At 39.7% G+C, this 143,661-nt stretch overlaps 10 protein-coding genes across 17 annotated transcripts in view; 3 read left to right on the top strand and 7 right to left on the bottom strand.

Moving 5' to 3' along the window:
• Window positions 1-2,924: 2,924 nt before the first annotated feature.
• Window positions 2,925-4,889, bottom strand: LOC122036684 (pentatricopeptide repeat-containing protein At5g15010, mitochondrial-like). Its single transcript, XM_042596085.1, has one exon. It carries the CDS (start codon window positions 4,786-4,788, stop codon window positions 3,052-3,054), a length of 1,737 nt encoding a protein of 578 aa, XP_042452019.1. The 5' UTR covers window positions 4,789-4,889; the 3' UTR covers window positions 2,925-3,051.
• Window positions 4,890-4,907: 18 nt separating this feature from the next.
• On the top strand, window positions 4,908-6,541 carry LOC122036685 (thylakoid lumenal 17.9 kDa protein, chloroplastic-like). The gene is made up of 4 exons (XM_042596086.1): window positions 4,908-5,158; window positions 5,245-5,359; window positions 5,448-5,517; window positions 6,115-6,541. Exons 1-4 carry the CDS (start codon window positions 4,908-4,910, stop codon window positions 6,342-6,344), a joined length of 666 nt encoding a protein of 221 aa, XP_042452020.1. The 3' UTR covers window positions 6,345-6,541.
• Window positions 6,542-23,785: 17,244 nt separating this feature from the next.
• On the top strand, window positions 23,786-29,131 carry LOC122036678 (ubiquitin-conjugating enzyme E2 32-like). Its single transcript, XM_042596076.1, has 6 exons — window positions 23,786-24,052; window positions 24,338-24,469; window positions 24,575-24,659; window positions 28,120-28,283; window positions 28,372-28,771; window positions 28,874-29,131. Exons 1-5 carry the CDS (start codon window positions 23,942-23,944, stop codon window positions 28,762-28,764), a joined length of 885 nt encoding a protein of 294 aa, XP_042452010.1. The 5' UTR covers window positions 23,786-23,941; the 3' UTR covers window positions 28,765-28,771; window positions 28,874-29,131.
• A 1,112-nt stretch (window positions 29,132-30,243) lies between these two features.
• Window positions 30,244-35,272, bottom strand: LOC122036679 (O-methyltransferase MdmC-like). 2 transcript variants are annotated; one of them, XR_006127416.1, is made up of 9 exons: window positions 34,569-35,272; window positions 34,433-34,486; window positions 33,637-33,720; window positions 32,980-33,105; window positions 32,404-32,471; window positions 31,752-31,821; window positions 31,003-31,090; window positions 30,844-30,921; window positions 30,244-30,506 (listed from the first exon to the last, which is right to left on the bottom strand). XR_006127416.1 is itself a non-coding variant. In XM_042596077.1 (9 exons), exons 1-9 carry the CDS (start codon window positions 34,851-34,853, stop codon window positions 30,456-30,458), a joined length of 882 nt encoding a protein of 293 aa, XP_042452011.1. In that variant the 5' UTR covers window positions 34,854-35,238; the 3' UTR covers window positions 30,244-30,455. The 2 variants fall into 2 exon arrangements, 1 of the variants encoding a protein (XP_042452011.1); XM_042596077.1 differs by having other exon boundaries at window positions 31,003-31,068; window positions 34,569-35,238.
• A 2,394-nt stretch (window positions 35,273-37,666) lies between these two features.
• Window positions 37,667-40,156, bottom strand: LOC122036686 (ganglioside-induced differentiation-associated-protein 2-like). 2 transcript variants are annotated; one of them, XR_006127422.1, is made up of 4 exons: window positions 39,842-40,156; window positions 39,031-39,295; window positions 37,857-38,182; window positions 37,667-37,759 (listed from the first exon to the last, which is right to left on the bottom strand). XR_006127422.1 is itself a non-coding variant. In XM_042596087.1 (3 exons), exons 1-3 carry the CDS (start codon window positions 40,098-40,100, stop codon window positions 37,951-37,953), a joined length of 756 nt encoding a protein of 251 aa, XP_042452021.1. In that variant the 5' UTR covers window positions 40,101-40,156; the 3' UTR covers window positions 37,667-37,950. The 2 variants fall into 2 exon arrangements, 1 of the variants encoding a protein (XP_042452021.1); XM_042596087.1 differs by having other exon boundaries at window positions 37,667-38,182.
• A 10,245-nt stretch (window positions 40,157-50,401) lies between these two features.
• Window positions 50,402-102,562, bottom strand: LOC122036683 (ethylene-responsive transcription factor CRF1-like). Of its 6 annotated transcripts, XR_006127419.1 has the most exons (5): window positions 102,236-102,562; window positions 101,960-102,136; window positions 100,490-100,576; window positions 75,709-75,742; window positions 66,931-67,213 (listed from the first exon to the last, which is right to left on the bottom strand). XR_006127419.1 is itself a non-coding variant. In XM_042596082.1 (3 exons), the coding sequence occupies exon 3, from the start codon at window positions 51,289-51,291 to the stop codon at window positions 50,530-50,532; it is 762 nt and encodes a 253-aa protein (XP_042452016.1). In that variant the 5' UTR covers window positions 51,292-51,362; window positions 101,960-102,136; window positions 102,236-102,562; the 3' UTR covers window positions 50,402-50,529. The 6 variants fall into 6 exon arrangements, 2 of the variants coding, with proteins under 2 accessions (XP_042452016.1, XP_042452017.1); XR_006127420.1 differs by lacking the exon at window positions 100,490-100,576; XR_006127418.1 differs by lacking the exon at window positions 66,931-67,213 and having other exon boundaries at window positions 75,563-75,742.
• Window positions 102,563-103,376: 814 nt separating this feature from the next.
• LOC122036677 (leucine--tRNA ligase, chloroplastic/mitochondrial-like) lies at window positions 103,377-119,274 on the top strand. The gene is made up of 20 exons (XM_042596075.1): window positions 103,377-103,796; window positions 105,095-105,239; window positions 105,311-105,367; window positions 106,790-106,909; window positions 107,033-107,137; window positions 107,274-107,497; window positions 107,592-107,658; window positions 108,696-108,850; window positions 110,042-110,303; window positions 110,397-110,591; window positions 111,828-111,907; window positions 112,790-112,852; window positions 112,972-113,053; window positions 113,863-113,940; window positions 114,012-114,113; window positions 114,211-114,383; window positions 114,473-114,650; window positions 116,301-116,378; window positions 117,534-117,665; window positions 118,900-119,274. The coding sequence occupies exons 1-20, from the start codon at window positions 103,471-103,473 to the stop codon at window positions 119,131-119,133; spliced, it is 2,856 nt and encodes a 951-aa protein (XP_042452009.1). The 5' UTR covers window positions 103,377-103,470; the 3' UTR covers window positions 119,134-119,274.
• Window positions 119,275-120,925: 1,651 nt separating this feature from the next.
• LOC122036682 lies at window positions 120,926-137,147 on the bottom strand. The gene is made up of 4 exons (XM_042596081.1): window positions 136,437-137,147; window positions 136,085-136,313; window positions 135,364-135,443; window positions 120,926-121,308 (listed from the first exon to the last, which is right to left on the bottom strand). Exons 1-4 carry the CDS (start codon window positions 137,073-137,075, stop codon window positions 121,108-121,110), a joined length of 1,149 nt encoding a protein of 382 aa, XP_042452015.1. The 5' UTR covers window positions 137,076-137,147; the 3' UTR covers window positions 120,926-121,107.
• A 2,434-nt stretch (window positions 137,148-139,581) lies between these two features.
• LOC122036681 lies at window positions 139,582-140,688 on the bottom strand. The gene has a single exon (XM_042596080.1). The coding sequence runs from the start codon at window positions 140,686-140,688 to the stop codon at window positions 139,582-139,584; it is 1,107 nt and encodes a 368-aa protein (XP_042452014.1).
• A 381-nt stretch (window positions 140,689-141,069) lies between these two features.
• Window positions 141,070-143,661, bottom strand: part of LOC122036675 (alpha-glucan water dikinase, chloroplastic-like) — a gene marked incomplete at its 5' end in the record, with an annotated part of 5,870 nt that continues 3,278 nt past the window's right edge. The window contains 5 exons of the mRNA XM_042596074.1: window positions 141,070-141,612; window positions 141,706-141,821; window positions 141,893-141,985; window positions 142,057-142,230; window positions 142,816-142,914. Of these exons, the coding sequence (XP_042452008.1) occupies window positions 141,408-141,612; window positions 141,706-141,821; window positions 141,893-141,985; window positions 142,057-142,230; window positions 142,816-142,914 (687 nt within the window). The remainder of the gene's footprint in view (window positions 141,613-141,705; window positions 141,822-141,892; window positions 141,986-142,056; window positions 142,231-142,815; window positions 142,915-143,661) is intronic.

Raw genomic sequence — 143,661 nt, 5'->3', positions numbered from 1 at the left:
AATAAAAAATAAATCAATAAGAAAAAAAATGCAGTAAAGAAAAAAAAATCTGTCTATTCAAATTAACAGATTTTCAGTTTTTGGATTGGTGAGCAAAGTTTGATCTAATCAAATAATTGGATGGAACTAATCGAATTTAAAATTCAGTTCAATTATTTTAAAATTTAAAATTTTGTTAAAAAAATTAATTATATCAATTAATTTCAGTAATCTTATTCAGTTAAACTGAAGTAAAAAATGATAGATAAAAAATTCATCATAAATAATAATGATGTTAGATTTAAAAATCTAATACATAATTCATTTTATTCAAATTTTATAAAAAAAAAAAATGAATACTTAAAAAAATTATTTAATTCAGTTCTATTTTAAGTGAAATTGCTTTTACCATTTATAGATTTCTTGTTTCTTACTGATCTTAGGGGCTGCTTGTTTGAGGGTTTAGAATGGAAATGGAATGAAACTTGGTGTTTGGTTTGGAGAAATGATGATGGGACCCACGGATTCATTCCTCTAAATATAGGAATGGGTCATTCCTGAATAATATGACGGATATGGAAATCATTCCCACTTCATTAATATTTACAGTTATTCTCATATTCTTTTTCATTCCCTTACACAAACCAAGTGCCCCCTTACTCTTCTACAGTTCTACGTGTAAAATTGATGTTTCTCTTCCGTTAGCGCAATTAGGAAAATGCACAGCGGTGGGTCCACAAACTTGAATTCTCTCCTAGAGATTTCGTGGAGCGAAATTACATGCTAGTAGTAATCGTTACCAAAAGATTTTGAACTTGTAGCTGAAGGAGATAAAAAAAATTAGATAAGCTTGTTCGATTAGAAGATTTCTTTGTCCCACATATTGGCATAACATGTCAATTTCAACTGGTATAAAATATCTAATAGCTCCATAATTTATCTCATTTCAGAAAGTATCGAACAACTCTAAAAGAACAGTCAAAATGATGATTTCATCTTTCTACCACATATATTTCTTTGATTTAATATTTTTCATTCTTAGGCCAGCAGCCTAAAGATGCCTATTTTTCTTGAATATTGTCTAATTCCGTGGGTAGGATAATGCATACCTTTTCCCCAAGGTATATGAAGTCATGGTATTACATTGATAACACTGAAACTATAGTTAGATAACCATGTTTACAATCATAAATTCTAATTATATATCACATTATTGCAAGAACACATACTAAAAATCACTAAACATAAAATAACGAAATATATCATATTTCCCATTGCAACTAATTGAATAAAAATCATAATAAAACATTATATTTTTCTTCTTGATAATTGAATTTAGGTTATAATAACAAAATATAACCTAAATACAAATCTCTTCATTCTTCTTGATTCCTCATGTTCGCATTGAATTGAATATAAACTAGATCATTCTTCTTTGTTGTTCAAATGTTTTTTATTTGTCTTCGTACTTAGAAATTAGTAAATCCATTTGACTAAATGAGCTAATTGAACGAACTCCAAAGCCCCATATGGCTGCATATCCATGATATGAATTATACCATATCAGAGTGGTGTTTGGGATATGCAAATAATAATCCTACGTACATAACAGTGGATCTTTTAATGGTTTTCACATGGGAGACGAGATCTTCTAGTTAAAAAAAAAAAAAAAAATCAGGTGATGGACTGTTTGTAATTATGATTAGGTGATCACGATTCAGACCACCAAAAGTAGACAAGTGTCTAGGTTATTGGACGTTGAGCGGGGACGGTTTTCGGCCGTCTGTTCAAACTCAAACTATAACTTGATAGAGATGGTAAACCCAAGGAGGAATCACAACCAATTACAGTCGGATCGCAACGACGATTCAACTACAATTACGAGTGATCCGTCCCGTAATTTTTGTGGACCTGGATGGTTGGTGATAATTTCTCTTATTCCACATTTACAGGATAAAGCTACAACAGTAAACAAGGACTTGGGATCAAGGATCAGCCAAAGAAGATCGCTGGTTGCCACTGCAAGGGGAAAAAGATATCTTTCGATGACAGTGATGTTGAGCACTCTGATGATTCTAATGGTCCAGCAAAGAGGAAGCAGAGTGAGGATTGAGGTTATGATATCGTGCAGCCAAAGATAAAGCTAAAGAAGTTATGCAGAGTGCTGCATCACCAGGTTCCAAGTTTAGCAAATACTTTAGCTTATCCAGTGTCTTCACTTTGTTAACATGAATAATCATTTCAGGCACCTTCACAGTCAATGAAGTTGAGGAAGCTTAAACAACATGTCGAGGCACACTCTAGTTCTTTCTTTCTGACTTTTCGTCAAACCATGTTGCTTTGTCTGTTTGTCATACTTGAAGAGAAAGGTAACTTTTACTTGAAGTATTTTGTTAATATTTTATTCTTAGCTGCTCATCACGTTCTCACTATCTTTGATGGGAGCATATCTATGTAAGTGCGATCTGAAGTTTATTTACCTAAAATCAAAATTTAGTGTGCAATAAGTGTTAGCATCATTCAACTTTTTATGCCAGAAATTGCAATTCAAATATGATCAACGTCATAGGAAAACATAAATTATGTTGCTGTTCTTCAGCTACCAAACATGTGTTATATAATATTTAAAAAATGGAAATCGTTATCCTACGAGATCATTCTTCATCAGGGTGGTCATTAATTAAAAATTTTCAGTAACTTAGATTAAGCCAAATAGATATCAAACTTGTAATAAAGCAATAAAGAAAAGATGTATTGCAAACATGAAGTGGACAAGGCAAGATGCTCCCTGTTTATGGCAATAAAATTAGTGTCAACTCCTAAAACAATTAGACAAACTGCACAGCTCTATTTTACACTTTCATTCAAGAAAAGGATGCTCGTCACTGTGCCAAAGTTCTAAAACTGTCAACTGATTATATTTGAACCTGTTAAAGCAAACGATGTCCTTAATGCAGTGCCCGTTGCATTACCTCTTTACCATAGAATGCAATGGCTGAATACTTGAATCAGGTTGAGCAATAAACTGTAACTTGCAACATGGCAACTCATGAAGCCATGTTCATCACTCATTCACTCGTAGAGCGAGAAACCCCGTTCCCTTGTAATTTTTCTCATTTCAGCATCTTTTGATAATCCTTTGTTCCTTGCACGGCTATGCTTTGTTGAAGTTTCAGGAGCAATTTCCCTGCAATCCAATTCCTCTTCCATAACTGATTTTTGACTGAACTCCTTGCCCAAATACCAAGCCTGAAGCATCTGCTCGGTCTTTGGCTCTGGAAGAAAACCTTTGGCTTTCATTTCTTCGTAGTAAGTGGCAGCCTCCTCTAACTTGCCATTCAAAAACATACCGTGGATCAGGACAATGTAGGCACTTCTGTCAGGGGTGAAGCCATCCTGCTGCATCTCATTCCATACCTTGAAGACACTTTCGTGCTGCCTCCATCTCGACAATTTTCTTATCAGCATAATGTATGTTTCGATTGCCCGGCCGCAATTGGATTCTCGCATTCTGGCCAACAGCTGGAACACATCGTCGACGTTCTTGGCCGCATCAAGAAACGGGTGGTAGGTGCGTACGCAAGGCGAAAGGCCTCTGTTAAGCATTTCGTCGAACAGCTTCCTTGCATCCTCCACACGGTGTAGTTTGCAGAGTGGGCGGATGAGGGAGTTGAAAGTGGCAGCATTTGGACTGGTACCGCTCTCCTCCATCGCCTTCAGCAGTCGCATGGCCCCATTGAAGCACTTCCCCTTCGCTAGGGCGTGAATAACCGCGTTGTAGATCTTGAGGTCGGGCTTGGTGCCCATTTCCTTCAGCTGATTGAAGAGCTTGAGAACGGCATCGAGATTGCCAACTTTGGAGTAGCAGGAGATCATACTTGCGTAGGAGACAACGTCCTTCTCGATCTCACTGTTGCGCATCAGCCTCCAGAATCTCTTGGCCTCCCGGACGCTGACCACGATGCTGCACCAGCCGTTGAGGACGATGTTGAAGCTCTTGGTGTCGAATGGGAACGTCTTATGGTTGCACAGAAGCAGGTGTTCGGCGTCCGGGACGTTCTTGTATCGGCAGAGCGCGGCGAGAAGGCCTTGGAAATCATAGGGCCCGGGCGTGATGCCGAAGCGTCTGAGCGTGTGAAAGGCGTTGATCGCGCCGGCAACGTCGTGGACGGCGGAGTATCTCTTGATGAGGATCAAGAGCGTGGCTGGAGTGACGAGGCCGGCGTTGCGCATCTGGTGGACGAGGGACCAGGCGGTGTCGAAGTGCCGCATCTTGCCGAGGATGGAGATCATGGAGTGGTAGTCGCGGGCGGAGTGGGAGTAGCCCGGCTGCTCAGCGGCCCATAGGAAGAAGTTGAAGGCGCAGGCCCAGTCGTTGCGGAGGTGGGAGAGGACACTGTTAACCAGCTCCGACGAGGGGGCGACACCGCACTGCTGCAGCCTGAGCTTGGCGGCCTCCGCCCTGCTGCTGTCAGCGGCGCCGAATCCGCGGATAGAAGCGAGGACGGAGTCGATGTCCCGGAGAAGTTGGGAATCAATCTTGCCGCCATGGTCGTCGTCGTCGTCGTCGTGTTTGTCAGAATCACCGGCATCAATGTCGGAGAAAGAGGAGGAGGAGGAGAGAGTTCTGAGGATGTGGAACCTGGGCCTCAGGAATCGATGCGGCGGTGCGGAGACTGATACGATGATTGGGCGTCGCAAAATCAAAACAATTCTTCTCAACATGACGACGACGACGTAGGATGGAAGCGCCGCCGGCCGACAACGATCGAGGGAGGATGGAAGTAAGGGGACAAACAAATGAATCATGCGATCGATGGTTATTAATACAGCAAAAACATCTGACGGTCAAAAAGTGTTCCATCCGATCGTTATCTAGACCATCATATGAGCCTCAGCTAAGCAAGGCCGAAGAAAGCAAAGAGACGATGGGGATTTCACAAAGGACGCTCATGCGCATCCCCCCATTCCCCTCCTGCAGACCTCAATCTCCAGCTCCTTGCTTTATAGATGTCCAAGGTATTATTCTATCTTCCTTGGCTCCTCTCGCCATTGCCGTCACCCTGAGCTCTCCCTTGCCCTCCATGGGGGTCCCTTATCCCAACCCTCGGGCTCCCCCCTTCCCACCTTCAACTCCCTACGCGCAGTCCCAGAAGTTGCAGCTGGGATTGCAGAATGGGTAATCGAGCTACCTCTTTCACATCATCGCGCATCGATCGATCCAATCGCAGAAAGGAATTTGTCTGAGCATGTGTTTTGCTGCAGAAAAATTAGACCTTGTCCGTCCACGAACCCCGGTTGCGTGTCAACAAACCCAAATTCTTCATCGTTTGTCTTTCCATGGATGCTTCCTGAAGATTATTCCGCAAATGTCATTCAGGTTTCCCTATTTTTTTATCATTTATTTTCTGAAATTGTATATTGTTTCTCTGTCGATATAATATGTTTTCTTTTCTTATTTGAAACAGAGCTTGAAAGATGCAATACTAAAAACCCAAAGAAATGTGGAGTTCAAGGTAGATGAAGAAACTCCTGAAGGTAATTTACTTGAATTTTGCACTTAAATTATGCCCACTTAATCATTGTAATCAATCTGTCGAGGAAAAACAAAGGTTAGAACTTAGTTGAACCTTTTTCAAAAAAAAAAAAAATGGAAAAGAAAATCTGAAAACGTTGTGCAAATTGAGTAGAAAATAAACAAAGATCGATCCAGAGAAATTTTCTTCAAATCTGAAAACCTTAAGCGTATATCACATGCTACATGAGCTGGAGCAGACTTAGCCTGCTTTTTCATACAATTCTTATTTGTAAAAGCTGATTATAGCTAATTGTTTGCTAAATTGACACTGATAACTAGCAAACAGATAATTTCTTCTCAGACAACTCTTACTTCCATGTGGTATTTGAGGTTCTCTGTAAAATCTCCAAGCTATTTAACATATCCCAAAACTTATGCCTATTCTCAGTTTTTTCACTGCCTCTGATGATTTCATTGCTGATTCTAAGTTGAACTACTGGCTTCCTATTCAATATGAGACATTGTTCTACTCTTGGATATCATTTTTTTATTTATCCTGGAAAATTGTTTGTTCACAAAAGAACAAGCAGTGACATTCTGGAGCTTGCATATTTCAGGCCGATATTTACTTGCAGAGGTTGATGGAGGATTTGGGCGCGATGTAATGGAGTTCTTGATCAAAACAAACATTGTTGCTTTTAGAGCTATGGCAACAAAAGTTACATACATATACCCATTTACAACAGCTATAGGGGATTCTAGAGGACAAATTGAAAGGATTAACAGGATAAGGGAAGAATTGGGTTGGTATGCGCCTAACTTTGAAGCAATGGATGAATCCGATTGAGCCCTATAAATGTGTCTGTGCTACAGCATGATCTATGTTTCCTCTTGTGCATTGGATGATATTTCTTGAAGGTTTTGTATTTGTATATGTGAAAGAAACAGGGATTTGTTGAGTAATTTCTGGTCTCTATTCATGTATTGGAACATTGATTGCAAAGGCAATTTTCTAAGGACAATTTTTCAACTAATTCATTCCTATCCATTAGTCTTTGTTAATAGTTTGTCAATTTTGGTTTATATATATATATATATATATATATAGCGTTTATGATTTTAAAATTTAAGAGTTGGGTTATAATGAGTTTGAACTAATAAGATTTTTATTTAGGGTACATGTTTCTCTTTTGGTTTATAATGTTCAAGATTAACAATTTTAAATACTTACGGGGTATATTATATATATTTAAGGTTTAAAATTTTAGAATTTAAAGGTTGAGTTATAATGGGTTTAAGCTAATAAGATCTTCCCTTTAGAGTTCAGATTTTCTTTCTGGATTATAATCTGGATTATAGTATTCAAGATTAAAAATTTTAGATGTTCATGGTATAGTATTTTCCTTTAATGAAATATTATTTTTTTAAAAAAATAATGAATTCAGCCATAGCACGTACACTTTTACTTTCGCATGTTGTAGTCCCTATCTCTCTCTCTCTCTCTCTCTCTCTCTCTCTCTCTCTCTCTCTCTATATATATATATATATATATATATATATATATATATATATATATATATATATATATATATATTATATGCTGAGCGACACTTTGTGAGCAATCGTGAACGACGCGCAGACGTGGCGTTGCCAGCTCGATTTCGTTACAAAAAATATGTCATTTATTCTCTCTCCCCTTCCGTATTTTTTAAAACACTTTTGCGTGAGAAATTTCTCAAATTAAAATCTCCCTAGTCGCTCTCTTTCTCTCTCTCTCTCGCTCCCGCTGTCTCCATCGTCCGTCGAACCTCGCGCCTTCGACAGGTAACTGCTACACCTTGTAGCAGCTAACTGGCCATGCACCTGCTATAATGTGTAGCAGCTACTTCGACAGGTAACTGTTACACCTTGTAGCAGCTAACTCTCCATGTAGCTGCTACAACTTATAGCAGCCGCTTGGTAAATCGTTTTTTTACTAACTAAATTTTATAGCAGATATTAATCCTAAAAATGCTTGCTAAAAATTATTTAAAAATATTTATGTTGCTGCAGTGCTTTTGCTTTTCTGCTACACGTTATAACAGCTACTTCGACAAATAACTGCTACACCTTATAGCAGCTAACTTGAAATGATGAAGCTACTACAACGTGTAGCAGTTACTTCTTCGTTTACGCTCAACAAGATGTTACTCTACATTTTAACCAATAATAAATAGATCATATCAATCTCAGATTTTTATTTAGATCAATTAAATGAGGTTCTACATGTTTAAAAGCAACTGCAGCACGTTAAAGTAGCTAGTCGTCAGAAGCTGTTACACGGTATAACAGCTTGTCAAGAGTGACTGCTACACTGTGTTGCAGTTACTTCTAATTAGCTGCTACACTTTGTAGCAGCTACTCAAGAATAGCTGCTACAACGCGTAATAGATACCCTTGATCTCCAAATAACATTTTCTGACCAATTAACATTTTGTAATTATTGTGCAATTACATTTTTACCCTCATTGGTTAAATGTTTAACCCCTAAACTCACCGTGTGACAAACACTTCGAAAGAATTTCAATCATAGTAGATCGGTGCCCACATGGTGTCTTTGTCAATCAATCTCACCGCGACGACTTGTTTCTCATCCAAATCTTCGCCTCTATCGTAAGTATTTTGTTAGGGGTGAATCTCGTTTTGTTTAGGAGTTTAAATTTTTAGGGTTTTAATTCGTCTCCTAGCTGCTACAATGGGGATTAATGATTTTAGGGCTTTCGAGTTTAGGATTATAGTTGAGGGAATAGAGTGTTTAAAAAAAGTTTATTTTTGTTGTAACAACTACTGTGGTTGAACCCTAATGATTGATACAACATGGTTAAACCCTACAGTCCCGATGAGCTTCTTGTGATAGTAGCAGCTACTTAACCCTAATTGCTATAACGTGTAGCAGCTACTCATGTTTAGCAGCAACTACTCACTAAGATCTTATGTATTTGTTTGATAGAATTAAATAGTGAGCCAGAGAACTACTGCTTCCCGGGCATACAATAAGAAAGTGTATTGGAAAAGTAATACTGTTATAAATGTCTTGTCAAACTACTACAGGGTATAGCAGCTAATGTCGAGTAGCTGCTACACGTTGTGGTAGTTATTCGGCAATAGCTGCTACAACATGTAAAAGTCAATCGACAACACATTGTGAAGATGACAAGTCCACCTTGTAGCAGCTAACTGTCTATGTAGCTGCTACAACATCTAGCTCCCGCTTGATAAGTCATTTTTATAACAACTATATTTTCAAACACATATTACCCCTAAAAATATTATTATTATGTATATCAATTTGGAAAAAAATAATTTAAAATTTTTTTAATCAACAGTAGCAACTACAACGTTTTAAACTTTAAAATTTACAAATATAAAACAGTAATATTTTCGATTGAAACATTTTAAGTTGCGACATGTTGTAGTAGCTAAGGTACATAGAAGAATTCAATGCCCGACGGTTGGTTATCCTTGTCTTTACTATCTGTATTATGATCTTATCTTTTCCCATGTGTTAATGAGTTGTAGTGAGTCTTTTGATGACCCACGGTATCGAAAAGACACTTCCGTTTGACTAGTCTTTATCAAGAGTTAGGGTTGCTTGAGCCTCTTTTCCTATAAAGTGGCTATTAACCTAATAGACTCTTTCACGTTGTCTTGCCTTTAGTCCACATTATAGCCCTTTCATTATCATGTCTTGCTTTAGCAGGAGGACGAAACCCACTCTGGGTGGTGTTAAAGAACCCCCCATCGAAGAGGATTCAAGCTCTACGTCTTCTTCCCTTAAAAGATCATCTGTATCAGTAAACTTGTCTGCTTCTCGGATCGTAATATCCATTCTTCTTGTAATATATATATATATATATATATATATATATATATACAGATTGATATGCTGGGCGACGTTTTATACGCGACCGTGAGCGATGCGCAGACATGGCGTTGCCAGCTCGGTTTCTCTATAAATAAAATATTCCTACTATTCTCTCTCTCCGGTGGGTCTCTTGTCACTCGCCGATCACTCTCTCCCCCTCGCTTCTGTCGTCTCCCTCCCCGCTCTCTCTCTCTCCCTCGCTCCCTCCGTCTTTGGCGTCCTGTGTCCGGTCGACATCTCTCTCCCGTCGGTGGCTGTTTAATATTAAAATCTCCCTTGCCGCTCTCACTCCCCCTTTCTTGCTCCCTCCTTCAAAGTCCTCCCTCGAAACTCGTCCCTCGCTCCCCCTTTCTCACTTCCGACGGGAAAGTTTCTCTGGCGTCTTCAATCGCACAGCTGCTGTGAGCTCCTACCACCTCACTCCAATTTAATTTGTGTATCCACACCGTTATAGCCTTAAAGAATTGTATAATTGTATAAAGAAACACCGCGCCGCTGAAGTTCTAAACGTTCCATCAACTACTTCGCAAGAAACCGTCCTTGTAGCAGCTCATCTTGGATTAATCGTTGTAGAAGGTCGGAAGGATTTATGCTACGACGTGGAAGGCCGACGGCTGCAACAACCGCCTGCTCTACTTCGGACCTTACTTTGCTGCTACAAGGTGTAGCAGCTACACAGAGAGGTAGCTGCTACAATGTGCAACAGTTAACTCTCCGTGTAGCTGCGACACCTTGTAGCAGCTAACTTCGTAAGCTAATTTTTCTAGCAACACTATTTTCTAGCCGAGATTAACCCAACAGCATGACTTTTCATATTGCTCGATTTCCTCACAAATAAAATATGCCTTTTATTCTCTCTCCCCTTCGCCACTCTGTTCAAAAGTTTCGCCATGGAAATTACCCAAATTAAAATCTCCCTCACCGACCTCTCTCTCCCTCGCTCCCTCGCTCTCTCCCTCGTCGCTCTCTCTCTCTCTCTCTCCCCCTCGCTACCTCCCTCTCCGACGTCCAGCGTCCGACCGACCTCGCGCTCCCGTCGGGAAAGTGTAGTATTAAAATCTCCCTCGCCGCACGCTCTCCCCCTCGCTCCCTCCATCCTTCAACGTCCTGCGTCGAAACTCGTCCTTCACCCTCTCGGCGGAAAAGTTTCTCCAGCGTATTCAATCGCAAAGCTGGCAGTGAGACCCTACCACCTCATTCCATTTTAATTTTATTAATCCACATCGTTATAGCCTACAAAAATTGTATAATTGTATTTCCCAATCACCTCGCCGTTGTTTCGCTTCTAAACGTTGCATCAACGACTTCGCAGGAAACCATCCTTGTAGCAGCTCATCTTCGATTGGTCGTTGTAGATGGCGGGAAGGATTTATGCTACGACGAAATTATGTTGGGCCGACGGCTGCAACAACCACCTGCTCTACTTCGGACCTTACTTTGCTGCTACAATGTGTAGCAGCTACACGGAGAGGTAGCTGCTACAACGTGCAACAGTTAAATCTCCGTGTAGCTGCGACACCTTGTAGCAGCTAACTTCGTAAGTCGTCTATCTCGCACCCCTATTTTCTAGCAGAGAGATTAACGCAGTAGTCATAATTTTTTTATTGTATATATCAACTTGATTCGAAAATTATTCTTGCTCACATTTTCTGCTGCCTTCAGCGCCCTTGGTTTGCTGTCCTGCTACAGATTGCAAAGTAAGGACTGAATGTAGGTTAAAACTTTCACTTGTTAAAGAAGAAGCCAGATTTAGTGCAAGATTAGGCAATAATAAGAAAAATAAGAGGACAAATGAAGTTGAATGGAAACAATTTGTGTGTTTTAAAGAGGGGTATACTGATGATAAACGGAAAAAAGAAGCACAAGTTGACAGTGTAAAGGAAAGAGTACGTGGCGAAGTAAGGACTGAATGCAGGTTAAAACTTTTACTTGTTAAAGAACAGGCCAGGCCAAATTAGATTGTCACAAAATTCATGGAAAGTCATAATCATCTACTCTCTACTCCTTTGAAGGTGCATTTGCTTCGCTCACATCGCTATGTTTCTAAAACCAAAAAAGTATTAACGTAGCAGTTTTCAAAGGCTAATGTGCTAACTTGTCAACAAGTTTGATTATTGGAGATAGATTCTAGAGGGCCTAAGCATCTAGGTTGCATAGAACGGGATATTATAAACTTTGAGAAAGGGCTAAGGGATGAATAAAAGGGAATTGATGCCGAAACACTGATTGAGTTATTTGCAACTGAGAAAGAGAAGAACTCAACCTTTTTCTATGATTATGAAACTGATTCAACAGAAAGATTCACTAGGTGTTTTTGGGCGGATCATGTATCAAGGAGGGCATACAGCGTCTTTGGTGAAACAGTTGTATTTGATACCACATATAACACTAACAAATATGGGTTAATTTTTGCACCCTTTATAGGAGTTAATCATGATCATTAGAGCATTGTATTTGGTTGTGCCTTTCTAAGTGATGAGAAAACTGAGTCGTTTGTTTGGTTGCTTAATGAGAAAACTGAATCGTTTGTTTGGTTGCTTAATAACTAAGAAAACTTATTGATGGATTTTATCACCCGTTTCAATAGAGCATTGCGACACCAAAGACATAATGAATTAGTTGTCAACCATATTGATATGGTCGAGCAGCCAAAGTTTAAGACAAATTGGCCTATGGAATCTCAAATGGTTAGGGTGTACACCAAAAAGAAATGATTGGATTTTCAAAGTGAAATGAGTGTGAGTCATGCTTATTATGTGTAGCAAGCATCTATAGTTGGTGATTTAGTAGGTTACCATGTCATGAATTTTCAAAGTGGTTCATCTGCAAAACCAAGGGTCCTCACGCACGACAAACAGACAGACTGCATATCGTGTAGTTGTAATAAATTTGAGTTTGAGGGCATTCCATGTAGGCATATGTTAGTTTTTTCTGTATCAATCAAGTGTTTCTACTGCCTGATAAGTACATACTCTACAAATGGACAAGAAATGCCAAGGTTGGGGCAATCTATGATTTTGGTGAGCAAACTTCTCTCAGTAGTCCAGATGCGAAATTGATGGCAAGACACTCGAGGTTGTCCAATAAAGCTTCAGTAGTGATCGATGATGCAACTTTGACTGATGAGGGGACAACCTTTTTGGTTGACCAATTCAATTGTATATACAGTAAAATTCAAGAGCTGAACATTAGCAGAAAATGTGACAACCAAAGTCAAAGGAAGAAAGGCATCGATGGATCCCTCTCTATTGTTGATCCTTCTTTAGTAAGAGCAAAGGGTTGTGGGAAAAGATTGAAATCTTCAAAAGAGACGTCAACCTCAAAGTCCAGGCTATGTCGTGGATGCGGTCACCGAGGTGTCTCACACGACAAGCGCAACTGTCCATTATTACAGCAAGGGTATTCGTCCATTAGTTATGCATTTCTAGTACAAATTTAGCTGTGCATATCAATGATTTGTATCCATTAATAGTAAAGTTAATGACGAGTTGATTGCCAGATCAACTGCTACAGAGAAAGACAATATCAACTATGACGAATCCTATAAAGAAGATTTGACATCTATAGTTGGTACATTCTAATTTTTATTTAACCATATTACTGAATCTGGATAAATTATGACTTATAATTATGACACTTGTTGTAGGTTCTAACATCTTGCCCATTGCGTTATGAGGCTAGGTTTACCAAACTCTTGGTGAGCAGTTATTACTGATTACAGATGGTTTTCCTTCTAATATAAATCTTACGCTATTATTCCAATAAGAATCTGAGATGTATCACATAAACCTAAATTTTAGTCATAAGAAAATCATTTTTCCATAAAACTTCCTTTCATCACCATCCCTCTTTCTAATTACTATAGCGTGTAGCAGCTAATATACAATTGCTCATTTGACTCAGATTTTCACGCTATTTAAATTATATAATTGACCATTGAGTTATTATTACACAGTGTAGTAGCTAATCCAAAGTAATTGCTACATAGTGCAACAACTACTCTTGAAAAGCTGTTACATCACGTAGCAGCTCTTTATACATTAAGTTGATACAATGTCTATAAGCTCATTTTTTTAATCCAAATAAAAATCACATGTGGGAATAGTTGTATTTACGCATCCACTGCTAGGCTTTTGATAATAGGTTTTTAAGTTGATATTGCAGCAGTTCGGAGTCGGAAACTGCTACAACATATGACTTCATGTTGTAGCAGTTATCGATCCGTAGCTACTACAACATAGAGAGAGACATTAGGCAAGACATCTCAGATCATTAATAGAATAATAGTATAATCAGAGTAGTAGCAGAAATTCTACCAATCCTCGTTATTTTAGGAAAAAGGTGACGGTTTGAGTAAACCTTACCTTGCGTAAAAATTAAAATAGTAAACCAGACGTATAGAAAAGGAACGGAAATGCTTGTGAATATTCTATTATAACAGTTAATCTCTAATTATAGGCAAGGTAGCATATACATACGCTGCTCTACAGATTTGTAGCAGCTATTATACTTGACCCTAACTGCTACAATGTTATAGCAGCTAACCGTTGAGTTAGCTACTACAGATTTGTAACAGCTGTCATTCCAAGTAGCTGATACAGCGTTGTAGCAGCTACCTATGGAATTAATTACCTATTTATCAATCGAGACGCCCAATAAAGATAATCAAGGATACGATCTGTAGCATATAGTCAGCCCAAGTTGCTACAACGTGTAGCAGCTTCTCAAGAGTAGCTGCTACACTATATTTCAATTAGCTGATACAAATTGAAGCAGCTACTCTAGAGACGAGAGCTATTACAACGTGTTGCAGGCTTGCAGCTACTGCCGATGCAGGTAACAATGCCTAATCTTGATTAATAATTCAATGGTCACTTATATAAATTGAAAATAATGATTTTATGGAGAAACATAAATAAATTAATGGTAACCTATTAAATCTGGTCCATTACTCTATCATTGTCCATAAAATGACCACTCATAGTTGTTATAACTCATATGACTAGTCATATCTATCATAAATCATGACCGTGACTACCTCTCCTGGTAAAATCCTACATTATCAGAAGGGTAACTATGGGCTCGTGAATACACCTATTCCGTGATTGAATTGTATAGTGTCGCAGTGTCCTTATATAACAGAGGGCGGCTCCGATCATGACATCCCAATGGAAATGAGTAGCTTATTCATGGAATGACGATATTTTCTCAACACCACCTTCGTTATTTTTTTCATGTCATCCACTGTAAATCTTGAAGTGTATCTTGCTCCCAAATGAGGAAGGACAAAGTGGTCTTGTTGTCTTCCACCGTCTAGTGAAAGCTTCCATGTTCATAAAGAAATTTTTTTAAAGCGACTACTAGCGTCTAGCCCCGATGCGTGTATGTGGAAGAGGTTAATCTGCTCATGGAGTGGATTAGGGAGAGGATGATCGCCTTGAAGAACTTTTCCCAGCCATGACCAAAGGACGTGAGGGAGGTGCAAAATAATATAAGCTGGTTGGTGTTCACACCACTCTGTATGTAAGTACGTTGATGAAGAGTGTTCCCTCATGGAGAAGACAGTGGACGCAACTCAGCCATTATGAAAAAAACGTTGTACAACTTATGATAGCAATGTAAGCGATCATGGGGGATTTGAACACTGTTCAATATTTAACTTACGATACAATTGAACTGTAAATTTATTGACAATAATTTCTCATGTAAAGGTATAAATGTATTTTATAGGTACCTTGTTATCTTACTCCTAATTAGTTGCTACATGATGTAGCAGCTACTGCCAGTTATTTTTAATCACCCAATTAATTTATTTTTTATATATTATTCCTATTTTATTTCTTAACTATGTTGTCATTTCATGAAGTGGTAAATTCAAGTGGACTCATGAATAATGATCAAGCTTGCGAACACAGAACATGACGCCCATGTTGTAGCAGCTAGTTTGTGGTAGGCATATACATCATTATACGAACTAAAAAATTATTTCCAGATAATACATTAAATGCAACGGGAGGAGTCAATGAAATTTAATTTTATCTTGATCAAGTATAAAATTTAAATTAAACTTTGAAAGTAACAACTATGCATGCCAAATCTTCTTCATATGCTGATTAGCTGCGACAACATGAAGCAGTAGATGATACAAGGACAGTTAAAAGCAACCCACTGCTGAGTGAATACAACGTGTAGCAGTTACTGCCGATAAGCTACTACACATTGTAATCCTATATTATGTATTTGTCCCCTGTAGCATCTACTGGCGATAAGCTGCTACACATGTAGCAGCTACTATGGATTAATTGCTACAACATGTAACATTTACTCTATAGTATTATACTTTATGTTGTATCTGCTACAACGTGTAGCATTTGCAAATTTTAAAATAACCAAGTGTCGGGCATTGAATTCTTCTGTGTACCTTAGCTGCTACAATGTGTCACAGCTCAAAATGTTTCAATCGAAAATATTACTGTTTTATATTTGCAAATTTTAAAATTCACAACGTTGTAGTTGCTACTGCTAATTAAAAAAAAATTCAAATTATTTTTTACCAAGTTGATATACATAACAATATTATTTTTAGGGATAATATGTGCTTGAAAATATAACTGTTATAAAAATGACTTATCAAGTGGGAGCTAGATGTTGTAACAGCTACATGGACAGTTAGCTGCTATAAGGTGGGCTTGCCATCTTCACAATATGCCGCCAATTGACGGCTATACGTTGTAGCCTCTTCTGTCGAATAACTGCCACAACGTGTAGCAGCTACTCGACATTAGCTGCTATACCCTATAGTAGCTTGACAAGACATTTACAGTAGTATTACAAAATATTTACACTACCTAGGCAAAATTTATGGGATTTATAATAAATTTACAATCAGTTTTATAATAACTTTACACCACTAACTTGTCAGTAATCTAGTGTTTGTTAGTAAATCTTATGATCAACATGAAAACTGTATTCTCTCATTCTAGCTTGTCCGAAGTTTGTTGGTCTTCTGTACATTAAATTCTCGGCGTATCGAATAATAAAAATTGCACAATCTAAATTGAAAGATAGTGTTGATTTGACACTATTAATAATCTAATTGCAACCAAGAGTGTGGAGATATATAAAAAACATGGATAAACATATACTTACAATTTTACTTGTGTAGGACCCGGGACTACAGATATGTCAAAGTCTCTTGACATTAGAGATGGTAGCCCTGGATTCCACATATCGTAATAAGATGGGTCCATATTTTTAAAAAAAAATCCACCTGCATTAGGATGAAGTTTGTAAGTATCCAATACACACATAAATCTAATACATTATGATTTTTTCAACATGGTAGGTACTTACAGAACTTTGAAACTTTGATGTGTAAAGATTTGAGGCTCCAAGAGAGTTATAATGCATATAGTGACCTCTTGGAGGTCTATGATCAGTAGGTGCCAGTGATCGTCTGCATTATTTAATGGACAAAATATATATCTGACTAGCTTGTCAGTGTTGGTGCTTGCTGATAGACCAAATGCCTCATAGTTATCATTGTAAACAAATCCTATGTATGCACACAAACCTTGTTGGAGAAATATATGGAGAATAAAAAACTAGGCAGTAGGAGTTGGTGTTATACTTACAGCAAAATCAGCATGCCAAAATATAGATGACCAATAAGGTATGCCGGAAGATTTGGCTTCCTCTGCAATGATTGCAAAATACGCATTTATACAATCACCATCTCTACCGACAGTCCAATCAAAAATACACAGGAAAGATGACATATTCAATGAAATAATTCCGTTGAACCATATTGGCTTTGTCGTAGCCCTACATAAACCAAAAATAAAACATGCCCATAAATTTAGTTTTACATCAATAGTGTCTATTGCTGCTACAATTGGAGCAGTTACATAAATTATATGTATTATAACAACTTCTAAATCAGCTATGGTTGATTTTATTCAACAATATGAATGAACTGTTTGACTATACAATAAGAAGATAATTCCAATGTAATTTATCCTTGTGTTCACAATAGAAGTATTAACATAATTCATCATATATTTGCATTACAGTAAGTGTATAACTCAAGAAACATTTGACTTACTTTAGGTGACTCAATTTCAACAATGCCTCTGTCACCACATCATATTTAGTTTTCTTAAAATATGACTTCGCTTGCTAAATAAATACATAGAGACAAGTTTCTATGTGAGTAATTATATGTGAATTAGGACTAAAAGACAAAAACATTTAACCAGCCAAAATCATACCTTAATGATTTTGGATTTTTGTTTGATAAGCATATGTAAGAGTTTAGTTGATGAAGATGTGGCAGCCACATCAGTAGATGAGACAGGTGTTGGCGCTATTCGGAATTCCATTCTGTTTCCCCTGTACAAAAATTTGTACAAGCACAGAACTTTTCCTAGCAGTCCATGTGCTCTACAGAAGTTAAACTTGGATTGCAAACAAAATTTAACATTTTTAATCCAAATTATTTTTTAGAAGTTAAACTTGGATTGGAAACGAAACTTAACATTTTTACTCCAAGTTCAACTCATGTGTTCTTCAGAAGATAAACCATATTACAGAAGTTGATTAAATATCTATTTCAAAGATTGACTTCCAGGTTAAACATGGCGAGACATTCGACCTTCTTGGGTATGGGATCATCCACTACTTCCCAGACAAAGCCTTTCAAAGAAATTGAGTATTTAAACTTCTTACAGTAACCTTAGGTTTAACTATAAAGACCACAAAATCGATAGTCTCTTGTGTTGATATTTCAGGATCCATATAAAGAACACAAACTAATTATGCAGCGGAGACAAATAATTAGTTATACCTTTCTTTGCAGCTAAAGACCTCTTGATCTTCTGTTGTATTTTTCTCCTCCTCTTGGACGTCGTGTGAGCGATGATCTACCAAGATGAAATCCACCCATACCTTCTTCTTTGCCTACAAGTTTCAGCCACCCAAGGAATGCCAAAATAGGAAACTTCCTTCTCTTCTTCTTCCCCTCCAAGCAAATCGGCCACAAGAAGATGGAGTTTGATGTGCCGACAGCCTTAAGAGAAGAAAACAAAGGGAGTAGAGAAAGAGAGAAGGGTCGACCACCAAGGAAAGGAGAAGAGGGAAAGCTTAGGTTTCGGCCCTAAGAGAACAAGAGAAATATGGAGATGTGTTATTCCCTTAAGGCACCTTCTACCTCTCTTTTATAATCCTTGGTCATGGCAAAAAAGGAAATTTTAATAATAATTAAAATCTCTCTCTTTTAAATTTCCTATTGTGATGGCTACAAAAGGAAAGTTTTTTTAAAAAAAAATCTCTTTCTTTTAAACATTATAGATGTCTTTAAAAATGAAAGATTTTAAAATTAAACTTCTCTTCTAAATCATGGTTAAAAAAAGAAAGTTTTATCAAAATTAAAATTTCTCTTTTTAAACCATTATAGATGGCAATAAAAAAGGAAAGATTTTAAAATTTAAAACTCTCTTTTAAAACCATGTGGATGACTTCAAAAAAGGAAAGATTTTGAAATTAAAATCTTTCTTTTAATCCTTTGTAGATTGCTATAAAAGGAAAGATTTTAAAAAATTAAAATCTCTCTTTTTATTTCTTTAGTGGCCGACCCCTTGCTTGGTCACCAAGCAAGGCTTGGTCGGCCACATCTTGGACACCAAGATGGGTTTGGCCGGCCCCTTGCTTGGGCACCAAGCAAGAATGTGGTCGACCCTTAGCTTGGGTAAGAAGCTGGCTTTGGGTGGATAAAAAGGCTTTTAATAAGATGTTACAACAGGGACCTAGAGGAGGAATTGGTTTTGGCTTCCTGATGGACTTGAGCTTCTTGTGTTCGACCCGAACACCCAACTCAAGTTCATCAATAATAACTCATACCATTAAAGAGTCATTATTGAACTACTGCACCAATCTCATATTACATTATGGACTCCTTATCATAAGTGCATTAGTCTCCCTGTGTTTAAGATATCGAATGTCCATTAATTAAATGAGTTACTAACAACTCATTTAATTAATATCTAGCTCCAAGAGTAGTACCACTCAACTTCATTATCATGCCGGACTAAGTCCATCTGCAGGGTTTACATGATAATTCTTATGAGCTCCTCAAGGGGACATCATCAACCTAGATAATTAGGACACAGTTTCCATCTATAATCAACAACACACCATATAAATAATATTATTTCCCAACTTATCGGACATATTGATTTAACAAATAAATCTCACCTATTGATAAATTAAAGAAATAAATACTAAGTATATGTGCTTGTTATTATATCGGGATTAAAAGTACACGCATCCATAATAACAGAGGTTCTGTTCTTTTATGCAGTCAGTATAAAAAGAAACAACCTCAAATGGTCCTACTCGATACACACATAGTGTACTAGTGTAATTTTATAGTCAAGACAAACTAATACCAAATTACACTATAACCATTCCAAAGGTTTGTCCCAATCCATCTTGGTTGTGATGTACTATTTATAATTTATAAGGAACTGATAACATGATCTTCTGTGTGATATCACACAACATGTTATTTACAATATAAATTAAATGGACAACTGCATTTAACTAAATGCAGACATTTGACCAATGTGATTCTCATTTCAAAATAAATGTTCATACAAAAAGCTAGGCTTTTAATATACATCTTAATAATAGGGGCATCTAGTACTTTAACAGGAGGCTCAACATTTTCTTCTCCTTTGCCCTTGGCCATCTCTGTCTCCTGCTCATCTTGAAAAGTGACTCTTTTACTCCTTTTGGCCAATGACACTCCCTTATTCTCTTTGGTAGTTGGGGGTGTCCTTCTCTTTGTAGCACACATCTTTGACCTTGTTAATGGTCGATTGGTTGGTAATGACACTATATCCTTGGCAAGCAACTGACTTTGAAGATCTTTAATTTTTCTATCTTGCTCTGTTATAATTTGACCTTTTACATCTATAATTTTGTTATTCTCATCAATTGTTTTGTCCTTGGAAGTTAATGAAGTTTCTGCACCACTGACACATATTTGAATCTCAATAATTAACTCACTAATTCTAGTCTCCATCTAGGCAATGAGTCGGTCCTTACCCTCAACCACAGACTCCAAATGACCAATTTCGGCCTTCCTTGCTTGACAATTTGTACAAACCTCTTTCTCCTACTCAGGACATGCTTGGGGATTTTCCTGAGCGTCGGCTGTCTGTTCAAGAAATTGCTCATGAACTTGTTTAAGATGTTGCTCAGTAGCTGATTATAAAAACCCCTCAGCAATTTGTTGATCTATATGATCTACAACATCGTCTAGAGAATCGTTTGAGAGCATATGTGTCTCTAGGTCCGATGGACTTAAATCAACAATTATTTTGGCAGCAGGTAATTCTGCGATCCTATACTTTATTGTCTCCACACTAGAACCTGACCACTTCCATCTTCATATTCTTGAAAGGGCATGTTATCTGTAAGGATTCATTATTCTGACATGTTCACACATCCACGCCTGTAATACAATACAAATGGTTAAATATGAAATTTTCTACATAAATCTTATGAGTCTATCATAAAATTGAACCACTTACAGTGAGGAGATGTGTGAAACCTTTGAGCATGGGAGCTTGATTTCCCACAAGGTCCTCTGGTTTCGGCCTCTGTGAAAGCATCACACCAATGACCCCCAGCTGTGGGCTCATATAGTCATATACAGTCTTACACCAATTATACCTACCTAAATTAGCAAAATCATCTACACAATCTATTAGTGACTGTACTGGTAATCTAGATATATTGCTAGTAGTAGTAAATAAAACAGAAACAAAGAAATACAATATTAAAAATTGGCAAAATAGAGCATCAGATTCAGCAGATGAATGTTGTTTGCTGAGGCTGATCATCTTACTCTCTGACTCCTTCTGTATACGCTCCACATTACTGAAGTGTTGACGAAATAGTGGAGTGGTGGCAGCTTGCTGTTGCAAATTTACTTAATCGCCTTGGTTTGGGAGTCCTAGAATTAGTGAAACATCTTTCCTTGTGAAGCTGATCTCCTTATTATGAAAGATGAAACATTTGGCTTCAACGTCCCAATTGTCAAACATATTTTGTATAAGGCTTCAGATATTTGCAATTTCAGGCATGACTACTGCCCAAGCAAATGGGCTTCTATTGATCATCTCCATCTGTCGATCGTTTATGTGTAGTGATGATAAAAAAAAACTCTTGATAGTGTGGGTAATTACTTTTCCAATGCACTTTCTTACGGTATGCCCGAGAAGCAGCAATTCTCTAGCTCACCATTTAATTCTGTCAAACAAATATATAAGATCTTAGTGAGTAGTTGCTGCTAAACATGAGTAGCTACTACATGTTGTGGTCAAGTAGCTGTTACTATCGCGAGAAGCCCATCGGGACTGTAGGGTTTAATCATGGTGTATCAATAATTAGGGTTCAGCTATAGTTGCTGCTACAACAAAGATAAACTTTTTTAAACATTCTATTCCCTCAACCATAATCTTAAACCCGAAAGCCCTAAAATCATTAATACCCATTGTAGCAACTAGGAGACGAATCAAAACCCTAAAAATTCAAACCCCTAAATAAAATGAGATGACTCAAAACTTTCACCGCTAACAGAATACTTACGATGGAGATGAGATTTGGATGAAAAACAAGTCGCCGCGGTGAGATTGATTGACAAAGACACCGTGTGGCACTCATCTACTATGATTGAAATTCTTTCGAAGTGTTTATCACATGGCGAGTTTAGGGGTTAAACCTTTGGCTCTTGAGGGTAAAAATGTAATTGTACAATAATTATAAAAAGTTAATTGGCCAGAAAAGGTTATTTGGAGATCAGGGGTACCTATTACGCGTTGTAGCAGTTATTCTTGAGTATCTGCTACAAAGTGTAGCAGCTAATCAGAAGTAATTGCTTCACAGTATAGCAGCCACTCTTGACAAGCTGCTACACTGTGTAGCAGCTTCTGACGACTAGTTGCTTCAACATGTTGCAGTTGCTTCTACAACATGTAGAACCACATTTACTTGATCTAAATAAAAAACTGAGATTGCTATGATCTATTTATTATTGGTTAAAATGCAGAGTAACATCTTGTAAAGCATAAACGAAGAAGTAACTGCTACACGTTGTAACAGCTTCGTCATTTCAAGTTAGCTGCTACAAGGTGTAGCAGTTATTTGTCGAAGTAGCTACTACAACGTGTAGCTGCAAAGCAAAGGCACTGAAGCAACATAAATATTTTTAAATAATTTTTTAGCAAGTATTTTAAGGGTTAATATCTGCTAGAAAATATAACTAGTAAAAAAATGACTTACCAAGCGGCTGCTACAGGTTGTAGCAAGTACATGGAGAGTTAGCTGCTACAAGGTGTAGCAGTTACCTGTCGAAGTAGTTGCTCCATAGCCAATTAGCTGCTACAAGGTGTAGCAATTAACTATCGAATTAGTTGCTATAACTTGTAGCAGTAAAGGAAAATCCAAGTGGTTGTAGGCGTCTGTAGCAGGTGTCAGCCTTGCACAACGTAGCATAAATCCTTCCTTCCTTCCTTCCTTCCTTCCTTCTACGATCGCCATTACAAGTTAGCTGCTACAAGTTGTAGCAGCTACAAGGACAGTTTGCTGTGAAGTAGTTGCTTCAACGTTTAGAAGCGAAGCAAAGGTGTTGCATCAATAAAAAATAATTTCAAATAAGTTTTTACCAAGTTGCTATACATGAACTTAAATATTTGTAGGGATAGTATATGCTAGAAAATTTATTTATCATAAAATCGACTTACCAAGTGGCGGCTTCATGTTTGTAGTTGCTACAACGTGTAGCAGCTAACGCGTAGACGTGGCTATAGCATGTAGGCGTTTGTAGACGCCGTCGTCCCTGCACGTTATAGATTTAATCCTTCTAATATATGTATGCTATAACGGTGGAGAATAACAAATTAAAATGAAATGAATTACCATTGGGAATGGAGATAAACTCTCACAGCAGCTGTGAGATTGAAGATGCCAGTGAAATTTTTCCGGCGAGAGACGCGAGGTCCGACGGACGATGGGTGACAGAGACGACGGGAGCGAGAGAGAGAAAGAGAGCAGCAAGAGAGATTTTAATTTGAAAAATTTTTCACACAAAAGTATTTTTAAAAAGGCAGAAGGGGAAAGAGAATAAATGATATTTTTTTTTTTTTTAACAAAATCGAGCTAACAACATTATATCTACACATCACTCATGATCGAACACAAAGCTTTACACAGCATATCAAATTGGTATATATATATATATATAAATTTAAACTTTGGTGAGTAAATTTAGGTTTTGTTATGGTGGCCCTAAACTAGCTAAATGAAAGCTGCAAATGTCCAATAGAACGTCCCCACCTACTTCTTCGGTCTGAGAGCCACGTCTTTCCGCGTGAAACCCACCCCGTCGAATCGGAGACGGAGATCGTCGCTCTGTCGATCCAATCGAAGCGATCCGCTTCCGCACCTCAACGTCGTCGCCTTCCTAACCGGCAGACATGGCTGAGGACCGCTACAACAGGAGGAACCCGGCAGTCAAGCGGATCCTTCAGGAGGTGAAGGAGATGCAGGCTAACCCCTCCGATGATTTCCTGAGCCTTCCCCTTGAGGTAATCAATCCGCTCTCGTATAAAATTTAGAAGATTTTGGTTCGTCGATGGTTAGGTTAGGACTTTGTAATTTGGCTGGATCCTTTCAATTTGTTTAGCCGATCGTGGAATTTACGTGGTAGGACATGTTTGTGAGAAGGCCGTCTTTAGGTAGATTTTTTTTCTCGCTGATTCTGGCGAGAGGACGCTGTGGTGTTGGTTTAGGGTGATTTCGTCTCTGAAGAGCGATCCTGGTTTTTCCAGGAAGGTGTAGTTTTTCATAAGTTCTTTTCTCATGGTTTCCAGGACAACATTTTTGAGTGGCAATTTGCCATTTTAGGGCCTCGGGATACAGAATTTGAGGGAGGCATCTATCACGGGCGGATTCAGTTGCCTGCAGAGTACCCATTCAAACCACCTTCATTCATGTTTCTGACTGTAATAACCTCTTTCCTCTCTAAAATCTTCTAATACATAAAATTGTCATTTTTTTGTTTTAGTAATTTACTTATATAACTCCTTTACCTTTCGATTGTTATCCAGCCAAATGGTCGTTTTGAAACACAGACCAAGATCTGCTTAAGCATCTCCAATTATCATCCTGAACATTGGCAACCATCATGGAGTGGTACATGACACGCTCTTTTCTGATATGTTCTCCTTTTCTCTCCCTTTTACGATATATTCTCCTAAAATATTACAGTAATCTGATGTCACTGATTTTCAACTGACCTCTAAGACAAATAGTTTTTGTTAATTACTTATCAGTGCTGTTATTGTAAAAAAATTTGATTTGTTTCGTCATAATTCATATTGTCAATCTATTTACTGCTTTTGAATCTTGTTTACTTTATTGAATACAGTGTTAAGTAATTTGTGATTGGCTACACATGTTCTTTTTCCAAGAAGTTGAAACTTAATGTTGATCCGTATCAGTTCTTTCTTGGTATTATTTTTCGTCTTCTGTTTTTCCTTCTTAAATCCTTAGACCAATCAGATTCAATGCAGTGAATTCTAGGATTGTTCTTTGTTTTTTTCATCAAGTCTTGACTTGCTTTAAGGATGGAAAGTTCCCCTACCTTTGATCCCAATTGCCTTTTGAAAAACTGACTTTAGTTTGAATGTTTAATCAACCTATAGCTTATATGTGAATTGAAAGTTATACTGAATACACTTGTATATACATCCTCCTATGTTCTTTTGCTCCCATCAGTTAAAGAATTAAGTCCAAAAGGTATGATTGTTTGCAGGTTTATATATTATAATTGCTCTCTTTTATGAATACAGCTTTTGTTTAATCTATCCACTAGTTTGAATTTTCAAGCTTTAGTTAATTTTTTGCACACAAAAAATTCAAAAAATGCACCATCAAATCTACCGTACCTTAGTGCTAAAAACTATATATATATAATGATCCTTTAGTCCACAAAAATTCACCATATCTTACTCCAAGCAAAATCGCTCTATTGTGTTATAGTTTATTGTGCTACATTATAAGCGTCATCATCATCATTATTATAATAGATATAAGAGATGGAGATGCTAGGTGGTAGAATTCTATAGCCAAATATCCCAATGGAAGATGGCTTAGAACAATAAAAACTAGATTGGAAAATCTAGAAAGTCAAAAGAACTTATTGATAAGGCATTGATAAAAGTTCAATCGTGGACAAGTCGCTTAACTTGTACAACTCCAAGCAATTGGGGACACTTAATGTTAGATGAACTATTGGAGAGACAAATGAACAAGTTGATCCTTTAGATATCAATCAATTAAAGATGAAAATGAGGAAGATAAATTTGAGATTTAATGTTGTGAGATATATTCCTAGCTAAACTCATATGAGACAATATATTGAAGTGCATAGAGGACAACAGAGGAAGGAGGTGCTCGATCAGATTCATTTGTGGATTAATGGACATAGAGAACACACTGTTGAATGAAGATAGATGCTGGAGAGGATGCTCGGCTGGTTACATGGGACAAGATGAAGAAACGGTTCTAATACCATATTAGAATTGGAGGGAATACTTCACTCTAACCCTTGGTAGCCCCCGTCCATCTTATATATGTATTAGCACCTATAAGAACAAAATATCTACACATGGGCACTTTTTTGACTCATAACAATTTTTAATTTCAGGATCCTCACACCTACCACTTGAATCAGCCATGGTGGTGGCTCTTGTCATTATTAACATAATCCTTTGACAAGTAATGGCTATTATAAAATAAAGTTATTGATAAATTAGAGCTCAATAAAGAGACATTATTCATGTACACAGAGTGACAAAGACATGGTGATTTTTTCCTGTAGACTAAGGTACAAGTAAACTTGCTGCGAAATTAAGCAATATAATTCCAGAAGAGGTTGCAATTTTATTGAGTATTGTGCTGTTGAAGTTGTCATGCGCACGAGTCCTAATAGTGCAAGGATCCTGTTGGTTTTAGAGAAGTCTCTAATAAAATTCATAACAAAAACTCCTTGCAGAGGCAAGGTGAGGTGGTATTGATGAAGTAAAGGTGAAGTGACTTAAGAATCAACATGGTGTATTGCTTTCGTGATTCTGTGATACGTAAAATAGGAGAGAGCATGTAGAAGTGGGTTGCAGAGTTACTCTTGGCCATAGGATAAGAGGGAACTGGTAGATAGTAAAAGCATGTACTGTTTTATTTTATCAGACTGATTTATTTTTAAATGATTATTTTATTTGCATTCAGATTCATTTTCTAAGCACTAGAAAATAGAAACCTAAATTGGAGACAAGAAACTAGTAGAAATAGTACATCCTTTCTTAGTGGCCTATTGACAGGTATTGCTAAAAGTTCTAAGGATTTAACTATTTGAATTGTTTTTTAACAAGCATCTCTGTTTTCTTCTTCATGCAAGGCAGAGGTTAATTACCTGAGGAAACCGCATGTATACGACCAATCATGTAATAATAATCAATCTAGTGGAGTCTTATTATTATTATTATCCAGGTATTCAGTTTGCAACAGCTCGGCCCCACTCCCCGTACACCAAGTAAATCAGGGAAACGAAGTGGCTCTTGACATGGCATCCAAGTGTCACAAGTTGTTCGAGCGCCACATGCATCTGAAAATGCACTGCATGGATTTCGAACCCTCGTTACTTGGGAGAAACACCCTCCCACTTGCCACCATGTTGTGCCCTGGGGGAAAATGTAATGGAGTCTTAGATTGAAGTAGGAATGCCGCGTTCCTAAATTGAAAGACGATGCCACTCAATAGTAACATGTGACCAAGGTTATAACACAAATGCAGCTAATATCATCCATAAGCAATTTCCCTATAGTCATCAGAGACACATTATCGGCACACCATCTAGGAAATGGGATCCCTTAAGAGTTAAAAAAAGCAAGTGTAACTCTAACATATTTTGATAAGCTAAGCATAATCTACTTTACAAGGAGAATAACTTTAAAAAACTCACTTCAGTAATTACCTTCTCAGGGACAGTAGCCTTAATGATTTGCACTACATAGCTAAAACAAATGCATGAAAAATCTGACTAGATTGAGGGTTCTGATAACTTTTCCTACAAAATGCAAACCAAGATCTTTTTTTATGAGTTTTAGTTTTTTTTTTTTGAAAATATTCTATGTTAGCTTATAATCATGATTAATAAACCATGCAGACTCAAGAGCTTGGCATGTTGTTTACAATTACCCATCAAATTCTAGTCAGGGTGACTTTGAGTAAAATAAAGAGAGACCTCTGGATTTGAAGATACATGTTAGAGGACCATTGAAAATGTAAAACTTAAGTTACACGTGAGGGTTTATAGATTTGGTTCATTTGTCAACTGAAGAATTTGAGACATGCAACCAAATATGATAGTTGAGATCGTGCTTATTATCTTGCATTTGGTAAGCGAGTGAGACTAGGGATCTTAAATTTTTATCCGTAGACCTTAAACTTGGATGGCACTTATGTCAAGTGTGGATGTTAAATTGGTTTAGCCTCTTCATATTCTTCTTTTTTTTTTTAATTAGAATTGAATGAAATATAGGAAGCTGTCTCTGAATGTTTGATTTGGCTAAGCAATATTTCATCTTGTTGACAGTTCGTACAGCTTTAGTAGCCCTAATTGCTTTTATGTCAACCAATCCAAATGGAGCTTTGGGTTCACTAGATTGCAATAAAGAAGTTCGGCGAGAGCTTGCTATTAAGTCCCGTGAAACTGCTCCAACATATGGAAACTCAGAAAGGCAAATGTTGATTGATGAGGTTCATGTTTACCTCTACTTTTCTATATTGCCATTGTATAATTGCTAGATATCTATGACTGATCTTTACCTAATTACTTCCAAATCAGATTCATCAGTACCTGCTGAATAAATCTCCCCCAGTGCCTCAGCTTTTGCCAAACCCAACCACCGAGTCTAGTGATAGTGCAGTGGGAGAAATTGATGCTATTTCAGAGGACCTTCTGAATCAACAAATAGAGGATAGAGTCGTTGAAGCTGAGAATGAGACTGGTGCCGCTGCAGATGCTGGACGCCGAAGTGTCAGCTCAACTACTGAAATGAAGTCAGGGACACCAACAGTCGAGGTCGGTGAGCAGCACCAAAGGCCTAGAGTTCAGCAATTGTTCCAAGATCGCGCTCTCACCTGGGCAGCCATCTGGCTGGCCATTGCTATTCTCATTCTCCTTATGAAGAAGTTTTTGAAGTCTAAAATAGTTGCTGAATCTATCAGTGATTTTTAAATTGGAGGTATTCATTGATTAATTACCTAATGGAGTTTTAAACCTCTGATGATGGGTCCAACAAAGATTTCGAGTCATTAGTTTTTTTAATCCTCGTTTACTTTTTCAGGGACCATGAAGGATGTGATGGGATTTACTAATTTACGGTTATGGAGAAGTACAAAGTTGGACCATAAACATCAAATACTTATTTGTGTATAAACTCGTACGAGATCAACAACATATAGACCTGTTACATTTGTTATGAGAAAGTGATGATGGATTTGGGTAACTGATTAGATCCACCATTTTGTGGGTAGATTATTGTACTATTAAAGTGAACGAAAAATTCACTTTCAATTTAGAGCTGCTTGAGTGATAAAGAAAATCATGAGTAATTTTAGTTGGCCAAATTTATTTTTGGACAGAATCAATCAAAAGAATGCCCCAGATTTTACAAATCATCGACAGCGTCCCTTTTTTCAAAAAAATTAAATGGACATCTCTCTTATGATTTTTATTCTGAAATTACCTCTTCATCCAATCCTTTTTTCAAAAAAATTAAATGGACATCTCTCTTATGATTTTTATTCTGAAATTACCTCTTCATCCAATGTCATTATAGAAGCTATCCAGTAACTTCTACAATATGTAACAGCTTCCGAATAATTTCTACAACGTATAACAGGTAACGGATAGTTTTTAAAACATGTAGTAACTACTTACCTAGTAGTTATTACAACGTATAGAAATTATTCAGTAGCTGTTCCAACTTGTGTAATATGAGTTTCAAGTATATGATTTAGGGTTTAGAATATCTGAATATTATTATATCAAAATAGCTTCTATAATTATTTTAAAATTATTTTAATAAAGTTTAAATAATTTTAACCAAATTGATAAATAATATTTTAATATAATAGTGTTTAGATATCTTAAATCCTAGACTTTAAACTCTAAAGTTATACTAAACACGTAGCAGTTACTTGATAGCTTACACAGGTTGTAGTAGTTACCAAGTAACTTTTACACGTTATATCAACTACTGGATAGCTCATATACGACATAAATTTTTAATCCTAAACTCACCCAAAATACATTGTAGAAGCTACTATATGGTAAAAATCTTAAATCCTAATATCACCCTAAACACATTATAGCAGCTACTAAAGAGTTTCTATATGTTGTAGCAATTACCCGATAATTTCTACACATTATAAAAACTACCCAATAACTTTTACATGTTGTAAAAGCTACATGATAGTTTCTACATTGGCACGGGTGAAAAGGTAATTTTGGGATAAAATAATGAAAGAAACATTCATTTTTTTTTTTTTTTGGAAAAAGAGAGGCGATTAACTGATGTTTCTCTTAATTTGGACCGCCTATTTTTGCCTTTTATTTTTATAATTGAATGATGGCATGAGCCCTGAGTTTCATGAACATGTGAGCGTCAACTTTGTGCAAATGCAACTTTGCGAAGAACTAATTTAGAGAAAATGCGTAAATGTAACTTTGAGCTCAACTAATTTAGAGAGAATTAGAATCATGCAACTAAAGTTGTGCTGAAATTGATCATACTTGATTAATTGGCCGTGCACCATTGATTTGGGTTTTAAATTGGAAGCTTAAAAGCAAACTTCTACGTTGAGCCAAGAGTCCATTTTAATTGCTCTACTTTTTAACTGCCCAAGGGGTAGATTACATCCAAGTTAGACGGTCGCTCTCTTCTGACATATCGTCATGCCATCCCCGATTGGTACCTACACATCCCAAAAGGTTTTACTCACCACGAGAATAAAATTTGAAACAAGCAAAATAAAGCATTTCATGCACGCATGTTTTTCTGATTGAAAAATTCTTTTGATGACAGTTTATTTCATATAATTTAGTTTGACTTCGATTTGTAAGATAATTTATAAATTACAATGAATTAACTTATTATTAGTTTATCCAATAAACAATCAGAAGTTAACTAAATAATAATACCATGTGTTCTTATCCTCAATCCAAAATAGAGCAAACAAAATTATAGTATCATAAAAGGGAATTATAGTAACGCTCAAATGCATGCGATTGAAGGAAAAAAAAAATACTAACCATGCTAGTGCTGATACGCTGATCTTCAAGAAGTTTTCTGTTGAAGTTTCTTATGCTAGTGGTCTTTGGATCGTTAACCTGGGAATGAAAAATGAAAAATGCAAGAATGCAAATCTAACGTATGAAAACCGAGCACGGAATGACACCAGACGCGCTTACCTGAGGGTCAGCGACTTTTCCATGCCAAAGAACATTATCAATGATAATGAGGCCCCCGACCCGCACCTGTAAGGAAGAGAAGCCACCTCTGTATCCATGAATAAAGAGAGAAATTCAAACCGTAGAAAACAAGTAAACCAGTTTTGTGAATCTCTTGATTGGAAGCTAACAGTTGTTAGTCTTTCCTGTGTAAAAGACTATTTTGATAGCAGTTCATGCTTTTTATCGACCATAAAATAATCTCAGATTCCACAGAACAACTTCGCTTCTACAGATCCAATTTTCCTATGCATCTCAAGAAGAATATTGGGGAGAATTTTCAACACATCATAAACTAGTTACATCTGGCAAAGTATCAATTAAAATGGGTGGCTTTCCATTCTCAATTTCAGAGGTCTGACAGACTGTACAGGGGTACAGAATTTAGTATCAATATGACTCAAAACTCAAAGTTTAACTATTTGAAAATGGGATGAACCTAAAGGGCAGACTTGTAAAGCAACAGATCCATCATTCAGAAAATGCAACTTATCTAAATATAGTATGTGCTGCTTTGTGTTGACTAAAAGGCTATAATGATTAATGATTATGGAAGTTTTTCAAGAATGTCCCAGTTGTACTTGGGGATTAATTATAGTTAACCTGCATCAAGATGGATCTGCCAATTCGAGAGTTAAAACAAAAACACACACACGTGTATATATTGTATTCTTTAACCTATCATTGCCTGCAATCAGTAAGGGCATTACCAATCGCAATAGAAGCTCAAAATATTCGTTGTACATCCGCTTCTCAGCATCCACAAATGCAAAGTCAAAACTACAAGGACAAACAAATGAACTCAAGAAAGACTCTTCGCAAAAGTAAAATAGGAAAATTTGTATACTTTATGTGCTTAGAAAGGAAAATGTTCATGAAAAGTTGGTTCTACAATAAGGAATCCCAAAGTAAATGGCTTGTCCTCAAGTATTTCCATTTTTGTTGAATGATGCAATGGCTAAATATAATACATTAATGTACCAAAATATATTTTAGGTGCATATGACAAGTGTAAGTGATGTTCAGGATGAATATTAACGCGTCAAAGTTTATTTATTTATGATAGTGTAAGCGATATTCAAATCATTTTCTTCAAAGAAAATGGATCAGAACATAAATAATGTTAGTGTCAAAGCATCTCAGAAAATTGCATTTGCTTAGAAAAGAATTTAATTACCAACTTGAAGATTTGGACAAGCAATTGTTAGTTTTTAACATCCATTATTATTATTTACTAAATAAAACTAATGCAAAAGACTGAATTTATCTTTGTAAGGCAAAAGGTAGTGCTAGATCCATTTACAGACAGAAAGCAGGGTAAGCCATATTATGCTTATCAAACCTGTTTTACTTAAACTTTACCTGGATGATTCACCATGTTGGATCAAGGATTTTAATGAGTCCACAGCCAGGCCATGTTTTATATCCACCTAACAATTATGACCCGTCAAAGACAAATTAGAATGGTAGAATTTTAGTTTTGCATACGTGCAAAATAAATATTTGATTAGATCTCTAACATATCAACCTCCACTTAGATCGAACCAAAAGTGGTTTGCTAGGCATTTTCGATCCAAAATTCACCCATTTCTTCTGAGCTAAAGCTACCTAGACCAAACTACTCAGACATCAATCAAACTCCCAGCAGCTCCCTTTAAGAGCATGGTTGCATTTTCCAACATATTAGGGGAGTAATTTTTTTTTAACAAAAAAATACATGTAAGAAGAAGATACCAGTAAAAGGGGTGACAATGACCAAAAGAATGAACTTCCTGGATGAGTACTATCATAAAATTGCAACAACAATTATAATAGAGAAGCCAACATAAGAGTGTTATTTGGATCATATTCATCTGAGCATGTAGTAGCAGATAAACAACATACTGAGGCACTAGATATTAGCTAGCAATGTAGGTAAATTAAACACATGGTATAAACCTTGTGAGCAACTCCAGCTCGTGTATAATACTTCTTTGCGATTTCAAGGCATCTCTCATCTCTTTCACATGCAACTAATCGGCCAGTCTCAGGTAAAACCATTGCAATAGCTAAAGAAGAGTAACCCTGAGATAAAGAGCAGAAATTTTTAGCTCAGAATTATCCTTAATTATATAGCATTCTTTAAATAGAATGGTTAACAAACAAAAAATAGCTGCATCTATATTTAGCACATCTGCAAGGAAATTAGCTCATCTACTAGTCCTAATGATATAGGTTGATCAATAAACTGCAGCATAATATAATGTCCACATTTTTAACATAATAAGTCCAAAGTTTACCACTCAGTGTTATATTGGTCAATCCTTCAATATCACTTAGTGAAAGCAAATTCTAATCAAGACAGCAGCAAATGAGGAATTAAGCCCAACTGTATAGGCTGGAGAAAATTATTGTTATCTACCATTAAGCTTTATATAGAATGACGAGTGATGATAAGGTTATTTAGCTAATTTCAAGTAATTTCAATGCTAGAAAGCAAGCAATTAAAGAACAAATTCATGATCATGCAATTGCAATAACTGAAGAGAAAATACATGATGAAGGCAGAAGAAAAATAAGTGAATCCAAACAAAGATGTATTTAAAGAAATCATACTGTATAAACACCGACTTCAATACATCTTTGTGCTCCAATAATTTGTGCAAGCATCACTAGTAGTTGGGCTTGATCAGGAGATACCTATACGAAAAAGTTATTTATTCACGACCAGGGTTCACAAGCTTAAACACTAAATAAAATACATATATCTTGTGTTTGATCCAGAGCTGAGATGCATAATAAAAAAACTCTGGCATAATATTCATGTAGAATACAAGAGCTAAGACTGACACTCAAGGAAATATGGAGTTTGTGTATGGTTTATATAAGTAAAATTTACTACTGCTGATTTTTGTTATCTTTCTATTCAAGGGGATTGTTTAACTAAGTTGTGGCTGTGACGAAAGGCACCTTCAATGATCACAATGAAATGAGTCACTTTAATGGGAAAATCTGACCAAACAAAAGTGTGTGTGTGTGTGTATATATAGCATATTTCTTGAATGAACCTAAGAGAAAATCTGACCAAAACATATAATTTCATAATCTCTTTTATTGTTGAACCACTATGATCCATTCCCAATTTAACATTATTTGTTATAAATGTTTTATCATCCTAAGTTTTCTCCAATATGTAATTTCTTTATATGGTCATTTCCATATAGGACTAATCTGTCATCATCAATCATATTAAACACACCACAATTCTGCTACAAATTCTCACACAAAACAAGAAATTGTAGGACAGAGGTACAAAAAGGATCTCAAGTTGCATATCAAATGAATACATCCGAGACAGCATGTATTCTATTTCTACAACATGAGGCAAAAACAACGAAACAAGCAGTAATACCTGCATCTGGCTTCCTGGCATAGTCGATGTTTCTTCCCGCAGTTTACGAAGAATCTCAACGCATCAAATCAAAATTAATTAAACCAGATTCCACCCGAAGAAACGATGGGAAAAAATAGCGAGACGTGAGCATTACCGGATGTTCGCGGACATTGGATAAGACATAATCGTATAGATGAGGCGTGAGGTTGATGACCTGCTTTCCCCCGTAGCTGTCGTCCTCGGAGGTCACCACGGATGGCTCGGCGCTGGTAGCGAGTCTCCTTGCGTGATTTGGCAGCAAATGCAGGATTGGCAGCGAGAGAAGTCTCCTCGAGTTCGCATGGGAACGAAGGTGGGAAAAAGAGCGGAGGGAGAGAAGGGGCCTTGATGGGAGAAGAGAGCTCAGCAGGGCACAGAGTGCAAGCGGATGGGCGGCCATGTCCACTGAACCGGTGTGCGGCTCGAAAGTCGAAACACAAGTCGAAGTAAATACTAAAAATGACTACTTCCGATGCATAAAGATATAAGTATATAACAAAACATATATGAAGAGGTGTCAAGCCGCGCCGTCCATGGACGATGGCATTCGCAACTCGCTGAGAAATTAAGACGTCCGGATCAATTTTGAGTACTTTGATATATCGGTGTCCTGATTCACTTTCGGACGTCTGTATTAATTTTAACACCCGATTTATACAGGAATATCTTAGCAGTACGATCAATTTATATTCTACAAGTTATGATGGGAAGAAAATGAGATTTTATCGACCTCTCTTTTTAATCTTGAAGAGGAACAATTGAGATTAAAGATAATTAACTCGTTGTGACCTTCGGATATGATTATACTCAATTTAAAGTCTAGATGAGATAGAATTAACTAACTGGACTATCAAACCTTTAGATTTGATCTTTTAAATTCTTGTTTTAAATTTTCAAGATTAATTTTTTTTTCTAAAAATTAGTTTAGATTTTATTCTTTGTTTCAAAAAAAATCTTTTACTTTAATAAATAAATTATTTTCATTTAAATTTAGAAGCCGCTTCTCTTTATTTGTAAATTATCTTTCTATTTCTTTCTCTGCAAACTTCTAATTCGAACGTCACACCTAGAGTTACTTCCCCTGCATCAGTTGATATCAGAGCCTTAGATCCATGGACAATTAGCTCATGATCGTGATAGGCAGGTTCCGACTGAGGAAGCCTTTCACCTTACTTCACTTATCAAGATTTTCCAACTGCCTAGCTTCATTCACTAGGTCTTTCACCTGGCTCCACTCACTAGGATTTTCCATCTGTCTAACCTCCAGTTAAGACTTTCCCAGTCAAGTATCCAGTCAACCTTTGACATACTTGACTCTTTTTTATATCTAACTGGTCAACCTTGACCAAAGGAGAATTGCACCAGTAATCTCCGTGTATTGTCGAACATTGAAACCTAAACATCTAGACTCAGGCTTGAGCCAACTCAAGCCTAGTCAACTTGGTCAACCTTGACCTAGGAGATATTGCACCAACAATCTCTCCCTTTTTGATATTTGACAATACCTTTAAGTTAAGTAAATCTCATAACCTCAACTTTCTTTCATGCCAAAGTATGAATGAGGGTTTCCTTCAGTATCCCCCTTTCCTGGAGGACAAACTCTCTCTTTAGGTAATGAAGACCTAACTTAAAACCTACACCGAGCGTCCGAGCGGGATAAAGTTTTATCCCTCGTCCATTGTATAGTTGTTTGCAAAAGAATGAGATTTGCCATGCTGTGGCACCCGGAGAGGTTCGGGGCGCTCGAATCGTGTCACGTCAGTAAAGGGTCAATTTCGACCCGTGATTTATAAATAGAGTTTTGATTTTCTCCTTTTATAATAACACACTTTGTACTTCAAATTCCTTTCCGTCCTTCATTTTCGTGTACGAGGCTTCTCCGCCTCCGACGTTTTATTTGAGAAGGAGATATTCTTACTGAGCTGACTTCCCTTGGAGTAACAATCCCCTGATTGTAAACCAAGTAAAACTTTACGTGTCTCATACTTATATACTTTGATTAAGTGTGTAATTATGTTAAGCTCGATTATTTGATAAAGATATTTACTGTTTTATTTTGTACAGTACAATTCACACATTTGTCGTTGAATAAGACCTCTATATAATTACTCTCTCTCTCTCTCTCTTTATATATATATATATATATATATATATATATATATATATATATATATATATATATATATATATATATATATATATATACTCTTTATGTCGAACCGTCCAACAAGACCCATTTGCACTTGCCAAATTTAGTTGGTGGTTGATTTGTGAAGCCTAGCCGTTTACCAAATCAGATCACAAGAATGGGATACCTAGTAAAAAAAATCAATGGAATAAATAAAATAAAAAAAATTAATCATAAATTAATTTCCCTTTATACGTTTATTTTATTCAAACAAATTAAAAGGCAAAATAATCAAATATTTATAATATAAATATAATATAAATATATGAATACAAATTTATAATCAATAATAATCATGACTAACCATCGTGCATCTATATTTATAATATAATATATGAATACATATAAATTAATATTTAGACCTATAAATTAAATCATAGTATTAAACTATTATAATAAACTCTTCTCATAAAAAATAAATTTACTTTTTTATATTAAATATTAAACTAATAAGATAGATATTATATTTAATCTTAGTTAAAAGAACAAGAAAAGTATATATTCTAATGCTATATATTCATTAAAAAAAATTTCACTCACACTATTACCAATCCTAACATGAGATCATGCATATTTTTTATATAAAAGATAATAAAAAAATTACTAATAAATGTTAAAATTATATTCAATGTGAAAAGAAAAAATAATATTAACATAATTTAATTTTAAATTTTACTAAAATTAGTTATTAAAGGTCCGATTATAATTAAATTACTGAATTCAGTTTTCACTAAAATAATTGAAGAATCTAAAAGAAAACCATAGAGATTTAATCAAAATAGTCTATAAAATTTATTGTGAAATTCAAATAATTCATTATCATATAGGAAAACCATTAATAATCGATATTGAGAATGGTAAAATTATTATTAATATTGAGATTTTATTAATATCAATGAAATGTATCAATAAATCATATCCATACTTTTCTAAATATCAATTAGAATATTAAATATTTTTAAGGAAATCACTTTTGATTAAAACATGACCATCGTAATATTCAACCACTAAAATTTTGCGTTACCTTTGCTCGAAAATGAAAAGTATTATTCCTTTCATTTCAATTATGTCACCAACAGTTCAACAGCAACACTATGCGAATACCTCTCCATCTACAGCTGGTTTATGGTAATAGACTGGTTATCTTGAAAGCCAATGATAGTGAATGGTGGTTTTCACATAATAAAATGATTTAGATGAGCAATATTGACTTACAAGATTAATAGGAACTGCCAAGGGTATCCCATGAAACAACCTACTGTGACATTCGAGGAATAGTCGACCACTAAGTACACTTCCAGCAAAAGCATCACATGTAGGACCTGGAATCCCATGTATCTCCGTGCCTTCCAAGTGACAACCCCATAGCTGGTACTTCCGTTAAGTGAAGAGGATCGGGCTCTATTCCGTAGTCAGTTAAAGGCCTATGTTCGAGAACATTATCATGCTCTTGCACAAACTCTGGAATCTCCAATTGCCCTTTCTTAATATCATCCCATAAATACTGCAACCGGCTGACGTATTTGATTTTCCAGTACAATCTATAAAGCATTAGAAGCAGATCATTAGCATATGGAAAAAGCTTAAGCAATCCAGGACAAAACCAAGAGACAAGACTTCTATCGGTTTGATTTTAGCCTGCAGAAATAATCAAGTGCTAAGCCACAGAAGAAACAAGCCAAGGATATTATATTGTAATTCTTCTAGAAGGAAGATTCCAAAGTTACATTTTAGGATATACTAGATTTCGAGCAATGAAGGCATCAGTTTGTGCTCCAATATCAAAGTGAAAGAACCATTGCAAATTGATGGCAGGTCAAGCTTTCACTTGGCCCAATTGTAGCTGAACTTGAGGCATTACATATCCGAAAACTGAAACAAAACAACATCCGGTAGCTGTTTGGCAATTCCTAATTCTGAATTGAACTGCAGTAGGGAATGTAAATCTGGAATGTCTTAGCTAATCAAAAATTGGAACCTTATTCACAACTAGTGACAATCTTGTTGTTTTGAGTGCACATCACTAAATTTTTAAATTCAATAGCTCCAAGTCTACCTAACTGTGTATGACAAATATGATAACCTGTACCAGGGAAGAATTTATACGGTGCACCTATGCCTTAAGTAGTGCCTTTCTATAATCTAAATGCCAAACTGAGCGAGAAATTTGGTCTTCCAAGTCCAACACTATTACAACATTTACCAATGAGCTATTTATTTGTCCTTGAGAAGTATGAATTAGGAAGATAAATGCTGGAGTTAATTTCTAAACATCAAGAAACAAGCAAGAGAGGGATGCCATTCAAGGAAGATCACACATTATAACTAACTACTAGTTTGTATGGAATATTCGTCTTTGTAAATTGGAAATAATGTATCATGCAGTTACCCTCCACTTAGGAAGTAGCGTCCGAGTGTGGCTAAAACAAGTCTGGAACGCAGTCCTGGGTGCAAGAAATACACAACTTGTAGCCTATCCTTGAAATCTAATGGAAGTTCTTCATAAATCCACCGCAGGATGGATATTCCAGGATTGTTATCTTCTGAATGCACAGTGCTGTGCATGTATACTATACAGAATGGTTCTTCCGTTAGTTCTGTGATGAACTTGTGAAACACATATCTCTTCAAACGTTCCCCATCTATAACTGCAGCTGCAAATACAAATTTTACCCTTTTAAACTTAAAAATATCATATCTGCAATCGTAATATCTAAAATATTGTATAATCCCTTTTAAATCTATAAACCCTGAATATATATCATCAGTATTCCATTTTTTCGATTCAAAGAAAATTCATAGTGTTGAAAAAAAAATATAAACTTGATAACGAAAATCATTAGTTAATATTTGATGAGAGATAGATTCATCAACAATATGTGTGCGTGTGTGTGTAAACACGAAATATTGATAAGTGTTTCAATCCAAAGACAAATCATAGAGTGTGCGAAATAGAATGACAATATTGAAATTAGAATCAATAAGTTACTATTTGAAGGAGATATAAACTGAGCATTCATCAATGAAATATGCAAGATAAATTTGATGTCACAAATTTATTAAGAAAATATATAAAATGGTACTACGCAGAAATTTCAAGATTTTTCGAATCAGGTAAAAAATGAATAACCCTAGCTAGCATATAACAAAGTGAGATCCTACGACTTCGAAAGAAATAGGTTTAAGCCGCGTGCACGAACCAGGGAAATATTTTCCTACAATCCTGAGGATTCGGTTGCCGGCCTTGTCGGATCCTTGGAGACGGAAAACCTGAAGAGCCTCTAGATCCGAGAAATCTTCGTCGGAGGAAAGATAGGCGAGACAGTCATGCCACGCCACCACGTCTTCGTCCGTCGCCGCCGCCTGGCGATCCGTCGGCGAGAGTAAGGAGCGGGCGTCCAAGCCGAGGTCCGACGCCAGCACCACCACCGAAAAGTCTTCGCCGGAACTTCCAGCCATTCCCTCGACTCCTACTTGGCTTTTCTGATTTTCTTACGCTTTTTTTCGACTTCCAATAAAAAGATTCGGTCAACAAAACAGACTTACATAAAATAATGGAAAATTTAAATAAAAAAGCTCTTTTTAAAATTAATATTAGATAAGAAAACATATAGCTATAAAATTGTTTAAAATTAATTCAACTTAGTTAAAATAAATTAAATGTTATTAAAAAAATAAATTGAAATTATAATAATTACAATTTAAAATAGTTTTTTATTCAAAAATAATTATAACAGTTTGTTTAAAAGTTTTTTTTTATATTCTAATAATTTTAGTCAACATTTTATATTTATGTCGATCAAAATTATTGTTGTATAATTAAAATAAAAAATGATAAAATGCTCTTTTATTTTTATAAATAGGACTCTTTTTTTGAATAGGAGTCCTTTTTAATTTTTTTACAAATAAATTTAATTGATATAAATTTTTTAGAAGGTAAATCAAATCAAATTTAAAATAAAATAAAATAAAATTTTAAATTTAATTTCATCTTGATTCAGATTGAATTAATACATCCAATAAATATATTTTAAGGATTTTATTGTTAACTATTAAGAATAGAAAATTGTTAATAGAACACACTTTCGAAAATGGTACACCTTTCAAGATTAACATTTACGAAATGAAATTATTTATTTCAATTAAGTTGAGCTTAAATTGATGATTATATGTAGGGGTGAGCATTCGGTTAATTTGATATTAATTTTATATAAATTTTTTTATTGTTATTTTAAACAAATTTAGTTAATTCGGTGTTAATTGAAATAACTAATTCGGTTAATTTAATTTTAGTAAAATTTTAACTTGATTCGAATAGCTAGTTTTTAAAAGTTTTTTTTATATTCTAATAATTTTAGTCAAAATTTTATATTTATGTCGATCAAAATTATTGTTGTAGAATTAAAATAAAAAATGATAAAATGCTCTTTTATTTTTATAAATAGGACTCTCTTTTTTTTAATAGGAGTCCTTTTTAATTTTTTGACAAATAAATTTAATTGATATAAATTTTTTAGAAGGTAAATCAAATCAAATCAAATTTAAAATAAAATAAAATTTTAAATTTAATTTCATCTTGATTCAGATTGAATTAATACATCCAATAAATATATTTTAAGGATTTTATTGTTAACTATTAAGAATAGAAAATTGTTAATAGAACACACTTTTGAAAATTGTACATCTTTCAAGATTAACATTTACGAAATGAAATTATTTATTTCAATTAAGTTGAGCTTAAATTGGTGATTGTATATAGGGGTGAGCATTCGATTAATTCGGTTAATTTGATATTAATTTTATATAATTTTTTTTATTGTTATTTTAAATAAATTTAGTTAATTCGGTGTTAATTGAAATAACTAATTCAGTTAATTCAGTTTTAGTAAAATTTTGATTTGATTCGATTAGCTAATACTAAATCGGTTTTCGATTAATTCGGTTAATTTATTGACCGAATTAACTGAATGCTCAATTGTATGCCCGAACCAATTTTGAACCGAGTTAGACTGAACTAGATAGACTCGGTCGACTGAGCTCAATTGAGTTAGGGTTTTGGATTTTTAAAGCTGCCTCCGTTCTTCTTTTTTCGTTTGGCCGCCGCCTCCTGCTCTCTCTCGTGAAGCCGGATTTTGCCGACTGCCTGCCCTTCGTCGCCTCGCCAGAGTCACTAGTCGGAGACACATCTCGACGTGGCATTATTTATCACTATCGGCAGATAAAGGCGGGTACTTCTTGCTTTATCTCTTTAGTATTTTGATCATAATGCATGAGCTTTATGTTCAGATAGTTGCTGTATCTATCTTGACTCCACTCTTATTTTTCCTGCATTTGATACTTCCACTCAATCTTTGAGCTACTCGTTTCTGTATCTATACAGTCTCTCGTTGCTATCGATGATATTTAGCAGATACTATATTACTAGGTATCAGATACCAGATACCAGACATTAGATATTAGGTATTGGATATATGAGCACCTGATACCATGTTTACATGTTTTAGTTTGTTGTTTATTTACACACCTTACTGAGCATGTTGGCTTCATGTAGCATACCGGTTTCTGTTTATATATATATGATGATTGTTGCATTGTTCGCATCATGTCATTGCATGCATTGCCGGCGACCTTGGCTCCCTTGTGGTTGAGACGGTCAACGGCTTGGGCCGCACGCTCGGGCACTCATGGGTAGTGATAGCTGGAGCGTGCCGCTTGTCCTGTCGTGCCCCACTCGCACACTCATGGGTAGTGATTGCTGGAGTCGTGGGCAGCAGGGACCCCCGTCGTAGACGTAGCTATTTAGCTATTATGCACCTGTCCATCTGGTCACTCGAGAGTAGTGGCGGCCTTTGGGTGGTACAGTTGTCATCGATCCGGCCTCTCGACCATACAGGGGTCATGGTGCAGAGAGGTGGGCGGGGTGACCATCCGTACATACGCTGTTGTTATTATATCTGCTGGTTGCTTACTTATGCTGTTGTTGCTTATCTATGCTGCTGTTGTTTATTTATGTTGTTATGCTGACATAGGTTGAGATATATACCCGTGATATATGTTTAGACACTGGTTTACCTATGGTAATTATGTATATACCTCACATGTTACCATGTAGATATGAGCAGTACTGTAGTAGGCATTTGCTACACCCTACATTCCATTACTAGCCTAGGATATGGTTTCAGGTATGAACACTTATTATGATATCACTGTAGTATCTGCTATTTCCATACGAGACTGTATATCTTTGTATCTCTAGTTCTTTACTATACTCATGCACTATCTGTCTATTACCCGCTGAGTCTTTATATTCACCACCCCGTATATTGATAATTTCGCCAGGTAGCAGGTAAAGGATTTATGGAGTCGCCTGGAGAGCCTGTCCGCCAGTCCCACGTCACATTCGAGGACGACCTTACGATTTTGATATTTCTTACGCTATTTGTATTTTGGGTTTTGTACTTGTTTATGTATTTGTGTTCTCTTGTATTTGGTTTGATATTATTGTGTCAAGCCGAGCCCGCTCGCAGTTAGTTGATTTATGTTTTGTGATCGTTATTTGTGATTTCCGCTGTGTTGATTTTAGTACAGCCGAGTGGGCTGATTATATAACTGCGTGGTTGTGTTTATTTCTGTTACAACCGAGTGGGCTGATTATATAACTGCGTGATTGTGTAAATATATTCCAGCCGTATGTGGCTGATGTATTTTGTATGTATGTATGCCTCAGATTGTCACCCGTACAGGGGAGATGCTGCCGAAATTTTTCGATAAGGACTCCTCTGGGGGTGTGACAATTTATTGGTATCAGAGCGAGGTTTACGATGCCAGATTCGTACATTTTGGATTTTCCGTGATTTTATTCCTCGAAGTGACTTTTTGGGATTTGGGACCAGGCGGCGGAGGAACACCTCCAAGTTATAGGCTGTAAGTTTTATAAGTACGAACTTATATTGTTTGTAGTACTTATTAGTGGATTACACCAGGTATGAGACGTGGTCGATCGGTAGCCGGTTCTCGTCGTGGTCCGGGACGACCACGAAAACAACCCATTGAGGCCGAGGAACCAGAACCAGTGACTCAGGAGGCGGATTCTTCTAGGGATCCAACTGATGTTGAGACGGTTAGTCGGGGACAAACCCATCAGACTCCTAGAGATCAGGGACGTCAGCCTCAGGAGATCCCTTCAGTCATACCATCTGGTAGAAATCGGGAATTTCAGCCTCAAGGGATTTCCTCCGGGATACCATCAGCATTTTCTACTCCTGCTACTACTGATTGGATGAGGGACAGAGCTCGGATACCGTTGCTGGCGAGGTCCGTCAAGGACAGATTTACCTTATATTTGGGCGGAGCAGATCCTTGGGCTGCTCGAAGCTGGTTGAAGAATTTAGAGAGCACCTTTGGGTACCTGAGTTGCACGGACGAGGAGAAAGTGGAACTGACAGCGTATCATCTCTGGGATCAGGCAGTCACATGGTGGGACATGCAGAAGACAATCTTTGGAGAGCAGCGCATCACATGGACGATGTTCCGAGATGCGTTTGAGCGGCAATATTTCCCAGCGACCTTCTGTCTAGCTCGACACCAGGAATTTCTGAGTCTCAAGCAGGGCGACCGGTCAGTGATGAAGTACAATGCTGAATTCTGTAGGTTGGCAGAATTTTGTCCTCACTTAGTGGCACAAGATTATGATCGTATGCACCAGTTCACTCAGGGTCTTGCAGCATACATTCGGATCCGGATGTCAGGATTTCCAGGTAGTTCCTACCGAGAAGTTTTGGATCGTGCGCTGTATATCGAGATGACTCAGCATCAGGTAAATCAGGAGAAAAGTAAGGACAAGCAGCTGTCGCAGAAGAGAGGGAATAAGGGTCAAGACTTGCAAGTTACTTCCGAAGGATCTTCTCAGCCACAGAAATCAGGGCGCACCACGGACGAGTCTACTAGTTCCCCTAAGAGAAATCGGAAGAATGATAATAGTGAAACCAGGTGTTTCCAGTACGGCTCGAAAAGTCACCTCAAGCCTGATTGTCCGTTGGATCACTCGATATGCTTCTATTGTAAGCTTCCGGACCATGAGAGTCGGGAATGTACCCTGAAGGCTCAGTTAGAGACTACTAAAGTTACCTTTCAGGGAGATCGACCCACCCAGCCATGGCAGCAGAGAGGATCTCAAACGAATCAAAGTGCTCCTCGTCAGCAGAGACCCCAGCTTTCTCAGGGACAGATATATCATGTGCAGGGTCAGGAACAAGCGACTATACAGTATTCTGCCGCAGTATCTTCTAATCAGGCATTTCCAGTACAGCAGGATTTTCATCCACCTCAGTCTTACTCAGCATACCAACAGCAGCCTCAGTCTCAGTATCAGCAGCGGGTTACCACACCTTCGATTTCAGCACAAACCACCCCAGGCATGCCACAGCTGAGCTCAGAGGAGGGTCGCGTTTATGCTGTCACACAAGAGGAGGCACAGGGAGTCGAGGGATTGGTCTTCCGAGGTATTATTTTACTTTATACGTTTATTATAGGATTATTAATAGATACTAGTGGATCACATTTGTTCATCTCTCAAGTATCTTTTCGGGGGGTGTTACTCACACGCTAGACACGAGACATAGCAGTATCTTTACCATATGGAGAGGTACTTGTTGTACGTCAAAAAGTCAGAGGATGTTATGTGCATTTCGATGGTTAGACACTGGTGGTGGATCTATAAGTGTTGGAAGTGATGAGACTTGACATTTCCTTGGGCCTTGAATGGATGGTCGGGAAACACGTCATTCGTATTTAACGCATTTAGGTTGTAAATTTAGGGACCAAATTTTTATTAGAGGGGGAGCATGTGAGATACGGTAAAATAAATAACAAAGAATAATAGGGGAAAAACCTATAATAATTTATGACAATTTTTAAATATTTTTCTGAATTTATTTGGGGATGGTATGGTAGAGTTTGAAGGGATGAAATTGTGAGGTAATGGAAGGTACCATTTGAAAGGGGTTTAAAGGGGAATTTATGCTAAGTGGAGAAATTAAACCCTACTATTTATATAGAAGCTACAGTGCTTAAAGCCCTAAAAACGCCGTCTCCTCCTCCTGTTCGCCCCTTCCGCCCGATTTCCGCCAAACCAGCCTCGCGACGGCGCCTCCACACTCGAGCTCACGGCGACGCATAGCCGCCGATCGCCCAAGCCCCCAGTCCGCTACCCCTGGTCTACAGCGTCACCGGAGGCTCTTCTCCTCAGATTACTGCTTCGCGTGAGGAATCTCCGGCCGGGAGGAGCGGATTTGAGCTCCGGTGACACCGAGGGTGGCATCGCTTGTGCCAGAGCTTGATAGTGGCGAGGACTTGTACTCCCGGCAGCTGCCTCATTTTCCCGAGCCTTAGAGCCAAGCCGATCCCGTCGGGTTTCCCTTCCGCCGCTTGTGGTGGCTCCTGGCAGTGAGGTAAGTTAGGGTATGGTGTTTGTTTGGGATTCTTTAGTTGGAACCTGTGTTTGGGGATGCCGGAATGAGAGGTTGGATTGACTGAGGTTCGGTTCTGGCATTGGTTTGCTGGGATAGGCTCGGCCACAACTTCCAGCTGCTGTTCTTCATCCGGGACTCATTGGGTAAGGTCTCTATCACTTTAGATGTTAAATCTGCAGACCTAGGTGTTGAATTCAAGTAGGATGTGGGCTGAATTGTGTGATTGCAATGGTTTGTAGCCCTGTAGGAGCTCTGATATGTGGATCTGCGACAGCGGGCGGTACCGGTGAGCTAGTGCCGGTGATTTCATCTCTCGACAGTGAGTCAACAGTGGGGAGTTTAGGTAAGGTATGTTATTCCGTTAGAAATTGGAAGTGTGGAAATAATTGAGATGTTTGTTTGATTGATGCTTAGATAATTGATAGCTGTAGGGTTTTTGCTAAAGAATGTGATAATTTTGGATTGTATCAGTTTATATGGAACACATTTATGAAGAGGTAATTGTTATGGTAGTAGTGATTTGCTAGGAATTGGGGGAGCTGAGGGCTCAAATTAGGGTTTGGGAATTGTTTTGGAGTAGATCAGTGTAGGGTTTAATTAGATAAGGAAGGAACCCAGATTAGCATGCCTGTTTTGAGTATTGGCTTAACTATTTGGTTCTATACGTATATGGTTAAAATCGATACGTTGATGCAGGACATTGATCAGGACGAGCGTCGTGACGAGATTGGCGTTGGATTCAGCCTACACTTAGAGGCGGGTACTTTTTACTTGTTTCTTTAGTTATTGTTCTTGGTGCATGAGTAGGCCAGATAAAGTAGAGGTTATCTTGACTCCACTCATTTTATTTCTTGTGCTTGATACTTTATCCACTCAATCTTCGAGATGCTCACTTTCTTATCTATACAGTCTCCCGTTGTTATTCTTGATAACTAGCAGATACTAGATGTCATGTTTACCTATTTGATTACTGTTTATTTATGCTTAGTATTGAGCATGCGGATCCATGTAGCATACCTGATTCCTGTTATATATATATATGATGACTGTTGCATTATTCGCATCATGTCATTGCATGCATAGCCGACGACTTTGGCTCCCTTGTGGTTGAGACGGTCGTTGGCCTGGGCCGCACGCTCGACCACTCATGGGTAGTGGTATCATGGAGCGTGCCGCATGTCCTATCATGCCCCCCACTCGCACACTCATGGGTAGTGTCTGCTGGAGTCGCGGGCAGCAGGGACCCCCGTCGCAGACGTAGCTATTCAGCTACTATGCAACTGTCTCCTCGGCCACTCGAGAGTAGTGGTAGCTGGAGTGGTGTACAGTCTGTCATTGTCCCGGCCTCTCGTCCATACTGGGGTCATGGACTTGAGGGGTGGGCGGGAGTGACCATCCGTGCATACGCTACTTTTTGATATACCTGCTTATGCTGTTTATGCTTACTTATGCAGTTCTGTTATCACATACCTGTTATATATGCTGTTTATTCTTCGTCGGCGCCGCTCCGGTTAGTACGCTAGCACTGCCACTGCGTAGTCCTGTGCTCCGCCCACGTTGCCCGGATGTTCCCCTCACCCGTACGCCGGGAGTCGCACATTGTGGCCCTCGTGCTCCCCCCGCCCTACTTTCCGGAGAGCACGTGCACTGTACCAATCGATCTCCCCCTTGCCCCAGGACGCACACACGACTTGTTTGCACCGTTGCCTGTTCGGTCGTCTTCTGCGCTGCTCGAGCAGCCGTTCGTCGTGCAGCTGCCGCCGCATATTCCTGCCGTACATGGAGTCGAAGCAGATAGTCGCCCTCCCATATCTATTGTCATGTAAAAGGAGGAGAGAAACAACCCCTGCCAAGCAACTGTGATCGTTGGCCCTTGCCGTAAGCGTCCAATGGTGACAGGTCATATGTTCCCCTTGGATAGTTCAAGTTTTATCATATCGTTTTTTGGGGGTGCTAACCTTGATTTTTAGTTCTAAGATTGAAACTCAGAGCTATTATTAGAGGTGGCAGTCACTCGTCGGTTAGTTAATTGAGATAAGCTCTTCCTCTTGTTTTGTTGTTGTCAATCTCTCTAATGGTAGTGGGTTTGGGTGTGTAGATGTGTAGAGGCAGTTGAGGATATAGAAGAGGAAATACTATCCTGATGACATCATATTGGATTGATGATATTATGACGATTTTATTAGTTTGCATTTCATTAGAAGAGGAAATCACAGATTGAGGTTTACATTGTTTTAATTTGGAGTTTTGAACAATGTTGTATCTTCGAGGTGACTTGTTAATATAATGGAGTAGGATATCATAGAGAGTTATATTATTGTGATGTCTCAGTGGTAGTAAGCTTGTTGATCTATCTACTTAGAGTATTTTATTGTAGTTGTATTCGTATACCTATTTGTTCCTTGTATTGTTGATTTTTGATAATTTGCATATATGAAAGATCATATGATGTGTGTTTATGCAATTATGTAGTGGTAACATATTATATCTTTTATCATAGTTTAGTTTATCTATATCGTTATCTGCACACAATATTATGTATGATGATTTTTGTGGTTGGTTCAATATGATATTGATTTAAGTGTTCAGCATGTAGTGATGTAGACTAATTAGGTTGTTTTTGGATGAATAGAGTAATGCAATTATTTATTGCCATGAGAGTTGATATATACTTATGAGAGTAGGTAGTTAGATTCATAGTCCTAGGTTAAGACATGGTGGTTATAGAACATAACCTAACATAACACTTAATATTCTACTTGTGGACGAGGGTTTTTGATGGATGATGATGGTTAAGGATACGCCTACAAGAAATGTTGATTTTAGCGTGATAAGGGTATTAGGCTGATTTGATTGTGCAATGACCAGCCTTAGGTTGATCTTTTTATCCAATTACTGCTATTACAATTATTGTTAAATATATCTTGCTTCTAATGATGTTAATTGGTTTGATTTTCCTGAAATTCAGTTAGCTGCTATGTGCTTTGTTTTGTAATGTCAATTGTTACATTTTCTGATTCTAGAATCTTGTAATTATTTTGCACATATATATTTGACTTAGCACTATGCTAGTACTATGCACGGGCACTTGAAACTTATAAATTCATGAAAATTGAACTTTTTTTCATTCATTTGGCTGATCTTTACTCCCTAATATCAATGTGCCTGATATTTTTTTTACTGTATAATTGTAGTGAAACAAAATCATTCAAGTGATGATAAAAAAAAGAGGGATTCTGCACTCCAGAGAATGATTACATTGTCTAAGGGAATCTCTCTGATGCACCTATGTGTTTCCCTCATTCTATGCATTATTGTTTTCTTGCATGATCTACATTTTTTGTTCCTCTTGTTTTAAATTTTGTTGGATTACTTTTTATTCTGCATGTGATCCATAAGTTTGCCCATTGATGAACATAGATTGATGATGAGCTATCTCCTGCATTTGCACTGAGCTTTTTTTTTGTGTTTTCATAACTCGTTGACATTAGAAAGATGATCAAGGTGTGGTATGATTTGGTATTGCTGCCATTTAATTTTCAATCAATGTTATTATCTTCACTTTCTCCTCAAGTTTCTTTCTCTATTTTTTTATTTTGTATTTACTACCAAACTTTCAAAATTATTGCTTATTACTGAATTCTCGGCATTTTTATTCTGGTATTTGTATAAGCCTGATGATTTTTTTTAAGAATGGATATCCGAAGATGATCTTTGTTGAAGTCTGATTAATTTTGGACTCCAGAGGCCAACTCTGTGGATTTTCTTTAGCATATGAAGGCTTTCATGGTGTCTTCTTTAAAAATGCATTTGTTGAGGTCTGATTAATTTTCTTCGCAAGCTATGATAGCACGCAGTATCTTTTCATACAATTGTTTGATCGAAAGTGTCTTTGACAAAGTTTGCAACTTGTGCTTTTCAATAATCTGTAGCTATCTAAATTGTATTTTTGATCACATTGTATGTTCTTTAATCTAGATTAATGTGCTCTGCAGCCACATAGTAATGGTTTCGACAATCATCTATGTCAATCAAAACACTTATGGTTCATTTGGAAGAATCATTTTGATGTAATCTGATTCTATCTATGTCCCTTATATCAATCTTTGAAATATCAAAATGCATTTTGATGCCATCTCCTAAAGCTCGTTTTTTGCTTTCTTAATTTAACAAAGTAGCAAGAATCTTAACCATTGCGCATAGAGATGAGTTCCTCTCATACGAACGTACACAAGATATTACTGCCAATCAAATGAAGCAGAGATCTCTGAACAAAAAATTAGAGATTCGTCACTCGAACAATTATTAGGCCGGGGAAAAACCCAATAAGTGTTTTTGATATGTAACATTTAGTATATTTACTAAAAAAGAACCACAAAATTTAGGACGAACATATATATATATATATATATTCATACCTAGAAGCTCAACTTGGTCAGTGCTTCAAGGCTGGGGAGCTCACCGTCGTCGAAGTCGCCTATGTCGGGAATGTCATAAGAAATGCTATCATTTAATTTATCAGTCGTGAAGAAAGGCTCCAATTCCATCCACAATGACTCGTGTAACAGCCGAGCCACTGAATTCCCGTTCTCCGACTTTGCCTCGGCAGCCACATCCTGGGCTTGGTCGGAGACTACCTCGAGGACCGACGAAGGAGAGGCTGGCAAGCTACTGTCGCCGGAAGCAGTGACAGCGGCCAGCGCCTTCTTCTCAGCCTGGAGAAAGCAAGCCGCTGCATCGTATGCCCTGGCGGCGTCCTCTGCAGTGTCGAAGGTACCGAGCCAGACGCGCACCCGGCGGATGGGGTCGCGTATCTCGGCCGCCCATTTCCCCCACTGCCGCTGCCGCACTCCCTTATGCCGGCGGTTAACAGCGCAACCGTCCGGGGTGCGGGACGTGTCCTTGGCCTTACGTGGGGCTCTACGTGTAACCGCTTTCCTGGAGTTCTTCCCCCAAGCAGTCTCCTCAAACGGAGAAGACAATGAAGGGCAGATTGGCAGCGGGATCTCGATCGCCGCCTTCCGGCGGCAGCCCACGGTGGCGATCTGTGCCTTCTCGTCGCCGCTCGACTCGGTCAGATCCAGGTCATCGTAGATCACGCGGAGTCTTCTGGAGGTGGGCTTGTCCTTGCTCAAAACCTTTGCTCGGCACTTCCCCAGCCTCTCTTTCAGGTCTATCATCACCCTTCGCGAGCCTCCTCATCCACCAAAACCGCTTCGAGAATCTTCCTCGTCCTCTTAGATCTCTCGGCCTGCGATTGGAAAGACACGCAGCTTAAACCCGCCCGTCGAGAGACGAAGCTTAAACCCGGAAAAGTAACGCGTTCGTTGTATTTATACCAGGCGAGAAATTGGGGGAAAAAAGAGACGCGAGTCATTAAACGGCACCCGTCGGCGGTTTAAGAAAGAGGAAACAGAATAATAAATAATGACATAAATCTGCGATTAATAGGTAGATTATAACAGCAGTTAAGGAAATATGTGTGGATCTTTATGGAAACAAATACGTTGATTTGCCAGCCAAGGTCTCCTTTGTCAATCTGTAATAGGACATATATATCCATCTTTGAATTAAAGTATATAGAAAACCGACGAATTAGGGTGTTTTGTTTGGAAAAAGAAAATCTCACTTTTCAGGAAAATTAATGGCAGCTGAGTTTTTCAGGAATTATATATATATATATATATATATATATAATTTTGGGTGGGGGAGTTGATAGGAGAAAAGTAAATTAGCTAAATAATTTACAAAACACTTTTAATTATTAGAATTATAAAAAATATATTTAAAAAAAATTAAAGAATGTCTCATTGAATTTTTCAATACTATAGTAATGATTATAAACAATTTATTATAAAATGAATTATGATAAATTATTTTTTAATTAAGTTTGTCAAAAAAATATTATATATAGAATAATAATGAAGTTATTTTTTTAAAAAAAATCTTATACAATTTCATTCGTATGAAGTCTGAATGTATACAATTTCAAATATATATTTTAGGGAGTAAAATAGAATAAAAATTATATATATATATATATATATATATATATATATATATATATATATATATATATATATATATATATATATATATATATATCATTTGTTTTTTAATGCATGAAATTGATATTATTTATCAACTAAATATGAAAATAAAAATTCTATTCAATATTTTATTTAGAAATGAAACTAATTATTTATTCTAATTAAAAAAATCGATGGTACCCATCCTTTTACATTTCCGGCTGCCTCTTCAATTTTTTCAACAGCCTCTTCAATTTCTCCGGCGGCAATTAGAAATTGACAACATACGATAAATCTGCCAATCTTGGACGAAGCTTAAACTTAAAAACTAAGGCAGAGTAATTGTTAGAAATGTAAAGATGAATACGTTCATCCCTAATATCCGCCAATTTATCCCAAAATTAATACAGAAAAGATTGTTGGATATTGGGGTCTAAATAGACCAATACGATTGTGAGGAGGAAAAATCGGAAGCCATCAATTGTTGAAAGTCGTAATTGACTTCAAAATTGAAATCTACGTTTCGCGTAGATAGATTTAGACTATTAATTTGCTCAAAACCGATTAAGGGTGAATGAAAAATTAATGTTCAAAGTCGGCCCAAAATAACGTTGGTTATTCATTAAGGAAATGCAAGGGAGAATAGTCCCACATCGGAAATTTCCGATGTGCATTCCTTACTTATTAATGATGTTGAGTTATTGGAGTTAACTCAGAAAAGTACCAGGTACTCTCTGCTCAGGGGCGAGCAGGTGCTCGCACCTGTGAGCCCGCCACCAGCCACGTGCGCAATGGGCGCTTTGTAGGCGCACTTTGCATGTCGCGAGGAGTTTAAATTTATGCTCCAGGTGACATTGCAGTGCCTACATGGCACTCGGGTAACGTGTCAGGCTAGTACCTGACATGGCAGTGGCAAAGGGAGATGACTGGACAGTTGGTTGGGCGAACGGATGGCAGCCGTTGATCAACGTTGATCAAAGAAGTATGGTGGATCGCTTGTGATGCGATCTAGAGCGTTGGATCACAATGAGTCACGATCTGACGGCTTGGGATGAGACATGATCTGAAGCATCGGATCAATGGATCCAGATCCGATGGCTGATAGATCTGAGGGTCACAACTCTTAGATCTGATGGATGAGATTAAAGGGGCTATGTGAAGGGTTATAACTCTTCAGTCCGGACGGCCCAGATTAATCCACCCAAAGGTCACACCCCTCCCTAAAGCCTCTTCCTTCTGTATAAATAGAACCCTCCAGATTGGAATCAAATAACTCAACTTAATCTTCTCTTCCTCAAGTATTCACTCACTCATCTTGTGCATTCAAGAGTCCAAGAAGCCTGCGAGAAGGTTCGCTGGTCTCGGAAGTCGGAGTGCTACGATTCCGAGACGATTGTCGTCGTTGTATCTTGGGAACGAATTGTAACAATCTGTTAAGCACCGTAGCGGAGCAATATCGTTTACGGAGATAGTGTCGAACACTAGCCTCGACGATCAGTTTGCATACTCCGGAATTTACCGGAAACAACAAAGATAAATAAAAATAATTGAGAAGGCACGGGTGGAGTGGAAAAACAACACAATTGTGTATTTATACTAGGGAGAGCTCAACATAATAGGAAAATCAGCTCACGTAGGTTAAACGGTACAGTCAACGGTAAGAAAAAAAAAATCGTCAGTGGTTAAATGACGATGCTCTTATTATTTTTTAGAAGAAAATAAAAAAAAAAACTGAATCAAATTTTTAAATTTGAACAGTTTGATCGATTTATTCGAACTTTTACTCAGCCCTAAATTTTTTAACAATCAATATGAAATCACGGTGAATTATGGGAAATCACTTATCTTCTCTCTGTTAGGATCTTATGCACTTCTAATATTGCTTTACTTGCTGAAAAGCTTCGGCATCATCGTAAAAGCTTTTTAGCGGTGTCAATATTGTAGAACTTCCCTAATCTGAAATTATTTGCAATCAATGATATCAGAGAACTATAGTAGAAAGCCTTATGAATTGGCATACTGATATCTTTTTTGTCGCCGAATTTTGTGTGAATTTTTGCCAACTTATATCTATTTACAACTCTAAAACTTAAGAGACGCTTATAGTTAGAGGCCTTATGAACTACACACCGATGCCTATCTTTTTTTTTTTTTTTCTTGGCAAATTCTTTGTGCAACTCGGCTAACTTACCCTATTTATATATATCGGCCGTGCTTCATAAGCATTTTCTTAAAGTACATTCTGGACCTAAACTATTGATCTGCATTATGTTTTTGTTTTTACACATACAAGTTGACATGATGTATTGAGATAGTATTGCACTTTTGCAAAATCATTATCTGTATTTTGTTATATATATATATATATATATATATATATATATATATATATATATATATATATATATATGATGTATTGAGATAGTATTGCACTTTTGCAAAATCATTATCTGTATTTTGTTATATATATATATATATATATATATATATATATATATATATATATATATATATATATATATTATGGGCCCAAAGGGAATTATGAAAAAGAAGAGGGTCATTTTGGTCTTTTTTAAGTGTGAAGGGTTTTGGTGTTTATGCGCTACTGTTCATTGTGCGGAGAAAATGAGTCACTGCTCTTCTCCCCTTCTCTCCCTCTCATGTGCCTCTCCTCGCCGACGCCGACCGTTTCTCCTCTCCCCCTCCCTCTCTGGTCATTCGCCGAGGTAGCAGCCGGAGTCATTCACCTGGAGGAGCATCGTGCCTCCTTCTCCTGTGAGAAACCGCAGCTCTCTCACGTCGGCACCGCCACCGCCTCACGCCCACGCACAAGGATGGTTCGCAGCATCGACACTACCGCCGTAGACGAAGGGGCGCACCTCCTCCTCTTCTTTGTCGCCGGGGCCTCTCACGCAACCCTTGTCTCGAATGCCGCCGCCGCAAATGCCTTGGGCGTCTCTCGTCGTCTCGCCGGAGGCTAGTTTTCTTCTGCCACGAAGGCACGCCTCTGCTCGCGCCTCCCGCTGCCGACGTCGCCTCCATCACTCCACAGGGCACGCCGCTTCACCGCCCAGCGTGGCTCGCCGCATTTCCTCGCTCCATGATGATGCCAAGGCCGAACACACACTGCCTTCTCTCTAGGCGTCGTCGGTAGCTCCGATCAGTCGCCAACTGACCACTTCAGAGCAAGACCAGTCTCGATCTGCATCTGATTCCCATCATCGCAGCCGACCTTTGAGCCACAGCAGTGCCCCATCGTCGTAGACAACCCTCGATCTGCGCTGTCATACACTTCCGACGTCGATCCGATATTCTATCCATGTCGGCGCACGCTGGTTCGACACTTGAGCCACCGCCGATCCGGCCTTCGGGCCACTACTATTGCACTCTGCCACCATGATCTATGTTCTGCCCCGTGTGCTGTGTTCCAGCCATCGAGCCGTTGTGTTTCGGGTTGTGAGTTACGGGTATTACCCGGCCTGCGTGTCGTGTTTCGGTCAATGAGCCGCTGGGGTATGTCGGCCTAGGTACCGTTGTCATATTTCGGTCTACATGCCGCCTTTTAGATCCATGCTACACCCGACTCCATGTTGTTGCCCCCAGATCCGGCTTCTCAGCTGACTCACACGCATCTACCCTTCAGGGCCGCGACGACTCAATCAGCATCGTGACCAGCTCACCGATCCATCCGAGGACGCCTCCCCCCCCAGGCCAGGGTACATCACTGTACTCATTCTGTATTTATTTCGTTGTTCTACTATTATTCGACTGCTTATATATTCGTGGGACCCTCCTCAAGCATTGGGGTACCAAGGACTGAGGCAACCCGATCGATGACTACAAGTACTGTTGACCAGAGGCCCTATGATGACTTAGTCAACATAAAAGACAGCTCATCATTCGGGTCATAGAGATGCAGCCAACATTCCAACCACGTCATTCCGGCAGTTCCGTCTTCTCAGATTTCCAACAAGATCAAAATACACACACACACACACACACACATATATATATTGATCCGGCGGTAAGAACAGGGGACTCCCGTTCTGGGGGGGTCAACGCCACGTGGAAGTCAAAGGGCTAGGTGGCCAACTGGATAAGGGTGGGTCGACCGCCCGGACGACCCACCGGTGGCTAAATGATGGCAAAAGGTGCCCCGGCTGGAGTCGGGGTTCCGACGCTCGCTGAACAGGATCATAGGGCCAAGCGGATGGCACGCTCGGGCGAAGACATAAGGTAGCATACTGCGAACAGTCCCCACATAGCACATTATCGAGGATCTCCCAAGCATACTAGTGCATATGGAAGGCCGGACGTGATGTGAGTGCCGACCGGCCGGACGCCCCGACATGGAGTAGGGAGAGAAGGACAAGGAACATCTTTTGACAGCTGTCATGCTCTAGGACTAGGCCGTACTCCAAATCTTATGACAGGGGGTTCTGCTGTCCCATCGAAGACGTGCTCAGACTGTAGCAGTATGGGGTCAGGTAAGCTCACTGACAGACCTTTACTGGGGTATGAGCTGAGGACACGTGTACACCTCGGTATGTGTGCACCCGCTTCTCCATAGCCCTATATAAAGGCTCATATCCTTCGCCGGAGGTACGCATTGTACGATTCTTGGAGCCACTTTCTTGTTGAGCTTTGCCTGACTTGAGCGTCGGAGGGTCGCCGCCGGGAACCCTTCCCGGCCCGACTTCTGTGCAGGTTCGCCGGAGGACCGTACTCGGGGAGCGCCACGTGCCCAGCGTCCGTTGATTCAGCTTTCGGACAAGATCAATTTGGCGCCGTCTGTGGGAACGCTCCTGCATCCGATCGGAAACAATGGACGAAGCTGGACGACCGCACTCGGTGATGCTCTCCACAGAGGAGCTCGATGCTTTGATCGAGACAAGAGCCGCCAAGCTCATGGAACAGAGACAAAAGTCACAAGCCGAGCGGGCGGAGCAGCAAGCGACATCAGCATCAGGCGGCCGAGCGGAAGCACCGCAGGCCACAGTTGCATTCCATTGGGCCCTATTTCGCACCCCTGAAGCCGCAGCAACTAATCGAGATCGGGGATCTTCTTCGAATGAAATGCCAAGACGAGACGACAAAAAAGGGAAAGCCCCCCGAACGGACGCATCGCCCGAGCGAATCAATCGCCAATTTTCATAGGCTATTCTACGAGATGCTCTGCCCAAGCACTATGTGCCTCCGACGATCGGCGAATACAATGGAACCACCAATCCAGATGACCATTTGGGTAAGTTTGATAACACGGCAACCCTGCATCAATACACAGATGGGGTGAAGTGTCGGGTTTTCCTCACCACCCTCTCTGGATCGGCTCAACGGTGGTTTCGGAGACTGCCGGACGGATCCATGTCAAGTTTCAAAGACTTCCGAACGGCTTTCCTCCACCACTTCGTAAGCAGCCGGCGCTATCAAAAAACCAGTGTTAGTCTGTTTGCCATCAAACAGGAAGCCCCCGAATCGCTCCGAGCCTACATCCAGCGGTTCAACAAAGTGGCCATGGATATTCCAACGGCCACCTCGGAGACCATGATGAATGCCTTCACACAAGGCCTCGTGGATGAGGATTTCTTCCGATCACTCATTCGGAAGCCGCCCCGAGACTACGACCACATGCTACACCGGGCCAACGAATACATCAACGTGGAAGAAGCCCAAGCAGCCCGGAAAAAAGAAACTCCAACCGAGCGGGCTCCCCCTACCGAGCGAAAGCAGCACGCCGCTCATCAGCCACCTAGAGGACCGAGGGCCGAAGCAATCCGCTCCCCCCATGCTAGGTCCCACGTGCAAGAGGTAGCTGCCGCTCGGCCCAAGCCAAAGAAGAAATGGACCCCAATGTTCTGCTCCTTCCACCGGACGGATACGCACAACACAAGAGATTGTCGAAGTCTTCCCTTGATCGCTCATCCCGTTCCCCAGAGTGGCAGTCGTCGATCGCCATCAGCCGACAGGCAACAGAGGCCTCGTGAAGCCGATCGGATGCAAGTTGACAGGCGACAACAACAGACTCCCGAGCGGCATCGCTCTCCGAGGCGGGAGAATCTCTGGATGTCTAGAGAACGACCCCGACAGTCCGCTCGGGAGGAAGAAAATAGAAGTAATACTTCCCGAGGCGAGATCAACATTATTGCTGGCGGGCCGACCGGAGCGACTCTAACCGAGCAAGGAAGGCGAGCGTCCGGCAACTCCAGATCCATGCGGTCGGCTGCAGCCAGGAACGGGCAAGTGGACCCGAAATCAGTTTCAGGCCCAGGGACTTGGAAGGAGTTGAAGTCCCCCACGGCGACGCTCTTCTCATCAAAGCGGTAATACCCAATTACACTATTCACCACGTTTTTATTGACACAGGAAGCTTGGTCAATATCATATTCAAAAAGGCATTCGATCAACTGCAAATTGATCGAGCCGAGCTGCTGCCCATGACAACCCCCCTTTACGGGTTTACGGGCAATGAAGTTCAGCCGGTCGGACAGATCCGGATGGCCATATCGCTGGGAGAGGAGCCGCTCAGAAGGACGCGTACTGCAAACTTTGTCGTGGTGGATTCTCCGTCGGCATACAACGTCATATTGGGGCGACCAACTCTCAGTGAATTCCGAGCGGCCGTTTCCACCTTCCACCAGAAGATCAAGTTCCCCGTCGAGGACAAAGTGGGAGAAGTACGAGGGGATCAACTGGCAGCTCGGCGATGTTACGTCGAGATGGTCCGAGCAGAAGCAAATGCCGCTCGGAAAACGCCCCGGATCGAGGTGAACGCTATCACGGAAAAGCCACCCTCTTTGATTTATGAAGAAAAAGAGGAAGTGCAAATTCACCCGACCCGATAGGAGGCCACGACATTCATCGCGTCCGATCTGGAGGCGAACTAGAAGGAGGAAGTGATCCAATGCCTCCAGAGAAATGGGCGACGCATGAGCTGCCCGGAATTTCACCAAGTATAGCGCAGCATGAGCTCCATGTCCGACCGGATGCTCGGCCGGTGAAGCAGAGAAAGAGGAATTTCAGCGCCGAACAGAATGTCATCATCCGAGCGGAAGACAGTCGAGCTCCGACGTTAAATATCGAGAGACGAGCCGACGTCTATAAATAATCCGAGCGGAAGACCGTCGAGCTCCGACGTTAAATATCGAGAGACGAGCCGGCGTCTATAAATCATCTGAGCGGAAGACCGTCGAGCTCCGACGTTAAATATCGAGAGACGAGCCGGCGTCTATAAATCATCCGAGAGGAAGACCGTCGAGCTCCGACGTTAAATATCGAGAGACGAGCCGACGTCTATAAATCATCTGAGCGGAAGACCGTCGAACTTCGACGTTAAATATCGAGAGACGAGCCGGCGTCTATAAATCATCCGAGCGGAAGACCGTCGAGCTTCGACGTTAAATATCGAGAGACGAGCCGGCGTCTATAAATCATCCGAGCGGAAGACCGTCGAGCTCCGACGTTAAATATCGAGAGACGAGCCGGCGTCTATAAATCATCCGAGCGGAAGACCGTCGAGCTCCGACGTTAAATATCGAGAGACGAGCCGGCGTCTATAAATAATCGGAGCGGAAAACCGTCGAGCTCCGACGTTAAATATCGAGAGACGAGCCGGCGTCTATAAATCATCCGAGCGGAAGACCGTCGAGCTCCGACGTTAAATATCGAGAGACGAGCCGACGTCTATAAATCATCGGGGAAAACCGTCGAGCTCGACGTTAAATATCGAGAGACGAGCCGCGTCTATAAATCATCCGAGGAGCCGAGCTCCGACGTTAAATATCGAGAGACGAGCCGGCGTCTATAAATCATCCGAGCGGAAGACCGTCGAGCTCCGACGTTAAATATCGAGAGACGAGCCGGCGTCTATAAATCATCCGAGCGGAAGACCGTCGAGCTCCGACGTTAAATATCGAGAGACGAGCTGGCGTCTATAAATCATCCGAGCGGAAGAGGCCAATAAAAAGGACTGCAAGTGTCCAACTCGCCGTCAATATCGTTCGACCGTCTCTACGTTCCTCTCGGTTCAGAACCCGAGTGATCTCTGCTATCAAAGCGGAATATTACATATATAGCCGAGCGGAAGGGCAACGCCAAATACTTCGTAAAAAACCCCTTTCGAATACCAGAGGTGTGATAATAGGCGAGCGGGCAACACGTATTAACTAGCAAAAGGACAAAGTACGCGAAAGGAAAACATTGCATTAAGATTAAAACTTTAGGCCGAGCGGCCTAAGTACAAAAAAAGATCATTTTTTGGCCTAGCGGCCTAACTACATATAAAGACGTCTACTCAATGTAATCATAAAGGTCCTTGGGGATTGATCCGGTTGTAAGAACAGGGGCCCCCCATCCGGTGGGGTCAACGCCACGTGTAAGTCAAAGTGGGAGGTGGCTGGGCGGCGAGGGGCGGGTTCGACCGGTCGGGCGGCCGGTCGGTGTCCAGTTGATGGTTAAAGTTATGGGTCAGGTAAGCTCACTGACAAGCCCTTACTGGGGTATGGGCCGCGGACACGTGTACACCTCGGTATGTGTACACTCGCTTCTCCGCTGCCCTATATAAATGCCCTCATCCTTCGCCGGAGGGACGCGTTCTAATATTTGGAGAGCCACTTTTTCACTGCTTGCTTGCCTGACTTGAGCGTGGGAGGGTCGTCGTCGGGGACCCCTTCCCGGCCCGACTTCTGTGCAGGTCCGCCGGAGCGCCGTCCGACCGGCCGAGGATCTACGTCAACTGTCAGGAGAGCGCCACGTGCCCAGCGTCCGTTGGTTCAGCGATTCGGACAGGATCAATTTGGCGCCGTCTGTGGGAACGCTCCTGCATCTGAGCGGAAACGATGGACGAGGCTGGACGACAGCATACGGTGACGCTTTCCACGGAGGAACTCGACGCTCTAATTGAGTTGAGGGCCGCTAAGCTCGTCGAAAAGAAACAGAAAGCACCAGCCGAGCGGGCAGAGCAGCAAGCAACATCAGCATCAGGAGGCCGAGCAGAAGCACCTCAGGCCACCGTTGCATTCCCTCGGGCCCTATTCCGCACTCCTGAAGCCGTAGCAACTAATCGGGATCGGGGATCTTCTTCGGATGAAAGGCCAAGACGAGACGACAGAAAAGGGAAAGCCCCCCGAGCGGATACATCGCCCGAGCGAATTAATCGCCAGTTCTCAGAAGCCATCTTGAAGGATCCTTTGCCAATGCACTACGTGCCCCCGACGATCGGCGAATACAATGGGACTACCGATCCAGATGATCATCTGGGTAAATTCGACAACACTGCTACCCTTCACCAATATACGGATGGGGTGAAGTGTCGAGTTTTTCTAACCACCCTCTCTGGATCGGCTCAACGATGATTTCGGAGGCTGCCAGATGGATCCATCACAAACTTCAAGGATTTTCGAACGGCCTTCCTCTATCATTTTGCAAGCAGTAGGCGTTATCAGAAGACGAGTGTCAGCTTGTTCGCCATCAAGCAAGAGCCAAGAGAGCCGCTCAGAGCTTATATCCAGCGGTTCAACCGAGTGGCCATGGATATTCCAACGGCCACCTCGGAGACCATGATGAATGCCTTCACACAAGGCCTAGTGGATGGGGATTTTTTCCGATTGCTCATTCGAAAGCCGCCCCGAGACTACGACCATATGCTACACCGAGCCAACGAGTACATCAATGTGGAGGAAGCCCAAGCAGCCCGAAAAAAAGAAACTCCAACCGAGCGGGCTCCTCTTGCCGAGCGGAAGCAGCATGCTGCTCACCCACCCAGAGGACCAAGAGCCGAAGCAATCCGCTCCCCCCATGCCAGGTCCCAAGTGCAAGAGGTAGCTGCCGCCCGGCCCAAGCCAAAGAAGAAATGGACCCCGATGTTCTGCTCCTTCCACCGGACGGATACGCACAACACAAGAGATTGTCGAAGTCTTCCCTTGATTGCTCAACCCGTTCCCCGGAATGGTGGTCGACGATCTCCCTCATCCGATAGGCGACAGAGAACTCATGAAGCCGATCGGACTCAAATTGACAGGCGAAAACAACAGACTCCCGATCGGCATCGCTCTCCAAGGCGTGAGAATCGCCGAATGTCTAGAGAACGGTCTCGACCGTCCGCTCGAGAAGAAGAAAATAGAAGTAACACTTCCCGAGGTGAGATCAACATCATTGCTGGCGGACCGACCGGAGGTGACTCTAACCGAGCAAGAAAGGCGAGCGTCCGACAGCTCCAGATCCATGCGGTCGGCTGCAGTCAGGAACGGGCGAGCGGACCAGAAATTAGTTTCGGACCCAGGGACTTGGAAGGAGTTGAAGTCCCCCATGACGACGCCCTTCTCATCAAAGCGGTAATAGCCAACTACACTATTCACCGCGTTTTTATTGACACAGGGAGCTCAGTCAATATCATATTCAAGAAAGCATTCGATCAACTGCAAATTGATCGAGTCGAGCTGCTGCCCATGACAACCCCCCTTTACGGGTTTACGGGTAATGAAGTTTAGCCGGTTGGATAGATCCGTCTGGCCATATCTCTGGGAGTGGAGCCGCTCAGAAGGACGCGCACAGCAAACTTCGTCGTGGTGGACTCTCCGTCGGCATACAACGTCATATTGGGGCGACCTGCTCTCAGCGAATTCCGAGCGGCCGTCTCCACCTTCCACCAGAAGATCAAGTTCCCCGTGGATGACAAAGCGGGAGAAGTACGGGGGAGATCAACTGGTCGCTCGGCGATGCTACATAGAGATGGTCCGAGCAGAAGCCAATTCCGCTCGGAAGACGCCTCGGATCGAGGTAAACGCCATCACTGAAAAGCCTCCCTCTTTAGTTTACGAAGAAAAAGAGGAAGTGCAGATACACCCGACCCGATCGGAGGCCACGACCTTCATCGCGTCCGATCTGGAGGCGAATCAGAAAGAGGAGGTGATCCAATGTCTCCGAAGAAACCATAATGTCTTCGTCTGGTCGACACATGAACTGCCCGGAATTTCACCAAGTATAGCACAGCATAAGCTCCACGTCCGACCGGATGCTCGGCCTGTAAAGCAAAGAAAAAGGGACTTCAGCGCCGAGCAGAATGTCATCATCCGGGCGGAAGTTGAGAAGCTTCTGGAGGCCGACCATATACGCGAGGTGCAGTTCCCGAGCTGGTTGGCTAACGTAGTATTAGTCTCCAAGCCAGGCAACAAGTGGAGAGTGTGCATAGATTTTCGGGATCTCAACAAAGCTTGCCCGAAAGATTTTTATCCTTTGCCCCGGATAGATCAGTTGGTGGACTCTACGGCCGGCTGCGAATTAATATGTATGCTTGACGCTTACCAAGGCTATCATCAAGTGCCGCTCGCTCGGGAAGATCAAGAAAAAGTTAGGTTCGTTACAGCCGACGGCACCTATTGCTATAAGGTGATGCCGTTCGGATTGAAGAACACGGGAGCCACGTATTAACGCTTGATGAACAAAGTGTTCAGAGAGCAGATCGGGCGGAATCTAGAAGTATACATGGACGACATTCTCATCAAATCCGTTCGAGCGGCCGACCTCTTGGAAGACATGAAGGAGACTTTCCGAACACTGAGGAGGTATGACGTTAAACTAAATCCCCAGAAGTGTCTATTCGGAGCAAAAGGAGGACGCTTCCTAGGTTACATAGTGACCGAGCGGGGTATTGAAGCAAATCCCAGCAAGGTGAAAGCTCTACAAGACATGCCGCCTCCAAGTAATTTGAGGGAAGTGCAGCGTTTGACCGGTCGGATAACTGCCCTGTCTAGGTTCATCTCCAAAACCGCCGACCGGAGACTGCCTTTCTTTAAAATCTTGCGCAAAGCCGCCAAGTTTCAATGGGACGAAGAATGCGATCAGGCGTTCGAAGATCTGAAGACATATTTGAATTCTCTTCTGATACTAGCCAAGTCAGCTGCGGGTGAGCCACTTTGTATCTACTTATCTTCTACTGAACAAGCCGTCGGCTCAGCATTAGTAAGGCCGAGCGGAGAAGAGCCAGTGTATTTTCTGAGCCATATTTTAAAAGATGCTGAATCTCGCTACACCGGGCTCGAGAAACTTGCTTTCGCTTTGGTCCTCGCCGCTCGGCGCCTCCGTCCTTATTTCTTGGCTCATACTATCATCGTCCGGACGAATAGCCCGTTGGGAAGAGTGCTGTTGAATCCCGAAGCGTCCGGACGGCTCATCAAATGGACAACCGAGTTGAGCGAGTTCGACATTCAATACCAGCCTCGGTCGGCGATAAAAGCGCAGTCCTTGGTGGATTTTGTCACCGAGGTACAAAGACCAGAGCCCGAAGCCATGTGGAAGGTATTTGTAAATGGATCCTCCACTCGGCTCGGGAGCGGTATTGGTGTCTTATTGCTGTCTCCCCAAGAAGAGAAGATGCACTTATCCGTCAGGCTGGATTATATAGCTACGAATAATGAGGCAGAATATGAAGCCCTTATAGCTGGCTTACAGGCCGCCCGGCATGTAGGGGCCGGACGGGTAACGCTCCATTCAGACTCCCAACTGGTCGCTCAGCAGCTCACAGGTACTTTTGAAATCAACAACGCTCGACTCAAGCTTTATGCTCAAGCCTTCGAGAAACTTAGAGCCGACTTCAGAGAAGTTATTATCCAGAAGATACCCCGAGCGGAGAACCAAGCGGCTGATGAGTTAGCCAAACTTGCAAGCTCAATAACGTCGATCGCCATCCAGCAGCCAATTGAACAAGTATCTTTGGTGGCGCACGTCGACCGGATGGAGGGCCTCACGTTGCCGAGTGACTGGAGGACACCCATCACGGAGTTTTTGCGCTTGGGCGCCACCCCGTCCGACCGGAATGAAGCCGAGCTGTTAAGGAGGAGAGCCGGTCGGTTCACACTCATTGGTGATCAGCTCTATAAGAAGGCTTTCTCTCGGCCGCTGTTGAAATGCGTGAGCTCGGAAGACTCGGATTACATCCTCCAAGAAGTGCATCAAGGATCGTGTGGTGGGCATCCGGGCGGACGATCACTAGCTAAGAAGATCCTGCTGGCCGGATACTTCTGGCCAACCTTACAAGCAGACGCCGCTCGGACCGTGTCGACGTGCCTATCCTGCCAGAAGTATCACAATGTCTCCCATCGACCGGCGGAGGAAATGAAGGCGTCAACGGTCTCATGTCCGTTTGATCAGTGGGGAATGGATATTGTGGGTCCATTCCCTATGGCGACCGGGCAGCGGAAATTTTTACTTGTGGCAGTTGATTATTTTTCCAAGTGGGTGGAGGCCGAGTCGCTAGCCAAGATTACCGAGCAGATGGTCAAGAAGTTCATCTGGCAGAACATCATCTGTCGGTTCGGCATCCCTCGTCGACTTATTTCCGACAACGGGCGGAAGTTCACAGGAAAATTGCTCGAAGATTGGTGCAAAAGCTTCGGCATTGAGCAACACTTCACATCTGTGGCCTATCCCCAAAGCAAAGGTCAAGCCGAAGTAGCCAATCGGGAAATTGTTCGTATTCTACGCGCTCAGCTCGACCATTTGGGAGGAAGTTGGGTGGATGAAGTGCCGGGCAACGGCGCCAAAATTTGATGTCAGCCATTTTCATGTCACTTGGCACATCAAATTAATTAAGATTGAAACTCATTAAAATTAATACAAGCGTTGTAGCAACGAGTCCCGAGTCGTATTTTTTTCCAAGGTTTACTAGCAAAATATATGTGTGAGCAGAGACAAGAAAGATCAACCTCATTCAAACATGATTCTACTCCATCCTTTCAAGTACACACAAAACAGAGGTAACATTCATCATCTCAAATTAAGTATCTACAATCAAATTCATTCACAGCACAAACAAATTCGGATCCAAGCATCATTGAAGTTTTTGAATTAAAACTACCCCTAACTTGTGAATTGATACATGGAATTAAAACTAGAATTCAAGCTAAGTTATCAGCTAACTACTGGTTAGAATTTAGAAGTTCAAAGAAAATCAGGATCTCAATTAGAAATCAGAAATGGGGTTTGCAAAGCAGTAATTAACAAATTCAGAATTGAAAGAAACAAGTTAAACAGAATTTAATTGCAGAAATGTGATCTAAAGGGACAAAGCTATAACTACTCAGTTCAGATTTAAAAGAAACAAGGAATCCGATGACAAAATCTGAAGAAACAAAAATGCAGAAATAATAAATTGCAGAATTTGAATCTAAACCATCTCTACTCAAATCTACTCTTCTAATGAGTCTTTCCTTGCCGTCACACAAGGAACATGAATGAAGAAGCTCTCAAACACTTAACTCAGTTCAGAATTCCCCAACACCGAAGAAAATCTTCCCGGAAAAGCTGGTGAAGAATGAATCTGCCAAGCTCGAAATTCTGCAGATCTGAAGAATGCAACCTCTGAATCGATGCTCTCTGATGGAGGGCGAGCCACTGTCACCAAGGAATTCCTCCGATGATGGCTGAAGCAGAGGAAACTCACGGACAGATCTGAGCTCCGGAGAGATGTTCGCCGGCGCGTGCAGATGATTAAGACTTGGAAGCCAACGGATGGAAGCTCCAACACCAATGAGACTCACTGAGAAGTAGATATGGAAGAGGATGGTGGTCGGAATCCACTGGAAATCTCGCGGGATGCGGCGCTGTGCGAGGAGGAGTCGACGAAGAAGAACACTGTAGCTTCTCATATTTAAATCAGATCTGGATCTGAACGGACGACTATGATTAATTCGGAGCTAAATCAACGGTGAAAGTCATCCAAATTCCTATCCGAAGGTACTGATGTTGATCTAGGGTCTGGATCTACCCTCCCGTAGGTCGGATCGATCAGATCATCACTGGATGGCCCAGATCCGCCTAGTCTTCAATGAACGGCCCAGATTAATTCGGCTTGATCAATGGCTATATGAACTCAGATCTGGATCAAAACTTCTGGATCTTCATCAATGGCTCAGATCTATTCCCCATTAATTTGGATCGGCCAGATATTCAACGGATAGTCCAGATCTCTTCTATTCTTGATGAACGGCCCAAATCAACCCAAAGCTTGATCTTCTCGTTTAAATTCCGATCCGAGCCCAATTTCAGTCCAAATAGATCCAAATCCAAGATCCTTTGATGCCTACAAAATAAGAATCAAATATTAGCATCAAATAACACCAAAAATAATATAATTTGCAATTAAGTCCAAAATCTATGCAATACACAAAAATGTGATGTAACCATGATTTAAATTATGAAATCAACATCAAACCATGTATATATGAATCAAAATAATGCAGTAAAATCATGGTTATCAGCGTCCTATGGGACATCCGAACGACTCCAAAGGAAGGAACGGGCGTCACGTCTTTTCATCTGGTATATGGCGGCGAAGCGGTGATTCCCGTCGAAGTCGGTGTCGAATCTGTCCGGATCCAGAGTTACGATGATGGCAACGTCGAGCGGAGGAACATGGACCTGGATTTGGTTGATGAAGAGAGAGCCAAGGCGTCCGTCCGGCTGATGGCGTACCGCCAACGGATGAAGCAAAACTACAACAGACGCGTAATCCCCAGATTGTTCTAGGTCGGTGACCTTGTCTGGAAGAAAGTCAAGCCGGTCGGCGACGTTGGCAAGCTGGAAGCTCCCTGGGCGGGCCCCTTCAAGGTTATCGAAAAGCTCCGCTCGGGCGCTTACTATTTGGAGGATGAAGACGGACGACAGCTGGATCGGCCATGGAGTGCAAATCATCTCCAGCCTTATCGTGCCGGATGAAAGGTGCACTGGTGTAACTCATTTTTGTGTATATTCTAGTCGCCCATGTCCATGTAATGCAGGAAGCAGAAATGAATTAAAAGGATGGCTAGTGTGTTTGCCGAGCGTCTGTGTTAAGGATCGCCCAAGACCGTCGAGCTCCGACGTTAAATATCGAGAGACGAGCCGGCGTTTATAAACCCTCCGAGCGGAAGACCGTCGAGCTCCGACGTTAAATATCGAGGCAGCCGGCCTATAAACCTTCAAGCGGAAGACCGCCGAGCTCAGGCGTTAAATATCGAGAGGCAGGGTCTATAAACCCTCCGGCGGAAGACCGTCGAGCTCAGGCGTTAAAAATCGAGAGAGGCGCCGTTATAAACCTCCGAGCGGAAGACCGTCGAGCTTCGACATTAAATATCGAGAGTCCGGCGTCTATAAACCCTCCGAGCGGAGACCGCCGAGCTCGACGTTAAATATCGAGAGACAGTGGCGTCTATAAACCCTCTGAGGGGAAGACCGTCGAGCTCAGGCGTTAAATATCGAGAGGCGAGCCGACGTCTATAAACCCTCTGGCGGAGGCGCCGAGCAGCGTTAAAATCGAGAGGCGAGCTGCGTCTATAAACCCTCCGGCGGAAAACCGTCGAGCTCGGCGTTAAATAGAGACGAGCTGGCGTCTATAAACCTTCCGAGCGGAAGACCGTCGAGCTCAGCGTTAAATATCGAGAGAGGCGTCTATAAACCCTCCGGCGGAAGACCGTCGAGCTCGGCGTTAAAAATCGAGAGGCGAGGCGGCGTCTATAAACCTCCGAGCGGCCCGAGCTTCGACGTTAAATATCGAGAGACGAGCCGGCGTCTATAAACCCTCCGAGCGGAAGACCGTCGAGCTCCGACGTTAAATATCGAGAGACGAGCCAGCGTCTATAAACCTTCAGAGCGGAAGACCGTCGAGCTTCGACGTTAAATATCGAGAGACGAGCCGGCGTCTATAAACCCTCCGAGCGGAAGACCGTCGAGCTCCGACGTTAAAAATCGAGAGACGAGCCGGCGTCTGTAAACTCGCCGAGCGGAATATGCCAATTAAAAGAATGCAACTGCCCCAGAAATTGACCTCCAATAGTGTTAGATCATCTCTACGTTCCGCTCGGCCCAGCACCTAAAGGTACTCGACCGACGTCAAAGCGGAATATTTAGAAATATTACGTATTAAGCCGAGCGGAAGGGCAACGCCAAATACTTGGTAACCTTTCCAATACCCGAGAGGTGATAATAGGGAAGCGGGCAACATACATATTCACTAGCAAAAAGACAGTACGTGAAAGAAAAGCGTTGCATTAAGATTAAAACTTTAGGCCGAGCGGCCTAAGTACAAAAAAAGATCCATTTTTAGCCGAGCGGCCTAATTACATATAGAGACAGTCTACTCAATGTAGTCATAAAGGTCCTTGGGGATACTTTCCAAGAGCACCACTTGATCGCCGGCCGGAATAGTAGTGGACTCCGGAAGAAGACCCTTAGACTTCATATAAGTGGTGGTGGCGGTTATAGCCAAGTCGAAGGCTGTGTACATCCGCTCGCAGATTTTCTCCGAGAATTCAGGCGAGCGGATGTAGCTCTGTCTTAGGGCAGCGACCCGACTCGGCTCGGCCTCTTGATATTCTTTGAGAGCCACCTGGGAGGCAGTAAGGGCCTCATTCAGATTTTGAAGCTTTTCCGCGTCGGCCGAGCGGCCCGCCTTCTCTCTATCAAGCTGCTCCATCAGCTCCTTTACCTTCAGCTCCAGGCCCCGAGCCTCCACGTTCTTTTTCTCCAGATCGGAGATGGCCGTATTTTTCCGAGTGGTGGCCAGGGTTAATTTTGTGTCAAGCGACTTGACTTGTCGCTCGGACTCGGCCAGGGCATGAGCCTGATCGGCCGCCTTCCTCTGCTCGGCCTCCAGCAGATCCTGAGCCTTCTTCAGCTCCTTCTGCAGCTCGGAGTAAGACGAGCCTTGAGAGCCGGACGGACCGCACGCCGCCTTCAGTTGCCTTAACTCCTCATCCACCAGGACTAAACGATTGGAGACTGCAATCTCCTCCACCCATCTCTGGCAAAAGAAAATTAAAGTTATTAGTGGCCGATCCGAAACAATGTGTACAAAACTTCGAAGAAAGAGGACTTACCCCCGTGGCCTCCTGCATGTGGCTATTGGCCAAGTTCCGAAGGGGGATCAGCGCGACGCGCGCCCGAGCGTCGGCCCACATCTCAGCTAGGGGCCCCTTTAAGGTGATGGTATGCTCGGGCACGGTCGGGCGGTCGGCCTCTGGTAGCAGCTCTTCAGTCGGGAGATAAGAGAGATTCGTACAGTGCGGCCATGGCCGGGGGTCGTCCGACTGGCAGTCGGAAGGGGATCAGAAGCCGGCGCAGAAAACTGAGAATGAATGGTTGAGCGCTAGACTGAGTGACGAGCGGGCGGAAGGGTGCTAACCGGAGTAGCCTCAATTGGAACAGCCGGCTCGTCCCATTCGGAAGGTGTCCGGTCGGACGAAATGGCTTCGACCTCTGGCGCCTTGCCCCTAGCAGTCGCAGTGACCCGCTCGGATGGTTGGACCGCGGAGGTAGCCGAGCCGACCGCAGGGGAGTCTCCACTCGGCGTCTCTTTGGTAGAGGTTGCTCCTCCTCCCGAGCGGAACCTTCCTCGGGGACAGTTGGTTCCCCAGTGGGGGTGGCTCCGCTGGCCACGCTTTGTTGAGAATCTGGAGCGGCCGACTCATCCTGAGTCCCGCTTTCCCCTTCATGGGATCCGACCGGCTGGATACCCAGCATTTCCATTTCTTTGGCCGCCGTGGCTTCCAGCGCCGCCGCCTTTCTTTTCAGAATGCCGGCCATTGCCGACTCCATGACGATGTCCGCTGCAAAGGAAAGGAGAGAAATCAGTTAGCAATCAAAATAAAGGACCAAGTAAAATGCTTACCAAAGCCGCTCGGAAGGGGAGTCCGCATTGGACTCAGGCCGAAAATGTACATCACTCCTTCATGAAGAAGCTTATTGATGTCAAGCCGCAGACCGGCTAGCATATTTGCCGCATAGAGGTAGTTCGGTCGAGTCTTGAATTTCTTCAGCTCGGGAGTGGGGGGCAAGCCGACCTGCCACTTGGTCGGGAAGTTGGCCTGATCGGGCATACAGATGTAGAAAAAATAATCCTTCCAATGTTTATTGGAAGTGGGTAGTTTATTGAAGAAGACTAAGCCGGGCCGAGCTTGGAACATGAAGGTGCCCGGCTCGGCTTGCTTGGGGTAATAGAAATAAAAGAGGACCTCCGGTCGGAGAGGGATGTTGTGAATCTTGAACAAAACAACAACACCACAGAGTAGACGAAAGGTGTTGGGTACCAGACTGTCGAGCGACACACCGAAAAAATTACAAACGTCTATGATGAACGGATGTACAGGGAAACGCAGACCGGCGGTAAACTGGTCGCGGAAGACACAGAAAGCTCCGCGCGGCGGCCGGTGCGGCCGGGCGGAAGGACCAGCTAAAAGAAGTTCAAAATCTTCGGGGATTTCAAAATTATCGGTTAGAATGTCAAAGTCACGTTGATCAAATCGTGATTGCATGGTGGTGTACCAAGGACCAAGGGACTGGTCTTCGGGATGGGAAGAGCTAGCCATGGGCCGATCGGAAGAAATCAAAAAAGCAAAAGGCAGGAGAAAAACAACGAGCAAAAAGAGGTTTCAAGGATTGAAACTGGGGAGACAAATACGGAGTAAACACCGGAAGCAAGAAAGAAAAGGTGTAAAGCCTTACTGCGGGGAAAAAGGATCGAGGAAGAGGCCCCGGAAAGTGTCGGAGAACAGAAACGGTATTGCCGGAGCTCCAAGCGCTGGGGGCAGGGGTTGAAATCGCGAAAGCAAGTGAGGGGAATGGTAGAGAGTGAAGATTTTATATGGCGGGGGCCGGGCGGCCTCCGCCGTTGGATCCATGTCACGGGAGTCAAAGTGCACATCGCGTCGTCCATTTCGAACCGCCTCGATCCCATCAAAGCCCCACGCCGCCTCCACCGTACGATGACGACAGTGCACCACGTGGCATTCAGCCATTCGAGGCATTTATGTATTTAGACTTATGAAGGATCTTAACCTTTTTAGGAGATCAAAGAAGGTTGTGGATTGGTGACCTTGTAGTCCTGGAGACATGCAGAAAGAGTTGGACAAAGTGAGTAAGGTGGTAGTCCAGTCAGTCAGACTAATCGCCTCCTTCGACTAGACTTGAAGGGGAGGCAAGTGATCCGGTTGTAAGAACAGGGGCCCCCATCCGGTGGGGTCAACGCCACGTGTAAGTCAAAGTGGCAGGTGGCCGGGCGGCGAGGGGCGGGTTTGACCGGCCGAGCGCCCGACCGGTGTCCAGTTGATGGTTAAAGGCGTCTCGTCGAAAGTCAGGGTTCCGGCGCTCAGCAGACGAGATCGCAGAGTCGATCGGATTGCACGCTCGACCAAAACGATTTGGTAGCATACTGCTAATAGTCTCCACAAAGCACGTGATTGAGAACCTCCCTAAGTAAACCACCGCATACGTCCGGCCGGATGTCGCGGAAGCTGGCCGTCCGGACTCTCTCCGGGGAGTAAAGGCAAAAGGACAAGTGACATCTTTTCCTGACAACGGGTATGTTCCATGTGTAGGCCATACTTCAAATCTTATGACAGGGGGTTCCGCTGTCCGATCGAGGACATGCTTGGACTGTAGCAGTATGGGTCAGGTAAGCTCACGGACAAGCCCTTACTGGGGTATGGCCGTATGGGCCGCGGACACGTGTACACCTCGGTATGTGTACACTCGCTTCTCCGCTGCCCTATATAAAGGCCCTCATCCTTCGCCGGAGGGACGCGTTCTAATATTTGGAGAGCCACTTTTTCACTGCTTGCTTGCCTGACTTGAGCGTCGGAGGGTCGTCGCCGGGGACCCCTTCTCGGCCTGACTTCTGTGCAGGTCCGCCGGAGCGCCGTCCGACTGGTCGAGGATCTACGTCAACTGCCAGGAGAGCGCCACGTGCCCAGCGTCCGTTGGTTCAGCGATTCGGACAGGATCAGGGATGTTTTCCAGGAGCGCCACTTGATCGCCGGCCGAAATAGTAGTGGACTCCGGAAGAAGACCCTTAGACTTCAGATACGTAGTAGTGGCGGTCATAACCAAGTCGAAAGCTGTGTACATCCGCTCGCAGACTTTCTCCGAGAATTCAGGTGATCGGATGTAGCTCTGTCTTAAGGTAGCGATCCGACTCGGCTCGGCCTCTTGATATTCTTTGAGGGCCGCCTGGGACGCAGTAAGGGAATCCTTCAGATTTTGAAGATTGTCCGCGTCGGCCGAACGACCCGCCCTCTCTCTATCAAGCTGCTCCATCAGCTCCTTTACCTTCAGCTCCAGGCCCCGAGCCTCCACGTTCTTCTTCTCCAAGTCGGAAATGGCCGTGTTTTTTCGAGTGGTGGCCAAGGTTATTTTTGTGTCGAGCGACTTGACTTGTCGCTCGGACTCGGACTCGGCCAAGGCATGGGCCTGATCGGCCGTCTTTTTCTGCTCGACCGCCAACAAATCTTGAGCTTTCTTCAGCTCCTTTTGCACCTCAGAATAGGAGGGGCCTTTAGAGCCGGACGGACCGACGGCCGCCTTCAGTTGCCTTAGTTCTTCATCTACCAAGGCCAGGCGGTTGGAGACAGCAATCTCCTCCACCCATCTCTGACAAAAGAAATAAGAAGTTGTTATTAGCCGATCGGAAGGAATGCATACAAAACTCAAAAAAGAGAAAATAAACTTACCCCCGTGGCCTGCTGCATATGGCTATTGGCCAAATTTCGGAGGGGGATGAGCGCGACGCGTGCCCGAGCATCGACCCACATCTCAGCTAGTGGACCCTTTAAAGTGATGGTATGCTCGGGCGCTGTTGGTTGGTCAGCCTCTGGCAGCAGTTCTTCCGTTGGAAGATGAAGAGTGACTCGTATTGTACGGCCATGACCTGGGGTCGTCCGAGCGGCTTCCGGAAGAGGATCAGAGGCCGGCGCCGAAAACTGAGAGTGGATGGTTGAACGCCTGACTGGTTGAGGGGGCGGAAGGGTGCTGACCGAAATAGCCTCAATAGGGGCCTCCGGTTCGTCCCATTCCGAAGGAGTCCGATCGGGCGAAATGGCTTCGATCTCCGGAGCCTTTCCCCGAGCACTTGCAGTGGCTCGGGCGGAGGGTTGAACAGCAGATGTGGCTGAGCGGACTGGAGTCTCCACTCAGCGCCTTTTCGGATGAGGCTGCTCTTCTTCTGGAACTGAGTCGTCACCCCGAGCGGAGGGCTCCTGGCTGAGGGTTGCCCCAGGCGCTGGCTCTGGGAGAGAAGCCTGAGCGGCCGACTCCCCAGCATGTGTTTCGCTCTCTTCTTCGTGCGAGCCGACCGGCTGGATGTCGAGCGCCTCCATTTCCTTTGTTGTCGCGGCTTCGAGCGCCGCCGCTTTTCTCTTCAAAATGCCGGCCATTACCGACTCCATGACGATGTCCGCTGCATAGGAAAGAAGAGAAATCAGTTAGCAATCAAAGTATATGCCCAAGTTAAATTCTTACCGAAGCTGCTCGGAAGGGGAGTCCGCATGGGACTCAGACCGAAGATGTACATCACTCCTTCGTAAAGAAGCTTATTGATGTCGAGCCGTAGACCGGCTAGCATATTTGCAGCATGGAGGTAGTCCGGTCGGGTCTTGAATTTCTTTAGCTTAGGAGTGGGGGGTAGGTCGACCTGCCACTTGGTCCGAAAATTGGTCTGCTCGGGCATACGGATATAGAAAAAATACTCCTTCCAATGTTGATCCGGCATATATATATATTGATCCGGCGGTAAGAACAGGGGACTCCCGTTCTGGGGGGGTCAACTCCACGTGGAAGTCAAAGTGCTAGGTGCCCGACCGGATAAGGGTGGGTCGACCGCCCGGAAGGCCCACCGGTGGCTAAATGATGGCAAAAGGTGCCCCGGCTGGAGTCGGGGTTCCGACGCTCGCTGAACAGGATCATAGGGCCGAGCGGATGGCACGCTCGGGCGAAGACATAAGGTAGCATACTGCGAACAGTCCCCACATAGCACATTATTGAGAATCTCCCAAGCATACTAGTGCATATGGAGGGCCGGACGTGATGTGAGTGCCGGCCGGCCGGACGCCCCGGCATGGAGTAGGGAGAGAAGGACAAGGAACATCTTTTGACAGCTGTCATGCTCTAGGACTAGGCCGTACTCCAAATCTTATGACAGGGGGTTCCGCTGTCCCATCGAAGACGTGCTCGGACTGTAGCAGTATGAGGTCAGGTAAGCTCACTGACAGACCTTTACTGGGGTATGGGCTGAGGACACGTTTACACCTTGGTATGTGTGCACCCGCTTCTCCATAGCCCTATATAAAGGCTCATATCCTTCGCCGGAGGTACGCATTCTACGATTCTTGGAGCCACTTTCTTGTTGAGCTTTGCCTGACTTGAGCGTCGGAGGGTCGCCGTCGGGAACCCCTTCCCGGCCCGACTTCTGTGCAGGTTCGCCGGAGGACCGTACGACCGGTCGGAGATCCACGTCAGTGACTCGGGGAGCGCCACGTGCCCAGCGTCCGTTGATTCAGCTTTCGGACAGGATCATATATATATATATATATATATATATATATATATATATATATATATATATATATAATTTCAGTTGTACACATATCCATAACAGGTTCTGAATTTAACTAAGGTATATAAATAGCTCTTAAAACATTAACTACTAGTAACTTTAAGTACCGGTCACAGTTCCAGAATTTATTTTTCAAAGAAAAACATTTAACTAATGTGGAAACTAAACTAGAAGGTTTTCGGGTTATGCTGTCATTGTCCCGCAAGCTTGCTCACCTGTCAATGTCTCCTGCCTCATTCGTCTCATTACCTGAAATAGTTAAAATCTGTGAGTCGAAAGACTCAACATATACAAACTATACTATACATTAATTAGTTCTTATATCTATGTGTCCAAATGGGAATTCTAATTTAACTAAATCTTTATTCATAATAAAGTATTTTACTTACATATGCGTACTAAATCATGAATGTAATCATACTGCATGCAAGGACATATACATGAACGTAAACATAAGAGTATAGATGTAAGCATAAACATACATAGGTATAAAGATAAATATATATGAACACAGACGTGAATGTGAGCATAGGAGTATAGGTATGAGCATGAACATACATAACATAAACATACACATGAACATAAGCCTTTATGGTTAGGCGCGCTCCCAGGGCGTGAGTCCCCGGATTATACCACTGTCCCATACATGAAGTTAACTGTTTCTTAAGTAAAATGCCTGGGCTCGCTTGGGACATATCTTTTGTTGGTGCGGTTAGCACTAACGATTTAACCCAGATTTTGATGAATGACAAATAGGTTAAGTTAGGTTTGTCGTTATCTAATGCTTTGATCGAGTATGCATGCTAAGTCCAGACAGGTCGACGGGCTGACCGGATGTCTGGCACGAAGTCCAAGCGAGTCGACGGGCTGACCGGACGCTTGGCGAGAAGTCCAGCTAGGTCGACGGGTTGACCAGATAGCTGGCACGAAGTCCAAGCGGGTCGACTGACCGTTTGGCACGAAGTCAGCTAGGTCGACAGGCTGACCGGTGAACGAAAAGTCCAAGCAGGTGAAGGTTGACCGAACGTCTGGCGGTAAGTAAAGGTAAGTCACTAGAGGAGAGTGACCGTGAGGACACGATGCTGGCAAATGGCGTCGGTCCAGTTTAGGTCCATTTGGATCCCTAAATTGAGACCACGACTAGGTTCCGGTCTCGGGAAGACCTAACTCATAAATCTATATAAAATGTCTATACATATATTTTTATAACTCTATTTTGTAGATACAAATGTAGAGCTTCAAATTCTGCACGCGTAGCAACTGACAGAGCTTGATTCCGAGTTCGGAGTCAAAAGTTATGACCTTCGGAAAATGACTGTGTCAAACAAGTAGTTGGAGACGACTCGGATCAGCCAGATTCGAACTCTCCTCATCTGATCCGAATTTTTGGGATCTGATAAGCTCTGGAGACCCCTCCAAAGGGCTATAAAAGGAGGGGGTGAGCAAGCTTCAAGGACACAACTCTCAGAACGAAGAATCTGCTTCCTTGTGCTCCTGCTGCGCTGCGATCTCCGACAAGCTTTTCCTTTCTGTTCTAAGTCTTTTTATTGTCGGTAATTTTTCCTTATTAGCAATATTGTACTTAACTTGTAATTTATATTTCAAATTGCTAGTGAATTGCCCAACGAAAGTACTCACGGAGTACGGGCCTTCGAGTAGGAGTCGTCACAGGCTCCGAACGAAGTAAATCCACTGTGTTCAATTTTCTTATTCCGCTGCGTTTATACTCGTTGTTTTTCGAATCGATATTCACCCCCCCTCTATCGACGTTTCACGATCCAACAAGTGGTATCAGAGCGGGTACCGCTCTGATTTGGTGCAACCACCAATCAGACAGAGGGTGAAAATTTCCTTTTAATTTCAGTTTTTTCGCATAAGTCCAAACTAGTATCATTACTTGTTTTGGATATTTTCTTTCGTTGCAATTAAGACTAAATTGGTGCAACACCAACTTAGTTCATTTTGATTAAACTCTTCCCACACTGCTAATCCAAGACGAAGTCTTGGGATATTTTTTTTTGCTTAATTTCGTGTGTGCAGATTAACATGTCTCAATTAGAAGGCTTCAGCACAGTACGTCCTCCCCTATTCAACGGGGACGACTTTTCGTACTGGAAGAAAAGAATGGAGGTTTACCTGAAGACAGACTACGACCAGTGGTTCAGCGTCATAAAAGCCTACAGACCTCCAGTGGACAACTCCGGAAATCCACTAGACCCGGAACAGTGGACTCCGGACATGAGGAAAAAGGCATCGACTGAGAACAAAGCAATTAACACGCTACACTGCGGTCTAACACGAGAAGAACTGAACCGGGTCGGACCACATCAGAACGCGAAGGAGCTTTATGACAAATTGATCGAGCTGCACGAAGGAACGAGCGACACGAAGGTAACAAAAAGAGACTTACTTTTAAATAGAATTTTTAATATAAAAATGCAGGAAGGAGAAATGGCAAGTCAGCTCCACGCGAGGATCAAGGACATCCTCAACGGACTCCACGCGATAGGCCACCAGATGGAAAACAGAGACTTAATAAGGTACGCACTAAATGCTTTTCCACGTAATAGTTTGTGGGCATCGATCGTAGATGCCTACAAAATTTCCAAAAATTTATCTAAATTAAAGTTAGACGAGCTTTTTTGTGAGTTAGAACTGTATGAACAAACTAATGCTAGAGCCGAGAAAGGTGTTGCTTTATTTGCAGGCTCCTCAAAAGAAAAGAAGAGCAAGCCTGAATCTGAAGAAGATTCCAACCAAGATTCCGAAGACGAAGAATACCTAGTGAATTTGGTAAGAAAAATGTTCACCAGGAGAAAAAGGAGCTTCAGCAAGAAGGATCTTCAAAAGATTAGTTCTCCCACGGAACAAAAGAACGTGACCTGCTTCGGATGTAACAAGAAGGGGCACTACAAGAACGAGTGCCCGAGACTAAAGAACGACAAACCGAAGCCGACCAAAAAGAAGGCTCTCAAAGCGACATGGGACGACTCCTCCTCGGACGAATCGGAGGTAGAAGATCAGAAGCACCAGAGCCACCTCACGCTAATGGCCCGCGAAGCTGAATCAGAAGACAAATCGGAAGACGAGTCCGAACCCGAATCGAGCCACGAGTCCGTACTCGTTTCCGAAGGCCTGGAAGAGGTATATTTCGATTTAAACAAAAAATTTTCTAAAATTATTTCCTACTTAAATAATAAATTAGTTAAAATAGAAAATGAAAACAAATCACTCCTTGAGGAAAATCAAGACCTCAAGGAACAAATCAAAAATTCAAATCCAACTCAAGATCTAACACTTGAGGAGGAGAATTTATCATTAAAAATGATATTAACAATTTAAAAGAGATGTTAGAAAAATTCACTACAAGATCAAAAAATCTAGACTTAATCCTGAATAATCAAAAGGCGTGTTATAATAAAACCGGACTCGGATATAAGTCGAACTCAAATAAAACCTTTAAATCATTAATAACCCAATTCAAACCAACACGTAAAGCTTGGGTCCCGAAAGCGTGCTTAACCACGCAAGTAGGACTTAATCAACTTTATATACCTAAAGATAAAATATATTATATAAAATCTGATAAAGAAAATCAAAAATCAAAATATAAACTTAAATCAAAAAATTCAAAATCTGAACATTTTAAAACTCAACAAAATATAAATTATCACCAAGTTAATTATAACTATAAAAGAAATAGACATAAACCTAAATCAAAAAGGTTAAATTGAAGGTCAATAATTCAGGGGAGGCTCCAGAATAGCTGGCACCTCCAAAACTAACATACCCGACAGGGTAACCCAAACAAACTAACCCGGTAGAGTGATTAGGATTAGTTAAAAAGGGACCAGGTTTAACTTGAATCATGGTACTGGTGAAGTTTTTGGATGATAGAAAGATATTACTTCGATCTGGTGCATTTGGCCAAGTGAAACTGACCGAAGCTACCCTTAAATGGATCCTAACTAGTTAGACCAAGGTTTAGTACTAAGCTCCGTGGATAGGACTATTCGGAAAACTTTGACGGCATGGTTACTCTAATGATATCCAGATGACTCACTAGAGCCTAGAGGTTTATCCGAAGAATGCCTATTTGTTGAGACCAAAGCTAAACCTGAATCTAACACAAGTTAAACCAAACTCTATAATCAAATCAACTTCATCTCACAAAATTATAGGATTCCCTAATTGATAATTTAGATCGGGTGAGATGAATAAGGTTTAAATTAATTTTGAAATTTAAATTTTAAATTAAATTTTGAATTAATTTAAATCTCGAATTAATTAAATTTTGAATTAATTTAAATTTTAAATTAAATTTTGAATTAATTGAATCTCGAATTAATTTAAATTTTGAATTCAAAATTTTAATCTTAAACTTAAAAATTAATTTCAAAATTTTAATTCTAAACTTAATTTCAAAGTTTTAATTTTAAACTTAAAAATTAATTTCATAATTTTAATTTTAAACTTAAAAATTAATTTCAAAATTTTAATTCTAAACTTAATTTCAAAGTTTTAATTTTAAACTTAAAAATTAATTTCATAATTTTAATTTTAAACTTAAAAATTAATTTCATAATTTTAATTTTAAACTTAAAAATTAATTTCAAATTTTTAGTTTTAATCTTAAACTTAAAAATTAATTTCAAATTTTTAGTTTTAATCTTAAACTTAAAAATTAATTTCAAAATTTTAATTTTAAACTTAAAAATTAATTTCAAAATTTTAATTTTAAACTTAAAAATTAATTTCAAAGTTTTAATTTTAAACTTAAAAATTAATTTCAAAATTTTAATTTTAAACTTAAAAATTAATTTCAAAATTTTAATTTTAATCTTAAAAATTAATTTCAAAATTTTAATTTTAAACTTAAAAATTAATTTCAAAATTTTAATTCTAAACTCAATTTCAAAGTTTTAATTTTAAACTTAAAAATTAATTTCAAAATTTTAATTTTAAACTTAAAAATTATTTTCATAATCTTAATTTCAAAAACTTAAAAACTTATTTTAAAAATTAAAACTTAAAGTTTCTTAAAATTTTATTTATCAAAATTCAAAACTTAAAATTAACTTAAATAATGCTTGCTCAAAAATAATCTTAAAAAACTAACTTTAATTCCTACTTACTGTAGGAAACCAAGTGGATTTTGGATAGTGGTTGCTCCAAACATATGACTGGAGATCACACCAAGTTCACTCAACTCACTTACAAAAGCTTAGGAACAGTTGTCTTTGGAAACAATGGGAAACTCAAGGTAATTGGTATAGGTAGTATTGAATTAAAAATAGACTTTATAATTACAAATGTTTTATTTGTTGAAAATTTTAAATATAATCTTCTGAGTATAAGTCAATTGTGTGATACTAGGTATAAGGTTAAATTTCTATCTACAGAATGTTTAATCAAACATCTAGATAATCCTACTGTAAGCCTAAAAGGTTTTAGAAAAGACAACATTTATGCCATCAACTTAACCACTTTTTCAATTAAGTGTTATTTAACACAAAAAGAAGAAACTTGGTTATGGCATAGGAGGATGTCTCACACCAACTTTAGAAATATAAGCAAATTAAACGGACTAGTTAGAGGCTTGCCAAAATTACCTAACTTGGATTCAACCATATGTAATGCTTGTCAACAAGGTAAACAAACAAAATCCACTCACAAACCAACTAATCAGCCACAAACCAACTCAATATTAGAACTTCTACATTTAGACCTTTTTGACTCTCATGGAGTCACATCAATAAATGGAAACTTATATTGCTTAGTAATAATAGATGATTATTCTAGGTTTATTTGGGTAAAATTCTTAAAACATAAAGATGAAACTTTTGGAATCTTTACAAACTTTTGCAAACAAATTGAAAACGAAAAAGATCTTAAAATTAAAAGAATTAGGAGTGACAATGGGGGAGAATTTAAAAATCATAACTTTAACAAATTCTATCTTAAAAATGGCTATCATCACGAATTTTTGTGCCCTAAAACCCCTCAACAAAATGGAATTGTAGAAAGAAAAAATAGAACCTTACTGGAAGCCTCTAGAACTATGTTAAATGAATACAATTTACCTAAATATTTTTGGACAGAAGCTGTCAGTACAACCTGCTATGTACAAAATAGAACAACATTAAATAAAAGACATAATAAAACTTTCTTTGAAATATTTTATAACAAACAACCCAACATAAAGTACTTTAAAGTATTTTGGTGTCCAACCTTTATCCTAAACACCAGAGAACATCTAGGAAAATTTACTTCTAAAATAGAAAATGAAATTTTTGTAGGATACTCACTAAATAGTAGGGGTTACAGAATATATAATAAAGTCACATTAAAAATTGAAGAAACAACAAATGTAAAATTTGAAGAATCCAAAGAAATCCCAGGACAAACCCAACTCCTACCAATTGAGTTCACTCAAGGTAATCAAGAAGAAACCAATCAACCCTTAAATCATGAAGAAGAAGAACAACCTCAAGAAAATCAACCCCCTAGAACTATAAGAGTGAACCCAAACCATCCAACTGATCAAATAATTGGTGCCCCAGACCTGAGGGTCCAAACTAGATCATCATTTAGAAATCTAAGTCAAATCTCTTTAATCTCAAATATTGAACCCAAAACTGTAGTTGACCCAGACTGGATCATAGCCATGCAAGAAAAACTAGCTCAATTTGAGCGTAACGAAGTCTGGGACTTAGTACCACCACCAAAAAATAAGAAAATAATAGAAATAAAATGGGTATTTAGAAACAAATTAAGTGAAACTGGGGAAATTACTAGGAATAAGGCTAGGCTAATTGCCAAAGGGTTCAGTCAAGTTGAAGGACTTGACTATGATGAAACCTATGCCCCAGTAGCTAGATTAGAATCCATTAGAATGTTACTAGGTTATGCGGCCCATAAGGGATTCAAACTATACCAAATGGATGTTAAGTCTGCCTTTCTCAATGGCTTAATAAAAGAAGAAGTTTATGTAGGTCAGCCTCCTGGATTTGAAAGTCTAGAACACCCTGACTATGTCTTTAAATTAAAGAAAGCATTATATGGACTTAAACAAGCACCCAGGGCATGGTATGAAAGGTTAACCTCCTACTTAACATCCAAAGGATTCAACCAAAGTCAAATTGATCCGACCTTGTTTGTTAAATCATTAAATAACGATATATTTATAGCACAAATATATGTAGATGATATAATATTTGGTTCAACTAACTCAGATTTTTTAGAAGAATTTACTAATCTAATGGAACAAGAATTTGAAATGAGCTTAGTAGGAAAATTAACTTATTTCCTAGGATTACAAATCAAACAAACAAATGAAGGAAATTACATTTATCAACACGAATACACTAAAGAATTACTTAAAAAATTCGGAATGGAAAATACAAAAGAAATTAAAACACCCATGGTAGTAAACACAATCTTAGACAATGACCCAAATGGAAAACCAGTTGATCTAAAGTATTATAGGAGTGCAATAGGTAGTCTACTTTACTTAACTGCAAGCCGACCTGATATTTTATTTGCAGCTAGTATGTGTGCTAGATACCAAACCTGTGCTAAAGAATCCCATTTGACTCAAGTCAAAAGAATTTTTAGATACCTTAAAGGAACAACAAATGTAGGAATTTGGTATCCTAGGACCACCAACTTTGAATTAATAGGGTATTCTGACTCAGATTATGCTGGGTGCAAATTAGACCGCAAAAGCACAAGTGGTGGATGTCAACTACTAGGTCCATCACTTGTTAGCTGGTTTAGTAGAAAGCAACACTGTGTTGCGCTATCTACAACTGAGTCAGAATACATAGTCATAGGAGAATGTGTAGCCCAATTATTATGGATGATGCACACCTTAAAAGATTTTAACTTAAATATCACAAATGTAAAAGTCTTAATTGACAATATTAGTTCAATTAATTTAACAAAAAATCTAGTGCATCATTCAAGAACCAAACACATTGAAATTAGACATCACTTTATTAGGGACCATGTCACTAAAGGTGATATTGAACTCAAATACATTGAGTCCAAGTCAAATTTAGCCGACATATTTACCAAACCACTCCCTGAAAGTGAATTTAGTAATTTACGTAGAAAATTAGGAATGTGTTTAATAGACTAGGATTTTCAAATTACAAAATTGTTTTCAAAAATGGTTATTTTTTAGGCTAAAATTATTTCTATTCTTATTTTTCAAAAACTTCCCTATGTTTAGATTTTTAAAACAGTTTTAGCCTTAGACTAGTTCAAACTCCTTAGAAAGCATGTACCTATAGGACTAGTTTTTGAGCATCTCACCAACACCCTAGGCTTACCTTGCTTGTGTTTGACAAACATAGAAAAGGGGTGAGATGCATAGGCCACTTGCCTAAGACTTAAGATGCTTATTTCAGTGCATCAATATAAGTCTGGCGTTAAATACAAGATATACATTAATCAAGTTAAGTTATTCAATTTAAATTTAACTTGACTAACCTAGTGAAAACTATTATCTTCTGACAGTCAGTCAGTAACTGACTGGTTAGACATTTGACTTGATGTCAGGTTTAGGGAGAGGAATAAAATCAAAATCTTTAAAGTTCAAAATTACTTAGGTTTTGGAAAACAATATCTTCTCAGTTTTTGAAAATTCGATTCTACTTAGTCTTTGAAAACTGAGCTTTTCAAATATTTTAAATCATGGTTTTGAAATTAGTACGTTAAACTTTGAAAATTTAATTTTGGAAAAAGAATTTTACAAAATTATTTTAAAAACTCCTACTACTTCATTTTGAAACATTATTTTGATTTTAATTCCAAAAATGTGATCTTACTTTACCAAAGTTAGTTGTGACAAACTTTGAAAACTAAAAGTAAAGTTCAAAATCATTTTTCTTAATGTTTGAATTCGATTTAACTTCACTTCGTTTTGAAAATAACCCTCAATCAAGTTCTGAAAAATTGGTCGTACTTAATTTTGACAATTTGATTTGACAAAATTAGTTTTGAAAATTACTATCAACTTAGTTTTGAAAATTATTTTAGAAAGTGATTTTTTTAAAAAAAAACTTATGTTTGAAAACTTGAATTTTTAACTTTGACCTTAAAAACTATACTTGAAAAATTAACTATCTTTCAAAATTACAAAGTTATAAATCAGCTATCTTTCAAGACTTAGTTTTTTTTCAAAGATTTAAGAAATAAAAGCAAAATAATCTATGTTTTAAACTCCCCCAGATTAACTTGACATTATTTCACTTTACAAAATTGTTCTAAATAATGCTTACTTTTGATGCTAAAATTGAGGGTTAGGTGGTTAAGTTAGCTAAACCAAACTGAAAATACAAACTAACTTAAAAACCACATAAATGCATGTTGTTACTTGTTTTTTCTTGCATATGTTTTCACTAACTTAACCAGGTTGTCATTCCATAAAAAAGGGGGAGATTGTTGGTGCGGTTAGCACTAACGATTTAACCCAGGTTTTGATGAATGACAAATAGGTTAACTTAGGTTTGTCATTATCTAATGCTTTGATCGAGTATGCAGGTTAAGTCCAGACAGGTCGACGGGCTGACCGGATGTCTGGCACGAAGTCCAAGCGGGTCGACGGGCTAACCGGACGCTTGGCGAGAAGTCCAGCTAGGTCGACCGGGTGACCAGATAGCTGGTACGAAGTCCAAGCGGGTCGACGGGCTGACCGGACGCTTGGCACGAAGTCCAGCTAGGTCGACGGGCTGACCGGATAGCTGGCACAAAGTCCAGGCGGGTCGAAGGGCTGACCGAACGTCTGGAAGGTAAGTAAAGGTAAGTCACTGGAGGAGAGTGACTGTGAGGACGCATCCTAGTTAAGGGACAGTATGTGTCGGTCCAGTTTAGGTCCATTTTGGATCTCTAAATTGAGACCCTGACTAGGTTCTGGTCTCGGGAAGACATGACCTAACTCATAAATCTATATAAAATGTCTATACATATATTTTTATAACTCTATTTTGTAGATACAAATGTAGAGCTTCAAATTCTGCACGCGTAGCAACTGACAGAGCTTGATTCCGAGTTCGGACCTTCGGAAGATGACTGTGTCAAACAAGTAGTTGGAGACGACTCAGATCAGCCAGATTCGAACTCTCCTCATATGATCCGAATTTTTGGGATCTGATAAGCTCTGGAGACCCCTCCAAAGGGCTATAAAAGGAGGGGGTGAGCAAGCTTCAAGGACACGACTCTCAGAACGAAGAATCTGCTTCCTTGTGCTCCTGCCGCGCTGCGATCTCTGACAAGCTTTTCCTTTCTGTTCTAAGTCTTTTTATTGTCGGTAATTTTTCCTTATTAGCAATATTGTACTTAACTTGTAATTTATATTTCAAATTGCTAGTGAATTTCCCAACGAAAGTACTCACGGAGTACGAGCCTTCGAGTAGGAGTCGTCACAGGCTCCGAACGAAGTAAATCCACTGTGTTCAATTTTCTTATTCCGCTGCGTTTACACTCGTTGTTTTTCGAATCGATATTCAATCCCTCTCTATCGACGTTGTTGGAGTGTATACTGAAAGCCTAAGCTTTGTAAACATTCATTATGAATAAAGAATCACATTTGGTCAAATAGTCTACATTTTATAGTTGTTCATTTAATTTATATTGTAGATAACATAGTATGTGGTGTCACATGCAGAAGATGATGTTATCAGTACCTTATAAATTATAAACAGTAGCTCACGATCAAAATGGAAAGGAACAAACCATTAGAAGGTCGTAGTGTAATTAAGTATTAGTTTATCTTGACTATATAATTACACTAGTACACTCAGAGTGTATTGAGTAGGACCATTTGAGGTCGTTTCTTTTATACTGACTTTATAAAGGAACAAAGACCTCGGTTATTATGGAAGTGTGTACTCTTAATCCTAATATAATAACAAGCATATATATTTGATATTTATTTCTTTAATTTATCAATGGGTGAGATTTAGTTCGATGAATCAATAAGCTAGATAAGTTGGGAAATAATATCACTTATAGTGTGTGTTGTTGATTATAGAAGAAGCGTGTCTAGAGATACTAGGTTGATAATGTCCTCGAGAGGAGCTCATAAGGATTGTCATGTTAAACCTGCAGGTGGACTTAGTCCGACGTGACGATAAGGTTGAGTGGTACTACTCTTGGATTTAGATATTAATTAAATGAGTTGTCGATAACTCACTTAATTGAGTGGACATTCGATATCTCGAACACGGGGAGACTAACACACTCATAATAAGAAGGAGCCAAAATGTAATTTGGGATTGGTGCGGTAGTTCAATAATAGTTCTCTAGTGGAATGAATTATTATTGATAAAATTAAGTTGTGTGTTAAGGGCGAACACGGGATTAATTTCGGGAGATCAAAACCAATTCCTCCTCTCGGTCCCTATCGTAGCCTCTTATTTGTAGAGTTCTATACCCACCTATACCCACCCAATAGGGGTCGGCCAAGCTAGCTTGGGAACAAGCTAGGGCCGGCCTAGGTATGAATTTGGGTGGCCGGCCCTAGCTTGAACCCAAGCTAGTGGGGGCCGGCCAAATTAAAAAGGAATTTTAATTTTAATTTTTATTATGTGGAAGAAATAATTTATTAAAGAGAATTAAAATTAAAATATCTCTCTTGTAAAAGATCTACAAAAGATTAAAGAAAGAGATTAGATCTCTTTCCTTATTTGTAGATTGGTGAGATATTTTATTTTCTCTTTAAAATTATCCACGTGTTGATAAAATTAAAATTATAGAAATTTCCTTTTATCAACCATGAAGAGATTTTTAAAGAGAAATTTTATTTTTAAAATTTCCGGAAACAAATTAGGAAGTTTTAATTGTTGATTAAAACTTGTCTAATTTTTTCCTTCATTGATGTGGCCGGCCATTGGAGTTTGATTTGGGAAATTTTATTTTATTTTTCTCAATTAAATCATGTCAAGGAAATTAAGGAAATTTTATTATAATTAAATTTCCTAATTTGCCTAGGCCAAGGAATATAAAAGAAGGGGTAGGGGTGCCTTCATGAGATACAACCTCTATTATTTTCTCTCCCTCTTTTGTTCCTTGGTGTGGCCGGCCATCATCATCATCTCCCTCTCTTCCTCTTGTGGTGGCCGAACCTCTCTCAAAGGCTTGGAGCTCTTGTGGTGGCCGGATACTACTTGGAGAAGAAGAAGAAGGAGGAGAGGAAGCTAGCATCTCTTCGAGCTTGGTTAGTGTTTTGATTTTCTTCCTTGGTGAAGCTTCTTTCTTTGTGGCCGAACCTAGCTAGGAGGAGAAGAAGGTGGTTGGTGATTTCTCATCTCGGAAGATCGTTGCCCACACAACGTCCGAGGTTAGAAGAGGAATACGATAGAAGATCAAGAGGTTTTTCTACAAGGTATAACTAGTAATTTTTCTTTCCGCATCTTGCTAGTTATTTATGGAAATAATACCAAATACAAGAGGCTTACGTTCTAGAATTTCGAATATGTTTTTTGATGTTGTGTTCTTTTGTTTTTTCTTTTCCTTGTGATTTGATTGTTCTTTTTGGTTAACCTAAAGTTATTTTAGGAAATTAAATATTAGATTTCTATAAAAGGTTTTGTCTAGTCGGTGGTGGTTGCTCCCATATCCAAGAAGGCCGTGTGCCTCGCCACGTCAGTACTGGGAACCAATTATGGAAATTAATATTTAATGAAATTAATAACTTAAGGTGATTTGGGTCGAACGTGTTAAGTTCCGCAGGAGATCCAAGTCAAAACCTAAAAGAACAAATAGATTAAGTTTTGGATCAAACGTGTTAAGTTCCGCAGGCGATCCAAAATTTAATTTAAAAGAACACATGGTAGCTAGGAAAAGGTTCAGACCTTTGTACAAAATTTTTGTACAGTGGAACCTCTAGGTTTTCCGAGTAGCAACCAACAGACGTTTCACGATCCAACATCTTACTCGTCCCCTTGCTCCTACCATAATTGGTAGGGATCCAAGACTTGGAACGGATGCCCCTATCCATACATACTTAAATTGATACTATGGTATAAGCTCCCCGAACTTGCCCAGAGCTTATCTTACCCATAGTATGAGCTACTCGAGAGGGGATCCCTGGATCGACGAACAGACAAAAGGTACCTGCACCCGAACCTTACAACGAGAGTGATACACGGTACTCAGATCGTAGCTTGGTAAGCTCCCCGGGGCATAGGATTTCCCCGGATCAACATTTGGGAAGCTTTCCGGGCTTGGATTCCTAGAATATATCCTCTTCATACATACATAACTAATTCTAATGGTAAGCTTCCTGGACTTGGATCCCTGGAACATATCTTACCCATACATATATGTTGGATCGAGTCACACATGAGAGGGAGAGGTGAATCACGTGGTTTTGAAAAACTTGCCTTTTTTATTTTTAAAACAAGGTATGCAGCGAAAAAGTAGACAAAAATGAAAAAAAACACAAACACAAAGATTTTTTTTACTTGGTTCAGAGCCTTCGGTGACTTCTACTCCAAGATCCAAGTCCCACGAACCTATCAATAGGTAATCCACTAAATACCTCTTTCAGAACCACCGGAAGAGGGGATCGAGTACAAAAGATAGGGCCAGTGTAAGAGCCTACATTTCCCTTTTTAAAACAGTAATACAAAGAATGCAACACTATTTAAATTTACCAAAACTTTAGATTGCCCTCGTGTGTTACTGTCGGTCTACCAGAAGTGGTCGAATGACTCGGAAGCACAGCTTGGTGGCAGACAAACTTCTTTGAAGCAACAGCAGGAAATCGGAGTGGTCAGAAGTCCAATCGAAAGTGTAAAAGTTCGTATCAGTGAGTGATATCATGGCTTGGGCGAGCATTCCTTTTATTAAGCATGGAAGGTACCTTCAAAGGCCTTGAAAGTGCCTCTAATGTGGCAAATTTGATCCCGAACATCCCGATCCTTATCTTTGACGAAATCTGAACTTTATCCTGCGGAAGGCGCCTTCAAAGCATCGAAGGCACCTTCCATCTCCTGGAAGGCGCTCGGGTACTGTTCACTCGAGGCTTTTTGTACTCTTCTTGCCCTGCAAAGTATGTTAGTCCAATAAATTAAATAATAACCTGCAAGACAAGTGTTAGCACAATAATACTTAGTAATTAGATCCTATCTCCCTGAGACTAGGATCTATTCAAGGTCTTAGTTTAAGGATTTGAAATAGACATAAACTGGACCAACGCCTACCGTCCCTCAACCGGGGCACGTCCTTACCGAGTCACTCTCCTCCAGTGACTTACCTTTACTTACCAACTTGCAGTCGGTTGACTAGCCTCATGACCCGCCAGGTCTTCATGCTAATTGTCAGGTCCGCAAATCCAACTGGACTTTTGCCGGTTGTCAGGTCCTGTCGACCCAACCAGACTTTTCGCCAGATATTAAGTCGACCCGTTAACCTATCTGAACTTTGCACCAGCTATTCGGTCCTGTGGATCTAGCTGTATTTCAGTCTGGTATTAGATCCTTCAGATCTGTCAACTCTTGCACACTTGGTAAAATACTTAGATCACAAAGACACCTACCTTAACTCACTTGTCATTCATCAAAACCTGAGTTGGACCGTTAGTGTAAACTATACCAACAATCTCTTCCTTTTTGAGGAAATGACAACCTTTGTTAAAGTTATGAAAAATATGCAAAAACATATATAAAATGATTTAAGAGAAATCTAAAGTAAAGCAGTTAGTCTGTTCTCTTGATCGTTTTTAGGGTTAAGTTCTTCTGATTTTCTTAGATTTCTAACTTGAACCCTCCTCCTCCTCTTTAACATTCATCAAAATTACATAGAGAAAAAAAAATATAGTAAGTCTTGCAAAGTAAGCATGGAAAACTAGTAAAACCTTGGCAAAATAAGTACACAATTTTCAGGTTTATTGGGAGAGAAAAAAAATTACACTTAATTTTGAAAAAAAATCTAACAAAGTGTTTAACAAGTTGTGAATGCTAACTTTTGCAAAATAACGGTTAAGGTTTTAAAGATTAAGTAGTTTCCATGACATTTTTAAAGTAATTGTTAAACTAATTGTTCGGGTTTTTAAAAGTGATTTAATTTTTCAAAACTATCAAAAATTATATATTTCTCAAGGTAAATAATGTTTCCAAAAAAAATGTTTTTTCAATATTTTAAAATTACCTTTAAAATATGAATTTTAAGCACAAATTCTAGACTATATAAAATATTTTTGAAACAGTAATATTTTAACTTAGAAATATTTTCAAAGTAATAGGAATTTATAAATTAGAAATATGTTCAAAAGTTTGAAACAAAAAAATCCTAAATTATTTTGGAGAAAATTTTTAGTAAATATTTCAAAACTGTTTTAAACATAGTTTTTAATTTCAAAAATAGGATTTTTAGAAAGTTTCATAATACAATTATCTTTCCTTTGAACTTAACATTATTTTAGGAAGATATCCATTCAAAAACCACATATTTTTAAAAAATTCTTGTAAATTATCAAAACAACAAAAAATGTTTTTAAAAGTATTCTCTTCCTGAACTTTCCTGAACCTGATGTATTTAAGGAAAGTAATCATCTAAAAATTATCCTTAAATGTCTAACCATTAGTTACTAATTGACTATCAAAAGATAGCAATGTTCACTTGGTTAGTCAAGTTAAGTTAATGTGTCCAGTTAGTATTTAACTAAGATGGATTACTTAACTTGATCGCTGCAGTTTTGGTATTTTTCGCCCAGATTTGTGTCGATGCACTGATATAAGCATCATAAGTCCAAGTAATTTGGCTATACATCTCACACAGTTCTAAGTTTTGAATATACAATCAAGGGAGACCTATTGTGTTTATAAAATGCTCAAATTCTATATCTATAGGAACATACTTTCTATGGATTTGATCTAAACTAATGCTAAAATTAATTTTAAAATACTAAGAAAATAGGAATTCTTAGAAAATAAAAGTAAGAAAATTTACCTAGGATTTGTAAATTATTTGGAAATAATTGGACTAGTCTATGAAACATAATCCTAGATTACTCGAATAAGATGACAAAAAGTGGATAACTATATAGATCAAGTCAACTAAGTATACAAAGTATGATAGTGTACTAAGATGATAAAATCTGGTCCTCATCAGCTGGAGGGAGTGGGGACTGCTCAGGTACTCACAACGCTTGAAGAATCTACTGAAGTTCGGTGGTCATCTCCTCCCGGAGCGAGGACAATCTGGTGGTCATCTCTCCTCGAATAGTGTTGAATCTGTCCGAAACTGATTGTCGGAGCTGTGAGGAAGACTCCTCAAGTCGTGCTAGTCGGTCCTCGACGGATAGTGAGGTTGAGGGCTGGGTCGAGGTCAAGGGTTGGGTTGGAGTCAAAGGCTGTCCAAAGAGTTCCTCAGTCGTGAATGTCAGCAACTTCTCTCCCTCAGCCAAAATGATTGGTGGGAAATCATCCTCGACCTCGCTTGGTATGTCTGGCTATGGTCCCACTCTCCATGTTTGTCCCCCTTGAGCGGTGACCTCTATATACACTAGTGCAAGCTGTCGTTGACCAATCTCGTCATATGCGCTAAGTGGAGTGGATGCACCCTATATCATATCTACCCCTATGGTCGAGAATATATATGTCAAAATATGACAATAGGGTATATGAACTTGACGCCTAGTGACGAGACTGAATGCATGAATAATATTATGAAATATGTGTAATGCGATGTCGATATCAAGACGCTGACAAAGTGCATATAGGAAGGAGTGAGAGGGTCGCATCATTGCAATATTGCGAGATGTGATCGGTAAAATGTATGTGGTCAGGACTCGATATAGAATATAGTCCTAGACCCTAAGGAAGAGCGACCTAAAATCAGACACAGTAGGTAGTCTCTCTTCCATAAAAAAATATATAGAGATAGTATTTAATGTAATATGGGAGTAAGGTTTGCCAAATGACAAATCCCTACTAGGGTAGCATAAAAATAGATAGGCTGACCTCCTGAGTCATAAGCTATCATATAATAGAGTGGGAGAGAAGTGAAAATCCTTCCCACAAACTCTAGTAGAATAAGTCAAGTCATCAACCTTAACTAGATTGTTGTAAAACTATGCACACAAGTTTAGATTTACTGCATGGCTACAGTAAACTAAACTATCTAATTGGTAGTAATCAACAATCTCTATGATAGGTGCACATTATTTGGTGAAAAAGGACCTACTCAAAAACTTAAATTTTAATACAACATATGTGTACTGAAAAAAATCTAACCTAAGTCGTTCAGTGAGGAATCTAGCATTAGTAGATGGGGTATTGCTAGGGTTAGGGTTAACATATCGTCGTTTCCTAAAATAATTTATATATGTAAAACATTCATATAACAACAAATAAACAACCAAAAGTAGCTATATAGTTAAGTTAGGGTGTACCGAAGAGGCATTGTCAAGGTTTGGAAGGGAAGAGATGAAGAAATGGTGGACATTGATCGTGGGAAGGTGCCTTCTCGTTGCCAAATTTGTGAACAGAGCATCACTTTGTTCTTTGGAAAAAATGGGATTGAAGGCACCTTCAACCTCATGAAAGGTGCCTTCAATGTGCTGTGGAAAGCGCCTTCAACCGACTCTAGCCTTCAGTCGGTTGGGGTGGAAAATATCCCGCCCTTGCGAGGGCGTCTCCGATTATCTAAGAGGTGCCTTGGGTAGCACTTTTTTTTTACAATTTAACTTTAATTTTAATTTTAATTTTAATTTTAAAATTTAAATTTAAATTTAAATTTATTTTTAATTTTTAATTTTTTAGTTTTTAATTTTTATTTTTAATTTTAATTTTTTTATTTTTTATTTTTAATTTAATTTATAATTTAAATTTAAATTTGAATTAAATCCTTAGTCATCTCACCCGATCTATATTTTTAATCAGAGAATTCTATAATTTTGTGAGATGAATTAGATTGAATTTTAGAGTTGTGTTTAACTTTGTGTTAGATTTAAGTTTAGTTTTGGGTTCAATAAATAGACATTCTTTGAATAAACTTATAGGCTATGGTGAGTCACTTGGACTCATTAGAGTAACCATGCCTTTGAAATTTTCTAAATAGTCCTATCCACTAAATTTAATACAAAACTTTGGTTTAACCAGTTAGAATTCATAAGGGATAGCTTCAGTTAGTTTCACTAAGCCAAATGCACCAGGTCGAAGTCATATCTTTTTAGACAAGCATAGACAGAGTTTTCCTAACCTACTATCATCCAAACTTCACCAGTATCATTTAACAAGTTAAACATTTATCCCTTTTTAGACTAATCCTAATTGCCCTCTTGGGTAAGTTATTGATCTTGGAGGTGCCAACTAGTTTGGAGTCTCCCCCTGAATTATTGGACTTGGATTTTAGGTTTTGGGTTTATGTCGATTTTGTTGAATTGAAAGCGCTAGAGGGGGGGGGGGGGGGGGAATAGCGCTCGTGACTTTCACTTTTGTTTCGGAAAACTTTTGATTAAACGCAGTGGAAAAGTAAATAATGGAAAATGCAAACGCCAAGGATTTTTTACTTGGTTCGGAGCTTGGGGTGACTCCTACTCCAAGGCCCACGCTCGTTGAGCGTTTACTTTGGGCAATCACTATAAGCACGTAAATTCTTTACAATTTAAGTACAATATTAGAGCAATAGTAAAATTTATATTGACAACAAAAATAATAAGTTTGAAGCTCTTGGTCATCGGGGTCTTGCTATAGCTTTTCTGGATTGTCTTTTGAGCAGCACGGAGAAGACAGATTGTAATTTCGTTATTGTCCTAAGCTGCTGCTTGAGACTGTCTTTTATAGCCTGTGGAGGGTGCCCTCAATAGCATGGAGGGCACCCTCATCGGCGTCGAATCCGCAGCATAGATGAGCTCTGACCCGTTCACAGCCTATCCGCCTGAGGGCGCCCTCGCGCCAGTGTCCAGGGCACCCTTAAGCTCCAGAAGGCGCCCTCTGCTTAGCATCCAGGGCGCCCTCGCGCCTTGCTGCGAGAGGGTCTTCTCCAGGTTACTTGAGGCAAACATTCCAATTCACTTCCTGCAAAAAACGTTACTACAACATACCCTGCAAAACAGAGTTAAGACATAATAAGACATAGAATTTGACAGTCATCGAACTGTCCGATTCTGACTTCAGATTCCCGACCAGAAACCCTAGGTCAAACCGACACCTACTATTCCCTCACCAAGGAACGCACCCTCACCTACTCCACTCAGGAGAGTTTACCTGTTCTAGTTGATCCTCGAAACCAACTGGACTTTTGCTCAGTGCCCAAGGCTCCAGGACTTTCCGCTGGGCGTCTGCTCCACGACCCACCCAGTCTTTCACCTAGTTCGCAACACCAGGACTTTTCACCTAGAGTCCTCAACTCTAGGACTTTTGCATGAAGCCCTCGACCTGCCAAGACTTCCAGCCTAGGGTTATGACCCCCTAGGACCTAGGGTTACCTCCCCCTAGGGTTTTCCACCTGCCTAACCGTACCTAGGACTTTTGTCTAAGTACACTTAGGATTTTTCTGTAAACTCATTCAAACATATTAGATAACAAAACAACTTAACTTTGGACCCTTTGACATAATCAAGACACAGGTTTGATCGTCAGATGCTTCCTGTACCAACAGATTTGTTTTATAGTTATACTGGAATTGGTTATAATTTGTGTTTAGATTAATTTTGTCTTTATTTAATTTAGGTTTAGTTGTTGCTTTGGTTAAAGCTACTGAATTTAGCTTAGAGGGTTTAATTTGTTTGAGATTAAGGTTGATTTATTTGTTTTTAGATAATGTAGTCTATTCTTAGGTATGTAGTATTGATTGATTCCTATTTGTATAGTTAAGTACGCTTTTGGAACACATACTTTAGTTTGATTTTTATGTTGATTGACTAAAGATATAAATGTTTTACTGGTTGGGCTGGACTTGTATCCGAGTCTAGACTTATTGTACACAACTCTTTGTGATCCAAGTATCATATCAAGATACTTAGATCTAGTTATGATTTTTTCTAGTAGTTGTTTTAGTTCAAATACTTCTTTTTTCAATTTGGAATTGTCCTCCTCAAGTTGTGCAACTTGAGTCGAGATTTCAGGTTGAGTTGGCTTAGTTGTTGGGTTTGAATTTAGCTATTCATTAAGTATTTTATTTTCTTTGCTTAGTTTATTTATTTGATCTTCAAATATAGTCAATTTCTTTTGTAAGCAAGCAATAATTTTAAAAAACATTTTGCTTAAGATAGACTGTACCTCATCGGAACCTTTAGAAATGAGTGCGGACTCGTAGCTCAATTTGGATTCGGGCCCGTCTTCCGATTCACTTTTCGATTTAGGTCCGTACAACTATCAATGTGAGATAGTTGATGTGCCTCAGTTCATTGCCGTTTGATTCCTCTGCAGACGATTCATCCCAAGTTGCTTTGAGGACTTTCTTCTTTTTAAAATTTGGGCAGTTGTTCTTGTAGTGTCCCTTCTTGTTGCATCCAAAGCACGTGACATTTGTCTTATTGTTGTTGGAATTTGAAGTGGAGTTGATCTTCTGCAGGTCCTTTTTGGTGAAGTTCTTCTTTCTCCTCGTGAACATCTTTTTTACCAGGTTCACTAGGTATTCTTCATCGTCTGAGTCAGACTCAACTTCAGGTTCTGGTTTAGTACTAGATTTTTCTCTTGACGTTCCTATAATAAGAGTAATATCTTTCTCGGGTTTGATGTTAGTTTATTCGTGTAGCTCTAATTCACAAAAAAGTTTATCTAATTTTAGTTTAGATAAATTCCTTGAGATTTTATAGGCATCCACGATGGATGCCCACAATGCATTTCAAGGGAAGGAGTTTAGAGCATACCTTATCAGATCTTGGTTCTCCATCTGATGGTCGATTGTGTGGAGTCTGTTGAGGATGTTTTTTATACTTGCGTGCAATTGAATGGCGGATTCTCCTTCCTGTATTTTGATGTTAAATAATTTATTTAAGAGTAAGTCTATTTTTGTTACCTTTGCGTCATTGGCCCCCTCATGTAGTTCTATGAGCTTGTCACATAGTTCCTTTGTGTTTTCGTGTGGGTCGACGCGGTTCAGTTCCTCTTCGTTAGTCCGCACTGGATTATGTTGAGAGCCTTGAAGTCAATCTAGGCCTTTTTTTCCATCTTCATATTCTAATTTTTCGAGTCCATTGGAATTCTGGTGTTATGGTCGACTGACACCTTGTATTCTTTGGTAATGCTAAACCACTGGTCGAAATTGATCTTCAGGTACACTTCCATCAGCTTCTTTCAATACGAGAAATCATCCCCGTTGAATAGGGGTGAACAAATAGTGTTGTATCCTTCGTTTTGGGTCATTTATCAATGAAACAAAAAACTAGAGGAAGGTACCAAGACTTGGTCTTGGATTAGCAGAGTTTAAGAAAAATAAAAAATATATCGAGGAACTCGAGTCTTGTTGCACCAACTTCAAGTAAAAACTGAATGAGAAAGAATTATTTGAATATGCAAACTTTTACCGATTCAAATAGAATATGAAAAAGCATCAAAGAAAATAGAGAATCTAAAGAATTCTTCGTGTTCTAATATTGCTATTTCAAATTTCAAAAAGTATCAAAGATTAAAGTGATAATTTAGATACCATAAGGGCCAAATTAGAAAATTATCAAAAAAATATATTTTTAAAAAATTCTTGGTTAATCCAGTTAGTTGATAGAAACCTATATTGAGTTCCAAAATCATGCTTAAATTAAATTTTGATGCATATTCTACTTTTAATTGATTTAATTTTTATTAATTACTTAAAATTAACTAAATAAATTACTTTGCATGATTTCTATGAGAAAGTGATTAGAATTTAATTTTTCTCATAAAAAGAATTTCATCACTTATCTATAAAAAAATTTTCAAAATTTTCTGACTGTTAAATTATTTTTTATAAAATTTCTAATAAAAAAAATTACATTTTTCAATTTAAAAATAATTCTCAAAGTAATTTTTGCAAACTTCATTTTTCTGTGAACTCTTATCATGTTATCGATCGAAAAAGAATTTTCGAGTTTTTTTTACCATTATATTATTTTTCTATGATTTTTTTCTAAAAAATCATAGTTTAAATATTAAAAATTTGATTTTCATTCAATCTTTGAAAAATAATTTTTATGTAGAAATACTCGCTGTATTACATTTTCAGAAAATGTTTCAAGATTTTTTTGAGCCTAGAGATTATTTTTAAATATTTTTTTGAAAAATTTAACTTTTTGTCGAAGATAAATTATTATTATTTAAATCAAATCCATAATTTTATGAAAATTTTATCACAGCTTTGGAAATATCTGCTTACTTTTTGTAAAAAAAAAATATAAAATTTTTGAACAATTTAACATAATTCTAAAATTATTTTTTTCCAAAAATTATTTATAAATAGTAAAAAATCCAGATTTTTAAAATTTAAACTTATTGATTTTTCTGGATACTAGGAACTATATTTTTATCCCTTAGCCTTTATTTTAAATTTATTTCAAGTTACTTTCATTGCATACCCTTATTTTTAATATGATTAAAGAGGGAGAAATAGAAGTTAAGTCTAGGGGAGGGTAACATCTTGATTTTTGCACATTTTTTTAATGGTAAAAATTTTACTTGCTATTTTCCTATTTTTTATTTTTTGTTTACCCTAACTTAACTTGCGTTGCTCACATCAAAAACAGATAGATTATAAGTACCCCGTGGTAGTTTTGATGTGGTCAACCAAGTCATGTTAGGTCCTCTTGTCTTTTGATGTCTTGTGTCTAAGTGTGCATGAACTTAGGAGCACAGAAAGTCGAGCGAAAGATGCAACTAGTGAGAAGGATGACACAAGAGAGAGTCGACGGGTTCGGTGCATTCGAGAGACGAGGCGCTGTAGAAGAGTACGCTGGCGACGAGAAGGAGGCGCACGCCATTTCTGAGGGACGAGAAGCCGGAGCAGAAGGTTGCTCGAGAAGGCTAGAAAATGGGTTCGGTTGAGCTCTATTCCAGATGGCCGAAATCACCTAAGCGAATGGAGACGGAGCAAGAGCTTGGACGTAAAAGTCAGCATTTCTGTTGACTCTAATCCGGGCACCCCGAGCTTGCGCCCTGGTCTAGGCTGGATCAGCTCGGTTCGGGTGCCCGGACCACAAAATCTATCATTTGCCACATTGTCACAATCCGTTGTGTCATGGATAAAATTTTATCCACACTCAAGTGCCCGAAACTCTTTCAGGCTCCCGGAACAGTGCTATAAATATAGCTCTAATCCCAGTAGCTAAACAAAACACTTGTAAACGATTCTCTTCCTATTCTACTACTTTGTTTGTGAGCTTTCAATGTTGTAAGAAACTACTCTGACCAAAGGAGAATTTTAGTGAGCTTTAATTGTCTTAGATTAGCAATCCTCTTATTGCAAACCAAGCAAAAGATCTACCTCTACTTTCTTTTTAATTAGTTTCTTAATTCTTTTGTACAAGTATTTTAATCAAGCTATAAGATCGAGAAAGGTATTTGTTTTCCATTTGCAAGGCAATTCACCCTCTTCTTGCCGGCCGCAAGAGATCAACAATATGATAGATGTCTCAATACGAGAATGGGGCGCGAGGTTCTCTAAGTTCGACCAACTCATAGGCCAACTATCCTCATACCAAAGGCCTTAGCGTTGGGCGAATAACAACACCTCATGGAGAGATATGCTGGCTGCCACCTCCCCTTAACCTTGATAGCCATGTCACCCTGACTCTAACTTCTACGTCATACCTGAGTCCTCCCTTAACATCTCGTATCAAACAAATATGTTAATTTGGAAGTCTCTTTCTTGTCGTTTTTTTAATGATCTCACAACATCTCCAATGGTTTGAAGGTTTTTGGGATTTTTATGTGGCCCCACAAAAAAGGATGAAAGAGATTATGAAAGCTGGGTTCGAAATTTAAAACCTAGATTCTTAATATTTGGTGACACATAGGAAAGATAAAATAAAAGAGTTTGGATGTCCTTAATACAACACATCAATATTATAAAAACTTATTGAAATATTTCTAATGATTAGAGCTTTAAATGAATTTCTTTGTAATCCAATTCATAGCATAAGTTGCATGACTTCATATATATTATATGAATTTCGAGATAAAAGAGTAAATTTGAGTTTTCATTACAAACTTCAAACCTCACCTCTACCATAGTTAAAGCTTTTTATTCAACTTTTTTAGTTTTACAAACTTCTGACAACTTTTTAGTTTTACAAACTTCTGACAAACTTCTAATAAAGGCATCTCCAATTGTTGAACTTTAAATGACTTTTTTTTATCACTTTAATATGTCACATCAATATTATAAACACTCAATGAAACATCTCAAATTTTTTTATCCAATTCACCGGTTCAAACTTTTTTATTTAGTTTTTGTGTCACGCCCCGGGGGTATAGTGTTGGGGTTGCAAGGTTGCAAACATAGTCCCATATTGAAAACACATGGGAAAGATCATGGGTTTATAAGAGAAAAGATATCTCCATTGGCATGAGACATTTTGGGTAGAGCCCAAGAGCAAAACCATGAGGGCTTAGGCCCAAAGTGGACAATATCATACCATTGTGGAGATATCTAAATTCTTTTCGATCCAACAATTAGGAGTTTAACCGCCAACTGTGCACAAGAGCTATGGTCTGATTGAGCCATGTGGGTACAATATTAACCAGGCAGGAAGTCCTAGTTGCGATTAGGCAATGAAGTCCTAGTAGGTCGGGTGGACCGAGGGGCAGGAAGACCTGGTGGGTCGAGGATCGGACGTGGGAAGCCTATGGTCCTTTGTTTAAGGGGGGGATTGTTGGGGTTGCAAGATTACAAACATAGTCCCATATTGAAAACACATGGGAAAGATCATGAGTTTATAAGAGGAAAGATCAAAAAAATTATCAATTTATATATATCATAGTTTTTAGACCACAAAATTATACAGATAGACGACATCTGAAATAGAATTACAAAATGTAAATACAACGAAACAAAAGTAAAACAAACCAGGAATCAATACGTCGAGATCTTTGAGCAACTCTATGTAAAGTCGGGACCAACTCTAATATCAAAAGGATCTCTGTGTCTACAAAACTGGAGGCCAAGGAATATAGAAAGTTAGCCAAATGACTAAGTGGATACTCAAGAAAAATGTGCATGAATTTAATCTTGTTTAAGAAGTCAAAGAAGTAAAGTAAATCACAATCTTTTATTACAACTTTAGATTATTCTTAAAGTTCTCTGTTTATATATATATATATATATATATATATATATATATATATATATATATATATATATATATATATATAAAATCATCTTCGGTTATCGTTATCTATAATCAGGTAATATTTTTATATTAGAGTTTAGGATCTTCACCTTATCATCATCAATTAAAATCAATTCTCCAATCTTATTATTTAATCAATCGGTATACAAGTTATCATGGTAATATCAACATGTATATCAATGGTCTAAATATGATAAATCAACTAAAAAGTGAATCATTCACTGGAGTCAATATCATCAGAGTGTAATATCACATGGATAGACTAAAAGCCTCCTCAGAGTATAAGTCTATCGCATACGTCACCTGACGTACGGGCTATCAGCCCTCACCGGTGGAAGACATAATAAACACTAACCGAGGGCTATATCATGCCACCACGCCTCGGGTGTACAGTTAGGTACTCTAGACCGCGGGCCGCCGCGCTACCACAATAACATGTGGGCGGTCCAGTGCTCCAATATAAAGTTCTGGTATAAAGATAGACTCATGGTCTTCACTTTTTAATATTCTGCATTTACCATCTTTCTTATTTCACTTTAAGTATTCCATTTTATCCATTTATCGTAATTATTCTCTTTTCATATAAAATGGTAAATCAAGTTAACATTTTCGTATTAAGTCTTTTAATTTATCATCCTAGGGTTCACATATAAAAAGTTACAACTATCAACAGATATAATATCAAAAGCATAGAGTATAAAAGGTCAAGCAAATAAAAAAAGACAGATATTAACAGAAAAGTAATTCAAAATATTTATTTAATTTTTAAAACAACCCTTCCCATATTAATCTCAATATAAACTCACATGTGAACCAGAAATAATATCAATTATTTACCCTCCATGATTTTATTATTTTAACACATTTCGCTACTTGTAATATCATTTTAATTCTATATATATATATATATATATATATATACACAACAAAATCTTCGAGTGTCGGCAGGTCACCGTGCTCCACTCGAGCTCGGGTCTACAAACATAATACTAAACATAACTCAGATAATTAAAGCACTATCTAATAAGAACAATGACCTAAAATCTAAATATTGTCTATGATTTGAAATCAACAAATTATTTTGATCTTGCTAGCTCGTACGACTTCGCATTCCTAAATGAAACCTTTGTTCTAATTTAGATAGCCCTCCTAACTACACATCAATTAACACGAAGCATAAAATATACCTTCTATGAGTTACTGTGGTTGTTGGAAAAAGAGGACAACAACTAGGGTTGTTTTTCCTTCGCCGCTGACCATCTTAGCTAGCTCCAGCGAGCTCCGACGAACTCCGGCGGTGTTGCCAAGAAAAGGATAGCAACTAGGGTTGCTATTGGAGAAACAAAAGACAACAACTAGGGTTGCTGCTCTTGGCAGTTGGAGGAGAAGAAACACGATAATGTTAGTTGGGGAAGGCTAAAAACAGAGAGGACGACTGCTAGAATAATAAGGGGAGAAGAAACCTTTTTTCTTTTCATCGTTTGTCTCGGCAAGCTCTGGCGAAGGCCACAGCTAACTTCGAAGGCTGCTGTGCTTGATTAGAAAACAGGGCAGTAATTAGGGTTTCGCTTTCCCCTCTTAGCTAGTGGTCCGGCGAGCTCCGATAAACTCAAAAGAGCTCCGATGTTATCACCGATAAGCAAGATAGCAAGGAAGGAGAAACTTGTTGTTTGTTGCTTGTTGCTTGTTGCTTGTTGCTGTTGGAGAAGAGAAGAGAAGAAGAAGAGGAGGAGGAGAAAGGGGTTGCAAACTTCGGTAGAGAAGAGAAGAAAAGAGAAAAAAATGGAGGAAGTAGAGGGGGTATGCAGTTGGGTAAATATGAGTTTTTTTTTTTTTCAATACTTAACATTTTGTTTACAAATCTTGAATTGGATATTCCCTAAGTCACCGTCTTTGAATTGAAGTATATACAAAACCAGTCAATTTGAGTTGTTTTTTTTTGGAAAAAGAAAATCTCAATTTTCAGGAAATTGATAAAATTTATGGGAGATAATATATATACAGTTTAAATTAATCTTACGATATATATATATATATATATATATTTCGTAAGATTAATTTAAACTGTTTTATATTAATTATTAAAAATACTCTTCATATATAATATTTTTAATAAATTTGAACTTTTTAAATTATTATTAAAAGGTTATATTTGATATAAGAAATATAGTGAAGTGATCTTTTAAATTTTATCCTTTACAATTTCATGCCTATGAAATAAAAATGTCTACAATTTCAAATATATATTTTAAAGAGTAAAATAGAATAAAAATAATATATATATATATATACCAACGCTGTGAGCATTGTCCACGCCGCCCAGAATAACAATTGGGTATATATGCTGTGGATCTCACGTTGTGGGTTTTATTTCTATCATATGTTTTTATTTATTTATTTATTTTTATTTAAACTTTGAGTTATAGTATTAAATAAAAAAATTAAAGTGATTTTTTTTAAAGATGGTATAAAATGTGTGGCCTAAAATATGTAGGTATCAACCTTTTATATGTTATATATCATTTATTTTTTAATACATAAAAATTCTATTAAATATTTTATGAGAAATGGAACTAATTATTTATCGTAATTAAGAAAAACAAAATCGAGGGAGCCGCTGCCTCTACATTCCTCTTATCGCGATATCCATTCCAACACTCGAGTTTTAGCTCCTCGTTCTCTATCTCTCCGATCGAGAATGCAAACGCAAACGCAAACGCAGCCGCGAGCAGCTTTAAGATTCCGAGTTCTCCCCTCGACCGCCTACACTCCTCGCCTCCCCTTCGTTGTCTTCTTCCCACGAAACCGATGGCCTGCTCGTGTCTGGTGCACGGCCGCCGAGAACGGCGGCTTCCTTGGCGAGCAGAAGCAACTTCAGATGCCGCATAAGAAGGCGTACCCTTTCGATGAGATAGAACCTCGGTGGCAGCGTTTCTGGGAGGAGAATAACACGTTTCGAACACCCGAGGTGGTTGACACTTCAACGCCCAAATGTTACATCCTCGACATGTTCCCCTACCCTAGGTATTACTTTCGATTCACTCAAATAAATGCTCCAAAGTGACTATTTGGTCCCAAACGTCTCAGTTAAATCATTTTCTTTCCCTCGTTGCCTTAAAAACGTTTTTTTAAAAAATTGCAGGCATTCTTCTGTTCTTAGTTAAACTAATTCCCTTACAATGTCATGGCGGTGAAAAATAACTGCAGGGACCTTGCCTCTTTATCACGCTCTTATCATTTTATGACTTCATGAATAGTGCTAAATCTAAATTACAGTGCGATCAATTGTTGATAAAAATTCAAAATTTTCATTCGACACTCTATATCCTGGTTTTATCATTTTATGAGCTCACGAGAACGAACAGAATTTGGGCAGTGTTCATTGATTGACTTTATGATTTTAATTTGGTTCCACTTACTTTTTAAGTGGTATGTATTCAGCTTAGTGCGATAAACAGCTTTCTTCATCATCATTTAACAATAACTTGATAGATGTAAATGGATTTTAGTAATCATTAAGAAATAGTTGGATACTAGAATACCCAATTTGTTAGTTAATATTCCATGATGTGCATTGTTACCCATTGAAAGATTAGGATCTGCTTCAGAATTTCCTAAACCCTAAAAGTTTTAATTTGTATCAAATTATGTTTTTTTCTTCAATTATTATTTTTGAATATTAATTAATATAGTAGATCTATTTGCCATATTGGTTGTGGAGGCATTTTTTTTTTTAAGTTAGTACTCTACGAACACAGGCAATATCAAGATTATATGGTTTCATTAAAATGAAAAATTAATGTTGCCTTTCGGATTTGGCTTGCTAAAGAAACTTCAGTGGGTTTGGCTATTAGCATTTCTTTACTAACTACCCAGACTGACAGCCATGAATAATGGACTTCAATTGTTTGGTTTTCCTTAGAAAATTCCAATCAGAGATGGCTGGAAGTGGGATGCAATTATGGAGAAAATTGAATAAAAATCTTCCTCTATGTCATGATCCTAAGTAAGATTCACCAAAATACTTGTTGCATGTACTTGGTTGAGCTCATGCAAACAACCAATAAACATACATAAAAAGCATAAGACATCAGCCAATATTTAACTCTTTAACCTTTCAATAGGTGCAAAAATTAGCCTTTTCTCAACCTAACCTTATTGAACACTTTTGCACTGGGTTTGCAACCTTGTCAAACTTCACAAATTTCCTCAGTTATAATAAAAATGCTATCATATAATGGTTGTCTCTAGATAGCATATTAACAATAGATATCTTTGTGCATGTATCTTTTACTAATCGAAGTAATGCCATTTATATTTAGTGGAGCTGGATTACATGTTGGCCATCCCCTTGGATATACTGCCACTGACATACTCTCGAGATATAAGCGTATGAAAGGCTTCAACGTTTTACATCCAATGGGATGGGATGCATTTGGTCTTCCTGCTGAGCAATATGCCATCGAGGTTTGCTGGCAATTTTTGTGGCAAAATTACCTCATGTACTTAGTCTTGTTAGTCTGTTTTACTTTTTGTAGACTGGAACCCATCCAAGGATTACAACCAAGCAAAATATCAAAAGATTTCGTTCCCAGGTACTAGTAGGTTTCTAGTGCAGTTGTTGTATGTCTACTATGACTTACAAATTTTGAATGCACTTTCTTATTTCTATTTACACTTTACTAGAACAGAACCTCTCAAGTATTTTGTCATGAAATCTCACCAGGAAATACAATACATCTTTATTCAATAAATTTTAAATACCATAATTTATCATATTCCTGTTACAAAATGTGACAATTTGTTTAACAAAGGACTTTTCTATTGTGAAGGTTCATATATCAAACACAGATATGTTTTGTCCAGCCCTTGCCTATATCTTGATCTCTTGGTTGAAATTTTCCATTTAATTGAGGTAGCATATCTATTGAAGGTGACTCTACTTGTTCTTCATACAAATTATAGGTACCATAATCGCCTAATTCTTTTACTTATTCAAATATGAGTTTGAATAAGTAAAACTCCATATGAGACTCCCGACATCTATTTGTTTTTTTTTTCTTTTTGCCAAATGACATTGTGGTCCATTAATATGTGATGAGTTGTTTCCACCTCAGAAATGACCTTGTTTCTTTACTCAAAAATATCTAAACACTTTACATGAGACTCCAAAAATTCTCTAGTATACTTTCTAGCTAAAATTATACATTTTGATCCACCAATGAGCTTTTGTTCATAATGCCTTGATTCCCATTTTAAGTCAAAGACACTTGAATACTCAACTTGAGATTCACATGAAGCCTTTACTTTAATTTTTAGCAAAAACTCCTTAATGTCTCATTTTAATTAAAAAAAAATGAATTTGGGAACCTCTCAGCCTAAAGATTCACTAATATATATTTTTCCTCCAAAGCGAGCAAGTTTGGTATCTGGGAAAGAGAAATTTTAGTTTAGCTGAACCATGAGTATTTGGGGTATGAGAAGAAGGAAGGTGAGTGATTTGCACAAAATAAATTATGGGATATGTAGTTGGAGAATCCAAAAATCAAGGTGCACCCTCTTTGGAAACCTGCCTCTTTGTTTGTTGGCATGCTTTTTCTTCTCTTCTTGCATGAATTCATCAAAAGCCTTGAGAATCCATGCAGCCATGTTAGTTATGAATCAAGTAGTCGTGTCTTGTGCATGAGCTATCATTTATATGCTATATTGGATTGAGTGAATATTCCTAGCCTTTTTCATTTTATTGAGGAACATGGAATAATTGGCAATAAAGAACTGCTTCCATGCTTATAAAAGCGTAAATATGTGGTTATTTCTGTTAACAGCACAAACAATTTGTCTTCATATACTTTGTGTAAACTGATAAGAGTACTTGGGAATTGGGACTTCTGATTTCTTGTTGATTGGTTCGTGAACACACTCTTGCTTGATTCTGACAATGCACTTCAAGTTGTTCTTTTGTTTGTTTGTTCGAGCCACTTATTATTTGTTAAGCAGTTTCTCTTGTTGATGGATAGCTCAAGTCATTAGGTTTCTCGTATGATTGGGATCGTGAACTGTCAACCACTGAACCTGAATACTATAAATGGACACAGTGGATTTTTCTTCAACTGTTTAAGAAAGGACTTGCATATCAGGTGAATTATTTTCTCTCTGAGTTAACACCTTAGAAATTGAAGATTTCGTTTTCATTGATTTTATTTCCCACATAAATCCTATCAAACTATAGTAATTTTATATAGGTTTTATTTTAAATATAGGCTGAAATACCTGTTAATTGGTGTCCTGCACTTGGCACTGTCTTGGCGAATGAAGAAGTGATCAATGGTGTTAGTGAACGAGGGGGGCATCCTGTTGTAAGAAGGGTATTAGTGACCTTATTTCTTTCCACCGGAAGTTGTCTCATATTTAAGCATTCATTGGAATCTTGGTTTCTCAGTCTCTAAACTTTATAAAACTGATGTCTTGTTTCTATTTCTGTTATCTTTTGACTCTGATCAGCCAATGCGCCAATGGATTCTCAAGATTACTGCCTATGCTGATCGCCTTTTGGAAGATTTAGATGAACTTGATTGGCCTGAAAGCATCAAGGAAATGCAAAGAAATTGGATAGGCCGATCTGAAGGTGCTGAGCTCGAGTTTCATGTAGTTGATTCTGAAGGATGTGACCTGGGTCTAGAGTTATCTGTATATACAACCAGACCAGACACCATATTTGGTGTAACGTACGAAAAGTTTTTGTTTCTACTTTACAATTTATGTTTTAATCATCCTCAATCTCATTTTTCTTACCTTAAAATTGTTTTTCCATGTTTACAGATTTCTGGTTGTGGCACCTGAGTACCTGTTCTTGTCATCACTAGCATCTGAAGCCCAGCATGACATAGTATTTCAATTTGTTTCTTGTTTTTTATTTTTGTTAATGCCATTAGTGATGTAGATTGGAAGCAAAATCGAAACTCACATTGAGGATTGATACCCTTTGACGCAAATAATCTCACACATACAAGTAAGGATAATTTCCCTAAAAGGCTCCTAGTTTAGTTAAAGCTCTGCCCAGACCATTCTTTTTTTCACTGAGGCCCTTCTTGACCAAAATCCGAAATCCCATCAGTCTAAACAACCCCAAAAACTTCTGCTAGATAGTCTTTGTAAATCAAATCATGGGTCCTAAATAGCCATAATATGCAGTTTTTTAAAAAACATTTTCTCTTGTTTTTGGCACTTGGTTCTTGGTTTTGTATCACTTTTCCATATTTGATATGTGATGTTAGAGGTAAATTTAGTATTCTTTGATGTGGCCATTTGTTGCCCCTATTGGAAATTTGGACATCATTTCTCTATTTTGGCACTCCATGTTTTGATCAAAACAAAATTGAGTTTTTTGGGGCACTCAACTATTTATTTAGATTTGTTTTCCTTTTTGATTGGGGGTGCTGTGGCCTCAGCAGGGCTTTTTTGGAAAAAAGGTCCTCAGTGAGGTAATAAGGCCTTCTTAGGGCAATTTCCCTAGAAATAAATGAACTAAGTTATCTCATAGAGAATGAAAAACTTCTATTATGCAATGCCTATTAATACGAGTGGATTGAGTACCTTTTTAAATATTCTAATCCAAACAAAATTGAAAATAAACTAAATGTATTGTAAGAAAGAAATAACCTTATATGTAAAATTACTGAATCAGAAAGGAAACAACTAAATTTCAAACTAGGAAAGAAGCCAAATTAAGTTAAACTTTTACTAAAATTATCCTACTCTCCTAATAACACAGTTGCAAATTAAAACTGCCTCATATAATGTGACCTTCTAAAGAAGAGGATTTACCAAAGTAAACATTTACACAATCTAAAAATTTTATAAATTAAATTCCTTGTTGGCATTGATCAGTGTCAATAAAGTAATGTTGTCTAATTACAACTGCAGGTGGAGCAATACAGGGAGGTTGCTTTGAGAAAAAGTGATCTTGAGAGAACTGATCTTCAAAAAGAAAAAACTGGAGTTTTTAGTGGTTCGTATGCTATGAATCCAGCTAATGGAGAAGCCATTCCAATATGGGTGGCAGATTATGTTTTAGGAAGGTTTATCTGGATATACTCTTTGTATATTAAATACTTTTTCCTTGGAAATTTAATTCCTAACACTTATTTCCATATTTAGACTACATTTTTATGCTAATGGGCCTAAGGACATCTTTATGTCTTCATGTACTAATGAAACGTGGTTAGCAATACCATCCAGGACTTTGACATTCTGAGCATAGGATCTTGGCTATGATAAGGGATGCATGTAATTGAAACTAAGTGCAATTTAAAAAGTTTTCCTCAGCCCTAATAAGAGTTACAGAAATCTCCACTACTTTAACTTTTCATCTGCCTCTCCTATCTTATGTGTGACACCACTTCCACTTGCCATGCTTAAAATATTTTAGAAATTGGATGTCAGATACCTAGATTCATACTTGTATCGGTTACTGAAACACCTAGATACCTATCTTGGGTACATTGTGTGATTGTCTATCATATAGAACACAAAGTCTGTAATTGGCTAAAACTAATCATTTATGCTGTATATACCGAGTGTGCTAAATTCAAAACATAAAATTTGGATGCTTTAACTGACACCTTAACTAACCTTACAATATGCCAAGCAACAATTCAACTATTCTTCTTAAGTTAGCTAAGCTATTTGAGCAACACAATTAAAAAACAACTTTGAAAGGATCCTTAAATAAGTCAATTTGAAGTTCTTTCTCAAAGCCTACACTACTACCAAATCCCAAGCAACTTTAGGCAAACCACAGTTTCCTAATCTTTAATTGCTAGAGTTACCGAACTGAAAGCCCATTCATACACATTTGCATCGCGACCAAACCCTAATTCAGTTTTGTCCTTCCAACCAAGCATAAAATCAATATTATGCCTAATCTTGATAAACTCAAGCACTATAATTATTTTGAATAGTCATTTTGACTCATTCTGCTTGCTCCATGTGTGCCTGATCATATAGTTTGTTTTCTTCTATTCATTTTCTGCATACATATACTTGTCAAAGTTACCACCAATCAAACCTTCAATTTTTTGTTGTCTGCTAGAACTGTTTCTGGAACAAATCTTTTATTTATTGAGTTAATTACACCATTATTTGTGTGGAAACTATTATGATTGGCAGTGTTACATCTATCTCCTATATGACCAGTCATTGGCATTATGCTTTATGTAACTGCTGCGATTATTCAAGTTGTAACGTTGGTTCTTGTACTTGATATGCAGCTATGGTACTGGGGCAATAATGGCTGTGCCTGCACATGATTCTCGTGATCATGAGTTTGCATTAAAGTATGATATTCCCATTGTTAGGGTTGTGATTGGTACTGATAAAAATCATCATAATAGAGAACCATATGTAGATGATGGAATCATGATCAACTCCTCAAATTCATCCTCTGGCTTGGATATCAATGGTTTATCATGCAAAGATGCTGCTGCAAAAGTAATAAATTGGCTTGAGATTACTGGTTATGGCAAAAAAAAGGTCTCACTTTTTCATTTTTACCAGAATTTAGATCTGGGCTATATATATATATATATTTCTTTTTTTCTTCCATTGAGAATATTGGTTAATCAGGTAAATTACAAGCTGAGGGATTGGCTTTTTGCTCGACAACGCTATTGGGGCGAACCATTTCCTGTGATTTATCTGGATGATAGTGGTGAAGTAGTTCCTTTACCAGAAAAAGAGCTGCCTGTAGTACTCCCAGAGTTGGATGACTTCAATCCCACAGGAACAGGGGAACCTCCATTAGCAAAAGCAACTTCGTGGGTATGTTATGGAAAGATGGCAAAATAAATATCTACCTTGCTAATTTGGAATTTGTCTCATACATTACTGATTGCTTTTGTCTTGTCATTGTTGTTTGATGGTTTTATTCCTTTATTAGTTGATTATCCACAAGAGTCTTTAAATGTGGATTACCATTTTAATTATCAACTTGGCACTACCATATCAGTCTGATGGAATATCCAGTTGCAGATTGTTTAAATCTTTAAATCTTGTTACACTTGTCAGCTGTCAACCATCATGTGTTGACTTAAAGCAAGTTTATCATTTTCTTTTCATTCTTAATATTCATATTTTAAGAGTAATAATTTGTCTAGTTTCAAGCTTTGTTGCAGCAGAGATGCTTGATGCTCATAGTCCCACGGACAAGTGCTGTGGTCCAACATATAATATAAAATTTTGGTCTCTTTCTAACAACTCGAGCTTCTGGAGTAAATGGCTAGTAAGCAGGAGCTTCAGATTCCAATCCTACCTGGCTTTATAGATAAAGACTTGTAGCTTCAAGCCATGATAGACATGAGAGGACATGCTGAACCTGAGATGCTTCATGCCCATTAGTCCATATTGTAAAGTCTAGTAGTCCAGTATATAAATGAAAAATTATTTTCCTTTTAACAACTCTCCCTTTTGGGTTAAGTGGTTAGCTAATCAATTTTAACAAGCTTCAATGCTCATCTTTTCTCATCTCGTGAATTCATATAAGGACCACCATAAGCTAATGTATCTCCATTCTTCTCTAGCAAACTCGTGTCATAAAAAATTGCAAAATTTATGCTTCCTTACCATACTCTACAAAATTATGATATTTCTGTTTCAGCAATTACTTTTCAACTGAATTGTATTGTATGCTAGCATTTATTTAATTGGTTAGAGTAATATTGGAAAATCCCCTGTTACTATGTTAGGGTATGGGTATCTAACATAGGTGGGGATCCACATCTCTGACATCGTATTTCTAAAAACTTCTACATATGACCAATAGAGATATATGAGGTGTTCACTCGGTTTGTCTGCATCCAACATTGGTATTCTGTAGATGAAGAGTCCTGAATGTTAAAGGCTGGAAGTATGAGTTTTGTATAATGTTTCCATTTCCTGTTATTACAATTACTTGTTCAACTTAGTTATCTTATATTGGTCAATTCAGTGATACTGTCAAATAAAAACTCTCCTGCATATTATTATATAGTTTCTTAGGGATGATCTCTTGGTAATTAGGTGAATACTGCAGATCCAATTTCTGGAAGGCCTGCAAGACGGGAAACAAATACAATGCCGCAATGGGCTGGCTCATGCTGGTAAAGAAGTCTTTGTTTGTCTTACACATAACTCTTTCATTTTTTCCTCTCGATTGTGTTTCCATTTGTCCTTTAAAGCCATTCCTATTTCTCTTTTTTATATTGATCTTCTGTATTTATCTTAAAGTCTAAGAAACACTATTGCAATATTATGAAAATATAAAGTAAATACACTCAATAAGTGGCATCTCATGGGAAAGTCCCAATTTTCTCCTACTGCCAGCATGTAGTTTCAGCAATAAAAGATACATTATTTATCCTACAGTAATATACAACAATAATTGTATGATCTTGTCCATCTATATGTTTGTCATTTAGAGTTGGAGATACATGCTTATTGAATTTCTAATGCTAGCAGAAGAAAGCAGTAATTGGGAGAATCATAGTCGTGTCTGTCATTTGGTCCAGTTAGTATATAATTAATATTTATGTTGTCACATACAATTTCCATTATATGCAATCTATGAAAATCTAACAGGGGTTGCCATTTCCTCATGTAGAAATCATTCACATCTTCCTATCTCTTCCATTATTAATATTCTGATTGTTGCTTGTTGTCCCCTCGGGACGGTCGCTAGCGCATGAGGTGTTGCCAACTTGAGGTCCGGGATTTGAATCTCGGCATAGCCAAGTAAATGCCTCCCTCATGCGTCAGTCACTATTCCAAGAGCTAGTAGCCACCCGTGATTTACCTCCTCCGTGTTGGCCCTAGGATGGGTTGGCGGGGGCGCTGGGGGGAGCGCAGCCACCTTTTGCCAATCTGATTATTGCTTGTCATCATATTGTCATACTTCAATAGTTTCTCTTTCTGCATTGTTTATGTCATCACAATATCTGTTTGGTGTAAACCTTTAGAGCTGTCTGATAAAGAGCTTTCTTCAGGTATTATTTAAGATTTATGGACCCAAAAAATTCCAAAGCATTGGTTGACAAAGACAAAGAAAGGTTGTCGTTCCTTCTGTCACATATTAGCAATGTCTGTTATGCTTGACATTGCTAATAATCTCCTGTATTGTTTTTAAGCTTGACATTGCTAATAATCTCCTGTATTGTTTTAATCTTAGGTACTGGGGTCCTGTTGACATCTATGTTGGTGGAGCTGAGCATTCTGTCCTGCATTTGCTTTATGCTAGGTTTTGGCACAAGGTTGTTTTCATGATGTGTTGATGAGAATTCCTTGTTTGCATGATAAAAAAATTGCTGTGGTTTGAATCTACATATTATCCCAATGAAATGAAGTGATAATTGATGGCATGTATGATTGTCCACTGTCATGCTAAATCATAACTCGCCTCATAGTAGCTCAGGTGTTGCATGTGCAGAATGACATGGGTTTGATCCTGCGTTTACCATGTCTGAAATCTATAAGTTTAACTTTTAACATGCATGATAACTCAAAAAATAAGTTGATTTGCAAATGTGTAACCCACAAGCCATCCCTTGTTCTGGCATAATAGATGCACAGTGGCACACAGTAGCCAAATTTTGGGTTTTACCCAAAACAATTTTTTCCAAACTCCTATAAATGTCAGTGCTTTACCAAAATTCTTGGTCTTATTCTTTTGATGAATCTTTTTTTATTTGGAAATAAAAATGGGTTTTGAGGCCAACAATGAGGCTTTTCTTCATAGATTCTGGCACCAAACTAGTGGTTGCCAGTTGCAATTGGGAATAATCTATTTTCTAGCATAAGGTCAGTATACTTGAACCTATATCTCCAACATCTGTTATTCCTAACTTGTCCTTTGCTACATTTATCTAAGATTGATTTTACTAATGCATTTCTTTTGTTCAGCATTTTGTCTTTCCTTTTTCTGGTTATCTTCTTAGATTAAGTTCCTTCAGTTTCTTGAGCAATTTTTCTTGTTTTGTGGGGTTACTCTTCCATGTCATGGGTAAATTTCATTTAGCCTAAAAAATTGTATGCTAACAGTCTTTTGAACAATTATGTGCAGCTCCTGTATGATATAGGTGTTGTTTCTTCCAAGGAACCATTCAAGTGCCTTATAAATCAAGGGCTAATACTTGGCGAAGTGAGTAAAAGTTTGCTAGAAATAGCATTACAAAAATTTAATGATACAATATCTCATAAGTCCCACTATAGGTAGAGTATACAGCTTTGAGAGATCCACAAGGGAATTTAGTTTCTGCTGATTCAACTGTCATCAGAGACAATTATTATCAAGAAAAAGTACCTGCGGAGAAGGTATATTGCATCAACTTCTTATCTAAAGCAGATTCTGTGAGTTTTAATTCATCTTAGTTAAATGATGTTTTAAATCTAACATATATCTATGTCGTAGGTGTCTAAAGTTGGTGATTTTTATGTTATAAAGGATGATCCTAGTATTCGTTTAATTGCTCGAGCCTACAAAATGAGTAAAAGTAGAGGAAATGTTATCAATCCAGATGATGTTGTTTCTGAGTATGGTGCTGATTCTCTTCGCTTATATGAAATGTTCATGGGTCCATTAAGGTAACTTCTTCTATATTATTATTTGATCAAATACTCAGTGCAGCCAAATATTTAAAAATGTTGATATGCTGATATTTTGACCCTTAAAGAGATTCAAAGACATGGAGTACTGGAGGAATTGAAGGAGTGCATAGGTTTCTAGCTAGGATTTGGAGGTTGATCGTAGGCCCCAATTTATCCGATGGATCGTATAGCGATGGGTCAGTTGCCACTGATGATGAACCTAGCTTGGATCAACTGAGAGCTCTTCATAGATGTATTGCAAAGGTAAATTTCTTTATAGATCAGCATGTTTTCTAATGGTTCCTGCAGTTATATTGTCAAATTTATACTTTGTTGTACCTTTTCATGGTTATTTAACATTGCATAGGCCAATATGACTGAAGAGGTTATGCATTTCCTTGCTCCTTACCAATTTCTATTATTTGGTTTGTAATCAATGCTCTGAGTGGCTGTTAGCAATTTCTTCAAGTCACATAGAAGACCTCACCAAACTAGCCTATTTTAGTTCATTGCTTAGATGAGAGACAAGAGTCAGATACAGAATCTCAGAGGCTCATATGATATATAGGAATTCTTGTACTCCATAGATTATTGATTGGAAAATTGGTGATCCGATTTATTATGTAAATTTAAGGATAGCAGTGGAAATTGGTGTGGCTACGAGCATGCTATTATAAATACATATAAGCATGCACTATCTCAAGTCCATATTAGCTATGCAAACAAAATGAATTTACCAATCTTTGGCTTGTGAAATAGGAGACAAATTGTCCAAATGTTAATCTGGCTCAAAAATTACCTTGTGAGAAATATCTTCATACATTCAATTGGTGTTGGGAAAATTGACACTTTGGTTTTGGTTTAAGATCCTAAATCTTTACCTGACAAATGATGCTGGGATCTGTTATTTATTATTTAAAAAGACTACTGAGGCTGAAAAGATACTTGACATGATAGTTATGATAAAATAAAAGGAAAAAACAAGAGAACAAGGACTCATGTGAAGTACAATATAGAAGAAAACTTCTGCTAATATGAATAATCCTTTGTCTTGGTAGTGTTTTCTCATGTTATTTCTAAGCTCTAATTTCATTCGACTTCCAGACAAGATAAAGGACAGTGGTCATGTAATTATTCAAGGTGCATGCCATGTTTCTGTCCGTATGTGTATGTTCCTGTATTTTTTGGCAGCCACTCTTTGGAGTTTGGGCTATGTAGCCACTTACCTTTTGATGCTTGTATTCCAATCTGAATTTTAAAGTATGCACGATTCTACATTTATATTAGCATGTATAGTGGTTAAATGCATGGTGACTACCAAAGAGCACACTTAGAACTTTCAAATTTCCCAACAGGCACATCATATTTTGTAAATTACAAGAGCATATTTCATTGTTGACATTCCCTAACCTTTTTGTGTTTCCAAATGCCTCTCAAACTTTTGATGACTTTCCACTAGTCAAAGTCAAGAAGGTATAAATAAATTTTTAGAAGCATTGTGAATCCAATGGGAAACATCTTGATGACTTTCCAGTGGTCAGTATCAAACAGTAAGAGTAGAAATAGATTTTTGTGCATTTTGAATCTAATGGTCGTCTCGTATTGCCATTTTGACAATGTAAAGGCTATGCCCTTCCAAAAACACCTTAAGGTAACAATCAAGAAGCAAGCACATAAATGGATTCCTTGGCGCAACGTGATTCTAATTGTTATCTCATATTGTCATTTTGACCTATGGAACACTATTAAGTTTTTCACACATTAAGGTGATTTTGAAAAAGACACCTTGATGACTGCTTTCATTAATACAATTATACATGATCTTTTATTGTTATCTTATATTGTCAAACTTTAGGTGCGCTTTTGGTTAAATATATTGAGTTAATCTTTTATTCATCATACTCAATGTTTCAGGTAACCGAAGAAATAGAAGAAACAAGGCTCAATACAGGAATCTCTGCAATGATGGAATTCATAAATGCTGCTTACAAGGTTTATTAAAATTTTTGATGTATTGATTCAGTAACTAGCATTGCAAGTTTGTTGAAGCACTTAGATATTCTGTTGATGTATGTCAGCACTGATGTTAAGCAAATGACAAATCAAACAACAACAACTAAGGCTTATCCCACTAGGTGGGGTCGGCCAAATGACAAATCAAACAAATTGTTAATATTTTTAATTGGTTAGCTTAGATTTGTTTAAATTAATAGGTGAGGATGGGCTTGTTAATTGTAGTAAATGTTGGGAGATGAATTGATCCAGTAAATAATCTTATAGTAGATAATTTTACTGCTAAAGTTATTTTGAGGTATAAGTTTTAAAGGTTCACTATAAATTTATTATTATGTTTTACCCAGTATTTTTGTGTCGAAACTAAGCCGCATTTAACCAGATGACTGAATTCTTCAGGCGTACTGTTGAAATTTTTTGCAATTAGATCCACGTGATAAGTGCATAGGTTGAAAGTGGACCTCTACCTTATGATGCAAACAAGAAATCAAGATGAATTTTAATTTTGAATTATAATTTGATTTTGGTAATTGTTTTATTTTAGGAGTTGAAAGATTGATACATTTCAATTGTATAGGACTTTTAATTTTAATTTGATTAGGTTTAAATCTGTATCTTTTAGTTTTATAAGTTCCCTTGATTTGGTAAGAGTGTATTGAGATTATTATGTTTCTCAGTTGGTGGAATTTCTTCTATCTCTATGTAATAATCATTTTTCAGTTAATTGAAATTCGCCTTTGCTTAATCTCTATGTGATATTCTCTTTTCTCTATGTTAGATAGTTATCTCCTTAATTCATCAATTTCACCCTAATTTTCTATGTTATTTGAAAGTTTGATATTTTATGAATTTGATATCAGAGCGTCCTTTTGCTACATCACCTATATTATAATTTTGTTCCCAAAACTCTCTAAGAAATTCTTTATTTGTTCACTTCTCCAGCTAGATCTTCTTGTTTAATACTTGAGTTTCCATGGATTTGTTAAATAATACTTGCTGAAATTACTTATTGATATCCTGTATTTACTTGAAAGCTGATTGATGTTTTCATAATTCTCCTTAATGTACATATTGAATTATGCTTTCAATCAGTAGTAATGTACCTAATCGTGTTTTATTGGATATATTTCCTAGTGGGATGACCAACCAAAATCAATCTTGGAGCCATTTGTTTTATTGCTTTCACCTTTTGCACCTCACATGGCTGAGGAACTCTGGTTTCGATTAGGACACCAGGAGACTCTTGCATATGAGCAATTTCCTGAGGTATCAATTTACTTCTCTTGTTCTGCACTTAGATTTGCATACTGCATGTAGAAGTTTAATGTAATATTGAATGACATTTAAGTTGAGATCTCATGCATTTGATGTTGACATCTTGAGTAGACTGAACTAAAGTGCTGAAACAAAAGACAGTATTGTCCAGTGCAAAAGAATTATTTGAATCCACCAATTCTAATCAATGATTATATGCAATGTGTTAGCATTTCATCATGTGATACACCTCGTGTGTATTTATAAAGAATCAATGTCATTGTCAGCCAATAATAAGGCTTAGGATCACTTGTTTTCAGTTAATATTATTTAACTCTTTTGGTGGATTTGAGTTAGTATTGGTGCCGCATATCACATGGTTGATGATCAAGCAAAAGAACTGGAATCTATTGGTGCATGAGAAAAGTAGACCTTACTAGCGACCACACATATTTGCCTTGTAGATAGACTCATATTTAACCAACTCTTGTACAACACAAGGAGTAGAGGATTAATTAAAAGTAAGTTCAGGGGAATAGCCTTTCTGTTGCACCACTTGCTGACCCTTGTTTATGTTGAGTAACAGTATACGATAAGCTCTTAAATGACTTCTGTTTTGCTCGCCACAACTGACCTACTTAAATTTTACTCACCATTCTGTTTTGAGCAGCCTTCATTATTTCAACTGTGAAATACTTGGACCATTTTAACTGATCCAGCAATTGATATGCATAAGCATATGTTGCACGGCAACAACAAGGACGTTGAACAGGTACAGGCATTCATAAAGTTAGGATGACATGGAGAATAGTAATAAGCCATTAGGTTTGGGCGATAAGGCAACAAATATAAGTGACAGTTTTACTGAATTAGCATAGTCCTGTGAAACACATGATAAATTATTTTGTTTTCTAATATGTTACTATTTTTTTTTAAATCTTTAGCATGAGAGAAATGTGAACCATATAGTAATTCTGAAAAATGTGTTTCTGAGGATTGTATCAAGTTGTTCACTGATTGTCGAAGCCCTTTGCTAATATAGCGTTTGGATAGGAATATTTTCTCAGTCAAGCCTAAAGCCACATAATCTAAATAGAAAACTCTTATATCATCTCCTTTCTATGTTGATTTTAGTGAAGAAATTAAAATAGGCTTTGAAAGGAAAAAGGTTATGTTTTTCTTCATCCAATATGACGTGAAAGACCAAAAATAAAAAATCTCTAATTTTATCTTTGATTTGGTACAGGCTCAAAATGAGTTCTTGAAAGATTCGAGCATAGTACTGCCTGTTCAGATCAATGGGAAAACTAGAGGCACAATCATTGTCGACGAATCGTGCCCTGAAGATGATGCATTCAGATTAGCAACACAAGATAAGAAGCTTTCCAAATATCTATTAGGGAAGACGATAAAAAGGAAAATTTATGTTCCCGGACGGATCTTAAATGTGATCCTGGACCAACAGAAAGTCAGTCAATGATACTCCCAACAAGCATTAGATGGTTCTACAGTAGAATATACTTTTTTTTTTTTGTCTACTCCTAGAGATATCATTACTTCATTGTGCAATTGTGAGCAATATTGTGGCTCTTCTTAATTAATGAAAAAAAATTTTAATTAATTTTTGCCTTGTGTTGTTCATTCCGCTGGTGGAGTTAATAGAAGATAATTGTCAAGTAAATCTCAAGGAATGACGTAAATTACAAGAATACCTATTTATTTGAACAATAATTAGACAATAAACCTATACTAAAAGAAATTTTGTAGGGATATTTTCCTTCAATATTTTGCTCTATGTCGCCATGATATTGATCTTTTTCAGTTGGTTATAAACCATTTTTGAATTAAGCTTAATTCTTTGAAATACAAATTCTAAGTAGTTAAATGATTTGATTTGTTTTTTTATTTTTTATTTTGTACGTTTGGAACAATGATTATCTCTTACCTCTTCATTAAACAACTACCAGTACTGATGTTTACCCACAGCTATTCCAATAAGTTAAATATCAATATATTTTAATTTGTTAAAATATTAAAATATATTTTAATATCAGTACTTGGAATCCAACTACCAGTACTGATTATCCCAACTACCAGTACTTGGGATCGGCCGGCTTAGCAGGGAGCGATTTCAGTGTTGAATTAATCGTCGGAGCCAAACACGGCCGCGGGTTGAGCTCGGTTGTCATTGGTGTATGATGGTCAGGGTTCAGGTGGCTAATGTTTGGTACAAGGATAAGGGTGGCGAGGGCTGGGAGGCCTGTTCAGGTGGCTAATGTTTGGTACAAGGATAAGGGTGGCGAGGGCTGGGAGGCCTGCTCTGGTTGCCTCGCCGACGATGTTGCTGTTGAAGAGAGCCTCCCTGCAATTCGGAATGACAGCGCTGGTGCTGTGAAGGCGCACCCGGCATCTCCCTCACGGCCTAGATGTCTAACCTCTGCTGGAGTGCCATACACAGATCAAGAAGAGCACTTTCCCGCCAGTGGCTCTTTCCATTGTGCAAGAAGATTGGTCGGATTAATCCATTTTTTCATAGGTTATATATTTATTTATGCAGCATTATCTCTACATTAGGAAAATTTAATTATTTATTATTTTTTTATGTACTGATATATCAGTAACAATGGGATCCTGCCGACGGCGGGATTGTCGGCGGGATTCAGGGATGGCTGTTGGAGGTGGACCCGCGGATGGAGCCGCTTGTTGGTGATGTGTTGCTGTTGGTGTTGTGTTTGATTTCGTTAGAGTCGTTGGTACTCATGATTAGTGGGATCGGCAACAACAAAAAAGTTTAATGTTTTATTGAATTGTATGCATTTCATATATTAAAAAGAAAATTTTAAAATATTTAAATTATTTTTAAAAATAATGTCGAAAGTCAATGTGTTGTAATCTAAAAGTCATTTTATTAATTTTTATGAATTTTTTATCAAATTCACCCCTCAAGATATTCAAATGAATCCCAACACTATGCCACACGAATATGATGCTCAACCACTATTAGAGGATGAATGAAAAAAACTCAATGCCCATATATGCAACCCAAACAATGTGCACCTTCTACATAAAACTTCTAGCATTTTAAATTTGACTGAAATAAAATTAAATTGAGAAAACAAGGGAAAAAAAGTTTCAAAGTAAAGATATTAAAGCAAAGAAAATTTTGTTTTGCTTTATCCTTAGTTGTTTACAAACTCAAATTAGTGAATGGAAAGTCAAATGTGAAATTGAAGAACTATATAAGAAATACCTCTAAACTACAATAGTAAATATAATTTACAGAAGTTGTTCTTTTAATATTCATTCAGCTAAGGATCCTGCTTTACAAGTGAGTGTTTAGCCAGCACGCATACAAAAAACTTGGCAAAAAGTTATGAGACCAAGGAAAGCCGGCATCTAGTTTTATGTACAATATAGATATGTATATGTATCACCATTTTCCATATATTTTGGCTTAAATTTCTATCATTTTTCCTTCTTCCTCCTTGGTGGTGTTAGCATTGTTGATCATCCTTTCTTCACCAGTTTGAACTTCTTTTCTTCCCGAAAGATCAATTTGAAGTGGGAGCACCATTTCATCCTCGAATGGATCTATGACTATATGGTCCAACAGAGGTGGGATCCATGGTCTGAAGGCTTCCTGATAACTAAGGTTCTGCAAAAGAATGTTCAAACACTAATTTTAACACTAACACCAGTTGTAGCACATGCTTGCAAGTAAAATTCAAAAGGTGAAACAATGGTAAGATGAAAATAAATGAGAAAGATCAAAATTAATTAAAGTAATGCATATTAGACATAGAAGTTCATCAATCCTCCAGTATCAATCTTTCGAATTTTTCCCTTAACAATTCCACTGAAAACAAAATTCAACAAGTTATAATGTAAAGAGCAAAAAAGTAAAATAATTTATAACTATTAATTGACCTGGCTCTCCATGTATTCAGAGATGTTATTTCTTATTAAAGTTGATGAAAATCCAATTGAATAAACAAACCACTCATTACATCCAGAAGGCTCACTTACATATTTGAGTTACATTCTACGTGATGAATTAGTTAAAAGCACAATGAATCCTCATTTTTTTTAACAAAGAAAAACATCCATCCATACATATTGCCAATGATATAAAGCTTTGTTGCAGTTTTTAGACTGATCCTGTCCGAACCAGGAGTCAACGGAAGCTGGGGGTGTGGCGCTTCTTGCTGGATCCTCGAGTGCTCCGGTGAACCTGCAACAAAACCGAGCCGGGGGGTGTCCCGGCGACGGCCCTCCGACGCTCAAGTTAGGCGAGGAAATAGAGGAAGAAGGTGGCTGCAGAATGAAGACTTGCCTCCTCCCGGTGAAGAAATGGAGACCTTATATAGACCTCTCGAAGGAGCCTGGGCGCGCCAATCAAAGCAATCACCTGCTTTCGACCATGCCCAGGTATGGGTCTGTCAGAAGGACCATGCCCAGGTATGGGTCTGTCAGAAAGACGTCCATAGGGCCATACCGCTACTATGTCAACCTCTCCATGATGTGACGGCGAGATCCTCCCTCGTGCAAACTTGTGTACGGCCTAATCATCAGACACGCCTCTGCTGACATCCCATATCCCGAGCCGAACGAATAGGCCGCTCGGCTAATCTTTGCATCCTCGCTCTTATCCTGGACGAGCGGACCACCCGCTCGGCCATTCAGTCTTCTCGCCTTGGCGTCGGAAACCCAAGCCCATGGCTGGGTTATCTTTGGTTCCGCTCGGACCTACTCAGCTGCTCGGCGCGGCCATTAACCGCTTAGTCAGCCCTACATCTGTCCTCAAGCTGAGACCCTTCAGGAAGTGGATCCCCCATTCTTACCACCGGATCACTTGACTTCCCTTCAAGTCTAGTCGAAGGAGGCAGTGAGTCCGACAGACTGGACTATGTGTCCGAGCGGGCAGTCGTCGCCTTACCATCGCTTATAATATCCCTTGAGTCGTTCGGCCCTTATGCCAAATTCAGCCGCTCGGCTCTTCGTTTTGGTTGTCTTATCGCTCAACGTGGATGTTTGCTTGTCTAAATCTTCTCGAAAATCACGCAAATCCTCTTCATTAAGCCGAAGCATGCGCGGTATGGGCGCATTAATTGCGCCTGGTGACAGAGCGCCACGTGGCTCTTCTTGCGTGGCGGTGATGATCCGTACGATGGGACGCCGATTACTTTGAAATGGACGGTTAGATGATGACCTCGTCTCTCGTGACCTGCATCCGACGGCGGAGGCCGACCGGCCTCGGCCGTATAAAGCCTCCGTCTCCTTCCTTCGCCGCATGTTTGCTTGCGCGTTGTCCTTCTGCCTCTTCTTCTGCTGCGGCCTCCGACGATCCAGTTCCTGTTTTTCGACGGCTACCATCCCACCGGTGATCCTTTCCGCCCGTTTCCTTCTCAGTGAGTCTTCTCCCTTCGTTTACAAGGTCTTCCCAACTCGTTTTGCCTCTTTCGTTCCCATTCCTTCGGTTTCTTGCTATCTTTTTGCTTCTCCGAGATGGCAAGCTCCTCCGAACCCGCTGTTGATGTTCATGGCCCTTGGTATCTGACCATGGAGAGTCGATTTGATGAAGAGGGCGCTCGGCGCCTTGTTCGGACGTACGGGATTCCTGATGACCATGAAATAGTTATAGCCGACCCGACCGACCGGCCCCATGACCCTCCGATCGGCACCGTTTGTTTTTTTCTAGACCAATTCCAGGGTGGCCTTAGATTTCCTACCCATCCCTTTATTTTAGAGGTTTGTAATTATTTCCGCATCCCGCTCGGCCAACTTGTGCCGAATTCCTTTAGGCTGCTGAGCGGGGTGGTCGTCCTCTTTAAGCTGCACAGTATCCCACTCGACCCCAAGATATTCCACTATTTCTTCTACCCCAAACAATCCGAGTTGGGCACTTTTATTTTCCAAAGTAGAATAGGCTTCAAATTTTTTGATAATATGCCGACCTCCAACAAGCACTGGAAGGAGTTCTTCTTCTATATACGACTTCCCGAGCGGCCAGCATTTAGAACCAAATGGCAGACCGCTGTGCCGACCCAGCCAGAGCTCGGCAAATTCCTCCATGCGGCAAACTGGTTGTCCGGTCAACGGTACAAAATCGACCAGTTGCTTCTCAAGGGGGTGTTGTACATTTTTGGAATCTCCCGTTCGGGCCAACCTCCCCTACCACATGGGTAAGGACTCTTTACTTCTTTCACCTTTTTTGTCTAACTGATTTTAATTTCTTCTGCTGCAGCTGAAGTCATGTGGCGCTCCAAGGCTACCGATCATCTGAAATTGAAGGCCGTGGAAATTGAGGCGGCCACCAAAAAAGAACTCGCCAAGCGGGGTCTCATCCCCAGCCGCCCGGCAGATGCAGGAGAGGGGGGGGGGGGGCGCAGTCCGCCCCTGAAACAGAAGTTGCCCAAGCTGCTTCAACGGAGGTCGAGGCGGATCCTGTTTCTTCTGCTCCAGCCGAGCTGGGAATCCCCCAGACCGGGGATTCACCACTGGGAGTTCGGCGGAAACGTCGAAGAGACTCCAGCCTTCCGCCGACCAAAGAGGGCGAACCACGGGCGCCGATCGAGATTGCCTCGCCCGATCGCACGGAGTCGCAGATCGGGACCCCCGTGGCCTCGCCCATCGCACAACACTCTGGCTCTCCTCCGCGGACTCGTCGTCGCTTACGACGGTTGGGCGAGACTTCAACCATAGGGGAGTCCTCGGGCCAGGCGACTGCGGCCGAGAAAGGGCCGGCCGGCCACCCGACCATCAAGACGACCCTCCGATTTCCTTCGGAGGAATATTTATTATCTGTCGATCGGCCATCAAGCCCCGTTCATGAAATAACCCTGACGGGTCCGCTCGCCAAGCTCTTCGAGGACGCCCAGATTCAGGTGGCCCTCATGACGCCCAAGCAGCTCGGCGATAACAACATGCAGCAGGCCACTCAGGTACGTTCATTTTTCTTCCTGTGCCATGCTACCGTTTGGCTCCTGATTTTATTATTTCCTTTATAGCGTTGGGCTGAGCAAATCGCCACTAGCCATCGGCTAGCCGAGCTGGAGGATCTCCTGGAAAAACTCCAAGTGTCGGGAGGTCCATCGGCCGAGCGGGAGAAACAAGCCCTCGAGGCCGAACAGAAGAAGGTCGTTGACCTGGCTACAGAGGTGGCTCGACTCGAAGACTTAGTGAAGAAGCGCGACGGGGACATGAAGCGTGCCAGCAGCCGGAAGAGGCGGGCGATTGCTGATCTGGATAAGATGAAAGTTGAAGTCCGAGCCCTAGATCAGCAATCTAAAAAGCTGGAGGCCCAACTGGCTGCCGAACGGGATGGGCGCTCTGCTGAACGCACCAAAGCGGAGGTGGACCAGAAAGTTCTTCAAGATTCACTGATTGCCTCCCGGACGGCGCTTAAACAATATAAGGAGGGAGAGTCGAGTCACCTAGCAACAGCGCGCCAAGAATACCTCCGCTCGGAGCGGTTCGGCGCAAAATTCGACGGCAACGTCTCCTCAACTTTCGCCGAGGCGGTCAAGGTCACCATGACGTACTTGAAGAAGGGTGGCCACCTTCCTGCGGGAATGCACATTCCCGCCTCCGACCTGGCGGCCATGATAGATGATATCCCGGACGCCTTTTTTAATTTTGAGGACCCGGAGTGAGGCGAGTTCTTCTAAGTACTTTCTGTATTTCATCCGCTTTGCGAATGTAAAACTTTTGTACGTGCCGTTCGGCATAATTGTGTTCCTTTACTTGTATTTTTGTTTGCCCTTCATTGCCCCTTTTTATTCTGTTTGATGCTCATTCGTAGAATCAATTAGGTTCCACGTTTTTCTCACTAGACGACCGATCAGGTTAATCGATTGGCTCATTTTCCTCAAAATCGTTTAGCGCTTGGCTATACTGTTTGCGTTCAGTGAATGCGAAGTATTGACAAACTGACGGCCGATCGGCCTTAATCAATTTAGTACTTGCGAACGCTCGTTATTTGGCGTCCTTAGTTCCGTCCAAGAAGTTCATAGTCGCGGGTTCGGCACTCGATCTTTAACGACGGAGCTCGTCGGCGCGGGTATTTATAGCCGGTCGGCGCGGCTCTCGATCTTTAACGACGGGGCTCGTCGACCTTCCGCTCGGACGTTTATAGACGTCGGCTCGTCTCTCTATCTTTAACGTCGGAGCTCGACGGCGCGGATATTTATAACCGGTCGGCGCGGCTCTCGATCTTTAACGACGGGGCTCGTCGACCTTCCGCTCGGACGTTTATAGACGCCGGCTCGCCTCTCGATCTTTAACGTCGGAGCTCGACGACGCGGATATTTATAGCCGGTCGGCGCGGCTCTCGATCTTTAACGACGGGGCTCGTCGACCTTCCGCTCGGACGTTTATAGGCGCCGGCTCGTCTCTCGATCTTTAACGTCGGAGCTCGACGGCGCGGATATTTATAGCCGGTCGGCGCGGCTCTCGATCTTTAACGACGGGGCTCGTCGACCTTCCGCTCGGACGTTTATAGACGCCGGCTCGTCTCTCGATCTTTAACGTCGGAGCTCGACGACGCGGATATTTATAGCCGGTCGGCGCGGCTCTCGATCTTTAACGACGGGGCTCGTCGACCTTCCGCTCGGACGTTTATAGACGCCGGCTCGTCTCTCGATCTTTAACGTCGGAGCTCGACGACTTTCAAGGCTAACTCCTTACCAGGTCGAGCGACCTTGGCCTTCATACCTTATCCCGTGCTTGAACAGTTTTTATGCCCATCCGAACGGCACGGGTCATTTGCTTACGAATTTAAATGCATACTCCTCCTGGCCGATCGGCTCGGGGGCCTTCGCTATTCGAGCGCTTGGCTCGAATAATCCATATGCCCCTGCCGAACGGTACGCCGTTCAGCGGAGAATGCTCAATGTGTTTTCATCTTTTTGCTCCCTGCATCACAAGTATATAGGCGACCAAAAAGTATATAAATTTATATTTAGCGCACCTTTCACCTAGCTGGGAGAACGTACTCCTGGCTGAACGGCTCAGGGTCTGCTTCGTCGAGCATTTTGGCTCGGATAATTTACCTCCGTCCGAACGGTACGGGGCCTTCGATTCTTGTTGATGATGCCTTATATTTGTTCTCTTGATTCTTCATTTCTGCATTTCAAGTATTCAGTCGAAAAAAGTACACAGGATGATTTACATTGATACACCTTTCACCCCGCCCGGTAAGGCTGGAGGTGGTTCGCGCTCCACGGTCTATCTAACTGCCGACCGTCCTCATCCTCCAAATAATACGCGCCCGAGCGGAGCTTTTCGATGATTTTGAAGGGACCTGCCCACGGAGCTTCAAGCTTGCCGACGTCGCCGACCGGCTTGACTTTCTTCCAGACCAGGTCGCCGACCTGGAATGATCTGGGAATGACGCGCCGGTTGTAGTTTTGCTTCATCCGCTGACGGTATGCCATCAGCCGAACGGATGCCTTGGCTCGCTCCTCGTCAACCAAATCCAGCTCCATGTTCCTTCGCTCGGCGTTGCCTTCATCGTAACATTGGACCCGGACGGACTCGACGCCGACTTCAACCGGAATGACCGCTTCGCCGCCGTACACCAGATGAAAAGGTGTGACACCCGTCCCTCCCTTGGAGTCGTCGATGACCCATAAGACCCACTTCATCCGACCAACTTCCTCCCACGTGGTCGAGCCGAGCGCAATACGAAGAATTTCCGATTGGCTACTTGACCGTTGCTTTGGGGTAAGCCACGGACGTGAAGTGTTGCTCGATCGTAGCTTTGCACCAATCTTCTAGCACCTTCCTTGTGAATTGCTTGTTGGAAACCAATCGGCGAGGGATACCGAACCTCAGATGCGGTGTTGTCGATGAATTTTTGACCATCCGCTCGGTGATCCTGGCTGTGTTTGCCTCCACCCACTTGGAAAAATAATCGACCGCCACCAGTAAAAATTTCCTCTGCCCGGTCGCCATCGGAAATGGACCCACAATATCCATTCCCCATTGATCGAACGGACATGAAACGATTGATACTTTCATCTCCTCTGCCGGTCGGTGGGAGAAGTTGTGATACTTCTGGCATGAAAGGCATGTAGATACTGTCCGAAAATATCCAGCTAGCAGGATCTTCTTAGCTAGTGACCGTCCGCCCGGATGTCCTCCGCACGATCCTTGATGTACCTCTTGGAGGATGTAAGCCGAGTCTTCCGAGCTCACACACTTCAACAGCGGGCGAGAGAAAGCCTTCTTTTAGAGCTGATCGCCGATGAGTGTGAACCGACCGACCCTCCTCCTGAGCAGCTGGGTTTCTTCCCGATCGGCCGGTGTGACACCCGAACGCAAAAACTCTGTGATGGGAGTCCTCCAGTCGTCCGGAAACATGAGGCCTTCCATCCGGTCAACGTGTGCCACCAAAGATACTTGTTCAATTGGCCTCGGTACAATGACCGGCATTATAGAACTTGCTAGTTTGGCCAACTCATCGGCGGCTTGGTTCTCCGTTTGGGGATCTTCCGAATAAGGATCTCTCGGAAAGTAGCTTTGAGTTTTTCAAAGGCCTCAGCGTAGAGTCTAAGCACACCGTTGATTTCAAAGGTGCCGAAAAGTTGCTGCCAACTGTGAATCCGAATAAAGTGTCACCCGACCGGCTCCCGCCTGCAATCCGGCCATGAGGGCCTCATACTCCGTCATTGTTGGTTGCTTTGTAATCCAGTAGGACGGATAGGTGCATCTTTTCTTCTCGAGGTGAGAAAAGAATATTCCAATCCCACTTCCGAGCCGGTGGAAGACCCATCCACATATATTCTCCATATAGCTCTGGCCTTTGCACTTCGATCACAAAATCAGCCAAGGATTACGCTTTGATCGCCAAGCGGGCTGGTATTGGATGTCAAATTCACTTCTTCGTCCACTTGATGAGCCGTCCGGACGCTTCGATTCAACGGTACTCTTCCTAGTGGACTGCTCGTCCGACAATGATGGTGTGAGCCAAGAAATATGGTCGAGCGGCTAGAACCAAAGCAAAGGCCAACTTCTCGAGCCCGGTGTAAGATTCAGGATCTTTTAAAATGTGGCTCGAAAAATATGCCGTTCGCCCTCACAAGTGCTGAGCCTACAGCATGCTCAGTTGACGACAAATAAATACAAAGTGACTCACCCCCGATTGGCTTGGCAAGTACAGGCAGAGAGTTAAGGTATGTTTTCAATTCTCCGAATGCTCGGTCACATTCTTCATCCCACTGGAACTTAGTAGCCTTGCGCAGAATCTTGAAGAATGGTAGACTCCGATCGGCGGTTTTGGAGATGAATCTGGACAAAGCAGTTATCCGACCGGTCAACCGCTGCACTTCCCTTGTATTTCTGGGAGGCGGCATGTCTTGTAGAGCTTTCACCTTGCTAGGATTTGCCTCGATTCCCCGCTCGGTCACTATGTACCCCAAGAAACGCCCTCCTTTTGCTCCAAACAGGCACTTCTGGGGATTTAGCTTGACTCCATATTTGCGTAGCGTTCGGAAGATTTCTTCCATGTCCTTGAAGAGATCGGCCGTTCGGACGGATTTGATAAGAATGTCGTCCACATAGACTTCCAGATTCCGCCCGATCTGCTCCCTGAACACCTTGTTCATCAAGCGTTGATAGGTGGCCCCGGCATTCTTCAATCCGAACGGCATCACATTATAGCAATATTTTCTTGATCTTCACGGGCGAGCGGCACTTGATGATAGCCTTGGTAGGCGTCGAGCATACATATTAACTCGCAGCCGGCCGTAGAATACACCAGCTGATCTATCCGGGGCAGGGGATAAAAATCTTTGGGTCATGCTTTGTTTAAGTCCCTAAAGTCGATGCAGACTCTCCACTTGCCGCCCGGCTTGGAGACTAATACTACGTTAGCCAGCCAGCTCGGGAACTGTATGTGGCCGGCCTCCAGAAGTTTCTCTACTTCCGCCCGGATGATGGCATTCTGCTCGGCACTGAAATCTCTTTTTCTCTGCTTTATCGGCCGAGCGTCCGATCGGACATGCAACTCATGCTGCGCTATGCTCGGCGAGATTCCGGGCAACTCATGTGTCGACCAGACGAAGACATCATGATTTCGTTGGAGGCATTGGATCAGCTCTGCCTTCTGCTCCTCCTCCAGATCAGAGGCGATAAAAGTCGTGGCCTCCGATCGGGTTGGATGGATCTGAACCTCCTTTTCATCATAAATTAAAGCAGGAGGTTTCTCGGTTATGGCGTGTACCTCGATCCGGGGCGCCTTCCGAGCGGAACAGGCTTCTGCTCGGATCATCTCTATATAGCACCGCCGAGCTGCTAGCTGATCTCCCCGTACTTCTCCCACTTTGTCCTCCACGGGGAACTTGATCTTCTGATGGAAGGTTGAGACGACTGCTCGGAATTCGCTGAGCGCCGGTCGTCCCAAAATGACGTTGTAGGACGAAGGAGAGTCGACCACCACGAAGTTTATATGAGGTAGCCAGTCGGATCTGTCCGACCGGCTGCACTTCGTTACCCGTAAACCCGTAGAGCGGCGTTGTCATGGGCAGCAGCTCGGCTCGATCAATTTGCAGCTGATCGAACGCCTTCTTGAATATAATGTTGACCGAGCTCCCTGTGTCAACAAATATGCGGTGAATAGTGTAATTTGCTATTACCGCTTTAACGAGCAGAGCGTCGTCGTGGGGCACTTCAACGCCTTCTAAGTCCCCAGGCCCGAAAGTGATTTCCGGTCCACTTGCCCGCTCTTGGCTGCAACCGACTGCGTGGATCTGGAGCTGCCGGACACCCGCCTTTCTGGCTCGGTTGGAGTCTCCGCCGGTCGGCCCACCAGCAATAACGTTGATCTCGCCCCGAGAAGTATTGCTCCTATTTTCCTCTTCCCGAGTGGATGGTCGGGACCGTTCTCTGGACGCTCGACGACTCTCCTGTCTTGGAGAGCGGTGCCGATCGGGCGTCTGTTGATGTCGTCTCTCGGTGCGGGTCCGGTCGGCTTCATGGGTCCTTTGTCTCCTGTCGATGGAAGGAGACCGTCGTTCGGCATTCCTGGGAACGGGATTAGCCACGAAGGAAAGACTTCGACAATCCCTCGTGTTGTGCATATCCGTCCGGTGGAAGGAGCAGAACATAGGGGTCCATTTCTTCTTGGGCTTGCTCCGAGCGACAGCTACTTCTTGCACTTGGGACCTCATACGAGGGGAGCGGATTGCTTCAGCCCTTGGTCCTTTCGGCGGTTGATGAGCGGCGAAGGGTCTCCGCTCGGCAGGAGGAGCCCGTTCGGTTGGTATTTCTTTTTTCCTGGCCGCTTGCGCTTCCTCCACGTTGATGTATTCATTGGCTCGGTATAGCATATGATCATAATCTCGGGGTGGTTTCCGAATGAGTGATCGGAAAAAATCCCCATCCACTAGACCTTGTGTGAAGGCATTCATCATGGTCTCCGAGGTGGCTGTTGGAATGTCCATGGCCACAGTGTTGAATCGCTGAATGTAGGCTCGGAGAGATTCGCGGGCTTCCTGTTTGATGGCGAACAAGCTGACACTTGTCTTCTGATAACGCCTACTGCTGGCGAAGTGGTGGAAGAATGCCGTTCGGAAGTCCTTGAAGCTTGTGATGTATCCGTCCGGCAGCCTCCGAAACCACCGTTGAGCCGATCCAGAAAGAGTGGTAAGAAACACTCAGCACTTTACGCCATCTGTATATTGATGGAGCGTAGCTGTGTTATCAAACTTACCCAGATGATCATCCGGGTCCGTTGTTCCGTTGTACTCGTCGATCGTCGGAGGCACGTAGTGCTTGGGTAAAGGGTCTTGTAGAATAGCCTCCGAGAATTGGCGATTGATCCGCTCGGGAGATGAGTCCGCCCGGGGAGCTTTCCCTTTTCTGTCATCTTGCCTTGGCATTTCATCTGAAGAAGATCCTCTATCTCTTCGAGCTGGTACGGCTTGAGGGGTGCGAAATAAGGCCCGATGGAATGCAACGGTGGCTTGAGGTGCTTCTGCTCGGCCACCCGACGCAGATGTTGCTTGTTGCTCCGGCCGCTCGGCGGCTGTTTTCTGTTTTTGCTCCACAAGTTTGGCGGCCCTTATCTCGACCAGAGCTTCGAGTTCTTCCGTCGAAAGCGCCACCGTGTGTTGTCGTCCAGCCTCATCCATTGTTTCCAGTCGGATGCAGGAGCGTTCCCACAGACGACGCCAAATTGATCCTGTCCGAACCAGGAGTCAACGGAAGCTGGGGGTGTGGCGCTTCTTGATGGATCCTCGAGTGCTCCGGTAAACCTGCAACAAAACCGAGCCGGGGGGTGTCCCGGCGACGGCCCTCCGACGCTCAAGTTAGGCGAGGAAATAGAGGAAGAAGGTGGCTGCAGAATGAAGACTTGCCTCCTCCCGGTGAAGAAATGGAGACCTTATATAGACCTCTCGAAGGAGCTTGGGCGCGTCAATCAAAGCAATCACCTGCTTTCGACCATGCCCAGGTATGGGTCTGTCAGAAGGACCATGCCCAGGTATGGGTCTGTCAGAAAGACGTCCATAGGGCCATACCGCTACTATGTCAACCTCTCCATGATGTGACGGCGAGATCCTCCCTCGTGCAAACTTGTGTACAGCCTAATCATCAGACACGCCTCTGCTGACATCTCATATCCCGAGCCAAACGAATAGGCCGCTCGGCTAATCTTTGCATCCTCGCTCTTATCCTGGACGAGCGGACCACCCGCTCGGCCCTCGGTCCCAGCCGGGCGGACACCTGCTCGGCCATTCAGTCTTCCCGCCTTGGCGTCGAAAACCCAAGCCCATGGCTGGGTTATCTTTGGTTCCGCTCGGACCTACTCAGCTGCTCGGCGCGGCCATTAACCGCTTAGTCAGCCCTACATCTGTCCTTAAGCTGAGACCCTTCAGGAAGTGGATCCCCCATTCTTACCGCCGGATCATAGACTATTCATGGCCTCATTTAGGAATTATTACTTTGCCTACGAAATTACTTGTTGCAATAGATACAGTTGCTTTGCATCAGCGCATCTTACCTAATGACATCGCATTCTTGTGGTTATTTATATCCATTATTGAAGAATCAAATAATTCGCTTTCTAGATACAATATACAATGTTAGTCTTTCCTCAAAATGCTATATTGGCCCCAAGTCCAGATAAAAATTAGGTCTTCAAAACCCAATGCTTAAAATGTCAAAACCTTAATGCATAGATCTCAATAGTATTTATCGCAAGACAAGGTTGTCACCTGAATAGATTTGGTAGATGTGATAATTAGCAAAAAAAAAAAAAAAAAACTTTAAAACATAAAATGAGATGGAGGGGAAAACAAATATAGAACAATAAGTAACACAGATTTCAAAACTTTATATACTGAAAAAAGTTTATAACAAAAAATAAAAAAGGTATTATACAAAATAACCATTATTAGGGTAGGTCGTTGAAGTAAAAAAAAAAGACTAAAGATATGTATTAGTACCAATGTTATAAATCAGATAATAAGAATCTAATGTTGTAGGTGCTTAGGCCCATATTAGATGATCCAATAAAATAAAAAGAGAATTTTAGAAGAACCTATTATTCATGGTATACATGACTAAAAAATTGAGTTCTTAAAGCACATGTATGGAAAAGGAAAAGCATGTGAAGAATACGAAGATGTACGTGTACCTAGAAATTGAAGAAGGTTGTACAATTTTAGATTTTGCTAATTTTAAGATGTTTCATTAGCTACTAATACTTACTTTAAGAAGATAGAAGGTTGCACAATGCAAGAACAATGGATGAATAAAATATAACCTAAAATAATCAAGACCAGTAGTGTTTGATGATGATGGCGATGTAATCTGATACTATTTTTTATATTTAATTTTATAGGAGTGGATACACAATATGATACCATAATTAATTATATAAGAAACTAGTCTTTTATGATAAACAAATCATTCCCTAATGTCAATAGGGAGACCCTTAGCTATACAAGTATGCTATAAGTTCGCATGTCTATACTTTTTCAAGTTGTCCTACGAAATTTTAATTGACCATAAAATGAGTATATTCTAACTTATGAAAGTAAAAATGACAAATGTGGGGAATCAAAGTTAAGAGGCCTATCAAAAAATTTAATTGACATGGTACGGACAAGGTTGGCCTAGCTTGATATCGAGACTATATAATTTCATACAGAGCATTACTATCTATATAGTTATTTTTATCACTCAGTACATCTATTACCCAAATAACATATTTCCTTTTCACCATCGTAGATCATATTGACACTTAGCATGAAATGTTTGCTCCCAAGCATGTCAAGATGAAATCAAATAAGTTTTAATATAGTCCTAATCCACTTATCTTTTTTACTTTCAAATATAAGTCTATTGCAATTAAAATGTCATTTAAATAAAAATCTGAGAGCAACAAGTTACAAAATATTGCAAGCATCTCAAATGTACAGATACAAAACAGTAACATGCATCAAATAGGACTTCTTAGATTCAGGCACCTTTGAGAAAACATCTGGATTATATATCTTTTTTCTCTAACCTGGCTTCACCTTTATCTCCCACCAATGTGATGTTTGTCAATTGATTCCCTCTCATCCTTAGGAAGCATCGGATTGATTTGTTGGTTCTCCTTTATCTTGTTTCTGTGTTTTACAAGCCTGAATTCCTTTTAAATCTCTTATCGGTTAGTAAACTCACCAAAATTTTAAATCATCTCTAACATCCACTATTCCGTACCAAACAGTTTTATCTCATGTCTATTCCTGCTCCACTATTTGCTCCCAAGTCTACAAGTCTACAGAACAATTGCCAGCGTCACCACTAACTTTAGAACCAGCACAGTAAAAACCCGTAATGCATATTATAGATACTCCTAAAGACTTTCAACTCTTCCGGTATTGTTGTGGTACCAAATCTATCTCTTTTGATATGGATCTTCCTATTGCTCTCCAGAAAGGTAATCTCAAACGTGTTTCACATCCTCTTCCTTGTTATTTAGCATATGTGTCTGTCGCCCAAATATTCAGTTTTTATTTTTTCATTGATTTATCATTTCATTCCTAAGATTATTCCATAAACTCTATCTAATCCAGATTACACGGTATTGCTGATAGGATAACTACCTTGCATTCCAATGACACTGGAGTTTATTCCTCTTCCTCCTGCAGTTGATAAGATTGAATTCTAATGATACACAAGAGTTTATTCCTCTTTCTCCCGCTGAATTAATAGTTGACTACAAGTGGATATTTATTATGAAGACCTTGCCTAAGGTCATTGTGGATCAACTAAAAACCTGATCAGTAACTAAAGGTCTTAAATTTTTTGGGTTGATACCTTGATTCTTTTGTCTATTGGTGCTAAGACATGCAAATGGCATTACAAGTGAAACTTACCATTTAATTAACAATTTAAAAGTTACAATTTGTCACAAATGACATGCAAGATTTAATTACCCTTTTCATGGTTGTCAATCAAGAATGCAACTTGTAATATGCTTCTGAGGCTAAATTATCTATAATGTCAACAACAAACGTATAACACATTACAAGTGAAAAATATAACATAACTAATTAAAAAATAGCAATAGTTGATTATTGTCATAGCATCTTGAGTTTAAGAAACATATAGCCAATGGGATGTAACAAGCATGAGGTATCATAGTAAAAATATCAGAATAAATCATGCATGACAAATTATAAGATTATATACTCAATTAATGAAAAGAAAGCTTAACCTTCAACCAAAAGAAGAAACCACGGAGAAGCAAATCTTTTTTTCGGTCGTCCATTGTAGATTCAATGCGCCTTGCAAGATCTAGATAAAGAATTAAGTATAAAAAATCCAAGTCTGCAGATATTGTTATCGAGAAATGCAATCCTAAACTATTTGAAGGAGGGAGTAGACTAATTGTAAACTATAATTCAAACTTGTACATTAAAATTGTGAAAAGTTGAAAATGATCAAGACGAGTATAAATGAATACATCATCTGATTTTAAGACTCCAGATATTCTAATCAAAGTGTGTCAAGCTAATTTGAAACAAAACATAAGAATTGTTATATATCTTGTTTAATAAGATCAAGTTAGTTTAAGTCAATCAATATCAATTGTCAATATATGGTAATAGAGATTATGAAAGTATACCAAACCTGGATTGTGAAAATGGCAACATCTAAATATAAGTTATCTACAAGATTATAGCAAAACTCCAATAATTAGATGTCTATTATTCTTTACATGTCCTTGTAGTAAGGAATGATTATGGTTGAAGGAAGCTATGTGCGTAGCAAATATTAGGTTTTTAATTCCCTGTTGAGATCTAGGGTGTTCATCCTCTCAAGATATTTAAGATTTAAGTTATCGAGTCTCAGTATCTTCTTTTTGTTCATGACAAGAAGCACACATAAACATAAAAATAAAAAAAATCAACATATAAACAAATTTCAGCACTCACCAGGGTAATGATCAAGATATGAAGAACCCAATTTCTTACTTGAATAAGATACAGACTCATCCCGCAAATGCTTGTATTTAACAACAGGCTTGCGAACATTAATTAGCAATTTCAGATTTTCATACTCTTTCTGGTCGAACGGTTTGCTAAGAAGACTCAAAAGTTCAGTCCTGAACAATGATGGTTTATGCTGTAATATTTCCCTAAAATAGCTTTGATCTTCTGATTCCTGTGAAAATTAGCATATAAAAATTCAAAAAACCTTTGTAATAGTGAAAGTACAATCTTTGATGTACCAAACAGACCAAAAAAACATGACAATTTGGGAGTAGAAACAGTGCAGGTTACTTACTAAAGAATTGTCAAATGATGTTCCTTCCATCTGAATAAGACAAATAGCATCTTGTTCTTCCGACTCTTCAGTTTCAATAGCTTTAACTTCATCTTCTTCAGTTGGTTCTTTTTCTTTTTGTTGTCCTTCGACATCTTCATTTACCTTTGGCTCTTGTTCATACATAGTGACATTGTTTCTCCACTCAAGAACCATATTACCACCATATGCCTTAATGCTGTTCAGAAAAATCTGATAATCATTGTCGATGGAAGAATCTTGAACTTCACACCTGCTGAAGGATTCAACAGGAGAACGTCTCCTCTCACAGCCTTTCTTGGCCTCGTCCGCAGGATACCTTCGTCGTCGTTGGTGCTGCGTCTGGAGCGCCGAAAAGCTTGATTCCCGGACTTTCTCGTACTTGATGCGCAATGGCGGCCGCGGCCGACAACCTCTGACGGGAATCTCCGCGACGTAGGAGTTGCCATCGACGCGAAGGTGCCGCAAGAAGAAGGCGTACTCAGAATCAGTCTCCTCCCAGTCGATGGCACAGCCGCCGTCGGACCCGGCGAATGATGTGGGAGGGCTGGATCGAGGACGGAGCTTCCTGTGAGAATCAAAAAGGGCGGAGGATTCAGAATTTAGGGAACGGGGCGGCATCGTCTAGGTCTTTCTTGTTCGCCCAACGTACGGGAGAAAGGCTTTCTCCCGTGTAACAGCTGGCTCGGGAGCCGAAGAGACGGTCTTGGGCTAATTAATATATTAAAAATTTACCATGTAAAAAAAATAATTATACAAGGAAATTAGGATATTATTAATCCTAATGGTTTGATTTAAACCCTTTAATCCTAATGATTTTTTTTCACATTAATCCGCGTTGAATATCCTCGAGAATAAAAATAATAATCTTCGCCTATTTATACCTCAACAACCCCTCTCCTTCTCTCGCTGAACTCCGGCGAGTGGTGCTGAAATCAAGCCGACGCGCGGTGTCGTTCTTCGGCCTCCTCCCTCTTTCGCCTCTCTGCGCTGCCGTCCGTCTCTCCATGGCTTCTCTCTCTTGACATTGACTTGGACACGGTTTCGGCCGGCGAGGAATCGAGCAGCGGGTCTGCTCGGCCGTCCTCCTTGGCCCCTTCCACCTCCTCCAAGAAGCCGAAGTGGTTCGAGATTAAAAAGTGGAATGCTGTCTCCCACAGGGCCTCGGGTATGTGCTCCGCTCACTTCGGATTAATTTCTTGATCTAGCATACTCGAGTCTCCTGGATCGATTTTATGGTTTTCCTTTTCGAGATATCGTGGTGCAATATGCTCTTTGTAGGAACCACATCATGGATCTTTATGGGTTCTATTTGATTTTATGTTTTTTTTTCCGCAGCATTTGTTTTGCATTTTTTTAAAAAATTTTGATTACGTTGTTAGGGTTGATCTGTTGTTCATTACTTCACGTTGCTGGCTCTACGGTGCTGGCATTGAGTGCCAGGCTAATCAGGTTAATGCGAGTAGTGAAGAGTGCAGTGTCTTGGGGTATGCGTTTACCCTAATTCTAGCGTTTCTATTTGCTATTCCGATTTTGTTTCCGACGGACCTATATATGCTATTTAGTTATTGAAAAAAAAAAATCAAGCTTGGTTTGACACAGTCTGCTTCTTAGTGCAAAAGTTGGCTTAGTTTTTTTTTCTGTTTTTATTGCAGAAATATACAACTCAAGAACTAAGAAGTTCACCCTTGATAGGGAATCATTATAATTTTTAGGTTTAATCATTTTTACATATTCCGAGAAAGGAGATCAGTTCACCAAGCTCTTCGATTGCACATTCAACTGAGAATTACTTTCCTTTATTTTTATATAGGATAAGTTGGATTCTCAAAAAAAAAAAAAAAATCTTGTGGACAAGAGTCAGAAGGCACCTTATATATTGCATAGAGCTGAATGAAGGATTTTCTTTATTCAATCAGAAGTATTTTCTTTATTCAATGAAATTATTTTTAGGGAAAAAATGTTGATTGTTGATGAGGCCACTAATCCAGCTAGTAATAGCCGTGTTTTGTATTTGTTGGAACTTCAATGACCCTTGTAAAATTTTAACATTCTTTTGAGCAATGTTAAGAGTCTCAACATGCAGGCTCATTTGATATATAAAGAAACATTGGCAAGTTTTTGTAGATTTTGATCTATAACTCCTGACAATACTTGATTCACTTGATTAACCATGGACCCCCAACTTCTCAAAATTTATTATATATATGCTTAGGAACATCCTTCTTTTTTCTTCCTCATTGGCAGATAACAGTGAGTGGGAGTTCCAGAGATATCGATACTAAAATAGATATTGCTGCATAATATACCTCTGCAGTTTGGATTCTGCATTATGACCATCAAGGAAAAAAAAAAGACTGTTTTCTGCTCGTTCTTGCAATATCTTATATCATGCCAAATTGCTATAGAATTATTGGTTACAAACTTTTCTTCATCGATGTAGTTCTTATTATCGTGTATTTTTTCCTCTCTTCTATTCAAACTTGGCTGCAAGACCATCATAGTTGTTCAATTGGAAACTTGGTTTTACTTTGATACCACGAAATATTTGCTCCTGATCATAAATTTAAGCTTCTATTGATGCCTATTGTGATCTTCTATGGACGCCTCAAGAACTTAATTAATTAAAATAAGGGTGAATCAGCTAAAAAGTTTGGAACTTTTTTTTTTCAATATATCCAAAGTTTTCCCTTAATTATTACAATATTATCTTATTGTTCATTGGACCTCTTGGATTTAGATAGTCTATATATTAAATCAAGTTAGAGTAATGTACAATGGCCAATGCATGAATATTAATAGATGGATGGATGAATCAGTGAATAAATGTTTAATTTATCTTTAATACTCATATTCATATGTTAGGTGGTTGCAAGAAAGAATGATTCTGTTGCAATAAGTTGGTATGGTTATTGTTAGTTGTTAACTAGTTGTTGTTAAAAAGGCCATAATATTAATAGAATGACTTAAAAAGCCTCCTGAATTAAAAAAAAAACTAATTGAACTTAAATTAGCATAATGAATAACGGATGAATCAAGTAAGTACACTTAATTACAATCATAGTGGATTCATTTCTATCTGATAATCATAATAATATTCTTGTTTGTTTCTTATAGAGCAGACTAATCAGTTTTTTTCCATCAGTTTAAAAGCAGTAGGTTTGCCAGAGAAAATCAAGCAAACTCCAGGATCTTCTTGCCTGCAGGAGCTGTCATGGATTATGGAGTTGTTAATATTCTGCACATTGCTGTTGATGCTTGTGCTTGGAAGAACCTCATTGTTCTCTTGTGATCTCTCCCTTTGAGTTTCGTCCTCATCATGAATACTTTTACTCTGCTTATCAATTTCATGTATTGTCTCAAGGCAGCCTGCATTCTTTGACGTCTCATGCCCAATCAGCATGGATGCACCATTATTTTCACCTGCCAAGTTGACGATGTTTTGTGCATGTTGGCTTTCAGCTTCAACATTCAGCTTCTTGATCTGATTGCTTCCTTGCTCCTCAGATCCATCCTTAACTGAGTCTTCTCCCATCTTTGTTTCAATATGATCCAGCCCTGAAGCATGTTCTTCCATTGATATATTTACCTTTGTTTCCTTCTTTGCCACCTCATTGGATGAAAAAGTTGGTCTCTCTGTGAATTCATTCAATTCCGGATCCAATTTCTTCTGGTCCTTTTTAATTGCTTCACCAACTTTTTCTGGGGCTTCATTTTTAGAACTGATCTCATCTGCAATTTCAACTTTTATAGTTGTATGCTCGTCATAGGCCAGTTTTGAATCTAGTCCTAGATCATTTTCTGCTTCTTTGGCTGGTGGGATTTCAGAGTTGTTTGCCTTACCGTGCAGCTCTGTAAATGTATCAGACTCTTCTTGTACTTGATCAGAAGGATGATCATTTGCTACTGACGATGTATATGCCATGGTTTTCTTGTGCACTTCTTCAGTAGTGTTTCTTTGAGATGGTTGAAGTTGTGGAGCGCCTTGAGATGGAGTTGGGGGAGAAGAACTTGTTGGAACTGAAGCTTCTTGATATGATTGTAGTGCGTACCTGGATATCACTGGTGAGGAAGATGGTAATGGCGATGGTGAAGATGTTGAAGTCCTTGTTGACCTTGATCGAGATTCTATGACGAGGGAAGATGAAGAGCTTGGTTGAGTTGGAGTTGGTGTCTGGTTCCATATTGGGAACCAGAACCGGGATGGCTTTTGCTGCCTTGGTTGGCTGTCCATTGTTGTATTGAAAAATTGAAAGAACGATATGAAAGGGGGATTTTTGTCCTTCCCATTAGCTATATAAAAGCAACAAATTTATATAAACTTTTGGGACAGGTTTTGCATCTGACTCTACTTGATTGATATGCAGGGAATCTAAAACAAAATTTGAGTAGATACATGACTTTGCTTAAAATGTAAGAAAAGCTTTAACTTTGGCTTGCTGTGCAATCTATTGGAGTTCCTTAACTGGTCTGTTGTGGAATATTATTGTCTTTTGATGACGACGGGCAATAATATGGGCATCGAGCATGGATGAAGATTTTCCGTGGAAAGATTTCCTATATACAAATCGTGCCCGAGAAATGGCATTTGACTGAATTTAATTAACATGCCATAGATAAAAATACTAACAATTGGGATTTTATAAGCAACCAAAAATTTGAATAATATTTGATGGTTCACAGTGCCAGTGTCTATTCAAGCGATACAGCCCATGTGTCATATACATGAGACATGGGGACTAGAGGACCCATCAGACATGGCTGTTGCGCTCTTGCATATACAGAATCTTGAGCCTCATGCAACGAGGACCTCGTGTTGTAAATTGATCGTGATTGCCATTTAACTTATTGTATTCTATTTGTCCGTATAATTGGTGAAATGTAGAAATTATTCTTTGTACTTGTAGTCATTTGGATAAATAGAACGAGTGAAGCAGCTTTGAACCTAAAGAATCACATCTGTGGTCTCGTTTGGACGACAAAGATTTTCCCATCCTTAACAACACCTTCGATGTCCTGTGGAGAGCCATAGAGCTCCTCGATCGCATAACCTGCTCGAGCAATGCTGGAGAGTAGTGAATTACGGAAGTTCTTATCCATGATTAATGGGTCGGCTACATAGTCGAGTACCACTTTCTCTTCCTCATCCATGGGCACACTGCAGAGTTGGATAAACATTGACATGGTAAACGAAACCAAATAAGTTTGTTGACATGGACACAAAGCTGAGTGGTTGAGAAAATGAACTAACCTGTCATACAGACCAGCACCTGCATAACCTTCTAAATCTTCACCATTAGAATCAGATCTGAAGATAATTGATTGTTTGATGAATAGGCCAATAGGCTTGCTTGGGAAACCAAGTACCTAAAATAGACAGTCTATGAGATACTTGAATGTCGCATGGTATGACACGATGATGCAGGTGAGTGATTGACCTTTGGCGAGTTCAGATCGTCCTTATTACAAACAAAGCTCAATGCCCGGCCTGGGTAGGCTCCAACAAGAGTTTCTCCAAGTCCTTTCACCACCTTTGAAAGCAAATCAAGGGAGAATGCCTTAGCTCATGGAATTTAGGAGAAAAAACAATTTTTATGCATACCTCGGCATATATTTCAGATGAATCTCCAGATGATGGGTTTGTAGTATGGATGACAAATGCATAATCAGCACTAATGATTTCTTGAACCAAGACAGCCATGCACAAATAGTCATGATCCAACTTGACTTTCCTTGTGCTGAAATATGCTCTCTCATTCCACTTTGAAGCCCAAACCTTGATGAACCCAAGTGTTTAGAGTGTGTTCTTTTTTTCAATGCCACTCAAGGAGAATTATGAAATTGTTGCACTAGAATTATCATATTAGCACAATAAACCGTTCACTATTTCCAGTAGCATAGCTTTGTAATTCACTTAGATGGAAATTTCAAATTATCCTATAACTGATAAATTGCACATTCCGTTTAGTGTTCATGGGTAATAGCAAAAGCCAAGAGATTCAGAGCACTGAATGGATAGGTATACCATCAATGTACAACAGAAAAAGCAAAGCTTAAAGTGATTTATCCTTCAAGAAATGGCAGTTCTTTGGACTGGATGCACATAAAATTATGTCCAAGTCCAAAAATTTTAACACCAAATCGACCAATAAAAGGAAAAGGAAATCATTGTAAGTTTTTGTGAAGAGCCTACTGGATGGAAGCTACAGAATCAGTGCCCATGTCATGGCAGAAGTCTGTGTTTCAAGAGATTTAAGTATTTGTATTCTTCATGTTAGACCCATTATATATAACAAAAATAAAGATATTTAAACTAAATATTCGCAAAATATTCAAGTTCAGATCAGGAAAGTTTTCTTACTCTTTTGATTGCCATCCAAGCAAGTTCCCACCGATGTTCACCCTCATCACCAGGCCATGGCATTCCTGATGCCTGCATTTTTCCCTTTAGCTCTTGTACCTGAAGCAGAATCATGGATGATTGTTCCATTGTCATTGTTCAAGGAAGCAGTATTTATCAATAATAGGTTGAATAAACAGAAATGGCAAAACCTAAAAAGACAGTGGATTCAGTGTGAAATCAAGTGTTACTAAATAAGCAGCAATGGTGTCTGGTGACAAATCATTCTGTAAATATTTAAAAACTAAACCCAATATCATTGCTTTAACACCTGTCAGGTTTAATATCGCAGCATACCACCCTTGGGATGCATTTTCTGTATTGTAAACTAAAAGCAACTTTTCATATTTTCATGTAACTAGTTTTTTAGTAGTTCAAAAATAATAAATATACTAATTTTACAAATCGTTTTAATTATGACTACATAATATATATACAAAATTATCCAGAAAATTATTAAATCAAACTTCATCTTGTAATCTTTATGACTACAGAATACATATATATAACTACATAATTATATGACTACATAGTACACGTCCATATATATTATGACTACATAATATATATACAAAATTATCCAGAAAATTATTAAATCAAACTTCATCTTGTAATCTTTATGACTACAGAATACATATATATAACTACATAATTATATGACTACATAGTACACGTCCATATATATCAAACGTATTAACACAACACTTCAAATCCTTAAAGGTTCTTGATTTATTTTTACAGGAGAATAATTAGATTTCACTACACCTTTGTCCATTAGGGAAATATGTAATCCAAAGGGATGCTATA

Source organism: Zingiber officinale, unplaced genomic scaffold (assembly GCF_018446385.1).
Source record: "Zingiber officinale cultivar Zhangliang unplaced genomic scaffold, Zo_v1.1 ctg192, whole genome shotgun sequence".
NCBI lineage: Eukaryota > Viridiplantae > Streptophyta > Magnoliopsida > Zingiberales > Zingiberaceae > Zingiber > Zingiber officinale.
Note: the sequence above shows the minus strand (reverse complement) of the source record. Positions and strands in the feature narration are given on the sequence as shown.

Excerpts from the sequence above, each read along its gene's own strand:
- LOC122036678 (XM_042596076.1), top strand. The coding sequence starts at position 23,942 with ATGGCTGAGGACCGCTACAACAGGAGGAACCCGGCAGTCAAGCGGATC. Across the intron at positions 24,053-24,337 it reads TCCTGAGCCTTCCCCTTGAG|GACAACATTTTTGAGTGGCA; the intron begins GTAATCAATCCG and ends CATGGTTTCCAG. Across the intron at positions 24,660-28,119 it reads TTGGCAACCATCATGGAGTG|TTCGTACAGCTTTAGTAGCC; the intron begins GTACATGACACG and ends TCTTGTTGACAG.
- LOC122036685 (XM_042596086.1), top strand. The coding sequence starts at position 4,908 with ATGGGGATTTCACAAAGGACGCTCATGCGCATCCCCCCATTCCCCTCC. Across the intron at positions 5,360-5,447 it reads ATTCCGCAAATGTCATTCAG|AGCTTGAAAGATGCAATACT; the intron begins GTTTCCCTATTT and ends TATTTGAAACAG. Across the intron at positions 5,518-6,114 it reads AGATGAAGAAACTCCTGAAG|GCCGATATTTACTTGCAGAG; the intron begins GTAATTTACTTG and ends TGCATATTTCAG.
- LOC122036684 (XM_042596085.1), bottom strand. The coding sequence starts at position 4,788 with ATGATTCATTTGTTTGTCCCCTTACTTCCATCCTCCCTCGATCGTTGT.
- LOC122036686 (XM_042596087.1), bottom strand. The coding sequence starts at position 40,100 with ATGGCTGGAAGTTCCGGCGAAGACTTTTCGGTGGTGGTGCTGGCGTCG. Across the intron at positions 39,296-39,841 it reads TGTAGGAAAATATTTCCCTG|CTGCAGTTATAGATGGGGAA; the intron begins GTTCGTGCACGC and ends TTGTATTTGCAG. Across the intron at positions 38,183-39,030 it reads CGCTACTTCCTAAGTGGAGG|ATTGTACTGGAAAATCAAAT; the intron begins GTAACTGCATGA and ends AATGCTTTATAG.
- LOC122036679 (XM_042596077.1), bottom strand. The coding sequence starts at position 34,853 with ATGGCCGCCCATCCGCTTGCACTCTGTGCCCTGCTGAGCTCTCTTCTC. Across the intron at positions 33,721-34,432 it reads TGCCAGGAAGCCAGATGCAG|GTATCTCCTGATCAAGCCCA; the intron begins GTATTACTGCTT and ends TTTTTCGTATAG. Across the intron at positions 30,507-30,843 it reads AGCGTATCAGCACTAGCATG|GTACCAATCGGGGATGGCAT; the intron begins GTTAGTATTTTT and ends TGGGATGTGTAG.
- LOC122036677 (XM_042596075.1), top strand. The coding sequence starts at position 103,471 with ATGCAAACGCAAACGCAAACGCAGCCGCGAGCAGCTTTAAGATTCCGA. Across the intron at positions 107,659-108,695 it reads CTGAAGCCCAGCATGACATA|GTGGAGCAATACAGGGAGGT; the intron begins GTATTTCAATTT and ends TTACAACTGCAG. Across the intron at positions 114,114-114,210 it reads AAAAAGTACCTGCGGAGAAG|GTGTCTAAAGTTGGTGATTT; the intron begins GTATATTGCATC and ends TCTATGTCGTAG.
- LOC122036683 (XM_042596082.1), bottom strand. The coding sequence starts at position 51,291 with ATGATAGACCTGAAAGAGAGGCTGGGGAAGTGCCGAGCAAAGGTTTTG.
- LOC122036681 (XM_042596080.1), bottom strand. The coding sequence starts at position 140,688 with ATGGACAGCCAACCAAGGCAGCAAAAGCCATCCCGGTTCTGGTTCCCA.
- LOC122036682 (XM_042596081.1), bottom strand. The coding sequence starts at position 137,075 with ATGCCGCCCCGTTCCCTAAATTCTGAATCCTCCGCCCTTTTTGATTCT. Across the intron at positions 136,314-136,436 it reads CATCATTTGACAATTCTTTA|GAATCAGAAGATCAAAGCTA; the intron begins GTAAGTAACCTG and ends TAATTTTCACAG. Across the intron at positions 121,309-135,363 it reads GTTTCTTCTTTTGGTTGAAG|AACCTTAGTTATCAGGAAGC; the intron begins GTTAAGCTTTCT and ends ATTCTTTTGCAG.